At 39.0% G+C, this 118613-nt stretch overlaps 1 protein-coding gene and 1 long non-coding RNA gene across 3 annotated transcripts; one reads left to right on the forward strand and one right to left on the reverse strand.

Moving 5' to 3' along the window:
* Positions 1–218: 218 nt before the first annotated feature.
* LYST (lysosomal trafficking regulator) lies at positions 219–77573 on the reverse strand. 2 transcript variants are annotated; one of them, XM_053972289.1, is made up of 53 exons: positions 77520–77573; positions 64225–64309; positions 62821–63019; positions 61837–61927; positions 57875–59951; positions 55236–56268; positions 54163–54324; positions 53380–53536; positions 50170–50396; positions 49372–49438; positions 48462–48571; positions 47010–47433; positions 45799–45943; positions 44849–45022; positions 43279–43436; positions 41708–41898; positions 39940–40185; positions 38182–38355; positions 37772–37921; positions 37026–37163; positions 35112–35310; positions 33774–33905; positions 31017–31659; positions 30497–30674; positions 29453–29622; positions 27785–28015; positions 26718–26884; positions 26101–26253; positions 24714–24905; positions 24038–24216; positions 22862–23068; positions 21409–21585; positions 20859–20935; positions 19742–19930; positions 18866–19011; positions 18683–18779; positions 17977–18038; positions 17561–17616; positions 16127–16279; positions 15494–15738; positions 14738–14804; positions 13690–13846; positions 13154–13294; positions 12533–12750; positions 10964–11194; positions 10087–10276; positions 9097–9233; positions 8254–8352; positions 5584–5723; positions 5164–5261; positions 3966–4122; positions 3684–3755; positions 219–2343 (listed from the first exon to the last, which is right to left on the reverse strand). In XM_053972289.1, the coding sequence occupies exons 3-53, from the start codon at positions 63010–63012 to the stop codon at positions 2205–2207; spliced, it is 11415 nt and encodes a 3804-aa protein (XP_053828264.1). In that variant the 5' UTR covers positions 63013–63019; positions 64225–64309; positions 77520–77573; the 3' UTR covers positions 219–2204. The 2 variants fall into 2 exon arrangements, with proteins under 2 accessions (XP_053828264.1, XP_053828265.1); XM_053972290.1 differs by lacking the exon at positions 16127–16279.
* Positions 77574–77708: 135 nt separating this feature from the next.
* LOC128804509 (uncharacterized) lies at positions 77709–84096 on the forward strand. Its single transcript, XR_008436097.1, has 3 exons — positions 77709–78220; positions 78561–78694; positions 83938–84096. It is a non-coding gene; the product is annotated as an uncharacterized LOC128804509 (long non-coding RNA).
* Positions 84097–118613: the final 34517 nt, after the last annotated feature.

Here is a 118613-nt window from a genome sequence, read left to right on the forward strand (position 1 = left end):
CAGAAGTGCAAAGTGATATACCTAGAGTTTCCCACTTCCCATCTTCCACTCACCACCTTCAGTTTCACAGACACAGGATGCAGTCCATAAATGGAACATTCCCACTTCATGATTTTTCAAATATGAATCAGCAGAAACTGATCTGGGGCAAGGTGTGAAAGATTCCCTAAAAGAAGAAAGTTGCAACTAAGCCAAAAACACTAATCATCTCAAAATGGTTTGATACAAAGATCTTTTTATTACCCAACAATGTGACAGTGTGTATACAAATACAGTGTGGAATGTGACATTTACAGGAAATTTAAGTACATCATGCACAGACACTATTGCAATGTTATTTTAATAGTTCTAGAATCCAGACTATTAAGCTGAATAAATATTCCTTACTTCAAAAATCATTTTTACTTTTACATAAAAATATATAATATTGCACTCTTTACAAGGCCAGCAGTTTTGCATATTGGTTTGTAACAAGTGGAATTCTACTTTATAAAAAAATAAGCCTTTGTGAGCAACACCCCAAAACAGGGAGCACAAAAGCACCCCAAAACCACAATGTTTGTCCTTTTTTTCTCTTAAAGCACATCACATCAACACGAGCCAGGAAGCTTTTCAGCTGGTACTTGGACCTTACATTAACATTCAGACAGAGAAAAATATGACTAAAGCCATCCCATACAATACTGCTACAATAATATGCAGTTCAAAACTCAATCCATACAGTATGCCGCCACTTCTTAATTGAACCAACAATGAGCCTTTGTATCATGAACTATGAGAACATTTTTCTTAAGTTTTTCTAGTTTGAAAAGTTTGTCAACCGGGAAATCTCAAGAGTTTCTGAAGACTACCTGGAATTTTCAAAGTAAGTGTAAAGACTGCTTGTGTGTGTATGTGTGTCACCTACGTCACAACCTGACAATTTCATGTAAAGTGTTCTGAAAGCAGATGAGCCTTAAACGTAACAAGATACAGCAGTTTGAATGGCAATAATAGAACAAGTCAGTGATAAAAAAGCAAAGCAATTTAAAAGGAAAATGTAACTACATCAGACTTGTGTCGCATTCTTGCTTTACCATTCACATGACTAGTAGGCACTCAGTCATGGTGCCAGGTTTAGAGGTCTTCAAATCCATCAACTGAAATACTAATTTGTCATGTGGCCTAAGATTTCAAGTTTGTTAAGCCGTTCACAATAGAGGCTTATTTTTCCCCCTCTCATAAAATAGCACCCAGGAATACACAACAAATTTGCACAGTGTATATCTGTGTAAACTTTCTGAATCATCTGGTGCTAATGAACATTGATTATTCAAGCAGTTAAATTCAAACATTTTACAGTGTATTGAACCTCAATGACACTAGAGCAGGAGCACATCTGTTCCTTCTTTAACACCTCTTTTTAGAGCTCTGGAAGATAAGCTGTGTGTGTACATAATAGATGTTCTGCCACAGAACTGCGATAGCCAACTATCACAAAGTTAGGGAGTTCACACTGCATTGTGATCTAACCACTGTTTCATGATGCCATGAGGTGTCTACCCATCACTAAGACAAATTTTTCATTATTGTCTGTTGCAAAGACTATGACAGTAACAGAAAAGATGGCAAAAATTACAAATATAAAGATAGCAGAAATTCTATTTTTAGCATTATAATACCATAAGATGGTGCAAAAAGCACCTACTAAGTTCTTTGCTTCTCAAAAAAAGCAATTTTAAGTGGTCGTTGTTTTTTAAGTTTTTGATTGCTTATCCCAGAGCTAATCATACCACACTCAACTAATCAGATATACATATGCTGACATTTGACATATATATTTACAGAACTTGATGCTGCTGATATTTTACATACTAAGAGGGAGAATAAGAATAATCAATTTTTTTAAATACTTCTGTCCAAGAAGTGATTTAAAAAACATACTGTTGGTGTTTTATATTGCAGCATTGAGCATTTCTTAGTCACTTTGCTGGCATTGAATAATATGACCAGAGCTTCCTGCTGACCTGGATATGCTTCAAGTTTGTGCATGCACATATGCAATCTTACAACCACCTTAGGCTGATCTTTAAAAAAAAAAAAACCAAGCTATTCAGTCATTCTAGAGACATTCAAAGTACTTCAAAGTCCAGTTAAATAAGAGCTCCTATAGCCTGTTGGGATTAAAGTGCATCAGAGACATGAGTTAGCAGCAGGCCCTGCTGTCACCCAGCTGCGTAGCTGCTGAGGAAGGAGTAGAACATGGGCAGCTTCAAGCGCTGCTGGTCCTTGCGGCACCAGGCGATGACATTCCCATCACTGTTAGCCGTGAACAGGTGATGGCCATCACAGGAAAAGGTAAGGCTGCAAAACAAAGAGAGAGTCTATTTTTATACCAAATGTGGCTATTTATAATGCTAGAAGACATTAAAAGCCCATGAGAGTTCAGCCAACAAAGATGAGCTGTCAGGGGAGGCCCAGTACCTACATTAGCACAGCAATATGTTTGAATATACCTGCTTATCCACTCGTACCCAAACAGGGTACCAAAGCTGATCTGCAGCTTTGGCCAGCACTTCAACATCCCCTGCAGTTTAATACTCATGTCTTTGCAGGGTCACAGCAAAGGGCAGGATTAGTAGCAAATCCTTCTGTTTCTGAAAGGAAGGATTTTCTGCAACAGAGCTCAGTGCCCTCTGAACTTGCATTGCTGACAAAGGCAGAAACTAAATCCATCAGATTTCATGGCACAGCACAGGACTTTTGTTCAGATGGGCATTTCTTGAGCTGCACCAGGGCTAGTAAAGCTCTTTAGTCATGCCATGGGTAATGTTATAGAGCATGAAGGTCAGCATCCGTTTACTGTCACATTTAAGCAGGAAACTTTAAATTATTCAATAGTACAAAATCGTTATCAACAAGCTTTGTGAAATATGCTGCTTAAAGGATGTAACAAAGACAATAACTGCTATCAGACAATCTTTTTCATTTCTAAAAAAAAAAAAGGTAGTTTGGATTTTAAATGTTATTTTACCAACAGTCAAAACAAAAATTTTCAGAGTAATTTGTTACTATGCTAACATTAAGATAAAATTTTGGTGTAACTCTTAAGACCTTTGTGCAGAATACTGTACCATTGGGGATATCAAAGACTCAATCTTTGACCACTTTCTTAAAACACTTTGGCACAGGAACTCTGCTCATCTAAATGAAGGGGACTCTGAGAAAACTAACTGCACAAGCACTCCACAGTGGCAGGTTCCAGGCTACTCTGAGTTTGCCTCTTTCTCCACCATTTCCCTCTACCATCAGAAAAAAATTGAAAAGGCAGTATTTTCATTTAATTTTCAGTAAGAAACACTCTGTCTATTTAAGTCTGGCATAGTTAAGATTATCTCATTTTAACACAGATTCTGAGGAAAAAAATTAAAAAAGAGGAGTAGCTATTGTTCAGTTTTCAAGGGAATCCTCCTAATTTCCATCTGCCAGCAGTAGAATGTAGTTATTAATGTCATTAGCAATACAGTATACTTGTGCTCACTTTGCTTTCATGAATAAATGGTAGGCATGAGTGTTTACCTCCTATTTTCATGTTCAACACTCGAGACTATTTTTGTTGTGGTTTTGTTTGCTGGTTTTTTTTTGTTTTTTTTTTTTTCCCTAAAGAGAAAAATGCATTCATTGTACACTTAAGATCTTTTTACCTTACAATAGGTTTGGCTGACTTCGAAAATGTTATTTCTCGTACTGGCTTCAAGTCCCACGTACTCCACAGTCTGAAAGAAAGAGCCGTTTTTCTTCACACTTGCTTTTACAAATACTTCAGTGATAAACAATCTATTTAGCAACTGCTAAGACTGGGAGCTGAGCAACAGCTTGTCTACCTTCTTTAAAGCCAAATATCAGCATGATGTTTGGCTACATGCTCTCAAACTGTGAGCCTAAGTGATAGAGCATTTTAATAAATAAACATTTCAAATGCTTACCTTACAACTCCATTTTCAAGGCCCCCTGCAATCACATTGACAGACACACCTTCAGGCTGGTTAGAGAAAGCAACTGAGCAAATACTTTCCCTGCAGTGCACGTGTCCAACAAGATCACCATTAACTGTCCAAAGTCTCAAATCGCTGCCTCCTCCAACTGCAACAGAATATAGCATGGGAGTATTAAAAAAATAAATCTAGACCACAGTTAAGTCCATAATGTTTAAATATTCCATGGTAAAGAATTCAACTTCTTGAGAGTTCACAAGGTTTAAATGACTGAGTGATGTCTGCAATTACTTCTCTCTCTCTCTGAGACAGGAAGCACACAAACCATCAAGCCACTGCAGCGATTTAGAAACTATCACATCCTATTTATGGAACTGCAGTGATTTAGAAGCCATCACATCCTATTTATGGAACATTTTATTTACAAAGCACTATGTGAATTTACTTTTAATGACAAATTTTCACTTACTAACAGGGAAGGCACTAAGATGGAATTCATTCTAGCGATCTAAGCAGCTGGTTCTCATACCTTAGTTTGCATTTTAAGCAAAATACTTTAAAAATAGCAAGCACAGTTCTCTTACCTGGTTATCTGGCATTACTTGGTTCTATCAATGAACTAACAACCCAATTACTGCTTTTGTCTTGAAAGGAATTGTCTTAAAATGAAATGTAATGTCCCTTACTAATTAAAGAATACAATGGTTTGCAGAAAAAAAAAAGGTTTTGTGAGTTATGGAAATGGACTTGAAAGTCTCCAAGTTAGTTTACAAATCTAAGTATTAGTTTTCTGAAACTGCCAGAATAATGTCTCCTTGTCCTTTAATACCCCTTGCTGCTCTGTAATACCCGGTACTCTCCTGAAGAATTGTACTTTTGACAACAAATCTATCAAAATAAAAGTACTCAACATCACAAAATGTGAGTCTCCCAGGCACCTATGAAATTTCAAGTCTTTATAAAGAGACCAAGCTGCTGACCTTCATGTCTCTACATCACATTCAAACACCTGCCTAATCACTTCTGGAGAAATTTGTATGTTACTATGTTAAAAAAAGCAAAACATTGCTCCTGTATGACTGAACAAATCCTCAGATGAATAATACACACTCAGTAACTAATTTAATTATAACTCTCATTATTTATTTAATCTGCAAGTCAAACCAGCTTTCTTGACTGACAAATATACCTGAATCACAAACTGTTGCAATATCACCAGTAGTTTCACTAGCTGAAACTGCAGTCACAGGACTCTTGTGTCCAGCCAGACTCTGGACATAGCACAGCCTGGAGAAAAAAAAAAAAAAAAAAAAAAGGGAAAAAGCCTAAATTTCAGACTCAAATGCAGAAAAAGTCCTTTGAGGAAAATCTTAAAAATAGTTACATTAATTTCAATCAACATTTTGCTATCAATTATCAATCAATTATTTTTCATATTCACTATAAAATGTTGGCACCTTTTATAAGAAAAAAACAATAAGGGTTTGACTTCACAACAAGATATACACAGAACAAATTCAACTAACTTCAAAGGGGAAAAGATACCTAAGACTAGGAAAACCTGTATTTATAAGAAAGCTATATGAAAAAGTTACATATATACTTGTACCTGTTCAAATCCCATATTATGCAGGTTCCATCTTTGCTGACACTGATCATTATACTGTATGGTTTGCAGACAAACAAGCTTGTTATTTCTGCTGTGTGTCCATATAGATGGACTTGTGACTCCATTTCTATCTCTGAAGGCTGAAAAACAGCAAGATAAGACAAAATCTCATCAAAAGAAAATTAATGTCTCTCTAAAAAAGGTAAGCCTAGTTTAAGTCTTAAATTTCAAAGAGCGGTTCACATTGCTTTTAATATCATCATCATAATTTTAGCAACTGTGTTCATGCTTTATTATGTTTAACACTTTATAATGAGATAAGACATAGCTATCATTGATGTTCAACATTTGCTTCCAGTGCTTTAGCCTCAGCAAATATATTGATGTGATCCAATGAACCAGAATGAAAAACTACTGTAGCTTAGTCTCAATTACACAGCTTGAAGTTGGCTGATTTGTTTTCTGCAAGATTGCTCTTTCCATACAACAGTGAAATGACAGTTCTCAATATTTTAGCATCTAGTGAAGACACTCGGAAACAAAAGGAAAATCCAGCTTGGAAGTTGTCACTCTCCATACAGCAAATTACTAGAAATTCCTCAAGTTGGTGCCAAGTTCTTCAATGATAAAGTTCAAAAAGCATGCAGGAAGTCAAGTTTAAATACAGAAATTCCTAGATAAAAATTAAAGTAGCAAAATTTAATACCAAACAACACTTTTTATTCAAGTTATATAATTTGAAATTACTCAGACTTCCTGAAAACTGGCTAAGTTGAAGGATCTGCTTAATCAGAATGCTAATGCTTTATTTAAGACAACTTGCTGTACAGAGATTACACTAATTTTGTAAAGGAAGAGAACAATTTTCTGCTGGTTTCCTCACCCGTGTCAGAGCACATAACCTGCATTTTTGTATGAGGGTACTGGATGCCTACCTATAGCAGGTCTACAAAAAAACCTTGAAAGTTCAAACAGACAAGTACACATTCACAGGTTGTAGAAAATGTATGTTTTTGCACTAAAAGAGACAATCTAATCTATGTAATACTGCAAAAGAGCACCAGAAGCACAATACAGAGCCATTTTTGAATTCTGACAGCATGCCTTTGAGTTCCCATACCAAATTAACAACACAATATCTACTCCATGCCCATACACTCCATTTTTACAAATGTGAAACAGGGCAAAATATTCATGTTTCAAGTACTGCATTATAACAAACAGTTCACTTTATTGCTGATCAGCTGACAAGATGGATACAGAGCAGATGTCAGGAAGCACTTTTGCATTCCCTGCAGCCCTGACTTGGATAACTGACTCAACAACAGGAGCTACAAAATTGGCACAATGTCCCTCTGCCTGGGGCACATAAATCTGTCAGTGCTGAGAAATTCAACAAAGATGGTCTCAAAGAACATCATCTGTGCAGATGAACAAAAATCACTTTTTTCTAGGAAATGGAAGGAACTCAAGAACCATAACCCCACTAACTAAAGTTTCTTTTCAGCTTTGCAGAAGGCAAGTATATTTAATTTCTATTAAAAAAAAAAAAAAAACTGGAATCCAAGTCTCAGTATAGGTTATTTACAAGTTCACTATTCCAGGAAGCAGTAAGGTGCCTGACTTATGATCCATCTAAGTAAAGCCTGCAGGCTTGAAGCTCTGCTTCATTTTCTATACTCAAAGTGCCGCTGAGCTTTGGAAGTATGAGTGGCAGTTCACCAGAAACTGGAAGAAAGCCAAGGGGGAAAAAATTCTAAAAATCACTGTTTACGTTCTTCCTGGTCTAAGCATCTGCTGTTTGCCACTACTGAAAACAGAAAACTGGATAGGCATAGCAGATCATACCAAGGTTCTCTCTAGCTCATGCTAGTGTAGGAATTCAAGAGCATCAAGGAGTACAACACCAAACATGTAAAATGAGCTGTTAGGAAAGTTGTCTACTTTTTGTTAAACTATGGAGAATAGAAGTTACTGCTAAAGAAAGAATGGAAGATTCAGATGGAAGCTTCAAAACTCAGAAATAGATTTTTGAGTTCTATTTATGCTTTCTATTTTTTCTATTTATGCTGTGTTTATCAGCAAACAGTATCAAGTATTTTTCACTAATAGATTAAGTAATGCAAGCTACTTCCTCCCTTCCACACTCTCAACTTTGCCCCTTGGAGAATATGACAAAGTAAAGAGGCTTGGTGGTTAGTATATACACTGTCTGAGAATTCATCCTGGATCTCTGTAGTTTGGGTGCCTTCTGCACTTGAATTATTGTTTATTTTGGGGAATTGCATTCCACGGCTTCAGTTAAAGTATTGAAACGCTCTGTTTCCTTCACAGAAGAAGTTACAACTTAATGCGGGGAGCTTTACTCTGCCAGAGAGCTTCAGTTCCAAGCCCTGTCCTGAACACAGTTAGAGCTGTACATGTTGTGCACTCAGGTGATGAGGGTTGACTAAAGGCTAGCTGTATGTAAACAGCAGCATAGGAAAAACAGGCAAACATGCTGTGATGTCAGAGGAGCCTTTAAAAATAAATACTAAAAACGCATGTGATTTTTTTTTTAGCAATTATCCAGAATATGCTCTTTTCCTCATTTTTCCTGTTAAAAAGAAAAGACTGTAATACTGAATACACAAAATTCTTTATTTATGAATTCTTTCCAACGTAACTTACCGTATTGCTGGCGAATCTGTTCATATATGCTGTGATGACACCAGATTTACTACCTGTGAACAACTGACAACTGTCTGGCACCCAAGCACAACTTGTTACCTTGAAAAGACAAGACAATGCGAGGAAAAAATTAGAACAGAAGAACTGTTCTAACTGCTGTTTTCATTATGCTACAGCATTTGGTCAAACTGATTCTTTATTAGTTGTCCTATGAAAAGACATGTAAAACACCTAAACTAAAGAAATCCAAGACCTACAACATAGCTACTCTAGGTTGTATTTGTTACTATGTCAGAAACAGAGTAAAGAGGGAGTTTTATGTAGCCTGGAATTCATAGCTAAAGAGCAGTGCAGACTAGTGCAGACTTCAAGATCATACACCAAAATCTTTTTGGCAAGATCTTACCAATCACTGGATTGCGACAGAGATTACGTAGCTTTCACTAAAAACCTTTTAGACAATCTTTTTCAAATGGATCCTAAACCATAGTGGAGTTGTTCTTCCAACATGAAGCACCTATACTTTTTTTCTGCATTGATTTTTTCTGGGACAGAACTTAAAAATTTTTTAAATTACAGCAACATTCTATAAGAAGGAAAAGCTACAAAAATCAAATTAATTCAAAAGGAATCTTTATCTAGTACAGGAAAACAACAAGGAACCAGATAAAACAGTGGAGCCATGAGGAACACATTTCAAAGGAAATCAAAAATCTTAAAGGGAGTTGTGACTGGATGCTCATCTCCAAAAAAGGCTAAAGCAGGAGTACCCCACTGCCAAGTCAAGCCACCACTTAAACTGCCAATATTAAATTGAAGAGCAAGAGACTGATTTCATTTTACCTGATGGAGCTGTGAGCTCTGTATAAAATTTACTGGAGGTTCACTTTGCTTGCTTTTCAGTCGTAAGATGTTATCGGCATATCCCCAGCTCAGGATTGCTGACCACTGAATGTCAGTGCTGTGCATGCTCCTCACGCCTCAAGTAAAGCACAAAGGATTGTGTCATGTTCACAGCAAGATTCAATCACTTTGTCAACAACAAAAGTCTCAGGCTCATGTTTTATCACAAGTTAAAATATAAACCCCCCTAAAGTTTCAAAATAAGGTATTGTCTGTAACATATAAACAGTTTTCAGAAACCAAATGAACATTCCATCTTCTCCAAAGACAATTTGCAACATGGACAAAACTTTTTTGAAGAAGAGTTTCATCTTTCGAGAACAGAGAAAAGGGGCAGACAATACTTCCCACCTAGAGAAAGGAGTGGTGTAACTTCAAGAGTATGTTACTTGTTTTGTTGACTAAATATGAAATGATTTATTTTTAGAAAGCCTGCACTAGTATATGCCACCAAGAAAACAAAAGCTTGTGAGAATTTATTTGTACATTCTCAGTAAGAAACCCGCCAAGAAGTTTAACTGAAAGCAGAAGATTCTTCACCTCTGCTTTTTTAGTGTTAACTTTCATCATTGTCTTGGCTCTAAAATCCATTTCTTAAGCTTTCCTTTCAGTTGTCACATGAGTTTTTTCATCTGTTCTTCAGTTCTGGGACCCAGTCTGCTGGCAAGTTCTAAAGTTAAATTCTCATGCTTCAGTCACTTCAATGAAAAATATGAACTTAATTACAGAATGCCTCTACTGTAGTTTTGAAAATTATAAGTAAAATTCACCCTCCACATGTGGAAGCTGTTAAGGGAATTCTAAATTAATCTTTGGCAAAAGCAACTAAACTTAGGAAGTTTGCTGAAGAACAACAGTAGCATTAGATGTAATATTCATGGCTCATTTCACATATATTCTGCATATAGAGAAGAAAGCACAAATTCATACCTTGCTCCTTGCTATATATCATCAAAAGGCAGAACTTGCTGGACAAACCACAGATAGCCTTAGTTGGTAAAGCTTGGAGAGAGCCAAACCTTTCTCCATGTGGTTGGCTAAAGCAGACAACAGGGTCAGGAGCACTTGGAGAACCAACATATTCTCCCCACTTCAAGCCCTTTATCCATGGTAATGGACTCTAAAACAAGCACAGACAAGGTTCAAATTATAGAACTTTCAGAAAAACAGTTTCATTAGTAATGTAGAATGATTCATGTCAGTTTCCTGTAAGCAATCACATGGTACGGATAGCCACAGTCTACTCAAAAACAACTGGAAAGACAAGTTCAAAGCACTTTAGTACCATCAATTATACTATTAACTTTAAGGTAGCTCTACTCCTTTAAAGGCATAGGCAGCAAGCTTCTTGTTCAGGTAGTTTAGTGAAAAATACAGATCTCAAAATCCAAGGATGTAGTTTCTGACTGGACTGCAGGGAAAAAAACTGCTTGAAGTGAAGAAAGTTTAATTGTCCTACAGGCAGTGAAAAAGCTGAGGATGGAAGAAAGCACCTATGGCAAGTTTGCTTGCTATAGGTCTGCACACAGATTCCACAATTCATCATGGAAACTATAAAACTGTTAATTGAAATGTTTTCCAACACCTATTTCCCAAAACCAAGACAAACTCAGATCTTAGTTTACACAAAATATCACCAATGCATGAAAGTAATTTTCACCATCACTTCCTAATTTTATGTATTTTCTTTACAGTATAGTATAGCAAGTAGCACTTTTAGGAAGAAAATTCTAAACCAAGGGTACAGGGTACAACAACTATGGCACAGAGATATAATTAAACCATCTTGCAATTGAAAATTACATACAGGATAAATTATTTCTTTAGTGTGTTCTCTGGTTTCTCTGAAAGCAAATTGCACTAGTAATCCCATGGCAGCAGGAAGTTCTCCTTCCATGATAAGCCTGGATCCAGGTCTACTAACATGTGCTGTATGAAACAGCTGGCGGGGTGTTTGTCCATATGTTTTTATCATTGTTTCAAGGGCTCTTCTCTGAACAGGATCTTCAACAGCAGAAACATCCATCCCAAAATAGGTCTATAGGCAAAAAAGAAAGGAGAGGGGCAAGAATAAGCTCATCAGGTTTGTCTTTGGGAAATATTTTGCAACACATACACACAAATTCAGAGGCAGACTATTCAGTTGTTTGCTTAAGGTGTGGACCAGAAGAGATCCCACAATGACTGTGCTGAGTAAAGAGCCACTGAGAGCATAAACTTGTCACCTCTTCTTTATTGGAACAAACTACCACTTCAAGGATTATCATGTGAGCTGCTCCTACATATGTCCCATAACTAATTTCTATCGAAGGTTTGCTTTGAGGCCTTTACCAATCTGTGAAAAATTGGAAGGGTTGCTGATGATAAGCAAAAGAATTGGAAAGAGTTGGAGAAGTTTATTTTCTTTACCTCTTTTTAATGAACATATTAAAGCTCTCTTTTGTGGAAGGGAAGGAGAAAGAAAACTCATACTTCAAGAGAGTGGAAATTATTTCCTTCTATTTGTCTTTTTCATGCCTCTCCAATTGTGCACCACACTCTTTTACTCAGTCACACCAAAGGCCTTTTCACTTTAAAAAATGATGAATATGCAAACTTAATATTTGAAGCTCACTAACTAAATCAATACTTAAACCCAAAAGGAGAAAGAGAAAGGGAAGTATTTGGATGGCTACTTGAAAACGGCGTCACTACTACACACTACCATTTTATTAGCTTTTCCAGCCATAAAACTAACACTAAAACCAGGAAACATTTGAATGCATTTACAACCAGGACTACCTGCTGAGGAAACCTTGTGATAATAAGGATTGAAGCTAAAGAATGCAATTCAAGATAACCATGTTGCAATTATGCAGTAAAACTCTGGAAATCTTAACAATAAATGAAGACTTATTTGAAATTAAATTTACTGTAGATGAAAGTGCTCATTAGAGGGAGACAACACAGGACCTGTATGAAGGAAAACACTATGAGCTCAGGACACACAGAACTATTTCAATCCTATCAAAAGCTGCAGCAGCACCTGGCTAAATTAAAGGCTTTTGAATTAGGCAGAACCAGATACACACAGTTACAACAATCAGACTACTGCAAACCACTGCAAGCAACTATCCACAGGGTCTAAGCCCCACATCTGATCATGCCCCACACCTAGCTCAAGGCAAGAAAGAGGAACAAAAATTCACTAAGTTTCACAATACCCCCTGGGATCTTACAGTTCAATACTGAAATGGTTAAAGCCTTTCCTTATTCAACATTTAATGAGTACGGGATCTTGATTCATGCTTGATGTTGTCCAAGCAAGTCTGACCAAACTCTCCCCCATTAAGTTATTAATGACAATGAACAAACATGCTGCTTAACAAATACTTACTGCAGGATGAAAGACATTAATAGCCTGAACAGAGGCCTTGCCTTTTTGCTTATAACCAAACACCAAGTCAATCCAGTGACAGATTGTCTGGGAAACATGATCCGACTCCAAAGCCTGACGATGAATCAAGATGAACAGACGAGGATCATTACGGGCCCAGGGTGGAAGATTGACATGGTTAACTCTGTCACCATTTTGACGCACTCCAAAATCAAAACCTAGAAACAGGGGAGTGAGTATTCCAACACTTTAGTTGACAGTAACTTCAAAAAGGTCTATAGGGTTCTATAGACCTCAATGATTAAGCGTGGTGATTAACAATCAACAAAGCAGCATCATTAACAAGTCCGTCCAAAACTTACTCAGCTGTACATACTCATTCAAATGGAAAAATGAGAAAACAGCAAACTCCTTTGCCCTGCTGACAAAATTAGGGAAAAACTCAGTTTAACTCCTACATTACAGCTTTTTTAGCATACCCCACAAATTTGTGCCAGATTTCTCCCATACCTCTACTACTTAGCACATTCAGCCAAGGCATATAAATGTTCTCAGTTTCAACCCATAAGCTCAATCATACAACTCTTTTGGGTATATAGTTCTGTTGTCCTCTTAGTATACCTTCTCTGTTAACTAGAAAGTCGGGAAGATAGAAGAATTCTGGTATAAGCTCCTTTACATCAGTCATTGATTCATATGAAGAGAGGCGCCAGGTTGTATTGGTAGAGTGAAAAGTTCTGTCTGGGATGTCAAAACTTTGATCTGTAAAGAAATCCAAACTCAATTGTTACATTGATGATGGACACTAACAGTTGCACATCTGCAACTTCATGTTGTTAACTGCTCTCTAGTTAGCTGAGAACATTTAGAATTCTCTTATCTCAATTGCTATGTGTTACACATTGACTGCAAGTCAAATAGAGGTCAGCTTTGTATGCTACAGAAACTAAAGTATAAACATCAAATGACCAGCTTTATGGTCTAGCTTGGTAATTTCAAGAATGGATCTACTGTTAAAAGCATACCAGATCTAATTTTACGAGGCTCAGCTATCTGGAATTGGAAAACCTATGCTAAATAGGGTAACATATAGCATTCCTGGGTTACTGGAACAAGGCCCAGATGTAAAAGGCAAGTACAAGCAAATGCAACGTTACCTTGATAAGCTAAAAACATTTTAGTAAAAGGTGGCAGCCTAACTAGGAAATGAAGCACAGTTCCACTGTTAGAATAATGAGATCCATAGTGATATGGTTGTACAGGGGGCATTGGATCATCCTCTCGTGCTCCTTTACGGTACTCTTCTTCTAAATACTAGAAAAATAGGAGAGAATTAAAAAGAAAATAAAACCTTCTCCTTAGATGCATTCTAACAACAAAAATAAGAACTTGCCTAAATTGTTTAGGAATAAACACTCAAACTTTTCAGAAACATACATTCAAAAGTGATCTGGAATCATATACACTTAAATGTTTAAAGACACATGATCACTTTTACAATCCAGTTAGGTATCAAAGTCTTCAGCCAATTTAAATTACCTACTTTTCATTATTTATTACTTTTGCTTTTCCCCACTCCCCCATCTTGTTTTCTAACACCGCAGTCTTATGGAAAAAACAGTATTTGCAAATAATACAGTAGACCATGGTGACACAGACAAATTTGAAAGTCTAGATGCAGATACTTTAATTCCCCAGTTTGTTCCTATTTCCTACAGCCTTTAAACATTTTAAAGAGAAAAAAATCAAAAAGCACCATTATAGTAGGGCATGTTAAAATAACAGAGTACTTGAGGGAAAACAGCCTTTCTGTTATCAAACAGAAGAAATAGCTACAAATTCCACCAAAGTAATGTGAACTAAACAGCAGTAAATTATCTTCAGGGATCTTAAAATGTATACAGATTTCCATATAAGGTAGTATGTAGTACCCATTTAAATTCCTCAACAGTATCACATGGATGGGCTAAATTGATTTGACATTTCAGGTACAGGAAAACACACAGCTTCCAAGCATGTTATAAAACAATTCCTAGGAAATGTTTCCTGGAAAATACACTGGAAATAAGAGTTCTGTAGCAAAGAAGTACTGTATTTGTAGTTTCCTCTTCCCCAATAAATATATGTTATAAAAACTAAAGCCACAGTGTCATTTGTCCCATTTGTCATGGGACAAAAGCAAGTAGAAAAAGTAATCCAAATTACCTTGTAAGTATCCACATAACGATCCTCTTTTTCTTTAGACTGCACAGCTATTGGTTTGACCAGGTTTCTGCAATAAAAGCAGTACTGATATGTTGTAATTTTGATTACTATACTGATTCACATCATTAAGAATAACACCTTTACTATAATGAAAAGGCCAAGGAAAATGTAACACTTTTCAAGAAAGTTCAGAAAATAAAGAAACAACTTTTAGTTAGTACTAAAGGCAAAGTTGATCCACAGCACAGTAACAGGCAAGCAAATGCCAAGCACCTCAGTCAAATCAGAGGCATCCTATAAAGGCAAAGACTTACTGCACACAAATGTTAAATTAGCGTAACAGAAATTTATTAGGGTGGGACAATTCATTCAAATCCATTCAGAGGAAGACTGATTTTGTAACTAGCTAAGTAATTTACAATCGGATTTCCTTTTCTATTTAATTTTTGCTAATTGGCCTGGAAGTCTGTAATCACATGAAATTAAACATACAGCTTCTATTTAATTCTGTGAATTATACATAGCCTATTAAGACAGTGTAAATCCAATACACTGCATTTGAATCTATACACCTGTTTTATTTCAATATCCCAGGCAGAGCAGCCACTTACTGTAAAAACCCAAATTATTAGAGATGAGGCTTGTCCCTGAATAGTTCCATTTGTGCGTGTGCAGTTCAGTACAATGAGGCTAAAAAGCTATATAGGATGATCAGTTCAAGTATTTGGAAAAAAAGTTTCAAGCATTTCATATTACCTATATACTGAGGGATCATTTAGGTCCAGCGTTTCATTGGTGTAGTCAGAAAGTATAAAAGGAAATACTGGATATTGCATGAGATCATTGAAGGAACGACCCGCATGTTTGTTTAAATGAGTCAGATATTCAAAGTTAGTAATCTGTCCTGTGCACCACAGGTGGGTCAAAGCAGTAATGTTTCCATATTCCAAAAGGTTAGGCAAATTGTTAGTCAAGATGTTGTGGTACACATCATCACGGACCTAGAAGAAAACACCATAGATTTAATCATACACTTTAGATGTTTAAAACTACCAAGAGTAAGTTTCTCTCATTTTGTATATTTCTGCTGTGTATATATATATATATATATATATATATATATATATATATATATATATATATATCTGCTGTAATTGAATAATGTCTAATATCAGTAAGATCCTTTAATATCTTAATATATCAGAGATGTGTTTTACAACATGCCTATGATCATCCAGAAGTCTAGATGAGCCAAATTCTTTCAAAGGTATTAGGCAGAATTTAATTAGTCCATGCAACAGGTCTCCTTAAACCTAATGCATGAATATACATATTATAAAGACACAGCAAAATGCTTTGGTGTATTACTCTGCATTGGTGCCACAGTACCTTTGTATTATCGAAAGCCAAGAGTAAAGTTCTGCCATTTGTTAAAAAGATTTCCACAGCATTGTCTCTTAACTGCCACCAGCGCTTATGAACTTCCTTAATTTCCTCATAGGTCCAAGAAAATGATGCTGGTTCAGTTTCTCCATGAAAACTCTGCAGAATTTGTAATTTAGAAAGTCATTTTAAATAGTGGATTATCCAAACAAGAGACCCTTCAATGCAGCCAGTTTATAACAATACAGCAAATCATAAGGCAAACTTTAATTTTCATGCAATGCTTTAATAAGTTGTTGTGACTTTCTTTAGCTACTTTCCCCATCCTCTACTCTCCTCAAAGCATGATCATGCTCCACATGTGTCACCAGATGACACAAGGAAAAACGATGCACCACAGCTTTGGTCATGATGAAGAGACTAATTTATTTTCTCTGACTCCAATCTTTTATAGTTCTCAAAAGGTGCCAGTGGATTGGAGGGTGAACGTGCCACCTCTCCAACAACACTAGACAAACTACCTGTACATCAAATTTCTCCGCCTCTATGAAAGAATGCAAAACAATAGGTTGTTTACAGAAAGTTGTGTGGGAGAGTTCTCTACAAGAATGTAAACTCAGAAGGCTTCAGAAAACTCTTGAAAATCAGGGCGACACACATGCTCCTCAGCTGCTCCAGTTCCCTACCCAGCACTAGCAAGCAATGCCACATTTTCAATGGCTCTTAAGCTAAAAATATTGGACAGCCAATCAGAGCAAGAAAAGCTTTGCTGTGAATCCCAGCTCTAACAGTCCTGTAAAGGACAAAGCAGCAGGTAGCATTTTAAGCCACAGGAACTGTCTGCTCAGTAGATGCAATGACGAGCTCTGTAAAAGCAGTTTAAAGCTTTTAGTAGTGCAATCCATATCTTGATTACTTTTACATGTTTGTTGGATGTATAAACAATTTACACATTAGTCTTTGTGTATCAGAAAGATTAGCTCAGCTCCCATTTCCTCCAAGAAACAATCCTCTTGTATAGGAAAAGGGAGGAGCTAGAACATCATATATAACATAAAATTCAAGAATGAGATGCTGTGGAGCACGATTCATACACCTGTGACTTTCTGCACTTCATAGTGCCCCAGCTTCCACTAAGGCAAGTTCTCAGGCACAGATCAAAGCAAACTCTGTGCACTTTGCTGATGAACAAAGATCAAAGCAGAAGCCTCTCACATCACCCATTCCTCATTCCCTCCCAGTCCCAGGCCCACATCTTTCCTGTTTTCTTCTATCACCACCAATTCCATAGCCAGGGTCAACAGAAGCAACAAAAACCAAACTCATCAGTTTGGCTAGCTTTGTCCAGAGATCTAACTCTAGGGAAATTGCTGAAGAAGAAAGCTACTCATGGCTATAGTTTGGAAAAATTAAAGCTGGACAATATGCTCTAACACTTACCGAATTTTCAATTGTGTCTGAAGCATTATCTTCAACAAAATACATGCCACATTTTCCTAGAGTAAAAAATAGTTATGAAAAGGTACATGATATTGCACAGTGCATCTCTGGGTTATATAAACAGTAGTCATGAGTTAAGAATGCTAAGAATAGTACCTGGGGCAATACAGTACTTGACAGAAATACAATTATGATTCCACACTTTTAGCAAGTGGTCTGCAGATCTTAAAACTTACTGGCAGTTCAAACAGCACTTATGCAAACAGTAGAGAAGAAGGGCAAATTTGATCTATAAAATATGTAATCCACAAAGTCAGGCAACAGCAGAATTACTTATAAAAAAATTAGCCAGGTTTATATATACAGCAGACTCTTAGACCGAAAATGTATTTGTAAAGAATGAAAATTCTACTTACCTAGCAACAGTTCACCAGCAGTCTCTCTAGAAGGTGCTACACTTACACATCTTCGATTAACTCTGAAATATTTCAAAGTGGAAATGCTTATGGATCATGGAAATGCCTATCCTTATGGATTTATCTACCTTTTGGCAGACCTAAAACCAACCTAAACCAAACAGACTCCAAAGTTACAGCTGAAGAAAAACTGTTCAACAACATGACTAATGGTTCATATCCCAAGAGGGAAAGAAATAGAACCTCAGCTTTCTAGACTTGCTTATGAGTGTATTTGTACTTATTTCTTTACATGTTCTCTGCAGTTATTTTAGGCTGTATTAGTGCCTGTAACAAGTGGCAAATTGACAACTGCAGAGCTGAGTAATGAAGTGATAAAAGCAGAGAGGATGGAAAGAATTTGCTTTTGAACTCTGATGGAAAGACCTACCAGATCTTAGATATCTAGGACAGGCAGTGCTACTAAGCAAAAATAAGATCTCATCAGGTTATCCCATAGGTCCTATCCACAGCGTACTAGATGGTATTCGGTAGCTCTAGTCTTTTGCTTTGAGTAAAGCAAAATGCCTAGTATTTTTGACACTGGTCTCATTTCCCACTTCATTTTTTAAAAAATGTTTGTAAGACAAAAAAATGTTTTTTAGACAGCTGTTTCACTTGCCTAGGAAAAGACAGGAAAGGGAAGCATGTGTTATCCAAAACATACCTTATATGTTCACTTGCAGCTTTGTCCTTTACAGTAGAAGAGTGAGAAGAATGTGTTTTGTCTTCAAATAAGTAAGACAATGGAGTTTTTATCACACCTATAAAGACATCACAAATAATAAGGTAGTAAGTCATTACAATTCAGACATTATGCTACATTCAGCATTGAAAATGTTTTAATTACCTTCCTGTTTTTGCCTGTCTGGGAGAAGATATTTGTTTGGAATAGTCAGGTAGCACCTCTGCAAGCGTCGCCTCTCTCTGTTTGGGCCCTCTGTTGGATCCAGTTGCCAAGAAGTTGGGTAATAGACTGGGTCATACCAGAGTGCTCTGACAAAAAAAAAAAAAGATGTTAGGAGTTTGGCAGCAGAGGCAGTATATGTGCTCATAAATTCTGCTCTTCTTTAACAAGTAGAAAGACAGAAGTTGCACAGAAGTACACTGGACAATTATTTCTGAAAAAGTATTAAAAGACTGAATTCTGTAGTTTATTTTCATGAGCTATTCCACTGAATGACTTTTCACAAGCTGCTACTGTAAGACTGTTCTTCAAGTTACTCACTCTAATGAAAACATCAATACAATGCATCCAATACTATTTTGAAAACTCTGCTGCAAACATGAGACAATACTAGTTCTGCAGTGCTGAAAATACCCTAGTTTGGTTTCTTATCAACATTAATATCCTTTGTTCTACACTACTTAGTGAACAGAGCATCTAGATGCTAATGTGAATAACATTATCCCAAAAATGTTTCTTTACTCCATCCATGTTGTGCAAGATATGAAAACTTTAGGAAACTCTTCACTGTATTAGGCATAGCAAAATGTATATGATGAAAAAAACTGTCTAAATGGGATAGAAATACTACTTGGTTACTGACCCTAAAAGATAGGGTAAAAGAAAAATCAAGTCTTTTACAAGTCTAACTATCAGATGGTTAGCAGAAGGAATTCTAATTTTAGTATCATCTCCATGTCATATGCCTCTGAGTAGAATGAGAAGCACACATCAGGCATCAAGTCTCTCTCACTTTTTCCCCGAGATGAGAAAACTCACCGATCATGCGTAAGCTGCTGAACAAGTTCCTGCCAATGTCTGCTGGCACTTAGCTCTGCCTTATACATTCCCCTGATGTGCTGGATTACTTTCTTCCTTTCCATTCCTTGTGACAGCGACACAGCTTGTGTGATGTCTGAAGCTATTTTAGAAATGTCTTTAGACTTTGTATCTAGACGCTGAAAGAGACTGAGAAAAGTTGTGTTTTAAAATGCCAAATAAACACACTGAAAAAGTAAAGACCGAAATGCCTCAAAATAAAATCAGTTTGGCAGTAGATATGTAGAGTTCTTGTTACAGCAGATGCAGAACAACTTAGCCTACATAATAAGATTCATGAATACCTTCTGCTTCTTAGTCATCAAAAAACTTACTACTTTTGGCCAAAGACAAAACAAGCCAGTCAGAAGATCAATGGCTATGTTTTAATGTGCTTGACTAATTCATGTACACACATTACAATAAAAATCTGGAGTTTTAAGGACTTTAACTGTTTAAAGGACTCTAATCTACCACTGATTAAGTCTCCTAAATCATTCAACATAATAAAGTCTTAATACTCGTCTGCATGGACTTGACTAAGCTGACCTTGACATCTATTACACTTGCTTACTTTAAAGCACATTGTGTGTACATCTCAAATCTGATTTTATGGCAAAGCCTGAAATCTAAATTAATAGAAAACTCAATCTATCACAAGGTACTGAAATTTACAATTATACCAATGACCAGTAATCTAAACAGCTCACAAAAACTATTCAAATTGCATAGTGAATACAGTATTTCATTTGTTGAAAATCAGGGTTAGTTGCAGGGAAATTTAATTGCACAGACCACAGCAACAGGAGATGTGATTGGACAGATGCAATAGTCATAAAATTAAGGGTAAAATGCCAAATGTGCAAAAAACCAATCCAGTACTGAGGTTCACACAATGCCATTTATTATACAACCTACCAAAATGTGTATGCCAATAACAGCATACTTAAAACTCTGAAAGCTACTGATACTGTTAATTTGAAAAAAACCCCATCCATAATCACACAGGCAACTTTGCAATGGGAAGTGCTGAACAGAGAACATTTCTTAAAGTTCTTGCAGCCTCTAAGATACTTACTTCTGCCGATTATTAGCCATTGTCTTCTCCCAAGCAGCTTTGTTTACACCTTCTTCCATCTCATATTTCTTCTGATCCTGAATGGAAGTTTAACACATTATTTTCTTCTTTCAGATGGACAAAATAAGGAAGGGGGGGGCAAAAGGGTATGCCAGTTTTAAAAAGAGTGACAATACTGTTCAACGGATATCTTCACAGCACTTAAAACCAGCAAGGTTTCCTTTCATTACTGCCATTTTATTATATTTATATATAAACTTTTCTCTTTGCAAGAAATCAAAAATTATTTTCTTGAAAATAAGAGATACTAGTAGCTTATTATGAACTCTCATGTCCCTCTGGAATAAATAATATGTTTAACCAAGAAGTTTGTGAGCTTGCTGTGAAAAGTTGAGAGTATGTGACAGAAATATTGAGAACCTAAAGAGAATTCCCAAAAGCATAAGCCATGCACCAAAGAACACCGCAATCTGCAGTTAAACTCTGATCCTATATATGACAACTATCTCAAATACACCCAGTTTTTAAAGCAAAGTTTTTATTCACAAACCTCTTTCAAAGCTTTTATTAAATCTGGTTTTGGTCGTGGACTCAGGGGAATGCATTTATAGCCACAACTTTTCAATGTATTCATTAAGTCTCTTGCTGCTCTTTGTTGTTCTTTGGTCATTCCATCGCTGTGATTGTGCATTAACTCATACAAATAGAGCGCTAATTTAGGCCCATGCTAGAAGACGAAAAGAAGGAAAGAGGAGAATACAGATGTACAGTCATGCTCATTTCCAGAACACTGAGCAATATTTTTCCCTCCACTTTTATTCCCTTTTCTAGTCAGACTGTGCAGATTTCTTCTAATTATTCTCTAATTTAAAGAGAAAGACAGCTTTAATGGTTAAAGATAAACTTTTATAAAACTAGAAAAATATGCTGAATCTTATCCTCACATGGTAAAATTTACCCCAGCCTCTTGTGACTTTTCAAATGGCTTGCAAGAAAATTGTTTTTCCCCCCAGTACTCAGTTCCTGCAACCTTATTTATACTTCAGGTCTCTATGTGCTAGAGACTTCTAATTTTGCCTGCCAATAAACCTACACCTCATTTGATTAATCAAATTAAAGCTGACAGATAATGAAGTTAAGCAGACATAAGCCATAAATGCACTCAACATAACACTCCCACACCAAAGCCACTGCTAGTACATCAGCTCTTTTCCTACATGATAAAACTTATTTATTTGAATAATGTACACGTGATCAGAAATACGTGAGTGCCATGAACTAATCCAATAAATACTTTCTCTCCTTAGAATATTGTGACTCAATCTGTGGCATGTCTTTTATTTCATTCTTGCAGTTCCTGAAGATCTCCAACTGCAACATTCCTACCTGATTTCTCCTTGTGACTCAAAGAAATTATTGCTTTCAAGCTTGCACTATCATAGCACAATTAGAAGCTTTCTTCTGACAAACTCAGAAAAGCAGGGAGAACCTATTCAGCTTTTTAACTTACGAACATGGAATACACAATCCCACTTTAAGATCTAATAAAGGTTAAGTAAGAAAAGAGAGTATTGCTTTGGTTGAGGATTGACTGCTTAAAATCTAGTTGCAATCAATTCTTACAAGCTTCAGGAAATCTGCAGTTAAGAGTTCCAAAGCAAGGTCAATTCCTTCCTTAATTTGCTTTTTTAGGGTATGGTAATTCCCAGCTTCCTCAGTAAAATTCTTCATGTTAAAACTAGTATCACCTTTCGTCTCTGCACAGCACAGGGGATATGTATGATGCAGAATGGCATCAACCAGACTTAATTCCATCTGTCCACAGGATAGTATAACAATTGCAGAAGTAAACACAGGTTTTGTATGACAATTGTCAGTCACTAAACATTGCTCAAGTACCAGTGAACAACTTGCCACATGCACTTCTAAATAACCATAAAATCTAGACCAAAAAAAAATGAATATAGGTTTTAGAAACTTCTCTCAAAAACTCTTGAGCTTACTTGCAAAGTTGGGCTAAGACAGTCATGCAAAATCTCTTGCTGGTTTATTTCATGTGCCATCTCCAAAGCCTGCTTCCTCTCCTGCAGAGGACTTACAGGAGACAAGCTATGCACAAGAAGCCTCCCAAGCTGTGTACGGAATGTGTCCTTACATAACAAGAGGATTCTGTTCCACTGCTGTTTTGGAGTGCTCATTCTGCTGGTGCCCTAAGTAATGGAGACAACTTTTTAATATTACATGATTAGGACTTTCTTCTATCAAGTTTTTCACATTAATATGATCAAAATGCAAGACAGTTTCAGCTACCAAAATAAGTGTTTTGGTTTAATATGGTGACTATTATTATGGGTTAAAAGGCATCCTAAAAAACAATCCACAAAGTGAAAATTGTGATGTAGAGGATTAAAAAACCAGAGGGTTTCTTTATTGCTCATTTTAATCAACAGCCCTTTTACATTAATCACTAGTTTCTGAATGGATTACCTCAAAAGATTAGAAACCAGGCATTGGAAGGAGGTGTGTGTGTTCCCAAGAAAAAACTTGCTATCTTTGAAAAGTACTAGAAATATGGCACAAGGGAAAGTTAATACACCTATCAAACGTAATTCTTCCAGGCTAGAAAGAAAATTAGGTAGAACTGTTTTACTAAAATGACATAAGGAAGAGTAATAATACACTTAGTATTATTCAAGCAAAAATGGATTGCCTTGGAATGCCTGACAAGCTAACACCTGCATGTTAGAAGACTTTCACTGCTTTATTAAGAATTGAAAAAAGAGAAAGTTCTCCTTCCCAACTCTAAAATATACTATAAACGAATTGCTCAAAAAATCTCCACCACCTGTAGATGCACAGAAGATCTGGTTTTATAGGCTTCAGCAAACCTAAATGTTGAAGTTTAAGAGACCAAACAAATTTTCATAGTACAAGAAAGTCTAAGTTCTGTGTTCTTGTTCAAGAAGAATTTTGCTAAATGTAAAGGTAAAAATCAGAACAGATCCATATTTTATTTTACAACTGCAAAGTAACTGGGAAACCACAGTTTTTAATGCCACAGTTGAATGGATAGAGGCAGTAAGAAAAGCATTAATGGACAGAATACACTATGCATGAAAGTTCCAAATAAAGGAACCTTATGAAATATGCTTTAATGTGGACAGCGTCTAATTACTTACAACGGATACTTTGATTCCTTCCACCAACATTTTGACCATTTCTTTAAGAAAAGGATTTATTCTGCTAGTCAGTTCTTGCTGGCTTTCCTCTTCGGGAACTTCCAGCTGGGATGTTGAAAGTCTGCTTTGACTTGTATTTTCTGTTATACCCAGTACATCAAGGCAGTCTTCGGTAGAGGCTTAAAATTTAAGAGGTACATATTGATCAGTACGATCTCAAGCAAGACAATCCTACAAACCTTTAGTTGGCAATATATTATATCAAAAACTGCCTTTACTGATATATATATACGATACTTACACTCTCGCATGCTTTTGCAGAATTTGATCTAGCTCTCAAAGTCATCAAATCTTGCTAACCAATGTAGCCATTTCGTAGAAAAATTGTATTTTAAGAGAGCAGATGCTCCCTTTGGCAGTTAAATCTTCATGGAGTAATTCAGGCAGTTAACACACAAATGGACTAATGCAGAAATAAAACAACTTGTTTGGTTCATTCGGATAAAAACATTACCCAGATTGCCAGTTACATAATACGGAGAGACAAATCATAGAGAATGATGCTTTATGGCTAAATCCATTAAACTTATGTCACTAGAACAACTTGCCTCTCTAACACTTCAGCATTCCAAAAGCAAGAACTTTTGAACAGAAACAAACAAAAAAGAAATCCTACCCAAATAAATGAGCCTGTTAACAGCCAAAACAGTCAGCCTCTGTAACCTTTGTGCAAACTCAGACTCAGTGGCTTGGATAGGATTTTCTTGGCTCATTCTCCGCTGCATCATCATGTTGAATTCCTCACTTGCTAGTGAGCGCATTTTCACCAGCAGAGCATCAGACTGAGCAAGTGAAAACTTCCTAGAACCTTTAAGGAGAGAAGCATGAATACAATTCTACTAAAATGCACAAAACCTCCACACACAGCAACTACTTTCACCCAAAGATTTCACATCATTTAATGAAACAAAAATGTGAAATATACCAGTATTAAAGGGAACATAAGTGTCATTGGGTGTTTGTCTTTCTTATTTTTAATTTTTAAAGCTTTGAGAATAAATATATAAATTTCAAATAATAAGCAATACCATGAATGAGTTAGTCTCAAGACACGATTTATTGTATGACTTCCATATCTTTGTGCTAAACATTCACACCCACTACTTTTATTCCTCTTATTGTATTAATAGGATAAGGGATTAAAAATTAGTGATAGAACAGAATCTTGCATATTGCAGAGTGGGTTCATCAGCACAAATGAGCCAGACATGTCAGCAAACACATTTTGTAGCATACCTATTGCCACTAATAGAAGCAAAGTATCTAAACTCACAAGAATATTCCTCAGAATTTTCCTGACATGAACTGGGAGGCCTTGACTGTCCTTCCTTCCTTTGGAAATACCCATTTCTATTAACCTTTACTGCCTTACCAAGTTCACTAATATTAAAACATTTCCACTGTACTGAACATATATACATATATATATATATATATATAATATTTCAGTAGGTTGATGGAGAGGGGGTCTCAAAAGCTGACCATCTCAAGAGAAACATTCTCATAGTAAACAGGAAATAAGTATTTGCCAGGTTTTTAAACTGTATCTTCTGTGAAGTCTTTAATGCAGCTTTATTTGTAAGAGACATATAAAATCAACTTACATCCAATGTCAAAACCTTTACAGAAGGACTGACTAGCTATGAAATACAGGGAAAGTATTACTGTTAAAGCTAGAACTCAACACATGTTTTAAAACACAGTGGCACTTCCAAGTATAAATTTGGAGTGGCAGGTATTTATTTCAAGATGGTCTCTAATGAAAAGTTGTGCAACAAAGCAATCCCCACATCATAGTTGTGTTAGTTACAAGCACTAACTTGATTTTGGCATTAACTTACTGTGAGGTTGGCTATTACAAGCATTACAAATTACTTTAAAAACATCTTTACTAAACAACTTGTGAATTTAAGAGAATCTCCAAAGAAGGTAATACCATGGAATCATCAAATAATACATACAGGAGAAAGCACAAATAGCACAAGCACACTTCTGCTACTCACCCGTGATGCCTTTGCGCTTTTGAAACATTGCACAATGTGGTGCTGAGGGTGCCGGGGCTGAACTGGCCTGCTCCTGAGCATCTTGGCTTGCTGTGGTTTTTATTAACTCAATGGCTGCTTGAAGAACTTTTAACTGTAGAACAGCTGCCATATCTAGAGAATCATACAAAGTATACGTGACATCTTCAGGAATTTTTACCAGATGTTTGTAACAAGTCAAACCACAACATGTGTCAAGAGCTAGAAAATTCTAGATTCCACAGGAGTCACACAAAGTCACTTCACTATGCCAGAGATAGACACTACAGAAACGAGTTGTCATAGAAAAGCCATTGAATTTGATCACTCTACAACTAAATGAAACTGTACAGAATGTTTTCATTTAAATATCCTTAAAGAACTTTTACAGTCACTGTTTTTTCAGATTAGCAGTACACAATTCTTGACCACAAGGCAGGCTCCTAATGGAAACTCCTAATTTGAGAACCACTTAGAAGAGAAAGATTCATTACCAGAAAACTCCCCCTTCTCCCTCAGCAGGAATATTAAACAAAAAACAGTGGGGAAGGGATTTAATTTTCCAGTCCCATGACCCCAGAAATTAGCAGACAACTTACTTTGCATCCTTGCATTTTTACTGTTTTGGAGATGACCCAGCAGCACAATGAGGTCTTCAATAACACGAAAATATTGAGAACCTGAGGAGCTGCAGGCATGAATTGCAACTGCTACCAGCAGCTGTTGTATATCACATGCAAGTAACTTGTAGTCATTCAAGGGAATGCTGCAAACAAAGTTGTAGTTACCAGAAACATGACAATTCTAGTAGATTGTAACTCTTAACAAGACCCATTATTATTCCCCTTGCTACTTCTGCCAACTGTACCTAATATTTTATTGTACTTCATATAAAAATATCACTGCTGAAGACTAGAACATTATAATTCAAGACATTTCTTTAATGTTAACTTTGACAGATTGTATGTCTGCAAATTTTTGAGGCGTTCTAATGTTGAGTGCAGCACAGTTTTATTGGAAAAGCAATGATGTATTACTATCAGATTTTTAAGTTGAAGTCTGAAATCCTATATTTCAGAAAAAAAAAAAAATCAGGACAATCTAATTTTGTAGTCATACCTCAACTATGTTGAGGTAAAAAGGAAACCTTTCAGTTTCTTCAGGATACCTACTAATGAAATAAAATAAAACCCTGTCTCTCCTTTGTTCCCTGTATAATCTTTTTTAAAGTACAGAATCTTTATCACTAATAAAGTCATTGAAGTTAGTCAGAATCTCAAATATTAAATCATAGGCAGTACAGGAGAGACTTTTCCTCAGTTTTGATATTGGCCATAGAGACAGTAGAATGCTACCATTTCCTGGGCCTTTATCTTACTGTTCAGGTTTATTAAGAAAAGCATTGAAAGTAAAGACAGTGTGACAAACTCGCATTTTAAAATGTCATTTCACTTGAACGTTTAAGGTATGGAAAGAACATTTTGTATTCTACTATTTGAACTGACTAAACATTAGCTTAACAGGTACAAAGTTGAAAACCTCAAACCCAGTATTTTGTACACGCTCTCTGATAATTTTAAAAAGGAGAAAAAATGCAATACAGTAATTTCTTGCTAGCCTTAAGGCTGTGCCTAGAATATTTGATAGCAACAAAAACAATACTCACTTTGTTTCCAGTCCATTGAGAGCAGCCAGTGTATTACACAACACATAGAGCAAACCATTATCAAGTAGCAGGTCTGCAACTTTTGAGCAGGAATTTATGATTTGCAGAAGGAGACAGAAGCAGTTATGCAGCAGAACGTTATCATAGAGTGAATTCTCTATTAGACCCAGAACAGGAATGACACACCATTTTCGAAAGAGGCCAACATTCTTGACATCTTCCAGATCAAATCTATTAACAGAAATATGAGTAAATGGCATCCTAAAGAACAATCTGATAACAAAAACAGTACAGACAACTGGAATACCAGTTATGTATCATATGCTTGTATTTTGGCAAAGATGTCCAAGGAAATTTCCTACATTTCACTGTAGTAACAATACCCATCTACTAAAAAATCCAATAAGAGAAGAATAAATTTTTCATATAGTCACAAAAAAATGAAGTGCCTAAAAAATAAATCTGATGCTTCAGCTAACTACCAACTGTCTACAATACAGACATGAAAATAGCTCATGAAAACAGAGGGGTTTTTAATCTGTGTAGAAGAATGTTGCATCACCCTTCCAATGTCACTATTATAACTAACATAGACACTATCAAGAGAACAGATACAGCTTGTCATCACTGTAACAATATACTGACTGGCAGCAGGTTTGATATTCTATATCCATTACTGCTGAAGATTAATTAAGATTAATTAAGTTTGGCACTTGGCTTATAGTGATTGCAGAATTCAAAGTGGTGCTTCAGACCTTGTTTTATTTGTACACCAAGAAACTGCTATTATTATTACTATTATAAGGTTATCAGCCCATCATATGACTATTATATACAATCATAAAACTTAAGACATTAGAATTATCTTTCCGGCCACATAATAAATCCTGAAGAAGTAACAGTTCTCTGCCTTGGGACAAGTTAAGCAGCCATGACTAAATATTGCAGTTAAACAAGAAATGGTTTTGAATGGTGAAGATCAGGTCAAGAGGCAAAAGTAACTTGTCTACAAATCCTGCAGAGGCAGCAATTGAGAAGGAACTTTTTGCAATATTTTTCCAATTATTATATTTACATATGTGATTTCTGTACTAGCATTAAGTAGCAGACTAATTCTAAAAAATATCATTTACTTTTATAGCTGACTGCTTAAAGGTAATCTCCTTTTCTATCAATATAAGGTGGCTCTTTGGTTCATGAAAATGGTGTATCTCTGGGATTTTTCCCTAAAAGAGACAGCCATTCAAATTTGGAGCCAAGACAAGGAAGCAGCTGTGGCATCAAGATTTTTCTTTAATTACCTACCAAAATCCAAGAGAAGTCTAGTGACTACTACTTAAAACTTTTAAGGATACAAATCAGTTTCCTGTAGGATCAGAGACAGAGAAAATTAAACTGATTACACAACATTTGAGTTCAAGGCCTCTGAGGCACTCAAAATCTGAGCATTTACAAGATCCTTGCTGACAGCCTCCATCAGGTGAAGTTGCTTACAAACAACTTAAGGGCCACACAACAGCCCTAAGGATTTTAATACATGTCCATGTTAAACAAGCAAAACATAGCAAAATAGTTTTGAATGAATCTTTCTTATGGTTGTTGACCAGCAAAGTGCACTGCTTGTAACTCACATATTGTTACAGGACATAAAAGCACAGCATTACTTACTCTTCATCCAAGCCAACAGAGCAGCCAAAAAGCATTTCCAAAAAGCATTCTAAAACTTCCTGAGTCCCCTGATGAAGATACAGCTGGTTGGCTAGCAAAGAAAAGCCACGATTCTTTAAGAATTTTTCCTTCTGCTCCCTCCTTGCTCTGTTGAAATATGCATCCAACAACTAAAAGAAAAAGCATAATCATGGTGTAAGAATGAAACATTTAATATAACTGCCCTGAAAGTTAAATTTTTGTCTGTCATTGAAATATTTTTTTTTAAATTCAAGATTGCAAACATCAATCATACTATTGCAGCTGCACTCTACACTGTCCTTGTTAAAATTAATATTTGATAATACATTTTTGACCTGAACACACATTTTTCATCATGTTTGGGGCAGATGAAATCACACCCAACAGTTAGCAAATGCGTACATAAATACTCAAACTTTTTTATATTTGTTCAATCTTACACTTCAGTGTGCATGCAAATGCATGCATGATATTTGTTGTCAATAAGGCCATACAGTCTTATTCTTTTTCAAATTAAAACAGAAATCTACTCAAAGTTTTTTATCTACAGAAACGCTGTCCTTAATACTACAAAAATCTCTGAAAACATTTTGAAGCCCCAAGTCCATCTTCAGTCCACAAATGTGTGGACAACTCCTCAGAATAACTCAGTCAACTCTATAACAAGTCAAACTAAGGTGCAAGCACTTTTTTACACACTACATCATGTTTTGTGTCACTGACTTTCTGCATTGCTGCTTCCATTTACAATGGTAATGCTATCAATAAGCTCTTAAGGCCTTTGGCTTACATTAGGGACTATATTTATCTATACAAAGAGTCTGTGTTTATGTTGCTTTGTTGTTTACTTGTTTTTGGGGTTTTTTTTTTAATCCATAGGGTGAAAACTCATCTTAAAACTCAGAAATAAATGTAGAAAACTGAAGAAAAGGAAACAAAAATATTAAAACCCCGCCACATTTCCAACATAGTAACCATATTGGTTCACATCTTTTTAGGAGAAAACATTTGATATAGGCCTACTTTAATGACTCCTTGTTGTATGAGAGGAGATGGGTGGTTCACCAGAACTATGAGATAATCGGGTTGGATAAGTTTGTCCATCACATCTTCTAGCATGATATCTGGTAGAATTAGGAGAACTCCACGCAAGAGATCATATAACCCGCAACAGATAAGCACAAGATAGTCTTCTGCACATCTGAAAACAGAGGAACAGGTTTCAGCACAGCAGGAAAGATTAAAAAATGCAAAATTGCAATTATTGAGGGACAGAAAAAGGGTTCAGGTTAGAAATTTGGAATACATAATTTCTCCAATACTCCGAACTTCCTAGCAAAAATCCTGATTTTTAAAATTTGTTATGTAAATACAGTAAAAAATGAAACAACAGAATATTCTATACACTAAAAGCCTAATAAATTTGTGTATGACAGCCATTGAACACATTCCCTTAGTTTTCAGAATTTAAAATTTTATGCAATATTAATCAATGCAAGAACTGTGAAATTAATGCTCATGTTAACTTATTTTTTGTGCTTACCTGTCATCAGGGCTTTCAGATGGCTTTGGGGTATCCTCATTAGGTGAAGAAAAAGCAAGACTGCCCCAGTCTTCAGTAAGAACATTCTTGTCAGCAAAGCTTGGCCAGCGAGCAATGGCTGATGATGCTCCAAGAACAGAGAATGCCAAACCCAACCCTGCAAAATTACTCTGCCCCTTTTGAAATGAAGCCAGTCCTTTCAGATTGTCAGGACGACGCAGTGATGCCTCAGCTGCACCAGCACCACCAGCAGCTTCACTACATTTCAGGTCTGTATCAGCTTCTTTACTCTCTAATGCGCTTTCAGATAACTCTACTTCTTTTGCAATATCCTCAAATGTTTCGGCAGATGTTAGCTCTGAGTCACAAACTGTTTTTGCAGACTCACAGCTGCTAAGGAAGAGTTCTTCCTGTACTCTCTTTATAGTTTCAGAACTTTCTACAAAACCAATTCTACCCTGAAGATCAATGTAGTCACGCTCACCAAGGATCTGCAGGTCATCAACACTGCTTCCCATTCTTTCAGTCAGTCTTTTTCGATGAACTTGGGGTGAGGAAGTAGGTGATGCTGGTAAGCTTTTAGAAACCCTTCTAGGTGCCTGAGAGCTTATCTTCTGCTGTACACTAGCCTTGGAAGTGCTCCCTAGAGAAATAAGGGCATCTTAAACATTCACACTAAAACCCAGCTTTTCTATTAATGTTACACTCTTCATATATTTAAAATTGTAGAGTCCCAAGTTAATTTTATGAGAAAAACTGATTCAATGCCTAACAAAGCTCAGATCTGGTTAATCAAAGTAGAGATATTAAACTACTATGCAGCCATATATTTAGCAAGTCACAAATGTGAAAGAAACAAAAAGCAAAGTAATCTTTGCCAATGTAGTGGAGCTTCTAGATTGAAGTTATGATCCTTTCACCTAACTCTCAGCAGGAACATTTACAGAACCATGGAAGGTGGAGAGCACATCTGGAGGTGTCTACACCTCCAGATGTGGAGGGTGTCTACACACCCCTTGCTCAAAGCAGGGTCAAATAAAGCAGCTTGTTCTATTACAAACTTTGTGTAAGAGGTTTAATCTGCAGTGTTTCAGTGGACATCAAATTACTACTCAGGAACTCTTTTGCACCAAAGTTTTACAGATACTTCAAATTTAGAACAAATAACTACATGTTTTAATTAACAGTGCTTGCTTTTAACTACACATTTTGACCTGAAATAGTCAAACTTTCAGAGCATATTACAAGTCTTTAACAAAATATATTTTTGAGAGAGAAAGATGTCTGTATAGAAGACTGGTAGAAGCAGTTACCTGTTAGACTAGGAAAAGGAGAACTTTTTCATTCACAAGTATTTTGAAAACTATGCATCTGTTAGTACTAATGCAATGATGATGCATTAGGAATGTATTTTTTATGAGAAATCTATGAAATATATGAAAGAAATACATGAATATACCTACACACATACATGTGCCAACACAGCCAGACCAAACTGCCCTTCACCCAGGGAGATCTACACAGCTGCAGCAGTCTTATGTTCAAGCTTTAACACACATTAGCAGGTAGTACAACAAATTGCAACTCCACATGCAGGTAGCAGGTTACCTAACACACATATACGTTCCACTATTTTATAGAATCTTACAGTGTTAAGGTGTTGGAACAGACCTTTAAAATCTTCTAGTCCTAGCACCTCCTACCATGGGAGGTGCCATTAGATCAGGTTGCTCAGAACTTCATCCAACCTGGCCTTGAGTACTGCAAGGGTTGGGGCATCCACAGCCTCCCCAGGCAACTTGTTCCAGTGTCTTGCCACCCTCACAGTGAAAAATTTCTTCCTACTACCTAACCTAAACTTCCCTCTTAATTTGTACCCATTACTCCTTGTCCTATCACTATTATAGTTCCTGATTAAATATAAGATTATATAAATTATACATTTATTTATATAAATTTGGAAATTCAAATTAAGAATCACAAATACTCAAACATTTTCACAAAAAATTATGTTGAGTATTCCTCTAATACACATGAATAATCTGTTCAAAAACAATAATTTGGTAATACTGACATTTAAAAAAGTATTAAAAGTACTTATTTGGAAGAATGAGTTTTCATATGTTTTCTATATGGGGAAAAGGACTGATTCTATACACAATTTAGTACTGTGATATATTCTTCATACCACTTTACTGGAAAATTAAAAAAACTTGAATAAACTTGTTTCAACTGAAGTAGTGCTTGAAGACTCAATTTCCTTTTCCTAAACAAAATAGCAACACGATATCAATTGTAAAAGGTATTACACTGTGAGACTCAGAATATAGCCAGTCACACATGATCTGGAACATATGGGTGGATGTTAGGGATTATGCACAAGAAAGAAACGTATCAGCTTAATGCTCTCTGCCCAAATAAGATAGCTGCTTATGGCTGACTACTTCAGATGCTGCCTGGTCAGGGCACTCTCATACATCTCTAGCAGGTCTGTTTAACAAATGAAATGATTCTGCTTATCTGGTGCATTTCACTGCCTGAGCCATCATCATGGCAATTTGTTTCAACTTAAGAATGAAGAGCAATTTAGGTAGCATGTTCTGTTCCATCCTTCTTACTCTGCTGTTCAGTCATCAAGCTCCAAGGGACAGGGGAGCTTTATAAAAAATATCAGTGGGAAACTAACACTTTAGGGTACTCTAGTAATTTGCCAAAAGATTGTGTCTTAATATCCTTGTTTCTCCAGTATTGTTTTACCTTCCAGTGGTAAAGCTGTAAATCCTGTTGGAGATGTAATCATAAATGCAGAATTGTCTACTGACTTCCCACCACTGCTGGAATATCTCAGGTACCTAAGTGATTCAACTTTCTCCTGGAAAATTTTGCCATCTAGAAAGAAAAGATAAGGGGGAAAGTTACATAAAAGCTTTTTATGTTTACATTGCTGATAAATTAGATTCACAGTAGTGAGTGGTGGTTGCATTTGGAGCTGATTGCTGAAGGGTAACGAGAAGTGCTCAAGTCCAAACAACTAAGAAAAAGCACTTTTTGGTTTAGTGATATGACTTCAAAATTTATCTTAGAACAATAAAAATATTATGATGTACTAAAGCAATTACATTTAATGACAGTCCTTGCAGACATACAAGTAGTGACAAATTACTTTTTGTCATATCAAAAACAACAGGCTGTTCTAAAATAGCCTAAAAAAGTTTCAAGTATCACAACATGCATTCTCCCCTTACTCAGTTTTAGAATGGTTAGTATTAGAGGACAGATACAGATAAACACAACTATGCTGTCTTTGAAATTGATCACTAAAACTTGAGGTACACAGGTATTTGCAAAAGGAGAAAATAATTCAAACTTAGGTAAACATGGAAAGCATCATCCAAGTTATGGCTTAGGTTGTACAATGCTAATATTAAAGCACTGACTATACATTGTTTCACATTTTAAAGAAGACCAAGAAATATTTTTTAAAGCTTACATCCGTCATTTTGCAAACATGATCATCCAGTACAGATATATTAAAGCAGCTGTTGTTCTAGGTCTGCACCCCTCAAAGCCCACAAGCACTGCCAGGCACTCTTATGCAATGAACTGATGGTGCCTGACAATGATGTCTTGTAGTGCAAATCATTAATTGCTAAAAATGCTCCTGGGGCCCTTTATTTTTCTTGGAATTCAGCTACAGGAAACAGGAAAGTAGAAGTTCAGAAAGTACCAAATACATATTTCTGAAGAAGTTCCATTTACAGGTAAGCTAGATGATTTTTTTCTAAATTTGCCCACAGACAAATGTCCACACAGGAAGCTAAACTTAAGCATACCATTTAGCAGCAAACTTTAAGAAAGTTAAAGGCATAACCACCAAAGAAATTATCTATGGCTATAGACAGAAGAAAGCTCTCTAAGTACACAAAGTCTAACTGTAACCTGTTTCAGAAAAGTAAAAGTAGTTTACAGTATTAAGTTCCAACAGTTCAAAAATTTTTAATATGTAGTCATTAAATTACAGGGAAGTTTCTTTAAAAAAATATTAGTTTATTCCCAGATGTTTATCTTCTTGTTTATCTAAATGTGCATATTTACCTATGTGCAGGGAGAAGTAGAAGTTGGTAGGGTTGTGACAAACATACGTATTAGTGGGAGGGTGAACTGCTAAGAGGAAATTGAAGACCAGGGTCAGCAATTCCAGGTCTGGAGGAGAACCAAGTACTTCTTCAATTATTTTCACAAATGACCTGCAAACCTCCTGAGGCAGGGATGCAAGGTGTCCCTCTTTATGCTCCTAGAAAGAAAGAGTAATACAACTGTAAGCTACTTGCAATTTTAATATGACAAACTTATTTTTTAGATGTCATGCTGTAGTAGAACAGACAAGAAAAGAAGCTCAGCTAATAAAGCTGTATTCTTTAATTATGAGAGGAGCTACTGTACATCCAGAATGTTATCTCAGTCCATCCTGCACCAAATATTACATATGTTATGCAAGCTGATTTTTAGAAAAATGAGCATCTTCTCCATACTATACTGCCCTGCCATGAAATGCTGGAACCTTAGAACATGAATCACCATTGAAAGTATAGTTTAATGTCATTGGATTACATATTTGTAGAGAAATTAATTGTTGCCAATACCAGTAATTCAAACATATTAGTAAAATTCTGAACAGTACCACAGAGTCTACTCTATTTCCACTTCAGTAGACATTTTTATGAACATACACATTTGAGATTAATTTATAATTATATTTATAATTTCAGCTTAATCAAGCATTCTCTATAGTTCAACAACAGCTACCTGAAAAAAATTATTAAAAGAATATGGATTTTAGAACAAAACTTCAAGAAACTTGTGGGAAACCCTGACAAAAGGTGAGCATGGTGATTATCTTATTTCTTTCCAACTTCTCTAAATTTACCTCCTTTTTTGATACAAGCACCTTAACTGAGACTGCTGTGAGAAAATATTAAATGAAGTTAATTTAAGTATTGTTTTCCAAAGAGAGTGGCCTCACCTTCTTTCCATCAGTCCCCACAAAACTGCCAAATCATTGACCAATCTGAGTAGTTTTTTAATCAAGAAGATAACTTTTTCCCCCAATGTGCAAAATAACAGGATAAATACTATGAAATATTATGAAAAATTCTGTATCTAGGCATTTGCACTAATATACAATTTGGGAAGTTAAATATATCACTAACAAGTTCCAAAAGTAGGGAACACTACATAAAAATGAAGAAAAATTTACAGATACTAAAGCGAGGAAACAATTTTTGTAAAAAACATCATTAAAAGAGGAAAAAAAACATTTTATGTGCTTAAGTGAGAAACTCAGAGAAGAAAGGAATGCAAGACAGAAAATCATAATATAGGAAAAAGTGATTAGAATAATTATTTTCACAAATAGATACATGTACTATAATCAGGAAACCATTTCAAAATCACGTTCCTAATAAGTGTCTATCAAAGGACTGAAGCATTTCTCTAAAGTCCTTTCTGACATAGCTATTTCCATGCCAGGGAGGAAGCTACTACTGTACCAAAATTTTGAGATTAGTACTCAGACTGAGCACAACAGGCAGACTGCCCCATTAGCTCTGATGAGATACAGCACATACAGCTTCACTACCTGCATAGTATCTGGCTTTCAGTAATGGAGACACAAAGCAGCAAGAGACATCTCAGGTCTTTCTATATCAAAGGGACAGTTCATTTCAGCTCCTGCTGGTGTATGGCTGTGCAAGCAACCTAGAGCCTAGGTTTCCAAATCACACCAGATGGTTACAAGCTCTGGTCCCTCCTGCCCATCAGTAAATGGAGCACCCAGCAGGGAACTGAACCAGTTTACAGCAACAACGCCTGTTGAAGATAGAAGTAGTCTGGAAGGACAGAGGACAGTCTGCTCAACTTTTGCCATAGAATTTAGTCACTTCTACCCCACCCTCCTCAAATAAAAATGAGTATTTCCAAGCACAAAATAGGATTTTAGAGTGGAAGTACCTGCAGAACCTGACAAGTTAACAGGAAGTGATGGACCACTTGAGCTTTCAATAGCTGTTTAACATTAAACATCTGATGGTGATGGTTAGCTCTGATAAGGATTTCTAGAGCTGCTAACAGGGTTTCCCAAACACCTTGCTGAAAAACAAAAAACAGGAATGTAGCTTCAGAAATATATTTGTGAGTCTACATACTGAGGAAAAAACCCAACAAACACAACAAAGTCAAGTTAGTCTTACACCTAAGATAATGACTAAATGAATTCAAGTGGTCAGGTCAGAACAGGTTAGAAACCAATCAGAAAAGTCATGCTCATAGAAAATTTAGCATGTTTTAATGATTAAGCTACAAAAAAGACTTGTCTCAAATCAATTTTGTACATTTTTAGCTATATTAACCTTGAACAGTTATCTTCAACAGTTTAACTCCAGGAGAAAACAGGTCCTCCTTAGTTTCTCAACAAAAAATTTACAATTCAATTAAGAAGTCATATGCATGACAGCACATTTACTGAATTTAATACACTAAGGTTACCTGCACCATTGGTCATAGGAGACTGATATTGCAAACAGCTATTCAAAGAAAAACAAGGAACATTAATCTTGGAAAATTGTAGTAATTATCTAACTACTACTCCTCCTTCAGTTGCTAACATGTAACTGGAAAAAATTTCAGAAATGATAATACTTTTTTTTTTTAAATATTGACTTTTAGACCTGAAGAATTTCCAAAATTAAAGTGTTTACCTTTGCTTTAGACCATATCTTCCAGTCAAGCAGCAGCTTTTCTAACAATTGAACATCTTGAATAACAGCAGTAGAATCTGGGTCAAGCTGGAATTGCCCATTTTCATTTACACAGAGAATCTCATCGCTGCAGCATCCTTCAAGGAGAGTCTTAAAGAGGGGGGAATTTTTTTTTTTTGTGAATCAAAACAAAGCAGTACAGTTGTTCGATCCAATTTTTTAAAAAATTAAAATATTTAAAGAGATGGCATACTCTTGATACAGAGGACATATCTATCTAGTCAACACCAATCTTGCTTCAAATCACTATTTTGCCTTCATAAAAACAGCTTCCAATATACAATTAAAATCTCAGTTTCTAGATTTGTCCTAATATTGAACAAAATATCAGGTTTAGAAGAGGACTTTACCTTCAGCATGCAAAATCCAACAATGCATTTTGGTTTGATCAGCACCCGACGAATCATAGAATAACCATTACAGTTGTCCATCTCCTGTATTCTCTGTTGATTGTATTTTGTTAAAGATAGTATAAGTTGTAGTGCTAAAGCTTGAGTGTCTTCACAGCTGCTAATCTCTACAACCTGAGGAAAAGACAAATTTAATAAGCAGTTTAAGTGGGAAACATCTAGAAAATAGCTTTGTTGCACGCCTAAATAACTACTTATGGATTAAATCTCTGCTATAGCATTTGAGTTTATGTATGTAACCTTCATTTTGTCTGTTTGTACATTCAGATATTATATTTGAAGTGCTAATTTCTACTGTGCTAAATTATGATCTGCTAAGGAAATACAAGTCCCATTACAAGAATCCCTTTCAAAGAAAAAAAAAATCTGTTCTAAATAAATTTTAAGTAGAAGGTACTTGCCATACTACAAAGTCATCAGTTTGTGAAATACATGAGCCACTTATAATAATCAACTGTTTGCCCTGAAAAAAGTATTTCTGAAGTGTTTAAGCTATAAAAAAAAGGTTCCTGAAGTTCTGGACTAAGTCTAGCTCTAAATGTCTAACATTGAAGTTTTATTTTCTCCATAAAGAGACTAACAATTTTATAGATGAAGACCATGAATCCTTTCTCTCTCTTGCCTTCTACAATTCTTGAATCCCAAGAGCAACTAGCATTTTTACCAAAAATATACAAGAATGAAATCTAACATTAATGGGATTTCAGGTCCTATAGGTTCTCTTGATATGTACCTGTTAATTCTGCTGCACTTACACATTCACACCTGTATTATAAGACCTGTATTGTCACACAGCTGATCTATCGTTTGCTTGCCTTAATGATGCAAACCGTCTTCAGCAGGATCTATAGCAGATACTCAGCATAAATTTACATAATAAAATAACACAGATTTGGATTTTAACCTCAGATTTCACTGTCAGTGGCAAAATTACAACAAGCAGAGTCTTTATAACCACAATCTAATGTGCATTGGTTACTACTCTCACCATATCTTTCAGAGCAATACCAGAGACATATAAATCAGACAAGTCTTAGGCCTACAGTAGTATTTTCAATTAACTGTAGTACTTCAGAGACTACTGCTAGCACAAATATTAGCCTCTCCATGTACAGGCCACAGTTAAGCAGTAACTAAGTTATGGCCTTACTATTTTTCAAATAGCCATTTTTCTTAGGATAAGCCTTTGAAGACAGGTGAAACAGTTATTGCCAAAAAGCTCTCACTATTCACTAAAAAAAAATATAAAGCCTTGCACACCATGCAGTTTCACATTTATTCATTCTTGCATTGTGAATATCCTGTGGTTAAAGATATGCAATTAATTTAGGTGCCTCAAAATCAGAGACAAAACATATAATCAGTTCAAAGCATCCCTAAAAATAATCTCTTTTGATATTTAAAAGCCCCATTTCCAAATCATAATGTAACTCCATCTTAAATACTGGCAGTATTATAAAAACCATAATACAACAGAATTATAATTACATTTCCAGTTTAAGACAATGTGCATGATGCAGTCTTATGCTGCAGGTATTTTCCACAAGTTTTCTTTAACAGAAAAGCATCACATGCAGAGTAGAGCAAGGCAGCTAGAATAATGTGATTTTCTACTCAAGGAAGAAAAAGATACAAGAGACAAGGAAAATTTTACATAGGAAAACACATACACACCCCCTACTCCTCCAGCCCCCTTACCCTAGCAAGGAGGAAAACAAATGCACCAGTGCCTCCAATTTCATGTAGTATGCTCTGAAGAGTTTTATATTCCACTGGCTGAAGTGCTTTTAGGTGTTGAGAGTCCAACACACTGCTCTGAACTTCTTTCAAACTGAAAGGTCTCTGAGAAGGTACAGTTTTCACTTGACCTTTCAGTCTAATGACAGGCTCGTATATGGTGTACTGACCAGGGCAGCTTGTGGTATAAACAATAGCAAGACTCTCCTGAAAAGAAAGGAATTTATTTTTTTTCTAGAAGTTTAACAAAAACCCCCCTCCCCTCCCCCCACAAGGACGCAAAAAGCCAAACACAAAAGCCACCTAACAGCAAGCAGTAACAACTTCGGCAGTTCATTTCTACTTTACCATTAACATGCACTGAGGTTGCGTGTGGATGCATGTACACTAAAATGCAACAGGATTTCCAGATCTTAGCAAACTCATGCAATAGCTAAAGCACAGAAAATTAAGAAAACACTAAGAAATTTCACCAAGGATCCCCCTCTCATCACCTGAAGAATTACATAACTGTTTTGCATAAAAAACAAAGTTACTCACAAATTTAAAATAAAATGAGCATATAGAGGTATTGAGTAAAGAGTTTCCTTTTCTAAAATGGCAAGTTCAAAACACTGATGTTTTTTCAAGTGTTCTCCAGCTTTTTGTTTTAATTCTATCCTTTAATAAGCTTTGCCATAAGAGAAACTCAACACAAGTTTCATTAATGAAGAGACTTAAACCAAAGGTCCTATGGAAAGTAACTAACTTTTTTTCACAGAAATGTAAAATTATCTTATTTGGAAGGTTATTTAAAATAGAGAAATCATTTCATTTAAGGAGCTTGCACTCTTTGCAAAAGTAAAAGATTGATTTATCACTTGAGCACATGGTTCTTCCCTCTGCCTATCTGGTGTTCCTTAAGGCAAAATAAGCTTCTAAGTTGCATGACTGATTTGTTAAGCTCTTATCCAATTAATTTCTTCTTAACCTACTCAAAATTTAGTACCATTGTCTACAAGGATCACATCCAGACAGAATGAGCCTTTGCCTACAGCTACAAAACGAAATCAGAAAAATCCCTCTAGTGGGAACAATTCATACAGCAGGAATTACTAGTGTATGAATTCCCAGAACACAGCAGGCTTCACTGATAAGCACGTTTTATTTTATTGTTCTTCTAGCAATAGTACAATTACACCTGCTTCTGGCAGGGCTGTTTCAGGCAGGAAAGATGAGAAAAGCAGTATCTGCCAGCTGGAAAATAACTTTTCAGACAAGCGTAACACAAACTTATCTCCTCCATAACCTTCAAGGAACTTGGATTAATTCTTTCGTTTCCTTAAAGCCAGATAAATCCTCATTTCTACTCTTCTCTCAATTTTAATCTTAAAAGGTTAATTTAAGCAGTACTTGGCTACTTTTACACTAATGGAGGGAAGAGCTATGTATCCATCCTAAAGCTTTTGGAGGTACCTGTTTACCCACTGTGATTTAATATGTAGTATTATTTATAGATGCTGGAGCATCTAGAAATTTTCAGAACCCAACCTAAAGCAAAATTAAATGGTCACCTTGTGTGGAGTTCAGCTCCCATTAAAATAAGTAGGAAGAGCCCTGCAATGATCTTCATGAGAAGAGGATTTGATCCTCTCTGATTTGATCACACGAAGCACTTTGGGAACCAGCAGCATTCCCACTTCTTAATCAGTTCTAAAAGATTAAGGACCATTTTTAAGTAGAAACTTACAATTAGAGGCCCAACATCCACCTCCTTTTTTGTCATGAAGAGCTCCTTAATTTGTTCACATTGTAGAATCTCTTTACTTATATACTTTGAGCAGTCAGTCAATGTTTTGCCATATTTACAAGGCATTACAGATGTGAAGTCTGGGCCACACGTGTATAAGTAAAATGCTTCCTCTGGTCCAATATTTGCACCTAAGATCCAGAAAATAATCTGTTAATTCTTTACTATACAATAAAGCAAAATTCATACAGTGGCTAGTAGGATCAGAGACTTTACAAGGAATATCACCAACTGGATTTCTTAGTCTCTGATGATAAAACTATCAGTGCAGCCTAATGCTTGCTATTAGCTACAGTAAATCAGTGACTTCTGACACATCACAGGCCAGATTAATTCAGTGGCAAAGGCAACTGAAACCAAGTCAGGGAAATGACCTGCATGAACTAAAACTCAACAAGTCTGAATAATTTCACTTTTTAAAATTAAAAAGTCACCTATTCAAGCCTCCTCAAAGCTTTCAAATAGCAAGATTACAGATAGCAACAACATGCTGCATTGTCTTGGAGACTTGGGCAGTGACTGAGCAGGATGCAAAAACAACAGCTCACTACAACTGACAGAACCTATGGGAAAAAACCCCATAGGAAGCAGGAGACCAAATGAACCTTCCTCTCCTTTCTGGGCAGCACATCTTGGGTCATCTGTGACCTGAGAACACAAACTCAAAAGAAGCATCCAGAAGGATACAGGTCTGATGTGTGGGTGCATGACAACTGTACAGCAGCAAATCCAGGGCTCTCTGGATACATTGGTTATACAGGCAGCAAGCACGTGGCATGTAGATTTTACATGTTACATTTATGACAAGTTTCTCACCTATGGCCCACAAATACACATCTGCACACACAGGACCTGCATGCACCACACATCCTGGGCAAACTGATCTCACTTGTGGAGCAGTCCTGACTGGGCCACGTCATCCAAAATGCCAGGTGACAAAGCAGCAGGGTTCCAGACTTCAGCATTAAGCAAACACCCAGAAGTACTAGATAAGACTTCCCAAGGAAGGAGGAGAATTATACTTCTAAGAAATCTCCAAAGTATTGCTACAAGTTCCAGAATTAAGCTTGCTTCACTCAGAGCATTCAGTGGTTTAGATTTTGTTAGCTTTTTAATAGCTTTATGCAATTTGAAGCTAGCAGGTTAGCAGCAGGCAAGTGAAATCAATTTTCCAGGTAAGAGACTGAGTGCTTTAAGAAAAAAAACAATAGAGCAAATATCACTATCTCTCTATCCCCTACTCCAAGGTATTATTTTTTAAAAAAATAAGAAATTTGCCAATTATGGCACTAAACAGAAAGCAAGAGAATATGGCAGAAGGGCACATTAGGAAGTATCCAATACTGAAACATTTGCCTACATTCTCCCTGATATATTATGCTGCTAAAGGGTGTATCGTTGTTTTTACTGTAAAAACTTTGCACATTAAAAAAGACATTAAAATAAGCCATTGATTTTGGAGGGGAAAGTGGAAATGAGCACTTATTCAAGAAAAAAGCATACAAAAATACCATTAAATAGAAGCAGATTTCCAAGATCCCATCTACCCGACAATCGAAGCAGATCTTCTTGAGATGATGTGCAATGGCCAATCATGCAAAATGTTTTGTTACTGTCAGATAAGCTCGTTTTCCTTGGTAGTGCAAAATCTAAATTAATCTCACATTGCCTAAAAATACATATAAACAAACAAGTTTAAATATTAAGAACCAATCAAAATTGCTATCCAAGATATTCATCTTGGGTTTAAAATTAATTTTAATATTCAGTAGGTGAGAAGCCATGCTGTCATCAACAATAAATTACTGAAGTCTTCAACTTTCAGGCACCTTAAAACTCAGTAACATAAGATATATGCATTCCAGTAGATGAATAGAGTCCCAGCTAGGGTTGCTAGGGTTGCTGCAAAATCAAGTTTTCCTAGCTCTGAAATTCCTTCCTTCTTTCCTCTGACCTCAAAGAGGAAATGAATGGTATGTAACACTATACAGACTTCTAAAACAGCACAATTTTTCAATCATTTCTACTATTCCTAACAAGGCAAAGTCCTTTGAGCATGCTAATGCACATCATGAAAACTGTGGTTCCCTAATGCTGGAAAACACCATGTTGAGGATTTACTTGGATCAGGAAACATTGTCAGAACTGGCGTGCTGCACAGCCACAGGCAATAAGCCTGATGCTTTCAGAAAGCATCCAATTAGTTTTATGTGCCTTTACATAAACAGACTGATTGGACTGTAAAGGTCACTCAAAGCTTCCTGAAAGAGTCTAACTATTAGCAAACTAGCAACTAAATCTATATATAGAGAAGCCTTAACAACTACACTTGGGGAGAACATTGTAGTATTTTTAGCTTTCCCCTATATCTCCATATTTGGACTTTACTGAATACCAGCATTAACAGACTTAACATAGCTTTCACAGATTGGACTTTAGGAAGAAAGGGTGAAGACTGTGATATTTAATAAATTCCTATTTCTCCAATCAGTGAATAATTCATGCAGGCACAGGCCCACTCAATTTAGTATCAGGTACCTCATTTAGGAGCATAGACCTTAACTTTGCAGTGGAAGTACTACTCACCAGCAGTTCTTGTCTGAAATATTTTTTTAAAACTTCTTCCCTATTCATTCTTCTCAGTGGAACAAAGTGACTGCCTTTTCTCCTACTCCTCTTAATTTCTACTTCCAAAAGTATTGCCAGTACCTGATCTACACCTCCTCAATTTGGATTCAACCAGATACATTATGCCTACTGCTAACTTCATGCCATAGCTTATTTTGGATCTTACTCAAAATCTTGTAGCACTCGCCTCTTTCTTCATTTGTGATGAAGAAAAACATTGATGTCTGCACTGGTCCATGGTATAAACTGACAATTCTCAAAGTAATCCATGAATATTCTGGATATCTGTAATATTCTAAAGAATTCCTAACAGTGTAACATACTCCTCTCCTATCCTCCTAGAAGACTACTTGACCTTAACTTCAGCTTGCACCAAAATATTGCAGTGTTTTCTTATCAGAAAATATCTTTAAAATAAGATAAATGTCTAGGTACAACTAATGTGTTCCTTACCTCTGACCAGAAACCCAGAGCAACAGCTTTCCACGGAAATTTTTTTTGCCTTCTGGCTTCTGCAGGTATTTTAATGCCAAATGCTGCCACCTGCCCACAAGGAAAATATTCCCCGGAGATTCAGCCTGTGCCAGCAGACCAGCTTTCATCTCGTCATTTGGATCCATGCACATACTATGTAAACATCAGAAAAGAAAAAATGAGGGCATGTGTTTTCATATTTGCATTTTAAGCCCCAAATCTGCACATTTTGGCCTCAGTTAGTTTGAGATTGTGTTCCTTAAGTTTGACAGGTAATTTTTTTTATTACAGTTCTATTTTTAGAATACTCAACATAAGGTAGGGAAATCATCACAACACTTTCACCTTTGTTATTTAACTTGTAGGCATAAATCTGCTTACATTTAAGATAAAAATATCTCTATTTTAGAGAAAAGTTGAATTCAATTTACTGAAAAAATGCAGGTGCTTTGAACACTGAAATAAAGTGTTCTAAAATTGCAGTTTTAGACACATTTCAAGGATACTTAAGCATTATTTATGAGAACTAAATTAGCGCTAAAATGTGCTCAAAAGATTAAAACCAAGACTATCCAAGTAAGTATTACATAGCAGCAATTTTCACAGCTGAGGTGTGATAACCTACAGCTGCAAAAATCTTTTCCACCTTCTCACATTTATTGTGTCATTTCATTAGAACTTGAATTGCTACTTGTGGGCAGTTATTTAGAATTGGCTACATGAAACATGCAAAGACCAGAGCTTAACAGCTGAAGCTGATAAACCTACAGATCTGTATCTAATACACTTACTTGATGTTGCCCCATCAGAGTGCAAGATGTCTGTACTATATAAATTTCTCTACTCTCCACCAGTATTCTATGCAAGTTGCTACTAGAGGTAACAATACAATATGTCCACAGGACTGCTTCTGGACTAATACACCATACCAAAATATGAATGCTCCAGTGTTCAAGTCTGCCCAAACTTGTATCATCAGAGCCTTGGAACCCAGTGAAATTATGTGAATACAGCCGTCTTCAACAAGTTTGTCTCCAAGGCTTACATATTCCATTCCTATAGACTTTGCTTCTTCTAGAAATATAAACATATTGCAATTACTATATAATACAACAACAATGCCTTTTGCAGCATGTATCAAGTGTGAAAAGAAACCATTCAGGTACTGCATAGAATTGGTTTTTGTTTGGTTGAGGTGGTTTGGTTTGGTTTTTTTAAGTGGGTTGAATAGTAAGTATGATTCTCTTTAGAAACCTAGGTCTCAAACAGAAACAGAGTAACATAACACTAACTCAGTACTTTATATGTTTCTGTTTGTAATAAATACATCCACTGAGCTGAATACACTCTATCAATGATGTTTTTGACATATCATATTACATTCCTATGTTGAACTATCAGTGTGCACCAAGAAATCTTCAGAATTTTCTTCACAAATCATCATACCCTTTAAGCATAATCAGTATTTTTACTTTACCAAGCAAAAGCACAGGCCTAACAAAAGCAACTCTAGTGAGTTCCAAGGTTCAGAGTTGGATTTTCCCTCCTTCTATTTAAATACAAAAAGAAGGAAAAGAGAATAAAGGTATTCCAAGTGTTGTGAATGGGATACATTTTAAATAAGGAATTTTCCCTTTATGAATTATAATCCAAAATATTCTGCTTAGAACAGTTTGAGAGCAGTTGAGTCCTTACAAAAGTATAAACAGAAAGTTATTTTACAGCTAATGGTATTTACATGTTGCACACACAAGGAAAGTTAGGAGTTCTACTGAATCAGCCTGAAACTTGATCATCAATACATGAAATTAAATAAACTTGAGCAGTTTTTTTCCATAACCACAGCTGCAGCATTTATTATTTTCATCATAACATGAAGTAGCATAAATGTTACTGAAGTTACAAATTCAATGAGAATACTACATTTCTAAGGAAGCAGGCATTAATCTTAATTCAAGAACTAGGGTTGGAAATGTTGTGTATTTGGTACAGTAGTCATGAAAAAAATCAGAAATACTACTACTGCTGTTCAATATTGATCATAAAATTTCAAACTTTTGTATATAGTACATAGATTGGAATATTTGTAACCAGAATCCTTCAGTGCTACCTAAGTAAAAACAAAATACTATATCCTCACCTGTGCTGTTAAAACTGTTCTCTCTTACAGCTATGAGTCTGCTTCTCCTCTTGACTTTTTTCCCCTTTTCTGCTGAATTTTCTGCTTCATGAGCATAGTCCAGACGAAACCACAGTGAGAAACTGAAGCCATCGGACATGTGTGGCCAACAGTTTTGCCCAACTAAAGGCAAGTGAATTGGGGCTACATGCCAAGAAGAAAGTAGCTGGTGACTCAAATTTTCACCATCTGCCTCTTTCTTACTCTGTGACAATTTTGCTCTTTTTAGTAGTCCAGCATTTTTATTGTTGGAAGCGCCAGAGCATTTTTGTGAGGAACTGCTACTCAAATTTGTGCCATTCAGCAAAGGAAAGGCAAGGTACTGTAATGGATTCATATAAATATTAGTGTCTACAATCTTCAATACACCCTTGAGTAGTACCTCCTAGAAGAAATAAAACAAATAAATGAGAAAAAAAAGGAACTGTTTACACCATGTAGTCAAGCATCATGTGACTAAATAGAAACCTACTCCTCATTTAAACTTGGATTCATGTTTTTCCAAGAGAAGTCAGCTTGTATATCCAAACCTACATACATTGGCAAAGCATCAGGTAGCAACTTCAACAGACTGTGGCCCAACATAGCTTTGGGGATTTAGTCTGGGCAGATCAGACTTCAGGTTACCATGCTTAGGAATCAGCTGAAATGCAGCAGGTGGTCATTGCACAATCTTATCTCATGCCTGTTATGTGCATAAAAAGACAGCACCTTTTACCCTGTGCTTTGAGGCTGCTTAAGAAGCCACACACAGGCCATAACTTTGTTATTGCATAACCAGTAACAAAACTAGCTGAGCCCATAAGCTAAAAAGTATCTCTTATTACTTGGCTGATAATTACAAGCTATCTCTGAAAAATTGACTTGTGACTCTTTGTTTGGTTTGGTATTTCACACTATACAGTAATTTTAAAAATGTTCTTCCACTTGTATTTTTCTACAGACTCTCAGAAACCAGAGTTACTTCAGCAGTATATCCCACACAAGCAGCAGATTCCAGCATCACACCAACCAACTTAGAACACTTTTGAAAGTAATTCCTGCTGTTAAAGAATTCTCAAAATAGTGAGTTGCCTTGTAACTTTAAAGGAATTGCTTTCAATTTTAAAGTATTATTGTTCTGTCATCCATAACCACAATGTCAGTCTCCTTGAAAGGATTCTTGGTTTCTTGTGCTGAAGAGTTCCCAGGGCCAACACACCCTTCAAAACCCTTCTGCTTCTCATCTCCTATTTCCTTTTCCAGTTTTGAGAAGGAACTGTTTCTACAGCCAAATTTTATTTGCTCTGATCACTTCAAATATTGCTGTGCATCTCCTTATTTCCCAAAATTCTTGGACAAAAAAGGATTTTCTTTTTGCTTGTTTTTTCTCATCAGACCTCTGAATTTTGCTATGTGCTACTCCATACCTACCGTACAAGGTGTCTTCTCCAAAAATATCCTCAGAAGAAGAGTTAGCTCTTCTGAACAAGTCTGTGAACTCATCAAGGAAACTAGCAGATCTACTAGCACCACCTGACATGCTAAAAATAAGGAGACAATAATATTGTGTAAACAGATTTTTTACACTTTAAAAACTCATATTCTATACTGTTATGAGGAAAGAATAATTTGGAATTTGAAGTGTTTTCCAAAACCAATTCAAATTAAGGAAGTAATAACGATTACAACATTAATTCCAAAGAGATCCAACAGTACCTCCTGACACCATCATTCAAAATTTCACTGAATCAAGCAGTGCTATGTTAAATTTTGTCCCAGGTTTGCAAAATGGAGTGAAAGTCTGAGAACCAAGCACCTGCCTAGCAAAGGCTCTCCACACAAAACCACCATGGATCCAAGTCCTGGGAATGGGTTTACATCATCTCCTGTTGTGAAGCACCCTCATTACATGAATCTACCTTAGGGCAAGCATTTAATCTGATTCCACCTTCTTAGGTTAGCAAGCTGCTTTCCAGTTAGAAATAAAACTAAAGGAATCATCAACATCTGGATTACAAAGAAATTGCAAATACAGACTTACATTGTGATGGGAATGACAATTCATCAGCTGCTATTTTTTCCAAGAAATGTTTAACACTGTCACACTAGTGTTTATGGTTTCAACTATAATTTTCACATCTGCCAGTATTTCTTTAGCTTACTTCCACTAGCTCAGAAATAACCCTATATTTACACTGAAGTTTCTTACAAGTTAAAAAAGCAGCTGCATAAATTCACACGCCAATGAATTTCCTTTGTCAATGTTGCATTTGTGCTGCTTGACTGTGTATACATTGGATTTTAAAAATCAATATTTAAGTTACTTGGACCTTTAACTCACCATGAAAATGAGATTCTGTCTGTGTCAATATATTCAGAAATCCCCCCAAAAGGTGTTTAACAGCTCCCTGTTGAAAAGAATAGGTAAAATGAATATCTGAAGAATATACCCCAGCTCAAAGAACTAAGAAAAATTCTTCTAATCTATTCCTGCCTACTATTGATTTTAATGATAATTTAGATTATTTGAAATTATGGACTGTTTTTATATTTGCCAATGAACAATCTTTCGTGTTCTGTACGGTCCAGTTGCAGAAGAGAGACTTTGATTTCAAATCATTATCTTTCACAGGAAGGATACTCAATTCAGATGTTAAAAAAGGTAACTGAAAGAAACTCCAAAGGATCATGTGGGCATGACCATTTGCATAACTAACTTCTAATACATAGTTATGAAAAAAAAAGCATGGAATATTTTTCAGGTACATGATTCACAGTTTCTAAGAGTACATATTCAATAAAAAGTTTAGAATGCTCACATATACACACATACAAGCAGATATCTGCTCTTTTTTCCTTAAGACCTTCACAATGATCAAATCTATCTGTAGACATTGAACAGTCTTGATAAAAAACAACACCTGCAAAACTCAAAAGCTTTGTAGGACAAATACCTTTTAATAAATTACTTAGCTCCTGGTAACTTAAATGCAATGCTATTGACAATATTGGTCATTTACACTGTTTCACATCTTATCAAATCCCATAAAAAGTGAGAATTTTCAAGATCATTACTAGGTATGATAAAATTAAAGATACACAACTGCTAAACTGTTGCCTCTGTAAATAACATTTTTACCTGTTCTATAAGGACAGTGGCATTTCTTTCCTTCTGATTGATGATATTCAGGCAGCTTTGGAATACATGAGCAAGCACATCTAAACTTGCATTACCAGCTGAGAGCAAGTTTAATTCTAACATGCAGATTTCAGGATACATTAATTCTCCTTGACTGATGTTTTCGGCAAGGCCATTAAAATAACCTGAAGCACCAGTACATCCTGGTTCCACCTTTGTGTCTGCTCCTAAAAAGAAACCACATGTGTCTTACTGAAACTTACTCAGCTGAATGCATTTTGCATGATTTAAGCAGAACATCCAAGGACTTATCTCCAACCTTCTCATAAGTACAAACCAAAAATAGTCACTAGGTTATAAGCAATTTTCAGAAATTACCATAATTTTATTTTCCACTTCAAATTTTTCTATTTTCCTGTTAACACAGAAGAGCAAGGATGCAATTTCTCCCATTACATGCTCTTAAACTATCTGGCTTCATTTCCTGGGAATTGGACACACACAGTAATGGCAAAATACGCAGTTCATGAAGCATAACATTAAAATCATTGTAACAGAGCCCCAGGCTTCTATTACAAACTTTGAGCCTTCCAAGAAATGAGACAAATTTAAATAAATTTATATTAAAAGGCTAGATGAAGCAATTTGTTATTTAACTCTGAAAATACTCATGACAGAATATCTGCATGACAATCAAGGAAAAAAACTCAAACATGTAAACCTCCCCATTACATTTTGGAGAGACTTTAAAATACATTACTTAAAATTATTTGGTACAGACATACATTACATGCATATGTATCATGGAAGTTTTTCAGATTCTTCATTTTTAAAGTCAGAAATCTTTTAAAATATTAAGAATCTATTGATAAAGCCTAGTCTCGCAGATAAACAGCAGCAGTTTGATGCAGTTCTATTAAAGGCTGTTGCTGTTCATGCTGATCTCATACCAGAACATAAGCACCCAGGTGTGCTCAGCACAAAGGAAAAAATTAAAGTAAGTTCATGTTTGAAATTAATTACACAAACAGAATACAGCAAGATATGTGCACATCAATTGATTAGAATAATGAGATATGTTGTATAACAAGGAGGCTATCAAGTCAAATTAAGCATGTGATTGGGAAAAGCCAAATACTGCTTGACAAACCTGATCACCTTCCACAAGCGAGAAACCTGCTGGGTTGATATGGAATGAGCAGTGGATGTCTACCTGAATTTCTCCAAGGCTTTCCAAAGTTTCCCACAGGCTCCTCCCAGAGAAATGGATGCATTAGGATGGAGACAAGGGGTCTGTGCAGTGGGTTGGCACTGACTGCCTGGCTGCACCCAGAGGGGGGGTGGTAAATCCTTTTTAAACTGGACACTGCCACCAATGGGGTCCCCAGGGGTTGATATTGGGCCCAATGGTGTTCAATATCTTCATGAGTGATCTGGGTGATGGGATCAATCCACCCTGATGGAGTTTGCCAATGATACCAAACTGAGTGGGGAAGTGGACACTTGGGAAGGGAGAGCCACTCTGCAGGAAAATCTGGATAGGCTGTAAGAGTGGGCTAACAAGAACATTATGAAGTTCAGCAAGGACAAACATAATATCTGCATGTGGGAAAACAGAATCCAGGAGTGCAGCACAGACTGGGATCTGCCTGCCTGGAGAGCTGGGGTCCCAGTAGCCAGTGAGCTCAGCATGAGTGAATGTGTGTTGCTGTGGCAAAGAAAGCCAATTGGAACGCTGGGCTGCATCAACAGGAACAAAAAAGCCTTTATCCCACTCTATTCAGTGCTTGTCAGGCCACACCTGGAACACTGTGTTTTTTTCCCCACTACACAAAAAAGACAGGAGGAAAGGTTGAGAGAACTGGGCTTGCTCAGCCTTGAGAAAAGGCAGCTTAGATGACATCTTATCACCATTTAAAAGGTGTCTACAAAGAAGGTAGACTCCTTTTTTACAAGAAGTCACATGGACAAAGCAAAGGGTAACAGGAAAGTTTTCCCTAATGAGAAATCCGACATTGGAATAAGTCTCCCCACAGAAATGGTACATTGGGTACTTTATATTCAGATGAACAAGGTGCCACGCTATCTTGTCTAGATCTTGTGATTTATTAAAGAAACATGGATATTGATCTAGCACCAATATCCAACTGTGATGGACAAAAACTCTCTTAACAGTTTAAAGTTAGAAAGTGTATGTTTATTGCGACGCTGGGCAGCATGCGGGATAGCTCCCAAATGCACACCACGCCTTTCAAATGATTACAGAGTCCTTTTATCCACACAAGTATTGAATACCCAAAATACAAATACATATTCATCATTTTGGTACATCCCATTCCTCGCTTCGTATGCTAATCATTTCAAAAGCTATTAAGCATGCGTAGTTTGTTCCTTGAAATGGGTCAGTGGTCCCTTTCATGGGGAGGGGTCCCAAAATGAGGAAGTAAAGGAAGTCTTCCTCATTCTGACCTTTCTACCTTTTCAATGCAAATATGACAAATGAACTCTTGGTAGAAATCCCATTCCCTGTCTTCAGTTGGTTTCAGAACAGAGGAGGCCCACAATTGTCTTATGTTCCTAAAAGCTATTTGTCAGTTTCTATATTCTTATAAACCCAGCTAACTAAACACTGTGTTGACAAGCAATCAATTATTAGTTAACTACTAACTCTTAACTTCATCAAGGCCTACTCATTTATTTTAATTAACTCTAGTAAGGCTTATCTCTAACTAAAATCTTAGCTCCTCTAAAATCTCTAAATTCCTTAAAGTTTATGTTTCACTTGCTTTTGTGAAAAAAGGTTGGACCAGATGATCCTTGAGGCCCGTTTCAATCTGGTATTCTATAAAATAATTACACTATTTAATTTTCACCAGATAGTTACAATTCTAAAGAAAAAAAAAATGAGCACTGATTTTCAAACTACTGATGCATACCTCTGGAGTTTCTAGATCACAGTAACATATTTGAGCAACATGACTTTAGAGCAAGAGTCACATATACCAAAACAACCAAGACAGAACAATTTCTGTAACACTCAGTAAGAATATTTGTTATCTCTTCATCTGTAACTCCATCCTACCAGAAGTAAATAAAGTTAATTATTTCTATCTATTAAAAGGTGCTTGCACTGTTTCGGTACATCTCAAAAGACAAACAAGCTTTGCTATAACAAAGACAGCTTTGTATATTCCGAAAGTTCCCATTTACCTTCATTCTTGGTTTCACTATCATCAGGATTACTTTCACTATCTGCTTCATATCCTTCCTCTTCAGCAAAAAGTTTAAGACTACAGCACTGTGATTCTTCAGTTTCTTCAGAAATTTCTCCAGGCTGTGACACAGGCTCCTTCTCAGTGTAATGGGGCTGTACAATACAACCAAATAGACTGTCATTGGTCAGGAAAAACATCTTTGGATCAGAAAATAATTTAGAACCGTCCAAATGCCTATTTTTTCCAAGCCCACTGGGAAAAGAAACAAATTAATCATACACTTCCAAGAAACCTGAGATACATTAAAAATACTTAATTCTTTTGTAAAAAACTTAATCTGCAAATAGGGATTTTTCTTACTAACTATCTGATCAAAGTTTTAGGAAACAGCGTTAGAACTGTTTCTAAATCACCATCAGCATGCACCTTGACATTTACTCAAAGGTGAAGATGTCTACAACCACTAAGGTCACTCAACATTCCCACTTGAAGTCCTTTCTTTAGGAGTTCATCACACTGTTGTGAGATGAAAGAGTAAAAAGAATATCAGGTTGAGTGAGCTTGCTACTTTTTGGGGCATGACTCATTTCTGAGCAGTAATTGTGGGGACCCTAAGAAACAGCATTCCACTTTGGTATGAGAAGCAGAGATTTCATCTTCAACTGTCACAATAATCAAACACATCTAAATTTCCTATCAGGTTTAAAAAAACCCAGAGAACAAATCTGAGAAAATCTTGCATTATTCAGAATTAGAATGTTTAGCTGGTGTTTCATACCTTTTCAATTTTTTCTTCAGAATGATCCAGATCAGCAGAAAAAGTGCCCAACGCAACACGAAGCAGTGAATCAAACAGAGGCTTTGCCAAGTCAGTTTCTATCACTTTTGAATGAGCAAGCTGCTCTTTTATTTCAAGTAAGATATCATCCACACAGGTATTCTGTGTTTTGGGGGAGAAAAACATTTTGATTCATGTTACTATTTCAAGCTAACAGAAGTCATTTAGCTCTTCCATTTAAGAGCTTCTTCTACCTACACTAATCTGACTTCTCATCTAAAACCACCAGATTTCATCCAGTCTCTTGAAATAAGAAAGATTCATCCTAAATGTCATGACAGATTTCATTGGAACCTGCACACCGAAAATATCTGGCAAAATGCTGCTATCTAAAATTTGCAGGTGAAAGTGCTGTTTCAAAAATAGACGTCTTTGAAACAGTTTGTTACGCTGTGCATTCAAACTATACCACATTACTAGTAGCTGACAGAGTGTGACATGTCCAAGATCATAAAAACAGTGAATGTTTAAGACAGAACTCCAGTTTCCAGTTCTTTCCAGCACTTAATGCCTCCTGCTTTGCAACAAATTGCCAAGTAAAATTCAAAACAGTAATTAAAACATTAAAGAAAAGTCAAGGAGTCTTCTGTGAATTAACAACTTCTTGTGGAATACTGAATTAGTCCACCTCTAAGGCCTAAGGAATCAATTTTTCAGGTGTCTTTTCAGTATCTGTGCCCTTCAGTAGTCCTTTCTCAAGCACCATGCTCTGCTCTGAACCATCCTCAAAAAACAACATGAGTCACTAGGTATAATGGTCACATCTTGCCAACACAGCTTTCCTGCGGCATCCCTTTCACACACATTCTCCACTGAATACTCTTTCTGAAAAGAGTACTACTCAAGCTCATTATTTAGCTGTACACTTTCAGTACTATAGAAAATATGGCACCATAAAAATTGCACAAAGTTTTTACCTCCCTAGAAGAACTTTTGACTAAATTACTATTAAAATAATATTGTATGAAACAAACAAATAGGAGCAAAGGAAGCTAGGGAAAGTTGCACAGTACCTGGTGAAACATCTCCACTTCCATCTTCTGCTGCATGGTGCTCACACTGTGTAGGCAGATGGTCAGCAGAGCTTCTAGAAGTCTGATACCTTGAAGTGCCCACTCAGTCTCTTCTCTTGCAGAAGTCCTTACCCCTTCAAGATTGGCAACTGAAGTAACCAAAGCATGTTCCATACTCACAGGGCTGTCACAGGAGCCAGAGTCAGGCACCAGCTGCTCAGCACCAGCAGGACCACCACAACTATCAAGCTCCAATTCCATCACCTCTCTGCTTTTAGCCAGCTGAACAGAGTCATCCTTGCTGAGAAGCTCAGTTCGAGGACTCCCATGTGAACTTCTGCTGCTTTCACTCAATACTCTCTCCCTCTTTTCTTGCTCTTTTTCCTTATTTTTTGCAAGTTTCTGAATTATCAGGATTACTAATCTCTGGCATGCTTCAAAGCCTCCAAGTCTATGGAACTGTCTCTGGAAAACTGAACTATACAAATAGATGCAACGACACATGGACCAAATATCTGCAGCCCTATGAATATGTTCCAGAGAGGGCAAAGTAAGGCTTTCCAGGGACAGATATGGTAATTTGTGGCCTAATGGTTCACTAGCTGTACTATCATATCCTGACGTATCTTCACACTCATTAGCTGAATCCAGATCACCATCTGCTTCTTTACTTATACATAAAAAAGCAACACAGAGGAACAGGTTTATTGTGTTGACATTAATGTCTTGGCTGACAAACTTTTTCTTTTTTGGGTAAGCCTCTTTCAAGCCAGCATAAAACTTGCTCAGGCTTTGAGGAACTTCTGAAGCAGCATGCTGGCTACAAAGAGAAGTGGGCAAGTCAGACATAGATTCCTTTTGTTCGCTGTTTAGGCCTTCCAGTTCTGGTGTTGGTTGGTCTTCCTGCTGATCATCAAGGCAGAGTATCAAAGTCTCTAACACCTTCAAAGAATGGCTTCTTAATGTATCTAAGTAATTTAACTCAATCATTTGATTCACTCCATTACAACTCAGAAACAAGTCTCTAATTACTCTGCAAAAGAAATCATAGGAAAGTCACTTTATAAATCACCCAGAAACTCATGTAAGTCAGCAATTGCTATAAATTACTGTAAATTAAAGAGAAGAAGAACTCATCTGCAGCACTCTAGGATCCTAACTCAGCATTGTCCAGCTGGTAGTGGAAAATTCAACTTTGTGACATATAATGTAGGAAATACCTCCCTCTAAACTGCAGACCACACAAATATAAGATGTTCAAAACACTGAAGGTGGTTAATTAACTTTTTTTATTACATTTGCTCTTTAGTGGTATTTCCTTGCCCCAAATTTTTATTAGCAATTCAAGCTAGTAAGTATCTTTATTTCTCTGTTTGGTGATTTCACCAGAAAGTAGATATTCCTTCTCAAATAAACTTCATGACATTTTCCTAGCTGTCTACCAGTTGCATGGATGATGAATTTCAGATAAATTCCAGAGTATCTTTCAAGATAAGTTTTTGTGCAATTGTTATGCCAGCATGTCCAATATCAAAAAAATTTTCCATATATTTGCTTCCAAGTCTATTTTTCCCTTCTTCTACTCTCAAAGTATTATATTAAGTTCATACAAAATTTAGGGTAGGGATCTGTAAGTTTTTTAGCATACTATGTTTGCTTGTAGATATCCATCTTACCTCCTATCTCCTTCCCACAGGATCAGATTTACTCTAACCAAGTTACTCTAGAATCAAATGGATCATTTACTTATTTATTCCCACCTTTAAGCCAGTAAAAAAAAAAAAGACATTTTAACTTTTTTCTTCATCTAAGCTTTATTTCTCTTGCCTCTTTGCCACTAAAATAGCTTCTAATACAGTTTAGGTTAGGACAGAAGTTAGAACTGTATTAGATGAACCCTTTACATAAACTGCAGTACTAATCTACTCTTTGTCTTGGGTAACCCCACTAAATTCACTTCAGGACTCCAAGAGAAATAAAATCAATCTTTCCTGGACAAAAGGACACATTCATATTCTGAAAAAAGTTCCACATATTTATTAAAAATGTATTTAATCAATTTAACAATAAATAAAAAGTATCAATTTTATGCCTTGGGACAATGCTTGTGCCTCTTTTGTGTTTTGGGATTGTTGTAGTTTCTGTTCTTAAACTATTTTTAAAGGAACAGGATTTTGTAAGTTAAAAACCAGTTACTACAGGAAAAGTAAACATCCAGCCTTATTTTTGAAAGGTGGTTTTTATAGTGACAATTCTAGAAGGAAAAAGGAAACAGATCAGAAAACTATGTATTCTAATTCCCATAGAAAAATGACATATCAATCTGTTTAACATTCCTGACTAATTTTAGAACAAAGAATGAGGAGGCAGAGAGCATGTCACAATGGACAAAGATTTTATTTGCTGCTACAGAGTTTGCCTTGTTAAAGACCGTAATTCATGAGTAGAAAGCCCTCACTTCCTATAGTTTATGAATCTAGGCTTGTATCCTGTTACTCAAGCATTTATCTTGTTGCCACCTGCAACAGCCAAACAACACCTAGAGTCCAAATAAAACTTACATTCCAATCAGTAACAAATATACAAAGCTCTGTACCTAATTAGCACTTTTCCCAATAATAAACAGAAAATCAACCAACCTGGATTTTAGCAACAGAGGGAGCATCTGCAAATAAACCTGAAGCACTTCAGAAGGCAAATCCTGGCTACGGTAACTGCACGTGAGTTTATCAGCTGTACTTAGTCCAAGTTGCTGTTGAGCATGGCAAGCTAGCTGAACTCCTCTCTGAAGTATGGGATTATAGATACAGTTATACAGTTTCCATTGGACCACTACATTTCCCTTTTGAATTAAGTGGCAAATATGGTTTGCAATCTGTGTGCCACGTAGTTTGTCTTCTTCAAAAATGATGTCCTGATAAGCCTCCAGTGCATGCCATCTCAAAAACATATCTTCAGATCCAGTGCTAGGCAAAATTCCCTGAACTCTGCAAGAGGAACTAGATGCGGGACTGGCATCACTGGAGTTGCCCTGCAAGGCATCTTCCAGCTGAGTGAGCTGATCAGAGTCAACAGTACATATATTGCATGATGCCTGTATAATTTTTGGAGATACTTCTGCTCCACCCAGCTGATCCAATATAAATTTGTTAAGGATGTTCAGTATGTGCTGTTGAAAATTTTTTAATATTGGCAACTTGGAAGCATGGAGCAATGGGACAATCACAGACTTTGGGTCCATACAACAACATATTCCTACATTATGTACACCTGAGAGAATCTCAGCACAAGTACTGCTCAGAGAAACTTGCTGCAACAAGTGCAAACACTGGTGTGCACAAACAGCAATGCAACAGCATCTCTCAGGATAATCAACTTCTCCATCAGCAGTTTCAAAAGGGTTTTTGGAAGCTTGGTTTTTAAAAGCAGATACAGAGAGCCCAGAGAGATCTCTGTGGTGATTCATGAAGTGAGAGTACTCACATCGTCTGTGCCGCTTTCTCGTACACATTGATTGATGGAGCTGCTCCGATTTCACTTTTTTGACAGTGCTGATTATTTTCATGATGCTGTTGATCAGGGCTTTCAGATGCTCTGAGGCTTCCCCAGGTACTCCCTCATTCTTCATACACAGCCATTCCATTTGAAGCACTGTTACTTCAAACAGCTTAAATCCCTGCTGCTGTATGAACTCATGAACCAGATCTATAGCTTGGCTAAAGTAGAGTGGATTGGAGGCTGCACTTTGTAGGCAGCAGATCAAAATCTGCAAGACCCCTTCTATAACCTCAGGTAGAAGCAGGGCTCTGTGACGGTATCTAGAAAATATATAGTCATCCTGAACCAGCTGCTGTAGTGTTTTCTTGTATCCTGTAGCAAAAGGACCAGGTTGCTTTTCCAAGCAAATTCTGATTTTTAATGCTGCTTTAAGTAAGTCTGTTAAATTTCTTCGTAAATTGTCAGGCATTGTTTCTGTATTGCTGATGTCTAAAGACATAAGATGTAGAACTGTTCGAAAAAGCATCCTTTGGATCAAAGCCACAGGTTCTTCTGTCCACCCTGCAGAAACCACTTCATTTTCTGTGTTACTACTTACATTGCAGGAGTCCCCAAATCCTGATAAGAACTCTGTCAATGTGGGCACAACACTCACTGAAAGAGCAGAGCTGTGATTCAAAGTAATATCAAATTTGCACACTTTCTCTAGGAGAGACAGTAAGACATGGCATAAGTCAAAAGGAGAGTTATTAATGTTGCTCTCAGATATTCCTGCAGCTGGCTCATTCAAAATCTCATGTGCTGGAATAACTCTGCTGGAACCTTCTAGATTAGGGGCATCGGTATTAGAACCTGGTACCACTTCAGGAGGCTGGCAATCACTTCTACCTCCAGGGTAGCTGCCCCTAACAGAAGAGGTTAAAAAGGGCTGCAGTATCTGGGAGCGTCTATGTTTTGTTATTACAGCAGTCTTTTCATCAGAATTGCCTTCAGAGTCTGAAGTGGACAGCTGGGACCTCCTTGCATCCCGCACAGAGTAGCGGTGGGTGGTTTTGCGGAGATGGCCGCTTTTTCGAGATCGAAGATTGAGTTTTACAGAGGTCTGAAGAGATGAATGAGCACTTCCATCTAAGTTTAGTTTTTCCTGAGTAGATTTCACAGAACTTGTATTATTCTCTTTGGTCAGGCATATGTCTACTGTAAAGGGTATATTAAAATCTGTTGAAATAGAAAGATAACAAAGGAACATTAGAATATGTAAAGCATTTTTCCTAATTTTATAGTTAAATACTTCCAGATTTAAAATACACAGCAAATTTGTATCTTAATAGGTCATGGTTTTGCAGGCACCTGTGTCAGACATTTTCTGTATAAAACAGGCAGCAACAACTGATGTTTAGGGGCCATACTGACTATTTTTAAAGCCCAGACAAATGATTTCATTTTCTATTTAGGGTTAAACAAAAGTGTGCTAAAAGTTTTCCTAAAACTTTTTGTTGGCACAACTATTCTCAAAAAACCATTCTCAAAAAAATATGTCGTCAAGGGAAGTGAAAGGACTTTTTGGTAAGCAAATTAAATGGAGGAAGAAAGGTCTTTTCCACTTGATGCTCCATTGCCACTTTTTGCAACTCAGCTGGGTGTGTTAGCTCACAGTCCTCTTAGCACGCATGAGGACATTGCCAGCGTACTAGTGGTAATAGAAAAAATAAATTTCTCTACTTATTATCAGTGCAAATCTTCAAGTATACAGACCTCAGACTTTTTACTTCAGCATTAATTATTCCAAATACATGCAGCAGAAATAAAAGTAGGGGATTTTAAAATAGTGAGGGACAAAAGGGAGACAGAAAGGAAAACAGAAATACTACTGCTTCATTTCTATCAGTAAACTCCAATTAGACTATCAAAAAAGCAAGCAGAGAAACAACTCTGCATGTTCTTGGATTAAATCCATTGTTATCTTTAAGAAGTGACAGAACTGTAACTGGATGCTTTGGGCAGTAAAATAATTACCATGAAACAACTGCAAGTATCCTCTACCCCATAAATTCATTATTTAGAAAAATGTCATAGTTAACAACAACAGCCCCCATCCCCACAAAGCCCTAGAAGCCCACATAACAGCTATAAACATTGTTTAAGCTGAAAGAAAAGATGCTTCCATGTACAAGCACAACTGTGCCATGCTGTTTAAAAAGTCACTGTTGTAATATACTTAAGGAAGAAACACAATCTGCTTTGAAGGCATGAAATTAATCAGGAGTACTTTATCAAACAAAGGATATTACCTGCACTGAAAGAAGAAAGCTGCCTAATACAGGAACTTCAGTCCATGAAAAAACCTGACTACTCAGTGCACAACTGGATATATCATGCTTATTCTTTCAGTACTAAGAGAGGGTAATTTGTAGAAGTAAAAGCTGTGCATTATGTAGTGTATAAACCACAACATCTTAAAACCTATTTACACAACAGCCTTTTAAATGAACCCTGGAAAAGCCACTAAGCTGTCACAGAACAACCAAAACATTTCTTTAATTCCATCATGCTTACAGAAGCATGAAAGAATGATGCATCTGGGCAAGCAGGAAAGCTTATTATATAATAGCTCTATGAAATTGGCCCTTTAAAGCCTCCACGTCCACAAACATTAACAAAAGCCTTCAATTTGGAGGAGTTGCAAATACGAAAAAAAATCCCCGGAAGAGTTTTGGGTATGAATCCTTAGAAATTCTCTCAAACAGTCAGGTAATTTCATTACTTAACTCTTTGTTTTACCCTCTGAGAGGGAAAAGAATGCACCAGACAAATATAAGAGCCCAAAATGAAACAAAAAAATCTGACTCCAATTACTGCCATTTCCTTGTTCAGTTTCTACACAGCAACAAAAGCATTGTCTTTCACACTGACCAGAAGCCTTTACCTTCTCTACACAATTCTTTTGCATTTTTAAAATTTAAATTCTGTGCAGAATCCATGTCTTCATTTCATGTTAGAGGATATGTACTACAATGAACTTCTCTTTAGCACAGAGTCCTCAGCTCTGTAGTAAAACACAAATCACTTCTATGTGCTTAATACTGTAAATGATAAAATATACCTATTGCTTTTTCTTCCCGGACAGGGATTTTCCACACCAATGGCAGAAGGGACAGGAGGAGGGTCAGAAGTTCTTCTCGACATGTCAGCTCCTGTGTTAGGAACAAAATAAAAAAATCTTGTACTTTCAAAAAATAGCTTAACCTTCTTTATTTTACCAAGCTATTCAGCATTCAGTTCCTATACCTTTCTGCTGTTTTAAGCACTGAAAAAATGACCTAACTACAAAGAGTGCTATAATCATTAACTAGAGCCAATCAGAAAGCATCCAAGATATTTATTACACCTCTAAACTGTTTCTATACAAAGCTCCCCTAATCCGCCTTGTAGAAAGTATTATTCAAAAAAGAAAACCAGAAAAGTCAAAAGCACAAAACAGTGATTTCAAAAAATCAACATGAAACTTTGTTCCAAAAATGTAACAGCAAAAAAAAAAAAAAAAAAAAAAAAAAAAAAAAAAAATCAAAACCACAGAATAACCACTAAAAAACCTCCACTCCTACTGAGATTCTAACACCTGCATGCTAAGAACTTCAGGGCAGGGAAGACCTGCAGAAACCACAGAATTCAAACACAATTTTTTATGGGATGCTTTGTAGCACTATCAGAATGTTTCAGTCCTGAAGAACAATAACTTTCAAACACAAAAAGCTGACTCAAGCATTTTGGCACTTTACATGATTCTGGGACACGCAGCTGAAGTCTCTTTCCACCCAGCTACTGCACTTGAGCTTCATACATGCCTTAGTCAAGTACGAGCTGGCAAACAGGTCTACGATTATCTAGTTTTCCATTTTCTGCTTCTGCTGAAGGACAGAATGCAACTACAACATACCTTTTTGAATTTCTATTCTTCCCAATTAACTCACGCACTATCCACAAAAAGGAAAGAAAACCAGTACCAAGAACAATCAACATGAGCCAGACAAATCCACACAGTCAAAGCGCAATACAAAGACTATAACCCCTTAAGAAAAGCTACTACCTGATCAATTATTGAGTTCAGAGTGGTAAGCAAAATAAACCCACGGCCTTGAACTAAGTATTGTCCCAGTGCTGCCATATGAGTTTCTTCTTCTTCATCCTCCTTGGCTTCTGTCCTCTGTACCACTGCATTGCACAGTCTGTTGACATCAGTCAAGAATTCCCGTGCCAGTGAGTTACTGGCACTGCTCATGTCTGAGCTGTAAGTAGAGGAAGGGACAGAAATTAACTCCATCAGAAAATACATTCCTTATAGACAAAAGACTGGGGGAAGAAGGGAAAGAGACAGGAAAGATTCTTCCCTGTATTTCACCCCCTCCGAAAGACAGTGTCTGCTGAACTAAGGAATCAATATACCCATGTAGGGTAGAAGGGGAAAAAAAAGAACAAACTTAGCCAAAATCTCACTGAAATTCTCTAACAGCCCAGGACCCCAAACACTGATTTCATAAATCTAGAAAGTAAAAGCGTGCAACAGAGCATTCCCTCCCACAGCATAAATGGAAGTTAATGACATTGTTCCAGCTTTTCTTTGTAACCTCTATGCAAGCTTCAACATTTGTCTGCTACTAAAAGGTATTTGACTTGAAGCACAAGGGCAAAACACATATAGCACTTACACAACATTGTACAGAAATCCTATTCTTTAATCGTTTATTTGAATCATACTGTGTTATGTATTCCAACAATGTGCAGATTGTTTCAAGTGGAAAAGAAATTACTGAGTTCAGATAATTTTGGGAGTTGCAAAAGTACCATGCTTTAGATTTACAACTAAACCAGACAGTGTATTCCTTCTGGCACAACTGAGGGGGTAGCAGTCACTACTAGTGTGTGCTTAATTCAAGAGACAATTCTGCTGCAATTGTTCAGGAGGAAATACCAAAAATATTGGTTCTGCTTCCCAGACTGATTAATTGTGCTTTGGATGCTCAGCACTAGTACATGGAGAAACATTTAACTCAAACAAGACACAAAACACAAGACTCAGCTGTAGAAAATGCTCAAGAGGATCACAGAAGAAAGCAAAACAAAAACAATAATCAGTGATGGCAGCTATGGAAACAAGATCATTCAATCCACATAAATCTTACTTAATGAGTGCTACAGCACATTTAGCTCCTTCTATTTCTATATAAACAGCTGCAGTAAAAGCTTCAAAAGTCAAATACTTTCATCATATCCAAGCACAGAATGTGCAAACAAAACAAAAAGGCCGAATAATTTTCAATGTAGCATTTAAATATAACAGATGGATTAATATGTAATTATTAGGTAAAAATAAGACCTTGGAAGTTAAAGCAAATTTGTTTGCACTACCAGTACAGAAAGCTCCTTCTAGTAGCAAAAATGCAAACACTTACACATATGACATTCACAGTAGAAGTAGTGAAAAAATTCTTACCAGAATCAGTTTGCCAGCTTAACACATTTATCTCCTATCTGGAAGAACAAGCAAATATATTCTGGAAATATCACTCTTGGCTCACCTGTTTTTAAAAACAGAAAAATATCATGGTTAATATGATTTTTTTTAAGTTATTTTATGACAGCTATTTGAAATTTAGGAAGAGTCCCTGAGGGTTTTTTCAGCTTTAAAGCCCTAGTTTTCACTTTTAGCTCAAGACTGTGCACAACTGAAATCCTATTACAGAAAAAATAATTGGCATACATGAGATAAGTTAACATAATAAAATCCATCAGTTTGTTGAATGCAAAATGAGCCAGGTAGACAGGTTTAAATAATTCCCTCCAGAAACAGTATGAGGTTTTAGTGATCACTACCTGCATATATAATTTTAGAAAAACTTGCAGTTCCAAGTACAAGTGAGGGATAGAAGGAGAACAGAATTATGCAGTCAGGTGCTGACACAAATGCATCTTAAATCTGTCCTAGTGTATCCTGACAGAATACCAATTCTCTATTATACTAAGCACTGGTGAAGATGTAAATAAAAATTGAAAATTTGTCAGTGGGAAACTCATCAACTGAAAATTTATCACTGGGAATGCAAAAGGTAATAACCAAGAAAAGCCTCAAAAATATTAAGCTACTAAAGGTCTCTATGTGAGCACTCAAAAGACATTTATTACGTCCACAGTTAATTGTGAGAAAAACAAAACACAACAGATGAGGACAGGAGAAAAAGGAAAGAAAAACACTAAATTAATTGGTTTAGTATTCTCAGATGGCAATTAAGTAAAAATTTCAGCTTAAAGTTATGATGAACATGAACATTACAAGACAGACTTCCTTAAGGAAAGAGACAAACACTATAGGTTACCCAAGCAAGCACCTAATAATTGGCCTCTTTGACCACTATGAAATACGTTTCATGCATAGTCTCACAAAAACTAACTTACACATTCAGCTAATTGTCACAATTTATTGAAATAGAATAGTTTAAGCAGCTAGTGGTTTTGCAGTTGCACCAGAGTAACAAACGTAGAGATAAGCTGTCCGTCATGTTTTCGTGTCCTTCCAGCTGAAGCTTCAGTCTCCAGGTTTTCTGCACTGCTTGCCTGGTTTCATGGATTTAACATACATTGCCATATTCTATCAAAAGGGTGGATTCTCAATATCAGTAGCAAGATGAAGTACGATTTTGTTGCCATTAACACAAAAAGACATTAGGCATATATGCTTAACACAATGATTTAATAGAGGATGGGTAAGGAATTAAGATACTCTGACTCTACAGTGCAGGAAAAAAATTGTAAAGAGATACCATGCTGGATAATGGGGCACTTCTTTTAGGACTTGTTTCAACAAGTGCTATTTAGTCCTGAGTTGTACCTATTTCTTTTTCTGCAATGAAGTTTTGAAACAGACTGACAGCACAAACATAGCTTTGGAAGCAGATCATGATAAAACCTAACTAAGCTGTATGAGAGCAGAAAGAAACCTACTAGAACATTGTACACAGTCCCAATGAGACATTAACAGTTTTACAGTTCTGAAATATACTATATGTGAGGGTTTCACATAGCCAGCTCTAAAAAAAAAAAAAAAAAAAAGGGAGCCATTTCATTTGCTAGAAGAATATGACTATCGGGTTCCATAGAAAACACCTCTACTACATAGTATTTATTTCTAAAAGGAAAAAACCCACAAGTTTTTTAAAAAAAAAAGCCCACTTAACTGTAAATAATCTGATATTCACCTGCCGTTTTCATGCTTATTTTTGCATCATGCTCATAATTCAACCGGTAACACGTTTGCCTTCTGGACCCTTTCGGCCCCACCTCTCAAGGCAGTTCTTTCCTACTTACTGGTGTGGTAGAAATCAATTTCTTGCACCTGAAAATTGTATTTTCTGAACTTCTTTCCATTTTTATGAAGTTTCTAATCAACTGAGCATCTTAAAGTGTAAGACTGTCTTTTACTTCACTGGACTTTGAAAGAAAATATCAAAATTGTCCTTACAAGGACTAAACTCTGAGACAAATTTAGCAATCTTGAATACTGAATCATTAACATACTAAATTTGCATTGTGCTAATTATTAGATGTTATCTCTAACAACAGTAGAATTTGTGGAAAGAAAATGCAACAAAAACACAGAATCAGAACTAGTACTCTGTATACTAAAGTGAACTGGGCCTATTCCTTAGTTACGCTTTCAACAATACATTGCCCAGAAAGGCCTGGAATGTCCAGTAAACAGCAGCATCATAATAAAATACAGTACTAATTCAAAAGCCCATAATACTAGTTTATTACTTTCAGAAACTGTCGCCCAACAGCTATAGCAGGAGTAAAAGAGAACTAGGTTACATACAGCTACAGGAAGTTGTTAATTTGTTTACCTTCCCTAGTTTTCTGTTTCAGGTAAGAGAGAAACATTGACCAGGCATGGCATGGCTACAAGTCCTTTTAAGTACAGACTCCAATGAAGTTGCTTTTTCAGCAGCTATTAAAACCAATGCTTTGAAAAAACCCTTAGTTTCTATAAGACATTGTGCAATCAAGTTTTTTCTGGCCTCCAGTTCAAACCTTGTAGCCTTTCCACCCATTCTCTAGAATAAAGTGTATATATATATATATGCACACACAAGTAATCCCTGGCCAACAAACATTACATTTAGTTTATACAGTATTCATTTCAAATAGCAAATGCTTATTCTAGCCTCATTGCTAGTACCTAATGTTTATGCTCTGGAGAGCATGCTTGTTAACTTTTCAAGGATTTTAACATTTATACATCAATCATTATTTAGTAAGATTTAGTCAGGGCTTAAACTTTCAACTTAAGCTTAAGCTTCTGTTAGCAGAGGACGTATACATAATGAAGAGCATCAGCATGTTACTAAGACACTCCACAAGAGGCTTCTGCTACTGTAGCAAAGATTGTCAGGGTTATTGCAGAAATTAAGTTTAGCTTGTTAGTAGCAGACAGCAATTTTGATTGTCTGGTTAAAGAAAATCACTAACAATTAGACTAAGAATGAAATCCTCTGTGCAAACTGGGGAGGAAAAGAAAGTGCGTGAGAGCATGCAACAGAGTAACACGTATCTAGCGTGGCCTGGAATAAAATGGGAAGTACAGTGCTGCCTTGAAATCTGTACATGGTGGGAAAATGCAAGTGAAGGCTCAAAGTAATGCATCACCGAAATCAGCATTCTTTCTTTTCTGTTCTTTTGATGTGATTCAACACTTTACACAAGCTGGAAAGAAATACCCAGCTGACATTGCCAAAATAGGTTACACAGCAGGAGCAACACACAGAAAGAAAACAGGAACCTGCAGTTTAAGCAGAGCATGTCAGAAAGCCTGAGACACTTTGATGCTCTGCATTACTGATGCACAGCAATCAGCCAAAAGAATAGCTTACAAAACACAGTGAATATCTGCTAACCATCCAACAACTCAGTCAAAAACATGAGCAAACGAGCAAAACCAAGACCTTTTAAGTTCAATTCTTTCTTAAAACAGACATACCAGGCAACACTCCAGCTCCACAGAAGACTTCCTGCTTAATATTTTCAACCACTTTCTGCTCTGTCCTCTGCTATTATTTATTAACTATTTACAGTTACAGAAGCAGAAAACCTATTACATACCAAGGCAGTGCTGCTCCAACCATGACATTGCACATGAAAAAAACAACCTCTTAATATACAGAATTTATTATAAGGCTGCAGGTAGCTGTCAATTTTTTTGGCACTGTGCTATTTCTGACCAAGTCTTTGATATCATCAAGGAGTTCAGTAACCAGCTTTAAGCCTTACACAATTCACTAGGTCAATATTATTTCTGAACAAGTTATTCAGAGACTCCCCTAGAGCAAAGAAAAAGTTGAAAACCAAAAATGCTTGGTATGTTTGGATAAATAACACATGCACTGTCCTTTTAACGAGCCAGGGAAGTTTGTCAAGTGCACAAGACAGTAAACAAGTATTATTTTAATGAACCCTCACAAGTATGGTGAAACTATCAGAGTAATGATGTTTCAGAATACACAAGTGTGTTTATGTCTGTATAATCTTAATATTGCCACTTTATGTATCAACTCCCATCTCACGTAAGAGGGATGTTTATCTTGCAGCACCTGAAGTTTGAGAATCTTGCTTCTCCAAGTATTGTAAGCCTTCCATAAGTATCTTGTTTACTTGTGTTCTACTGCCATGGTATTAAAGATTTAATTCATGAAGCTCAATGCTTATACAACCTGAGAACTAGAAAATGTTTACCTCTTGTGGATGTGCAAGCACTGTATCTTACACTGAAAAAAAGAAAGATTTAAAGGAATTATCTGTGCTTACTGAAAAAAGCAGTCCTTAAAGAAATAAAAATACGCATTTTCATACTGTGTATGGTTAGGGAACGCTGATGTGATGGCTAAACTAGCCATTCCCCATGTAGAATAGGAATGCCAAGGGGAAAAATCAAATGAGATTAGACAAGTAATAAGCCAGGTTTGTTCAAGTAAAAGAAACGGCTGCTTTCCAAAATACCTGTCATATATATATTTATAAAATCAACTCAGCAAACATACCCAAGGGTACAGACATTTTGAGATACATAGAGGCATTGCAGCAGGTGCAGGCAGGTCAGAAAGAGTTTCAGAGCTGTCATCATTCTGATCAAGACCCAGACCTGTGGTGTACCACACAGTGACAAGAAAAAGCCAAACCCTTGCTTACTCACAAATTATAATTTTGCATGGATTTTCAGGCCTCAGATTTTTTTGACATCAAACTCATGAGTGATGTCTTTGGGCACGAAGATGGCTTCAGATTACACTTCCAAAACTTGGTCAATGTATTCTTTCAAAACATAATCTATAATGTATTTACTAGCACTTAATCGGCTTCCTGCCATATATTCTGACCTGTGTTTATGTCTGCTCCCCCTAGCATAACTGTTTGAAGAAGTAATGTTTCAAGAATTTCACTTGTGTAGCATAACTATTGGTGAAACCAGCTTTAAAGGATAGAAACATAACTCAGAGGTATCTCAGATTAACATGTACACATTATTCTTGTTTACATACAACAATACACACCCCCCAGTTCATGTTTTTCTGTTCAACAGTTTCCAAAATATTGTCTTGGGACATTTTTTCTTGCTAAAATTCAGCAGATTTGCTGCCTTGAGTTATGAAGAACAGTATTCCTTTACAAGTTAACAGATTATCAGTAATTTCCTCCTTTTGAGTCAGGGGGAAATACCACTGAGACAGAGCTAATGGCAAAGAATCCCACAGGATAGCTGCATATTAGACAAATGCTTTGAGACAGCTTCTCAACTCCATGTGGAATTTTAATTTCGTCATCAAACAATGTGAACCACCTGTGAATACATTCTTGTCAAGCCTGAAATCAAGGAAAAAAATGAGAGATGATTCATCTAACAAGATAAAAAGTACAACACTAACAAAAGACAGGCTCTCAAACAACCACCTACACTCAAGTTATACATTAGCCCTGTACGTATGCTATACTCAAGTTTATGCTAAGATTGTGGTCTTCTACTATCCAAAGTCATTAACAATAACATAGCTGTTACCAAATTAAATCCATTCATTTAAATCCAAGTTCATTTAAAATTTTCATATTTCAGACCACTGCATACAAGCATTCCTTACAAGAGGCATGGGCAAAGCTGGGAGACTTCAAAGATAATAATTGCAGCACTAACTCTGTCAAAAACAGAGCTGCTATCATGGACATCAGCTAAAAAGCACTAAAGAATACAATGCTGCTACCAATACCATGAAAATGCTGGTGTCAAGCTTTGTTAGCAGGCTTGAAGACTAGGATCTCTTTCAGATCTTATCTAAAATGTCAGCGGCCAACACCTCTGCAAACACATGATGCTAAAGGAAGGAATTGACAAATATTCCACCACAAGATGGAGTCTGTGAAAGACCAGTAAGTTCTTACAAATGAAAAATCAAGGATGAAGATTATCTTTAAAACATACGGCAGTAGCAAGGCAATGCTCCTAAGTGAGGCTTGTTCTGAACATTAGTCAGAGTGCTAACAAGTTCTTCCCTACATTAAAATACATACAAGTAATACTTCTAAATACCTTCTTCCATACTTTAGGTTTGATACTTTAACTGCAGACCAGACTACAAGCAAGCCTTAACAGTCATGGCTGCACACTAACAACTAAATCTGAAGATCAAGACTAACTTCTACAGACTGCAAACTGAAAGGAAAGCAGCAGTCTACCACGGCAGGTAGGTCAGAAGTTCAGTGCCACTGTCTCCAGTACTGAGCCCACAGAAACCAGCCCTGCATGACCAGGCAGACTTTGTGATATGCTCTTACATTAATCCACACTACTGGAGATAGGGTGGTATCTGTGACTATAGCTGGGGCCACATTACAAGTATGCAGACCACCCTGCATTTTGAACAACAAATGTCTGCTCAAGCCGTGATCTAGAGGAGCATACAAAACTTTTTGTAACTTATAATCTTATACACTTGGATTGTACCCATGCTTGGAGAAAGAGAAGAAGTAAAGATTTGAGCACTCTTGAGTGCTTGAGGCACTGTTGTTGAAGCAATATGAATGAGTAAAGGCTATCCTAAATGAAAGCTTAGTAGTGAGAGGATTAAAACTACAAAGTGCTTAAGATAAGTTTTGACATTGTGACTAAAGTACCCACTAAGAGCCATTAAATAAGAGGGGAAGATCAATTATCAGAGGATTTTTTTTTAAAGAAGCCATTAAAGGGCTGAAGCCTAGTTACACTTCTGAAGCTTTAAAACTGATCAGTGAAGTTGGTATTTTCTATTAGCTGTCAGATGCAGACAAAACAGCAGGTCAACATTTGTAGAAGTGGCAATTTAAAAAGTTACCCAAATATCCGAGAATGACATATACTGCTATTCCTGTTAAGCTCAGTGTGCCAGCTTCTTTACAAAGTGAAAACAGCTTCAGTGGTGTTAGGGAAGCAGACCCTATATTTCTTCCAGGCTTTACAAGAAAGAGGCATTTGATTCACCTGCCCCTCATGCACTGAACGGGACCCAGACAACCCAGTCAACATTCCAGACAACTACAGACAAAATGACTCACATCATCTCACTTTATGTAGCTTTTCTCCAATGGGAATGCAAATAAGGAATAGCTAGGATTTTTAACTTATTTTTGAAGTTTAAACAGCACTCCAAATTAGTCAAGGAGTACAGACTCCAACAGAAAAATTATAATTAATAATTACACTTTACTACATATAATAGTGACCAAAAGTATGACGTTTCCCGGTATACCTATTATTAGATAGGCAAATATTTCACAAAATGCTGAATCACCAGAGTAAACCTTTAATCCATCCACAATACAAAGAAAAAAATAGTGCCAAACTAGGAAGTCCCCAATTATAAATGTGTATCATTCATGAATACTTTGGTAGAAATATTTTACACTACTGAGATGCAAGGAGTATGCCAGATGAAGGTGCATATGGAGCCAAGTAACATTTTCAGTAAGCAAACATCATATGATAATTTTTGCTGCAAATGCTAAGGACTTAGCAGGACTCCAACAATCAAATTGGCTTTGTAACTGATGTAATTTAGGCTTCTAAAAATAGTCCTGGAGTAATTAGGAGTACCTTCTGGAGAGGAAAATACTCCCACACATTCCCCCCCCCAGCATTTCCACTAGATATTCAGACACATGAAGGAAGTTTTCTGCTTTCCTTAGATCTCTCCTTAATTGAAACATGCAAATAAAATATGAAACTACACATTTCTCACTGACTCAAATCTTCCTGTATCATTAAAAGATGCAAGTAATACAAAGAAAAATGATAATAATCATGTAGCACACAGTTTTACACTGGAGGGATTTTGCTTTGTTTTCTCTACAGCAAAACATAACGTTTGATCTCAAGTCTCGGAAACTAGGACTGTTAAACTTTCTTGCCTTCCAACAGAAAGACTAGCACTGCTTTGGTTAATTTTAAGACTATATCAGTGTCTGTTTAAACTGGTGAATCAAAACTGGACAGAGGTCAACTTTTGAAATCTTTTAACAATAATTATATTGCTGGATTTTTATCAGGTCCTGCAACAGAATTATAAACTATCAGGAATATTTCTTGCTCTAAATCTTAAATATGTTCCTTACTAATTCACATTTTTCCAGAATTAAGGCATTGAGAGCTATTCATTCCTTCAGATTGCTCTTTCCGTTACTCTTTCCTCATCTTTTAGTTAATACACTAAGGTCTATCAAATCAGTAGCTTACTGAAGTTAACAGATCTAGTTACCTTTTTTTTGTCATTTATTCCCCCAAAGAACATAAATCTTTGGTAAATGCCTCCACAATACTACAGAAGAATAGATGATGTCGAGTGTTTGCTGAAATAAAACTGCACAGAAGTTAACATCAGTTTTAATACTTCCAACAAATCCTTGCATTTGGCAATACCAGACAGTAATTCCTCCTAACATTTCATCTTTCCAATTTTCTCTTGGGAGAACAGAAAAGTTTTTCTCTACTGCCAAAAGCTGAAAAAAATCAGAAACTCCCTCCTCTCACCTCACAGTTAGTACTTCATGCTCCCATACTTCTCCACGGAGCATGATGATAACTGAAGCCAAGGAGCTCAACTTTCAGATGCAGGAAAAGAGAGCAAAAAATTCATAAACATGAGAATTAGCTGAGATTGTCAGAGTGGTTGAGCATGCATCTAACAGACACAGTCTAACAGGCACAAGTCTTCTACCATCTCTCATAAACTACTATTCATGACTTGCCTTCCACTTCCCACCTTTTAAATTATCCAGGAAGTGCAGAAAAGCTCTTTCATAATGTAAGTGAGAGTAATTCCCACAGTGCCTCAGTACCACAAGGCTCAACAGCCCCATACAAACACAAGCGTCACAGGGCAAGCCCCAGATGCCTGCAGGAAGCTACACAAGCTGAGAAGTGCAGAAGACAGCCCTTTCAGTGCTTCCCACAGCATGGTTACTGCAAAACCTCACCCACAATAAGAGCAGGCAGTATGGACTTACTTATGGGGGAGAAGCTGACTAAGAAACAGAAGACAGAAGCAGAAGAATAGATGCCCTGGCTCCTTTGTAACACACCAAAATCACAAAATCCATGAGGTACAGAATATGAAGGAAGATTAAATGCACAGTAGTGACTGAAAAAAAAAACCTAGGGGAACATTAGAGAAATATCCAAAACAAAGATACAACAGAAGTTCCAGCAGGTACAGACACCAAGACACAGCACTATTCCAGGACTTCACCATCACATGGACGACAGTATTACACACCTATCCCTTTCCAACATACATAAGCTAAGGAATTTCACAGGGTTTTTTCCATCTTGCTTTCTTACTCAGCATCAGATTTATTCTGTATCTTCACAGTTACCAAAAAATCACACTGAGAAGACTCACACTTCTACTTAAATAATTGGTACAAAAAACCTGACTTCCCATAAAAAGATTTTAATCAGACCCCAGGCTACAAATATGAATCAAAGAGCTAATAGCTTACAGCAAGAAAAAACTTACACACAGCCTTCTCCTTTCCCATCACACATTCCAGTATCACTTCTGCATAGAGTGCTCCATCTGGAAGCAAGACTTCACCTTGCACTAATTTCCAAGTCCCTGAGAGCCATGATCAAATGCAAGACCTGAATGTAAACAGAGGGAAAGAAAACCTGATCTGGCGCACACACGCTGCTTTATTAGCTCTTCTCAACAGACCATGACAGCTGAATCGAAACACTGTTGAACCTCAGTAAAAGCCCCCATCTCCCAAAATGCAGCTAGGGTAGAGTTATACAAGACAGCTCAGCCCACCTGACAACACATAACTAGCAAGAAAGTGCTTCTGCTTTTCCCCAGCAATTCCTCTCTTCCTTTTATTTCCAGCACTGCACTCATCCAGCTCCTTCTTCATGTGGCCCACCCCAACAGCTTTGCAGAAAACTAGCTTTTTCAGCTGGATTTGCTGTTGAATTGCCATACTGAGGGATCAGGCAGCTGTCACTGTCAGTGAAGGGAAGGCCACAGGAGGGAGATTTCCTCCTTCAGCAGTAACAAGCTGCTCAATCAGCTTAGCAAGCTCAGACAAACCAGTCCAAATCACACAACAGAAAGAACCTCAAGTCTCTTCTACCTGATCTTGTCCCAGGTGTACCATCCTCAGATGAGAGCTGTCACAGGAACCAACAGCTGTGATGACACCAGCTTAACTATTTGATACTATCTAAAGGCCCATGAACCTTCAGCAAGCAATAATTTGCCAGAGTACTTGATACTCTCACAACTGTCTCTGAATTGCAAAAGAAAGCAAAAGACAAAGTAACTCCAGGCATATATACATAAAGGCCTCTCTCCACTGCACATTACACTCCTTTTCTAACAATATCATCCAATTTTCCAACAAACACAGCAAAAAAGATGGAGTAGCAATAACTCATGCAATAGCTACTACAGTTTTTAGCTAAGGAAGCCCATCAAAGCCTGACAATTCCCTGAAAAGGAATAAAACGGGTATTAGTGTGGTCTTGTCAATGACAGCTGTTCACTGAAAAGAACTGAAATTCACCCACAGAAGACAAGCAGGCATGTTCTGGACAGCACTTCTGGGTACAGCAGAATCCTCTTACAAAATAATAATTTCACCCTACATTCCCTTTGCTCTTTTCTATCCTCAAAAGACAAGTATCAAATCTAGTTTTGCTTCAGATTTCCTCCATAGGCAATATATTCTTATTTGAAAAGAGACTACTATGGCAATGGCAAAATTCTGCAAATACAAAGGAAATATTAAATGACCAGCTGTAAGGGTGTACAATTTCATACTAATAAGGAATCACCATGGTCTATTACAGAAATCACTGACAGTAGAAATATAGAGCTGAACTTCCTTAAGTACTTGTACAGAGAATCACAGTAGTTGCTTATGCTCTTTGAGCTCAACTACAAAGAGAACTATATGAAAATAGTGACTTACTTACAGAAAGTGTTAAGAATGCAGTTTCTCTTTTCCAGCGTTTACATATCCAGTGTCTAACTTTCCAATACATCCTGCACTATTGTTCAAAGTACTCACAGACTCCTTCCCTACTATCTTAAGCTGCACTAATAACTGATGTGGTGACACATGGAAAATGTACCAGGGACTACAAGAAAGAAGGAAGCAAAAGAAGCATCAAAGAAGAATCTTAATGAAATGGTTATTAACCTTACAGAAAAACTTCTTACACTCAAACATTTTTGATGGAAAGCTGTCTTTGAGTATGGTTAAAAAAATTCACAGGGCAAGGAGAAAGGGAAGGCAAGAAGTAAGTGACATCAAAAAAGCTCATCTTAAGAAATCTGTATGCAGTCTTATAAACCAAGTGAAACTGACTTCCTTTAGCAATTGGCTTTGAATTTAAAAATAAAGCATTGAAAGCTATATGCTTCTAGGTTGCAAGAGTGTCTGTCCAAAGGACAAAAAGGAAGAACAATTAAATTAAAACCCCCCTAGATAAAGATGAGGTTTGTTCCTTATCTATGATAGTGTATAAAAACAGTTTTATTTTGCATTCACTCGATTAAAAAATCCACCAGAAACTCTCAGAGCCAGTAAACCACAAATTTTCTAAAGCACCCGAGAGGATGTCTTGTCCTTTGCACTACTGGTCTGGGAGCCTACCATACACGCAAAAAGGAGACTCAAGAATATTTTCCTGAGTCCTTATCACACTGTAGCTCCATTATGATAAAAGCTCTATGCAGGCATGGTCTCTTGTCCAAGCAAGCAAAATCTGATCCTTCCTCCAGGAAAAGTTAAATGTTCCAGACACCTGTTTTCTGCTACGTAGCACAAGATTATGATATGTACGACTAAAACAGATGGTTGTCCCACCACCTCATCAACAACAGTACACAAGCTTGTGTCACTAGCTCCAAGTTTCCTGTAGATCCTTATAACAAAGTCTTACTGATTCACATAGCACTACAAGCAAGAAGAAAAAAAGCAGAAAAAAGTCTGCCATCCAGATTTTCTTCTTTAGCCAGTCCCATTAATAACTACATTAGATGCTTTTCCAAATCCTAGGCCATGACATTTAGTAATCTGATCTTTGTTCTGAATTTCTTCAATTGCTCTGCTTTCTCTTACAGAAGAAGTTTTATTTTCACTTCCAGTGATGCACTTGCTTTTCTTGCCTTCTCCCTTCACTGCAGATGTTAGTAAAAACGTAGCTCTTTAGTTCTTCTGGTAATATCAAGCAATATCCAATTCTTAGATTTTTGCTTTTCTCTCGAAGAAGCATCTTTGAACATTCTCCCCACACTCAAAGAACATGTAGAAGAGCTTCCATCGTGCCTCTGTCCACCCATTTTGATGCATGTTTTCGGAAAAGGGCAGTTCAGGTGCTGAAACGCTGCGACTCTTGTATATTCCACGTCCGCCAGTGTTATCGAGTTTCCGTGCACAGCCCTCATTTGTTTTTCTTGAATCCTTATCTGCAACACACGCCTCGCTGACAGCAAAGGCTTTCTTTGTGTTAGCGCCTTGCGCCAGCACCTCGCATAGCGCTGCCCACCGCAGGCAGCGCATACGGAACGGGTCTGGGCTGGAAGGGACCATAGTGGGGCATCTGCTCCAAACTCCCTGCTCAAGCAGGGTCATCCTAGAGCACGTGGCACAGGATTGAGTCCAGACGGTTCTTGAACATCCCCAGTGAGGGAGACTGCACAACCTCTCTGGGCAATCTGTTCCAGTGCTCGATCACTCACCCGCACAGCATCCCGGTAACATGGGAGGGCGCGGGGGAGAACCCGCACGCACCGTCTGGACATGCACACGGGGTATTAAACCTCGCCTTTCAGCAAATGCCGAGGCCTCACGTCAGCAGGGACCGCTCTGGGCCGCCGAACGCCCGCAGCCGGCCCCGGGAATACTCGGGCCCCGAGCCCGCGGCGCCCCTCCTGCCGCCGGCGGCCGCCGCTGCCGGGGAGCCCCGGGGCAGGCCGGGCCCCGCCCGCGCCACCTCCTTCCGCCTACTACTGCCGCCGCCGCCGGGCTGCCCCGAGCCGCCAGCGGCATCTCCAGGCGACGGCGGCGGTAGCGCCACTGACAGCCCACCCCGGCGCCGCGGCTGCGGGCCTCGGCCCGCCGAAACCCGCGGGCAGGGCCCGTGCTGTGCGCCCTCCCACGGCCCCGTGCCGCCAGGCGAACCCCCCGCAGTGGCGGTACCCGTCCCGCCCTTACCCGCTCCTCTCCCCGCCAGAGCCGACACACCTGGCCACCCGCTCTCCTCTTATCCTGCTGACAGCGTCCCGGCAGCCCACGGCGGGAGGTTCCTGCCCGGCCCCGCCGCGCCGCCCGCCCCCGTCTCCCCGGCAACACAGCGCCCGCCCCGCCCCGCTCGCCCAGGCGCCTTCCGCCCGCCCCGCGCTCGCCGCCGCGGCTGCGCCGGGCCAACTGGGCCGGCGGCCCGAGGGCGCCCCTGGAAGTGCAGCGGCGAGCCTGGGACTGCCGGCTCCGCCTGCTCCTGTGGTCGGGCCGTGAAAGCGCCCGGCTAGTGCCACACGGACAGCCGGCCGGCCTGCAGCTCCTGCTGGGGAGCCAAGCGGGCAGAAGCCCCCCTAAGCCGCTTCACTCTACCGCCACCACCGCCACCACCCTGCCCGGCTTTAACGTCACCATTATAAACGCCCTTTACATGGGTGTCACGTATCCGTGGCCATCCGCCCGCTGGCGTCTGGCGCTGTCACTGCGAGCCGCTGTCACTGCAGCGCTGCGCTGGCTCACGAAGGGCTCCGGAGGGTTTGCGCTCTGTTTCGGTGTGTACTCAGAATAAATTCTTGGAGCAGGTTTCCGGCTGCGGAGCTGGGCTTTGGCTGTTGGCTGGAATGCCCAGAAGAAACGATTGCCCTGAATGCTGTTCGATCAACTCCCTGACACAACAGGTTCGCGTAGGCAAATAAATAAATAGTGAGCCTTGACTGCATGTCACTGTTCTCGCCTGCTTCAGGAATTCACCTTGCACGGCCAGGGCACGCAGTAATTTTATGAAAGTGAGAGCAATACGGTACAGGTGATGTTATAAGAATGTGCTTAATATATTCATGCATGCCTAGTTTTGGCATCACCATCCTGATTCTTGAAATCAGAAAAAATGTACATACAGAGGGTGGACAAGTGTATCCTTCTCACATCCTTATGCCTCTCCCTGGTGCATTGGCCTCCTACACCTTTGCTGCCTTTTCTGGTGAGGACTGTGTAATTGCATTTCGCTTATCATCCCAGGGCCTGCTGGCTACCTTGGTGTCATATTGGCTTTGTAAAACTTAAGCCAGGCTGCCTGCAAGGATTACACCGATGGACAGAGACAGATCTTGGGAATGCTTCAAGCAGCAGGATCCCAGGACCTACCTGCCGAAGTAAGTTTAGATAGACACGAGGTAACAGCAGTTAAGTCTTGCAAATATAAACTTCAATCTGCCTGTACACCCTACTTCTCATGCTTTTTCCCTTGGCATCTACTTATGGCCACCTTTCATATTTTTCTCCCTTAGCACCTGCTTTTGGCTTTTGTTCATGTTTGTGTTCACTTTATTGACAGGGAGCAAGCTATCTCTGTCGGATGGGTACTGGGCTAAACAGATCTCTATTCCAAGCCAAGACAGCAACTTCCCTGCAAGGACCAGCTGTGCAGACCCCAGAACTGTGCCTTTCTCTGGGAATTAAGCACCTAGGCAACACTTCTGCACTCAAAAATTGCTTAAATCCCTCAAGAAAAGCAGTCCTAGGCAAGCACCACCAGTATTACAACACAATAGAACAGGAAGGAAGGGAGCAGAGCCTGACACTGCTTTGCTGCTAAGCAGGGTTACACAGCACAGTCACAGAGCTCCCACAGGTGTGGGAGCCCCAGTGGCACCCCATGTCCCCGCTTAGGTACCCACCCTTGAGAAGCTCAGAGAGATAAGTGGTTTTCAAAGGCACCCAAGCCTCTTCAGTGGCCACAGAGAACTTAGAGGAAAAGTGGTTCAATCGATGCCCTGGAGTTTAGATGACAGTTAGCTGCTGATTCAGGCAGATTAATTCAGGCAGATTCAGGCAGATTAAATCCTACTTTTAAGCCAGTTTATTTTAAACTCCTGGAGAATGTGGTAGGATTCAGTCCAGCCCATCCCATCTGGCACAGCAGCTACTGGAAAGTGAGCCAAGATTCCCAAACCCAGGCTCAGGAAGTCCTTGCCCTAATAATGCTCACACAAATCCTCTCTACTTCCTGCAGCTGAGAAGAAAGAGAAGTCTCTTCTACCTCTGAACCAGGACTTCCTGTTTACTGAAAAGTAGAGATACTACTACTTTATCTTTCCTTCAGATCTTACAGTTGCCAGACGATGAATGCATGTATGTGTCCCTTCTCACTGCTGACAGCATCCTGAAGACAGAGGTTTTGTATTGGCCTCTCCCATGAAACTCCTGCCTGCCAGTACCTCCAAGGCTCTTTGCTGTTCCCTCTGCTGCTGCCCAGTTTTCCTCAGAAGCAGATGTAGGACAGGACAAACGCAGTGCTTGACGTTTGCACATTATCTACAGTTTCTCAAGGAGACCACTGAAGCCAAGCAGGCTGTACATTGCCTTGTGTAATTGTACAGCAAAACTATAACAGCAGCAATGAAAATGCAGTCAATGGCCAACAGCACATCAACTCACCCTTGGAATATTAGATTTTACAGTGCAAAGAATATGAACATTTTAGATTGGTAAAATAAATTTTACTGAAAACAAGAGTTTTCAGGAGAGAACTTGCCATCACATACAAGAAAACATCTGAGTGAATCTTCACAAGGTATTTACGAAAATCTTTAGAAGGGAAGTATGCCATAGCCTAAGTAGAGCTGCACTGAACAGTTATCATGTATGTTAAAAAATTATTATAAACTGCTTAGACTAAAAATATTGTTGCAAAAGATAAGTAGGGTCAATTAAAGATTTTATCAGAACGATAATGTTTTTCTCACTTGAATGCTTCAAAGTACAACCTTTCAGCCATGCAGATTTTTTTTATAATTACAATAATTAAAGATCCTGCACAGATGCAACACTATGCCCGCTCTTCAATTTCAAGTCAGAGTTTTTCAGTAAAGTACTAAGCATTCTGCATACATTTACATCAACTTAAATTTGCAGCACCTCCATGAAAGTGAGCAGAATAACACCAGTTCATACTAGAATAACTTCAAATCAAGCCTGGTTCTTCTTAGCATCACTGATTCATTGATGACTCCCTCTATCCTACGAACAGTACCTGAATGTCACTTCAGCATCATTCTTCCTGGGTTTCTACTATAATTCCTTCTCTTCAGCATAAATGGAGAGAATAGTAAGATGAAAAACAAGCAAGAAGCAAGAATATAAGTGATATTTCCCTACTGTTCTCTGAGCAATAGAACAAGTCCGCAGCACTGAGACCTGCACAAATCACACTGGCACCCAAATTCTTCAGTGTGTGGTACTAATGTTCACAGAGAGTGGATTGAGATCAATGGTTCCAAAACTTTAGTGTTCAGTGAGCCACTGTCAATTCCTGGAATTTCTTAAGTACCCACTAGACATTTTCCAATAAAGATCCATCTACTCTCATCATAAAGGTTTCAGCTGAAAGCCTTGCAAAGGCAATGTAATATAAGACGTAGGTTTTGTTAGCCACCTTTACAGTCTCATTGTCTCTCCTTTCCAATGAGTATGTACCTGTCTTGGAAAATTTGTCTGTATTTTAATGACATAATGAAAATAATATTTAAACTGTGGAGTAATCAATATAATATGTGATATGTCCTAAGTCCATGATCTTAAATCAGAGTGGTTTGTGGATCTTTTGTCAGCTGAGATGAGCAGCCTTTCAGCAAGGAATGAGTAACAGTCTGTTTTCCCAAAGAAGCACATTACTCTTTTATTCCTGTACACTTTTAAAAAAATCAAAAGAGTGAATAAAATACAAAAGCAGTTTTGCACTTAGGGAATCAAGGAAGGGTTAAAAAAAAACACATTAAAAATATATTAGTGAGTGTGGGTCTATCTATATAATGGGGAGAAACAGTCTGTGATTATCTACTCACTTCTAGATCAATGTTGGAAGAGTAAGCTGTTGAATGAATTCAAGGACAAAGAAATACAGGCTGAACACTCTTCATGTTTGCATTCTTCATGTTTAGCTACAGTGGTATAGAAAGACCAGAGACAAAAGAAAAACATTAACTAGTAGGTAGAAAGCAAAGGTGAAATTAAATGCTTCCGAAAGTGGCTTAAAGCACAGGAGTTGTGGAGAGTGTTCCCTAGTTGTTTTATAATCCTTGTTTGTGTTTGCCTACTGCAAGCAGGACTTGATTTCCAGTCATGCTTGATTTTTCATTGTAGTTACTCCTGGTCAGCATACTCTGACATCAGGATGTTTTTACTCATGGTTCTAGGGCCCATTTCCAAAACAGAACAGGAGGTAGCCAGATAGCCTGGTGGAAACACATTGTATGACCCCTAAATTTGTTCAATGTCTAATCTAGATGAAAGAATTAAAAATTACTTGCATTATCAGTTTTGAATCAGTGAGTTTACTTTGACTCACCTTGGCTTTTCCATTTAGAAGGAATTAATCCAGTTTAAAGTTTACTCAAAAACAGCAGAGGTAAATCACTGGTTGCAATGTATGTTGAACTAGAATTAAATTGCCTTTAGTGAAGTGAGTTTGGATGATGTAAGAAAACTTGATTTATACAGAAATGATTGAAGCTAGAATAATTCCCTCAACAAAGAAGGAGAGAAGCCTAATGAGAAATGCAAATGGTTTAAAAACATATAGACAGGACTTTGAGTCTCAATTTGCAGCTACTCATGGCTTGTAAATGCATGAATTACACCAGATCATAGTCTCTTACAGTTACACGTTGTCATGTGTCTAACAACTCACATCTGTTCTGCAGCAATCAGTCAGGCAAAGGATGTGTTCTTGAAGTGAGTCATTTTAAGAGGTGAAACTGAGATGAAATCTCATTAAAAGCATGTCAGACTGCAGTTTTCACATGTCCTTATTAGGCCTACCATTGTCTTTAGCTGGATCTACAGCCCATGGGAAAATGCTATCTTCCTTATCCACTGCAAAAAGCATATCTGCAGTTCTCAATAACACACATGCTTTATATTATCTTTTCCCAATCAATGCTATGAAATTGTGTAATTCATAGAAAGTAGTATTATTTTTTTTAAATTTCTTTTTATTAGTGGAGAAGTCCTAGCAGATTTTCAATTTCACCTGTTATACACCATTTCTGAGTTTTTGCACTGCTCTTCTTGAAAAATTAAGATTGTATTTCAGAGTTTAGAATGGATAGATATTTTATGAAGAGCAAACAATACAAAAATAGAAAATTCACAAGAGCATGCAGAGGCCCCTGAAAGTGACCTTGTTTCCAGATGTGAATTTCTGTCATAACTTGCTTATCCATTTATATCCTAATAAAGGTTATCCCCAAGAATTTGTCAAGATAATAATCTGATTTTTAAAGGAGCAAATCATCAGAATGGTAGCTCTGGGAACTGCAGGTCCAAACCCTATCAACTGTATGGTAGGGGCGATAGGAGTATATATTTATTTGGATAAAGCTTAGCCAAGCTTTTATGTTGAATTCTTCCACCCTGTTTCTCACGCTTCCAGTGTATCTCTCCTTTTCCCACTTGCAAGAAGGAAAAACCTATTTATTTTGCCTGGACATGGTTAGAACCATCTGATACTGCTCACTATTCTAGTGACAGCTAAACTTTCTTCAGTGCTGTTTAGTTTGACACAGGGGACAGTTTCTGGTTTTGTTTCAATGTTTTGTTTCTGTATCTTTTTCACTGTTTCAGTTTCCTGATGGATTCCAGTCTCACCTTCAAAATGGCCAGTCTGGGTTACAGCAGACCTGTTCAGCCCAGCATCAGCTGCCTGCAGAAGGCTACACGAACAGAACACGTATACGGTGACACTTAGTACCTGTTCCAGTTTGCAGCAGTCTGCAGTTCAAGAACATCCTGGGACAGATGGGGTGTCTTCATGGTTTATAGACTTTGATTTATTTTTGTTCTGTTGATTTGTCCAGTAGCTGTGTTAGCCCTCACAAGCCTCTGGCACCCACCAAGTCCTGCAGTGTTCTAAAGTTGAATTACATGTCTGGTGAAAAGCACCTCTTTAATTTGTTTGGAACTTTTTACCCACCCATTTCTCTTAGTTTTGTCTAGTTCTTCTGCTTTGTGAACGAGGGAATAATGACTCTGTGGTCCTTCTCACTATGTTTCTCATGTTTTTAAAACTCCTTGTCGAATCTCCCATCTGCTTCTTTTTTCCACTCTGAAGAGTCCCTGGATATTTAACCATTCACTGTGTAATTTGTTCAGCTTTCTTGCCCTTTATAAAACTGTTTGTCGTAACTTAGGGATCTCTTCTGCCCAAGTATAGGACTTCTCTTTTCAGGACTTCTCTCTCTGCACATAATGTTGGGATTCCTTTGACAGCATTTTTTCCTGCCATTTTAACCCAATAACTTATAGCATGAAATCCTATTTTTTTCTGGCTGACTTTCATTTTTGCTACCTAGAGGAATTTGCCATCTCTCACCTCAGACTATGCTTTTTTTTTCAGATAATTTCTATGTCAAACCAAACAATTCCAGGGGCAGATTTCTGAGACTTCACTGTGGACTTCCATCTCCTTCCTGTGCTCATAAAACTCCAGAGGCTGTGAGATTTTTTTTTTTTCTATGAAAGTTATATCAATTTTTCTTCACAAAATCACATATATTTATACACCTGCTAATTACATTATATATTATATTTTCTACCATTTTGTTCAATATTTCCGCAACCTTTTTTTTAAGGCTTGACCTCTTTAAATATGAGTTTCAGTATAGTCAGTGTGACATTAGAAAGTCTCAGCAGCAAAACTTTGTCTTTCACAAAAATAGTAACCCTATATTGATTCGTGTTGTTGATTTTTTTAAAAGAAAAATACATAATGCAGGTCAACCACATAAACCTATTAATCACAAGACTATGAATAAATTATGAGGAAAACATTACAATTTTCTGGCAGACTGACTATGACTTTTACTGATGTATTAATGCTACATAAAAACAAACAAAGAAAGCTGTTTAAAATATTTCTGCATAAGGCTGATACTGCATTTCTCCCTGTGATTTCTGATTGTCAATCTAATAGTTCTATTTCCAGCCCAGCAATTAATTTCTTAGTGACTTTCCTCTGTTGGAAAAGAAAAGGTAATTTAGCAAAGATAAATGTTCAATATATCAAACACTTTTTTCCAGAGCATCGGGCATCTCCATCTTCAGAAGACATAACCCACCTCCATGCACAGAATGCTAAGCAGTATTCAGGGTTCTGGTAAAGCAGACACAGAGCAATCACAAGAGTGCTTTCAAATACTCCTCTGGTACTGGGACAGCTCATGGCTGCCTGTTCCCCCATGGAGGAGGCATAGGTGTGGTGTCAGGGAGAGGTGAGAGGCTGCTTCAGTACCTATTCCCCAGCAGTCACAGTGTTTGTGGGTGCTCATGTCAGCACTGCAAACAGGACATTTCCCTAGAGCTGCTTTAATGGGGACAGACTGTTCCCCCCAGCCCTGCAGCTCCAGATATTTAGAGATGTTTGGTATGTATGCCAGCTTCATGTTATCCATGAATGTCAAACACGTTCTGCAATCAAGCAGCCCAAGTGGGTAAAGCCTCTTCGGTGTAGAGGATGATGGCTGAAATGTAAACATGGAGAGGCTTGGCAGATCGTCTCTATCACACTTGCCCAATCCCATGATGGTAAGTGCCATGTGCTTATGATGGTGGCAGCAACCACAGGAGGGCTGCAGACACACCCTGTGCCCCATGCGGTATGCCACACCGCCCAGAATGCTATCCTGGGCCTCGGAAAGAACTCATTTCCTAGACAACCTTAGAGACACTTGGGCCAATGAACATGACATTAAGTGGTTGTATCACATTCCCTGTTTGTCCTGGTTTAGGACAAATTAGGGGAAAACATCTCCAAAGGAGCCCCTTATAGGAAACCAGACCCTCCGCAACTTCCCCCCACCACCGGGTTCGGGAGGAGTTCCTTCAGAGGGGAAGTGGAAAAAACTTGTTTATTAAGGAACAACAAAAAACACTCCCCAGCACAAGAGAAATAGCCCAAGATGACCACAGATGTTTTCACCAGTCCAAGGGGGTTGAGCTGTATCTCTCTTCGCCGCAGAGGGTACGAAGCTTCTTTTGCAGACCCCGGGGGAGCTCCTGCCCGGAGTAGGTCTGATGTCTTCGGGGGGGGGGGGGGGGGAAGGGAACAATGGAAACCGGGGAAAAGAAAAAAAAATGGCAAAAAAGCAAGCCAGCGAAAAGCAGAGAAAAAAGAGAGGAAAACAGAGCCAGCAAAGCAGGCAGCCAGCAGCAAGCAAAAGCAGCAAGCAAGCCAAGCATCAAGCCAGCCACGAGCCAGGGGCGGGGGGGGGGGGGAAGGAAGACAAAACAAACTGAGAACAGGGAACAGAAACCACGATTGGGATAATGAGCATGAAAATGTCCTGTCCCCACGACACTGTTGTGCACCATTCTCTGGAAAGATCCAACGATGTAACGGACTGTTAAAAGACTACACTGACAGCAATGGGTGGTGGGATGTTCAAACACTGGGGTACACATTCAGCAAAAGCCACCTTGCTAGTCAGCACCAGAGGGCCAATTGGGATGGCCCTGTCCAATCAAAACTTCTACCTACTGTACAAGGGGATAAAGTTCCTGTAGTACATGTTAAAGACATGCTGGGGAAAAACTGAAAACCTGGAGTAGTCCTGCCTCAGGCAAAGGCAAACCCATCCATGGGACTGCTTTTGCTAAAAAACCTGTATGGACTTGGTGGGTGATGTGGCAGGATGCAGAAATCTAGTGTGCCCCAAATGGATTTGACTTTGGGTGAAAAGAAACAATTAATTACACTGTGTTATAACTCCCCAGTGGTAATATTAGCACTTCTGTGGTGGTTACGTGTGCATCACCTCACTGAGCATCTCATGGCATCAGTCTTAGCCACAAGCATTCAAAGGATCTGAGCCTGACTTCCCTCTGATTGCCACGTTCACACCAATGAAGAATGAACTTTGATAAAACAGAAAAAGTGCAGCAGTGCTGGAATGAGAGCCAACTCAAATGTGCACCATACAACAATACAACACCGTACATCATCTTTCCTGCTTGAAGAACTGTTATCAAAGATGAAGGCCAAAGTCATGGAGTAAAAGAATTCAATAAACTTTTTTTTTGCATGTGTGTGTGTGTGTGGACATTTTATGAATATTTGATAGAGGCATTCCATAGACTAAGAGAATTAGTTTGTATGTATACCTGTCAAAACACATGAATAGGGAAGGTGATGGGATATTGGGCAGTGTGAAACTTGGCATGATATAATGGTGCGGAAAAAGGGGTGGATGTTGTCCTGATTTCAGTTAAGGTAGAGTTAATTTCTTCTCAGTAGCTATTACAGTGCTGTGTTTTGGACTTTAATGAGAATGTTGTTGATAACACACTGATGTTTTGGTTTTTTCTAAGTGGTTTATCCCTAGCCAAGGACTTTTTTTTCCCCCTTCTGTCTTGCTGTGCCAGTGAGGAGGTAAGCAAAAGAAACTGGGAGGGAGCACAGCTGGGACTGGTGATCCAAGCTGACCAGAGGGATATTCCACACCATAGAATGTCATGTGCAGTATATAAACTGGGGGAGTTACCTGGAAGGACAGTTGATCTGGGTTCAGGAAGGGGGGTCTGGCATCGGCCAGCAGATGGTGAGCAATTACATTGTGCATCACTTTGTTTTTTTTCATTATTTATTATTATTATTATTACTACTACTACTACTACTACTACTACTATTATTATTATTATTATTATTGTATTTTAATTTCAATTATTAAAATGTTCTTATCTCAAGAGAAATGTTTTATTTGCATTCTCCCCATTCCTTTGGGTGTTAAGAGAGAGGCTGTGTGGTGTTTCATCTCCAGCTGGACTTAAAACCAAGACACAGCTTCAGCTCTGGCACAGTGGGGGAATCTGACAAGAAGAATGATGATGCTGGCAAGTGAAAGGGTGCAAGAGAGCCAGCATGGATGGTATGCAGGGTTTGCATTGCCTGTTTTGGAATAAACCCAGCACATGAAGTAGCCTCCCTAACAACACTCAGCCATTGTGCTTTTCTGCTTGTCTGTCTCCAGATTAGCATTTTTGGGCAGGCACTAGCTCTGAAGACACAACAGGGCACAAAACATGCTCTATTTCAGACACTGTCACTTTCTCACAAGTAACAGGAGACTGCAAGGTCCTCAGCAAGAACCTCTCTTACAGTGCTCTGTCAGTTCACCTCCACATTCCTCTTACTATGTTTTCAGTTCTTCCTCCAAGTATGTTAAGAGTTGCCTCAAGCCTACTGAGGCAATATACTACAATATAGCAATATATACAAATCAGAAAGAGACAACACTATTGATTAAAGTCGAGGGAGCGAGGCAATTTTGCAGTTTGATGCAACTCATTGGAGCTCTGTAGTTATTTCGTTGCTCGTAGTTATTATTCGTTGAATAATTCAGTGGGTAGGCTGTCTGAAGTGCAGCAGGCTCTTTGTTTCCTGTGAAGGGAAGGGTGATGCATGCTTGTAGGACTTCAGACATCTCTCCAGCAATTGGCACAGACTTTTTCAGAGTCACATGCATTCAGAGACTACCTCTCAGCACCCATCCAGGCCCTCTGCCAAATCTTCTCATTTTCACACTATAAGGCAGAAACCTGTTCACAGTTTTGTCGGTATTACTCTACTGCTGTCAGCAGAGTCATTCCAGGGTCACACAGGTGCAAATGGGTTTGATATAATCTTTAGTGTTTCCCTGACCCAGCACACACCATCCTAAACTTTGTGCCCTACTTGATCACTGTTTCTCCCCTGCCTGCTGTCTTAGCATACAAGCTGATGCACAGATGCCAAACCACAAATATCTGTCCCTGGGCAAACACCAAAACATGTGTGAATCAGGTGCTAATCCTCCCTGAGTCCTTGCACCAGACCTCACCAGAGACTTCCCTGTTAACCTGCACCCAAGGCAAATATCCCATCCACCTCCACTCAGGCTGATTTTCCTGCACACCCTCACACCCCACTACCACCACTCCACAGCAAGAAGAATGACCCTTCTTGGGGAGCTTTCTTCCTCTCAACCATCTTCCCCATTTCCTTGCAGCTTCCCTTTCCCTTAGAAATTAGACATCACCATAAGGAATAAAACTGTTTTAAAACCTGTAGAGCATACCCGGTCTCCTCAGAGAGTTGCTACTAAAAAGCAAAGGGATAGCAACACAGAATTACATGGGCATCCACCTCCTGGGCACTCCTCTGTTAGCATTTGACATGGACCCAGCCAGAGAGAGATTGCTACATCTACACAAACTGCTGCAGTGGAACCTTGGATTTTCTGTCAGACTGCTGGATGAAATCATAGCTTCCTTGCTGGTATGCTCTGGCTCCTTTTCAGCTTCACACAAGCAGCCTGTCCTGCAGAGGCTTGGAATTCAAAAGTCACTTTGTTTTGTTTTTCTTTGAGTTGGTTCTGCTGCTGTGTCTGCAGTGCTGCTGGAGGAAAAAAATAGCATTTAGGGAAGGAAGGAAAGGAAAAGGATTCCTGCAGGCTTTTACTGTCAGTGGTGCAGGAGGATGAGTAAGCAGTGCAGACAGCTAAAAAGACTGTGCTAAGTGGTGCAAGAGTCTAAAAGCTTTCCAGTGTGCCACCCCATTGTGTTTGCTTGAGTACTGTATATAGGCGTATAAAGAGGGAACAGTGTGGCCTTAAGGACACATTCATGAACTGAGATGGCAGAGTGAAAAACTCAAAACTCTGTCCTGTTCTGCCAAAAAGACTCTCAATAAGCAATCTGAGCTGATCTGCAAAAATTGTTTCTGGTCTCCAACTGATGTCATTTCTCCAAGTAAAACAATAACAAAAAAAAAACAAAAAAAAAACAAAAAAAAAAAAAAAAAAAAAAAAAAGGAAGAGGGTGCTCAAACCACCCAATTCAAAGTCTACATATACCTTTCAGAGTCTACTGTTTTAGATGTCTCCTTTTGAATTTCCAATGCAAGGACAGCAAGGCCAGGATCCCCTTATTCTAGTCACACTAAAGAAATTATATTTGTTCTAAAACACCAAATTACTTGATGAATGTGTATGGTCCCAACTGAATAAGCATCAACTCTCTTAGGGCTAATACTGGTGAGCAGGTTTCAGCAAAATGTGAAGAGATCTAGAGCCACAAACCCTTTAAGACAGTGATCTGCCTTAGCACTATAGTGTGCTAAGGTTTCAAAAACACTAAAGTCACTAAATCTTAATGCACCTCCCTGAAACTGTCAGTGTAGTATTTGTGGGTTTTATGAAGAATTGATGGTTGAGAATGCTTCTTTGAGCTTTCCTGACACATATGACCATGCTGATCTACCTATTAGTCTTAATTCACTAATTACCTTTATGGCTTCTGTCAGTATAATATGGACTTGGCATTTACCTCAAGTATTTGCTGGGCATATTAGTTTTTTACTTTCTGCATAGTCACAGCTACATCTCAGGGCACAGTTTCCCTAAGCCCAGGTGCTGGAACAGGAATGCTCATGCTTGTCTGATCTTGCAGTCAGCTGGATCAGCCCACTGACCCAGCTGAAAAACAATCTGCTATTTTTCTAGGGCAAGTTTTCCATTGGATCAGCTTGTTGATCTCTTTGATGGCACAGCCACAAGTACTTTGCCAACACAAGGCAGGAGGGGACTTGTACTTGCAAGATGAAGGATGGTGCCATCTCTTTTGATTTCAGTCTGCATGAACACCTCTTAAGCCTCACCATGAAGTGAGGCCTTCAAAGTTCACCACAAACTCAAACAGTAGAGATCCTGGCTAAGTGCAATTCTGCCATGCTTGAGTCTGTATTTATAGCTACCTTAACTTCAGAGGATTTACTACAAAATTATAGTTGTCTGAGGGGTAACTCAGGCAATCTCTGTACAAGGAGCAGCTGGTATGAAGGAAGAAGACACAGATCACTGCCAGTGCAATGTTGTTGAAAACATGTAATTGCTATTTAATTTGACTTCTCAGCTTTGCTAAGATTTTGGAAATTTTCCAGATGTAAAAATGCTCTTTGATTTTTTCCTTTCTTTTCCTATACCAAGAGGAAGCTTCTTCTGAATTTCAAGGAGACAAAATGCAGCACAGGATGCTGTGAAATACTACAGCAAAATTTTCTGTCTGACACAGAGACCTAAAGCAATTCCTGCATTGGTGCTGTAGTACCTTCAGGTGACCAGGAAATCTGTGTGCACATCTGTCTGGACATTTCTAAATATTTTGATGCCATTTAGAGTTTTGCTTGGAAACCAGACATCTGCAGTAGGTAAATGGATCTTGATCTTTGTCTTACCTAAATTCTCCCTACAATAAATTAGGCATGCAGTTGAAATAAAAATTCTTATATTGTAAGTGGAGAGAGATAGTAACCTCCAGAAGGCAACTCAGTCTATCCAGCAGATATGCATATGTGGGGTGAACTGAACCCTGAAAATGCCCCTCTCCCCTCCTCACCACAGAGGGTAAAGGAAGACAAGGCCTTAAACTGAAGAAGGAAAAGAACGCCTCTGAACTCACTAAAGGATGGATCTGAAACAAAGAAAACTCAGATTCATGAGGATGAAGTGGGCTGTGAGGGTAATCTAGAGCTGTGTGTATCAGGTGCTGTCTAAGCAAGGCTCAGGTCTGTCAGAAACTTGTGCAAACCTGTTTTATTCTAACTTCTTGAGCTATCATTAACCTGTGGAACTTAGGCTGCTGGAAGGTGCCAGGGCCAATGCAGTTGTATGGGGGTAGGGAAAGGGGTCTCTTTTCTTGGGTGGGTGACTGTTGTGGGCAGAAGAAGCACACTCTGAGCAGGAGTGCAGAGGTCCAAAGCCAGGATAGAGTTTAAATCCTGCTCACTCTGAGTGTGTGCCCACCACACTGGAAGACAAGCACAAGCACTTGATGAAGGTCCAGAAGTCTGCAGCACTTGAAAGTCTGTGTATCTCTTCTGGCTGAGAGTGAGAGCATCAGGCTTGCAAGTCTTTATGCATCTTGTACAAAGTCAATTTGTCACTTGCTGGCTCCAGGCCAGGTAGAACATAAATCTTACCGTGCGTACAATTTTAAACAGACAATTCTGCTCAGCCAAGGAGGTAAGTGTGTGTAATTTGGGAGCAGAAAAGCCTCAGTGCTGCATGCACTCAGTGCTGAAGCAGTACCATTTCCAGGGCCCTTGTGTGTCACCGCTGATGGCAACGGAGCCTGAGTGATGGAAATGGCTTCCTCCAGGCACAGCAGGTTTGTTGCTATGCTGTTTCTGAGCCCTCTGCTTACTTCTGTTACTGGAAAAGGCTTACGTTTGTTTCTAAATCAGTGTCTATTGGTTAGCATTTGGCAACTGGCTGCACAGCTTAATATAATGATCATATTTGTTATTCCTAATGCACAGAAGATTGTTCTTTCTTTTTTTAGTTGCAAGGTGTTCTTGTTAGCTCAGCGTAGCACTGTGCATACTTCACAGTCCAGGGTATTTGGGATTTTCTCTTGAAGCATTTTATACTGGCAATTAAGAGAAAAAGTACATCATATTCATTTTGAATGAAGTTGTGACTATATATCAAAACATTATTGAGGTGTAAAATACCACATAACACATCAGTTTTTACTGCACTAGGTATTTGGTTGGCTCTCTCCATTACAGAAAATGCTTGGTTTTCCCGCAAGTATATTAATTACACTCACAAATGGTACAGTTTCTACATGTATGTTTTGGCTGAAAAATAAAATTAATCAGAGGAGTCTGTTAAGATTTGCCTTTAAAAGATACTCATTGCAAATACCACATTACAAAATTGCCATTACCTGATCAGCTACTAGATCTTCTTTGTACTGGTTTCTTGACTGGAGCATTTGTGATTATATCTCTAAATAACTTTTACTTAGCTCATGCATTCCAGCTCCTTTCCTGAGGAAACTGAGGAAAACCTGGTATCAGATGTCAGTTATTGGTTACAGTAATTTGTTCAAGGATTTTCTTCAGCAATTTCTACTAACTTTCATCCTGATAAGAGAGTTAATAAAAACCACAAGTAATATTACATGTGGTTACACAAGTGGTCAAAAGCAATTCTTGCCAATGTTTGCTGTAGATGTTCAGTCAGATGCTCAGCACGACAGCAACAATAGCTCCAGTGTAGTTCAGTGGAAAAAGATTATTTGGACCATTACTGTATGCAGTGTGTCCCCTCATGTGATATTCATGCCCCAGCCCTACTCACAATAACTCTCTAACATATGCTTTACCACAGATCGGGTTAGGTTATGGCTCTTCAGGACTTGTTGGGGAAGAGGATCAGACTAAGTTCCTGTTGAGGTCTCTTGGGGACTTCATCTATCAGCACTTCCAGGAGTGCTGCTGTACTGTTCACCTCTGCTTCCAAACACTGCAGCAATGCCCACTGCAGATCTCCTAACCACAGCCACTGTTTGGGTGACACTGCCTAGAATAAAATAGAAGTTTCCAGATGGCCACTACCGTGATCCTTTTCAAACCGGCTGAGCTGAGGTGCAGTGGTGCCAAATTCCTGATGAAGACTCAGATAGAGTCATTTCCCCATCCAGCAGTTCTACAGTTGCTAGTCTTCTTTGAGACCCAAGAACATCTGTTTTTGGTCGGAGTCTGTATCTAAAAGAGGTCACAAAGAATTGTTTCAGGTGCAGCATGGAGCCATCACAACAGGCTGCTGCTAGAAGGTGTCTGATGACCACATTATGAATTTTAGGAGTGGTCTTCGAGGCTTTGGCTCTTCCTACACAGTCCTGTCATGTCCTGAAATCAACTCACGCATCTCTCAGCTATCCATGACCAGTAGGAAATGAAAGCTGATCATCACCTTCATCTGTCTTCTAAAAAAATAACTTTAAACTGGGGTTGGCAGTAGGGGACTGAGTGGAGTAGCCCAGCAGACTATATATGCCATCCTCTCCCACTGTACAACAGGGACCCTGTTTGAAAACTTAGAAAAAGCTACTGCTTCAGGGGCCTGGGACTGGTGTCCAAGTCACCATGACTATAGAGAGAACTCATATGACACCATGGAGACAGAAGAAGGACCCTTGCATCTGGAATAATGTCTCTACAGTGCACAAGTGAGATCAGTTTTTCTTACACTGGTAATGCCTTGCCAGGTCAGCTCTTGATTACTTATTTTTCACAAGGTGATGCTGGAGACCAGAAGCTCTCCCCTGTGGCATGCATTCTACATACCAGCTGCTTTAACACATACTACTTGTACTGAACATGCTCAGGAAATCCTGCTCTAATACTTTGGATGCCACCAGAAGCGTCACTCAGTAGCACTAATGCTGCCTCAGCCAGCCATAGCAATGCTAGGCCCTTTAAGAAAGCTAGATGTCTGTTCCTGTTAACACAAAATCTCTAAGAGATGAATGAGAAAGATTTAAAAAATTAGAAGATAATACTAATGTAGACAGCTGATGCTCTTTAGCAGCAACATACAACAATTTTTAGTCATCTTTCAAAGGATTCTAATCTTTATCTTGGCAGGATGGTAAACAAAATCACAATCACAGGATATAGAAATACTCATTCTAGGAGATTCTGCTTCTTCAGCTCCTGTGTAATATTCCAACTAAAACACAAAAATGCAGAATATAATTTAAGAGTCAAGAAAGGCTGGGAATTGTACCTTTGGTTCTGTGCTCCAGTGCTCTCACCACAGCCTCCCTCCTGACCCTGTGTACAGTGTAACAGCGCCTACATTCTGCTTGCACAGCTGTAAGAGAAACACAGTGCAACTCAGTCACAGATGGAGGTTGTCATTGCAATAAAATGGCCAGAATCAAATCATGTTGATCATGCCTACATTCAGGGAGATAGCCATTTTAAAAGAAGGCGTTAAGTTCCCTTCCTTAACTTCTCTGTGACCTAAAACAATAACAAACAGCAACATATATCCTTAATCTTAATATTTAAACATTTTCCAACAAAAGAGAGACATTTTTGTCTCATTTCAGACTGGTTTTGTTGTTGCCTTTTATTACATAAACAGAAGAAAGGACTGTCTTGTGATTATAATCAAAGGCTACAAGTCAGGAGATCAACATTAAGCTTTTCAAATTTTTTCTCAGTAGTTTTGGTCTCTGTTTGCCCTAGGAAAGAGTGAGTGACATGCTTCCTTAGCTTATAGGATTGTAAGAACTTTTAAGAATAAAACCCAAAAATGCTGGATTTAAAGTCTGGTGCTTAGATCAAATTGGTTAAGTAGGGCTAGTTACATTTCCAGCAGAAAAATCTGACTAAAAGAATGCTCTGCATGTGTCTAAATCAGTGTGGCTGCTTGTCTTAAAAGCTAACTTGGAGTAAGCATTGAGTGCTGTGGTGATTGACCCATGGCTCACCTATGAGATGTTGTTTTCAGGTCATGACCACATAAACACAAAAAAACCCCAGTTGCCAAATACGTTACAGACTGAGATTTTCTGTAGCAATGTGACACAGAAACAACATGAAGTGTTACTCATGCAATCTTGTCCATATATCTGTTACTTTTACAGTGCAGTACCACCTGAAGTTTGGCATTGGTTCAGGGTCCCATTGGGCCAGGTGGGGTACAAACAACACAAACCTGCTTTCTTAAAGCAGGTTTTGGAGCCAGAGAAGATCTTACTGCAGAATTATGTGCTTCGTCTGACAGTGTGGGAATTGCAGAATCATAGAACAGCTTGGGTTGGAATGGACCTTAAATATCATCTTGTTCCCTGCCCACTATCACGGGCTTTCACTTTACGAGGAGAAGTTTACTGGGAGAGAAACAAATACAGCAAGATAAAGCAGAAAAGGTTGCTGCTTATAAACAGCACTGCTGGTCAGAAAGTAGACAGCCCTAAGAATGAATTCTGGCTGCCTCAAGCTGTTGGAAATTTCTGAGAGGGCAGGCTGTGGCAGGAAATAAAAAAGCACATTGAATAAATCACTTGATGCTCTGATTAAGAGGCATGGGACTGTGCATCATGTGATAGTTAAAGCCATAAGCTCCAGCCTTTAAGATATTATTTGGTACACAAGCAGTCTGAATGGGCAGATGGCATTCATGAGCAGGATTACTATTTCTAGCAAAACAGGTCAAACTAAGTCACTTAGAAATGGAATTAAAATGTAGATTCTAATCTCTCAATATCTTCACAAAGGTATGTGACTTTTAAAAGAGAGCTAATGAATTAGATCATTATAGTTGCCTCATTTTCATCGACAAAAACATTCTGTGTAGTAGAGAAAAATTTTGCCTTTGCTTCCTTTCTGTCAGCTAACTACACTCTGATTTTCCAGCATGAAATTTGCCTCCAAATAAGAATGGATTGTCTGACTACTACTAACCAAAAGTATTCATTTTCCTACACTACAGAATAAGGCCACAGGCTGAGTGACATCATGTAATGAGTGGGAGTAAATGCTGCACACAAAGTGTGGTTCATTGACAGTAATGTCTATCCTTATAAATAGTAGCCAGACTCACTTCTCCATGGCTTTTCTGTTAGCAGACACCTTCATGGGTTTCTGACTGCTTTGAGTCAGGGATTAAAGCAGGTTCCATAGGCAGCTCAGAGATTAAACTCTGCCTCACAAAGGCACAGAATCACAAAGATAGATAACCATGTGGCAGAAGTGCCCACATTACTTCCTGTTGCAACCTCTGATTGCTGGCTAGACTGAAGCAGAGGGTAGGAGGAGCTGCTTTTGCAAACAGAGGTTTCAGCCTTTCAAAATTCCTGTCCTCTCATAGTGAGGGAGGAGAAGTGACAGCAATTCCTGAGTAACTGCAAGAGCCAGGCAGCTGCTTGCAGGGGTAGGATGGCAAGCTGGAGCAAGGTCCCTGCAAAGGACCTGCAGAAGGTACTTTGTAAAGGGCCTTTGGGAAGAGACATCCCTCTGCCTTTTCTACGTGAGCATCAGCTCTCTGGGACCATTTCTCACAGACCCATTCCCAGCATTCTTCTTTGCCATAAGACCTCCCCAAACCCCAACACATTAACAGAGTATTAGCAGGAAACATTATCTACGTTGACTTAATGGACATGGAGCACATGGGAATTTCAAGTGCTCTGCTTTGTCTTCCTGAGCTTGAGTGGTGAAACCCTGGTCAGCTCCCTACAATGTGGCCAGATGCCTCTTCAGCCCTGGGGCAGCCTCCAAATCTCCTCAACTGATGTCAGGCTCCCAGGCAAGCCTGGGAAGTCTCACTGGAGCCCATGCCTTGCCCAGAAGCCTGCAGACAATGAGCAGCAGCCTGCGCCAGCACGTGGTGCTGGGTGGTGAGAGGCAGGGGTGGCCCTGCAGCTCCCAGGCGCAGGGAAGGTGCTGCCAGCCAGCAGCTCCCAGTGCTGCTCTGGCAAGCTGGGCCGGCTGGGGCTGTTGGAGGAGGCAGGCAGCTCCCTCACCTCAGGCAGGGGAGGAGGCAGCAGGCAACAACCTCACAAGCCAGAGCAGAAAGAGGCCACCAGCCCAAGACAGCTCTGCTCACTTGTGAGAAACAGGGTGTCTCTTCCCTGCTCCGCCTATGCCACTTCAGCATCACCAGTCCTAGGAGTGTGAGGAAATTATACCTGAGGCTTCCACCAAGCCTGTTAAGGCACGGACAAGAAAATACAGAGTCCCTTGCCTCCACTGTCTGTTGGAGCTGCAGTGGGATAAAGCCGTGGAGCTGCAGAAGAGTGAGAGGGTAAAAGAGGTGAAGACTTCATGAAGTTTGTCACAGAATTAATTACTTCTTGAAGACGATGCTCCCATATGGAGATGCTCCCATATGGAGGAAGCTCCCATATGAGATGTGATTTCAGCTGGGCCTTCAGAGAGAGTAGGGGTCAAAATCCCCAGGACAGACGGCAGGGCTCTCTTCATACAGTGGCTGGGCCAGCTAAGAACACCAAAAGGGCTCATATTGCATTGAGATATTTGTGTGGTGGGCACTGCACAAATTCACAGTAAGGCAGTCTTTGCTGCAAGAGGCTTACACTGCAGGTTGGTCCACTAGTAAAAAGTAGTAGAGAGGAGAAAACAGACCATCACAATTTTATATGAGGGAGGAGAGGAAACCAAAGTTGAAGGAGGTAAACCATGGACAAAGAGAAAGAACAGGCAGTGAAACTGGCTGGAAGTGAAGGAAGTGGGAAAAAGGGATGGTAAAGGATTTGGCTTGATAGCCAATCTGTAGACGAGGTAATCAGGGACACAGTACAGTCCAGCAGGAATGCCAGACAGCTTTGCCTTCCTGCTTTTGCTTTAAATGCACTCCCTGCATCAGCCAGCTCTGCCTGTGGGGTCAGAGAGACAGGGCTGGTATGTGCAGAGCAGATGCTGAGCTGTGCGATCCTGAAGAGAAAGATTGTGTTAGATCAAGAGCATACCAATGTCTGCACCAGAAGGTGCAAAAACAAGCAACTGCTTGATACATAAAAGATGAAATCTTGGTCACAAAGTAGGGGTATAACAAATTTTGCAGTGACACTTTTATTCCAAGCCTCAGACTCTACAGCAACTAACCAAAATGTGATTTGTGTTCCTTCTACCCATGCCCACGTATGCATTTAATATGTGTGATCAGAACACTTGTGAGAAATGCCAAAATGAGGACTTTGGAAAGTAAAACTATATATTTATCCACAAGAGAAACACAGCATATGCAGGGCCTTTAATGTGCCTCGTTCAGGTACAGGGGCCACAGAGATGGGGGCAGAGGGGCTGCAGCAGTTTGTCTCTCACAGGCACCTGCTCCTTCCTCTCTGGGTTCAGTCTTTCAGCAATGCTGGCAATTCCTGGCAGCTCTGGTGGTGTTTGTGCACTGGACAATGGCTGCCCTTTTTAAAGTCTCACCTAAAGGACAATTATTGATTCTATATTTCTTGTGTTTTCCTATTTTTTCTTTCTTTTTTTTTTTTTTTTTAATTTTTTTTTAATTTTAGATTTTATTTTAATAGATTGGAAAGCAAGGTATGGAAAGCAATAACTAGCAAAGGGAAATCAGTGACATTCCTTTCTGGGTCATGGAAACCAGAAAGGTTGCCAGTTTGTTGGCAAATATGCAAAGAACTGAATCTAAGCACATTCGTTTGATGTTGCAAACAGGATTTAAATGCTGCATTAGGCTTGTGACTTCTCTTTTGACTTCTACTATCCATAATTCATAATTTGTTGCATGTGACTCATTTGTTAAATCATAAGCATTATTTCTGTCATGCAGTCAGTTTATCTAAAACTGGTCTGTTAAAAAAAGTCTTCCAGAAATATCAGCAAAATGAAACACCTTTTGCAAATGTTGGTAGAAAATAAAAGAAAAACAAAAGTAGGGTAAGTTGAGCAAGGATGATTCTTGTATAGATAAAATATCTGAAAATATTTCCTTTTTCACTCACATCCTGTCAAGCTATGCCAATTCAGCAAGAGAGAGACTAGGTACAAGGGATGTAAAGGTTATGTCTGATACAGATAAACTTCTCTTTTCTCTCTTTATGGTCTCAGTTTCTGAGCTGTAATTTGAACCAGAGATCAAGTCAATGTAACAAAGACACAAAACATTAGTCAGACTTCAGTAGGCACAGGTCCTGAGATTCAGTTTCCAAACTTTCCAGTTTGTTGCTAGCATCAGATGCCATAAGCTGTACCTCTATTCTTTTAAAAGGGTTCAGTGGTCTGAAGGGAACATAAGAATATCAGTGACGAATTACAGTATGCGGGTAGTTAGATTTTCTTGTTCTTTTTTGCCTCCTTCCTCCATTTATCAGATTTTACTGTACATTCTAGCTTGTCTCTTCACAAACACCTTTATTTGACAGTGCACAGCAGAGAAGCAACATTTGACAGTTTGGCAGAGAAGCAGCATTTCACAGCCTTTCAGAAAGAGAGGGAGAGAGGGAAGGAGGGGGGGAAGAGAGAGAGAGAGGGAAAGAAAGTAGTTTGGGCTTTGCAGACCGTATATTCACCACACAGGTGCACTTTCACATAGACTGAGTGTCATCACTACACCTTAACACTGGAGTGATCCAGGGAAGCCTTACCTTAGTGTAAGTATGCACCAGGCACCATTCAGCAAGATAGCCAACATGCAAATGAAAGATAAATAAATGACAAACTGCTACAGCTTCAGCTTGCAGAGTCTCAAGTAGCTCCTGGAAAGTGTTTAGAACTTTCCACTTCAGGTAGTTTCCATGGAGGCTGACAGATTTCAACATGGGCAGAGTAGGTCTGTCACTTTGTAGAGATCAAGGGGAGTGAGGAGCTGCAGAGCCCCTGGGCTGTGGGAGCTTTACCCATGTGACAGCTACACACTCAGTAGATGTGGCTGTGGCAGCAACTCTTGCAGCCCATTGTTTTTCTTTGGCAGATAAATGGAGTTCCCAGGCACTCTAGAAGCATTCCTGAAAAAATCTAAGGTCATCTCTGTCATGCTTAGGGATTGAATTCCCATTTTAAAGTTTAGCTGTCCTGAGGAAAGCCCTCCTCTCCTCCATCTCCACAGTGCAAGCAGTGTGTGAGCCTAGAGACCACTTATGGTATAGATAACAGTGTCATGCCAAAACAGTTAAGTTTGTTGACATCTGAAATGAACAGGGCTAATGCCTTTATTAATGTTCAGCTCTTTATTAAAAAGATCAGCTGGGCAGGGGGCTCGACGCAGAGCTCACCCCCGCGGTCGTAGCTTTCCCAGGCAGCCGGAAGGAAGGCGGCGTGCAGAGTCGGTCACTGGAGTCCCGAGCAGCAGCTGTCCTTTCTCCTTTCCTTGTGGCACACCGGTGGCCCGAGGATGAGGAGGCGTGGTGTGCAGAGTCTGTTGCTGAAGTCCAGAACAACAGCTGTCCCCGCTCCTTCCGTGGTGGCAGCACCAGGGCTCTCTGTCTCTATCGCCCTGCTTCTCAGAGCCTAATATAGTCTGTTCTTTCTTAGGTGATGGTGACGGTTAAAAGCCAGTCAGGGGATGTGTTTCCCTCTTCCTCAGCTAGGGCATTTGTCTAGACTCCTCTATTGTGTTCAGTTTTTGATTTATATTCATTTTTACCTCCTAAAAATACTCCCATGATCCTAAGGGGTTTTTATTTGCATGTTAGTCCCAGAATGGCAGCGTGGAGGGGTGGGAGGCCAGGTAGTTTAGAGAAAACAAACAGAGCAATTAGCTAATTAGCATTTCAATATCGGTACTTAGCTAGAGTTAGTAGTTTTCTTTTAGTGTTGCCATGGGAACTAGGAAAGCCCTGCCCGTGTCTCTGGGGAACACCTGGAAACTGTTCATAACAAATCCCTCCTCTATTTCTTTGATCGGGCTTAAGCCCGCATCAACTTACAGTCTTTGGCTTTTGAGGGCTACCTTCTTTTGGCATTTGTATGCTTTACTCAGGCCTGAGGGTAATTCTAGTGTTCTTTAGAAACCAAGTTTTTAGGTAACTCCTTTGGCTAAAGGACACTTAGTCTTATTAAACAATTACCAAGTACTTAAACCTTTTCTATGGTACTTTAACTCAGAAACAGTTATTAACACCTTACTGTATATCAGCCTCTAGCAAGTCTTCTTTAAAGTTGATTTTAAGTCCTCTGGTTTCTTAATTACTGTCCATGCACAAGAGGAGGCGGGTGACACTGTTGGGTCTGGTCTGGCGTCTGGGGGTGGCACTGGTTCTTTGACTCTGGTGACGTGGGTCCAGCCTTTTTCTTAGGTCCGCACCGCAGTGTGTGTGGTGAGTAGTACCTGGAAAGGTCCTTTGAATTTGGGGGTTAATGGAGCGGTAGTGTACCAGGACTTTATCAACACCCAATCCTCAGGACTGATGTGGGCATTGGCATCCAGAGGGGAAGTTTGGGAGAGATACCCCTTCTTTCGGAGGCCTTCTAGGGATTTTCCTATGACCTCTAAATATTTCTGAGTTGCTGCCTCCCCTTCCAGATAATCTGCTGTACTGAAAGGGGTGATTTAAAAAAAAAAGGGAGTCCAAACATTATTTCATAGGGAGAGACCCCTATGTCGGACCGAGGTCTGGTTCTGCTGCACAAGAGAGCGAGAAGTAAACACCTGAGCCAATTCATCTTTGTTTCTTCAATTAATTTAGTTAACACATTTTTAAGAGTTCTATTCATCCTTTCCACTCTTCTAGAGCTTTGAGGATGCCATGGGGTGTGCAATCTCCACCTTATCCCCAGGACTTTTGTTACTTGATGTAAAGTTTGAGTGACAAAATGTGGACCTTGGGCTAAGTCAATGTTATTGACTAGCCCATATCGTGGTATGATGTTTTCTAAGATTATTCATGCAACTTCCTGCGCAGTTTCCTTTTTGGTTGGGAAAGCCTCCACCCAGTGAGTGAGGTGATCCACGATCACTAGTAAATGTTTGTACTTTAATTTTCCCATGCAGGATGAACTTTTGGGCTTCCCTTATCAGGATAGCTGCTGCTGCTGCGATTACTTGCAGGCAAGTTGGCCATCCTCTGGCTACTGGGTCTAGTAGTTTTGAGAGGTAGACTATTGGCTTTTTTTTAATCTTTCCCACTTAAATACATTCTTAGGGCTTCTTTGAGCAACTCATTCATGTTCTTTTCTTGCCAGTCCTCTATCTTTTCTAGTTTTTGTCTAATATCGGGTCAGGATTTGGTGACAAACTAGACCTTTAAGAGGACTTGACCCTCTGGGCTATCTGGGTCTATATTTGAATATAACTGGAATTTTCATTTTAGTTGGTTAAGCCAAATTGCCGGGGTCTCATCCTTCTCCTGAGTACCATCAAAGGCCAATTTCGTGTTGCTTCCCCTATGGATACTCTTTGATCCCTCTTATCATGAGGGACCTATAGTCTCTCATGTTTTGCCTACCTTCTTGTTGGCTGGGACTCCAGTTGGGGTCCACCAAGGGCATCACTCGTCTTGGGAAGCTTGGTCTCCCTGCCGAGGTAAGGTCGAACGTCCTGCCGAGCCTTACACTCGAACTCCAGCCAAGTCCCCTTGCCTGACTCTCCTACTAGGCTTGGGAAGCTTGGTCTCCCTGCCGAGGTAAGGTCGAACGTCCTGCCGAGCCTTACACTCAAACTCCGGCCAAGCCCCCTTGCCTGACTCTCCTACTAGGCTTGGGAAGCTTGGTCTCCCTGCCGAGGTAAGGTCGAACGTCCTGCCGAGCCTTACACTCGAACTCCGGCCAAGTCCCCTTGCCTGACTCTCCTACTAGGCTTGGGAAGCTTGGTCTCCCTGCCGAGGTAAGGTCGAACGTCCTGCCGAGCCTTACACTCGAACTCCGGACATGGCCCCTTGCCTGACTATCCTACTAGGCTTGGGAAGCTTGGTCTCCCTGCCGAGGTAAGGTTGAACGTCCTGCCGAGCCTTACACTTGAACTCCGGCCAAGCCCCCTTGCCTGACTCTCCTACTAGGCTTGGGAAGCTTGGTCTCCCTGCTGAGGTAAGGTCGAACGTCCTGCCGAGCCTTACACTCGAACTCCGGCCAAGCCCCCTTGCCTGACCCTACTAGACTTAGCTTGCTTGCCTTCCTGCTTTTCTGCTTACTCGGGTTAGTGCCTGCTCTGACGGGGACATCCTGCCCTGCCTTCCAGGGCCATTCCCCTATCTGCTCTGACGGGGACCTCCATCCATGCCTGCTATGGACATCCTACCTGCCCTGTTATCCTGTCCTGCCTGCTGGGGACATGCTCTCTGCCTGGCGGGACTTGCTGCTCCTGCTTGCTAGGACATCCCGCCCTACATGCCCTGTTATCCTGTCCTGCCTGGCAGGGACATGCCCTCTGCCCGGTGGGGACATGATGCTCCTGCCTGCTTGGACATCCCACCTGCCCTGTTGTCCTGTCCTGCCTGGTGGGGACATGCCTTTTGCCTGTCAGGGACATGCTCTCTCTCTGCCAGGTACATGCCCTCTACCTGCCAGGTACATGCCACTCCTGCCTGCTAGGACACCCCACCCTACCTGCCAGGGACATCCCACCTGCCGTCCTATCCCATCCTGCCGGTGCCGGGGACATGTCCTCTAGGACCTCTACATCCCACCTACCCTGCTGGGGATATTCCCCTTGCCCTGATTGCCAGGGACTTACTTTGCCCATAGGGCAACTCCACACGCTCGGAGGAGGACCTGCTTTACTTCTAAGGAGACGCCTCAGTCGCTCCTCTATTCCACTCGCTTCCCCCCATTCCCGGCCGGCCCCTTCGCAGGAGTCCGGAAACGCGGTACTAGCGTGGCCCTCTCGCTTCGGGGGTCCGAGCTACCGGCCCCCGTCTCACTCACTCACTCATTCGCTCGTCTCCCAGTTTTTCTTACCACTCCGATGCTCCTCTGCATTGCTTGTCTCACACTGATCCTAGGGTCCGAAGGTAGCCAGCGACTCCCGAGGGTCCCTCGAAGCAGGTGGTCGAGCTGTCCAGCTGTCCGGGGGTCCTCTTCGGGCGTGGCTATCCCGGACGAGCCCCCAAATTGAAATGAACAGAGCTAATGCCTTTATTAATGTTCAACTCTTTATTAAAAAGATCAGCTGGGCAGGGGGCTCGACGCAGAGCTCACCCCCACGGTCGTAGCTTTCCCAGGCAGCCGGAAGGAAGGCGGCGTGCAGAGTCGGTCACTGGAGTCCCGAGCAGCAGCTGTCCTTTCTCCTTTCCTTGTGGCACACCGGTGGCCCGAGGATGAGGAGGTGTGGTGTGCAGAGTCTGTTGCTGAAGTCCAGAACAACAGCTGTCCCCACTCCTTCCGTGGTGGCAGCACCAGGGCTCTCTGTCTCTATCGCCCTGCTTCTCAGAGCCTAATATAGTCTGTTCTTTCTTAGGTGATGGCGACGGTTAAAAGCCAGTCAGGGGGTGTGTTTCCCTCTTCCTCAGCTAGGGCATTTGTCTAGACTCCTCTATTGTGTTCAGTTTTTGATTTATATTCATTTTTATCTCCTAAAAATACTCCCATGATCCTAAGGGGTTTTTATTTGCATGTTAGTCCCAGAATGGCAGCGTGGAGGGGTGGGAGGCCAGGTAGTTTAGAGAAAACAAACAGAGCAATTAGCTAATTAGCATTTCAATATCGGTACTTAGCTAGAGTTAGTAGTTTTCTTTTAGTGTTGCCATGGGAACTAGGAAAGCCCTGCCCGCGTCTCTGGGGAACACCTGGAAACTGTTCATAACAACATCTACTGTGACACACAAAAGGAGAAATTTCTACTTGTTTCTCCTGCTTTTAATATCTGTACTACGTTATACCAAATGGACAGGTTTCATTGAGAAGAGAGACATTTATTAAAGCTGGTGTATTTATCTTAATAAATATTTACATCTATGTGCTTCCATAGCAGCTATGTACATGACAGACTAAGTAAATTCAGTTTAAAAGCCCAAACAGAGCACAAGAGGCAGCAAAAATAATTCTCCAGGCCTCAGCAGAACCCACCCCCCTACCCCTTTAGTCACTCTGATATCCAGTAACTTTCTAACTTCACTATACAAGCATATTACACAGATGTTGGTGCTTTTATGTTGCTTCTCTTCAAAAGGTTTAAGGGCTTAACCTTAGGTTAAGGGCTTAACCATGTCCTGCCTGCAGATCCCCAGGGATGTGCAAAGCCTCCAGTGTCCGGGCTTGCCATTTTCTTGTGTAGGAGCCACCATGGGATCTGGACTCCTATACAGGAGCAGTGGGCTCTGGGGTCAGCCTGTGACTAGGACACTCCTCTCCCCTGCACTGCTGCAGGCTGTGACACTGACTGTGCAACACTTCGGGTTGAAGAAGCTTGGGAGTTCACTAAATGGAGTTGCAGAGAAAGGAGAAACCAGTCACTAAGTATGAGGGGTGCTGAGAGAGAGAGAGATTTAACAGTGCCCAGTGGAGATGCCTGGCTAAACTAATACAAGCTTAATAAACAGAAGAGCTGCTAAATATCAAAAGGAGTTAAGCAATGAAAAGTGGCAGAAAGCCAAGCAGCAATACTGAGCCTCTTAATGCAAAGAGAAAGTACACAGCAAACACAAAATGAAGGAACAGATCATATTTTAATAAGATTTGCATTGTACTAATAATCTTCTGTGCATTTTTTCCTGACTGAAGATATTTATGTACATCCAGTGCATGAAGAATGATCGCAGAAGTGATGTTGTCTTAAATATATTCTTTGAAGCCAAGTGTTTCTCCCTTGGAAATAAAAAACAGCCTCTAAAAGTATTTAAAAATGCAAAGGGGAGCTACTTTCCATAAGTCTGAACTCCAGGGCTACAGTATGAGGAAAATATGCAGATATTTTCAGGAAAAAGGAGAAACATTATACATGCACACATGCACTTGTATCTCTAGCTCCTGGAACTCCAGGATGCTGGGCCTAAGTCACTGGTCACCATGGTTACAGACGGATGTGAAAGCTCCCTTTGAACAGACCATCAGCTGCTGTTGTTAGTGAGGCCCCCAGAGAGGCAGTGAAAGTGGGAGAGAGTGGCAGCCTTTTCCCAGCCTGCAGAGGAGGATGCCCAAACCATGCCCTGCTGATGAGCAGAAACTGTGCTGTAACGCACAGGCTGAGGCAGGGCTAGCACAAATGTGGCACAGGGAGTGGGATTGTCCCTGAGAAGCTGATCTCATGCAAAGGCAGGGAGCAAAGGAGGCGTTAATATGCAGCCACTGGCACTTCAGACAGCATCCATAAGCAAAGAAGCCATTTTCTTCAGAGGTGGGGTTGAAATGGAGGGGATGACTGAGCGCCATAGGGCCACATCCCAGTGCAAACCAGTTCTCTTTTTTGCCTGTACTCCACATTATTTAATGTTTGCATAACAAAAGTGTCCAATCAGCACAGCAACATGCAGAAACCTGGATGTTCCTGTGTCAAAGACTCTTTGGCACAAGTTATTGCTCTGACCCCAAGTGTGGGCAAGCAAAAATGAAATGAAATCCACCACAACTGGAGTGAATTTTATAATGTGTTTTTTGGAAGGAATCATTCCAAGTGATAATCTCCTGATTGTATTATTTGCCCTGTGAGTCAGGAATCTTGCACTCCACTCATGACACTCTGCCCATCTTTCCCTGGGATATGTCTGTGTATTCATGTGGATATCATACCTCAATTTGCAAATTGCTCTAGCTACACTTTTGGGTAAATATATCATTGACAGTTTTCCCAGTCTTGTTACTGACTTGGCTAACCATTAACAAAATCATAAAAAGTCCTGGTGTTCAAAGATGCAGGGGATGAGTTGAAGACTGCTGAAATGTTGTTCCATTTGCACATGTGAACTAGAAATACTTGTTGCTTTATGCAAGATTTTCAGACTCCTGGGACAACTCTCTTTGTACCCCTACATAAATCCTCAGTAGGTAAAGAGAGGCTTTGGGTATCATTTTTATGAACTGTATTTGTGCTTCTCCAGCTTCCTATGTACTGCTGGACAGGGAAGAGGTCAGAAAACAGTTGATTGCTAGCTTTCACTGTAGAAAGCAAATTGTGGGCAAACAACATCCAGGGCAGGCAGGCTGGTATGAAGTGATCTGTAAAGAGATGACTGGGCTGTTTTCCTAAGGGGAAAACCACCATGGTGGGGATAACAGAAGGTCCAATAACTAAGGAGTTATTTCAGTAATTCAAATTTTAAAGGATCCTACCAAGTAAGCAAAGATGTATAAGAAGAGACATCTAGAGGGAGAGAAAGCAGCAAGATATTTTCTGGGAAAAGCAAAGTCTGTTGCATGGGTACTCCTGCACCTCTAGACATAATCTGAATTTTGACTCAGCCCTGTAATCAAAGGGCACTGCCAACTATGTCCGGTGAATTAACAAATGTTGGCTTGTTTGGAAGGAAGAGCTGCATCACTACAGTTATTTCTGATGGTGCTATTTGCCTAGAAGGTATGTGCCTTTAAAAAGACTTCTTGGCATGTCAGTGGAAATGAGCAAGAGCTTGACTCATGGACCTTGTCTTGAGGACCCACCACATGAAGAAGCTGCATTCTGTCTTGCTTAACGGTATATCTGGGGAGACTGTTTTGAGAAAAAAACTTGACAACTTCTTCCCTGAGGAGCAACCCAATACAGGCTTTCATATCTCAGGATTATCCAGATGCATTTCCCAAGTCTTCAAAAAATGTTTTTCTATATTGTGTGAAAATGACTCACAGACTAACCACCCAGAGAGGGGAAAAGTGAAACTTTGGGAAAATCTACATGCTTTATCACTGTCACACTAGCTGATCTTAGAACCATCAAAAGGGGGTGGAATCTTCTTCCTTGCTCCAGCCTTCTCCTCCTTCCTCCTCTTATGGCCCTCAGGACTGCCCTCAGGGCTAGCCCAGCTCCCTGACCAGTCACACAAGCAGCGGACAGAAGAATGGAGAGCAGGGGATTGGGCAGTGGAGGGGCATGGAGAGGAAGGAAGCCTTCTCCTTCTGCTGGAAGGGAGGTGTTGTAAGAACTTCATCACCGTGTACAGCTTTGGGTACTGAGAAATGTGCAAACACTTCTGTAAACATTGGTGTGAAACAAATAGTTGGGGTCACAAGGAAATCACTTCTCACTCTATCTTCAGTTGCCAGACTCCAAAGTAGCATACCAATTGTGAAAGAACGTTGACTTTCAAGTTGCAGGCTACATTTCAAGTCCAAGATGATAAACCTCCATAAATGTACCTATAATTTGCCTTCAAGAAAGGAGGATATTCTGCCACCAAGAGACTGTACCACATATGCTTCCTGACCCCATCTCTCTCTCACAGGGAAAACAGGTGCCTTTTTCATACAGTATGTGTTCCTAGACATAAAACAGGTGAGGCATTGGTCATTCAGAAAAAAATAAAGAAGGCTGAAGGCAAGAAAAGAAATCCCAAGTCATAAAGGTCCATTTTACATCTAGAAGATACAGGCAACAAAGTAATGAGTCACTCTTTAACAAATTTGTCTGCAATTTTGTGACTAATGTGTTAAATTATATAATTCAAAAATGTCCAGCCCAGATAGCAATATGGAGTGAAAAAGCAGGGTCTTTTGGAGAAAGGGCAGCAGTCACCACTAATGGATTTATTGTGCAAAAGCTCACGTGGTTGAAGAACTATGCACATATACACACACCTGGCTGCTTCAGCTGTTAGTAATCATGAATGCAGCTTGCTGATGCCAAACAAAAATCTGTATCAATACAATAAGTTATCTGTTCATTTTTATAATGTAGATCTCAAGATACTAGCCACAACTGTAGCAACAACAGAAAACAAACAGCTAGGTTTTCCAGGAGAAAGTTAAATTTGTACAAAGTTAATCAAAGTCCACACCAAACAACTCAGCTAATAGGTTGGCAGAGCTTACCCTGCTGAAGTCACAGAGGCATTACTCCAACATTTCCAATGAAAACAGCTGGGATATCACTTTGAAAACAGAGGAAAGTTTCATTTTCTTTCTGATCCATGTCTCTGGCCCCTGAATATAGTTCAGAAGCTTGTGTACCTTTGTTACTGCATATACTCAGCACATTGCAATGCCAACAGCATTTAAAGAAAATGCAACCTCAGAGTTAGAGACACATAAGGACCAAATTTTTACCTTAAAAATCCAATAAAACCTAAAGTTGTGAGGAGGACACGTGTGGTAAGTGGGTAGAAATCATCAAATAGTTTCACCTCAGGTAAATAAGCTAAATCTCTGCCCAGCAATGTAGACAAGTGCATGTAAGAAAGCCTTTGTCTGGTGCCTGCAAGGAAAAGGAACAATTAAGCTGAACTTTGGATGCAGGTACTTGGTTCTTGTGACAAAATGCCAGGATTCAGAATTATTTATCTTCTCTTCTCTCTTGTCCACTAGCACCCAGTACTTTTCATGCTCTAGGGCTGTTGTCTCAGCCATGTCAATTTGGATTGGTTCACCCCTGGTTTCATAATATTTAATTATCTTTCATAAAAGCCCAGCTCTTGCATTTATGCGGTCAGTGAAGAAACTCCACTTCCCCTTTAAAAGTTACTCATTTCCTCAGAGTTGCAGATCTAAACACAGAAAATGAAAGTGCCAAAGTCTCACAAAATAGAAGGCTAAAAATAAATTAATATTCAGTATTTTCAGAAACATTATGAGTTTTAAAGCAATTAATTTTTTTAATGGGATCATGGCTTTTGGCTCTCTGGTATGATAAGCATAATTTTATATAGCCTTCTTCCCATGGCAGTGAACAGGAGCTAAATAATTCTCAGTGTTCTGAGGCTGGTTAATATCACACACAATACAGCAGAATTTTATACTAGAAAGATAGCTGATGACATATATCTATTTTATAAAAAATGAGAGTTTACCATAAATATATGATTCCTTAAAAATTTCACATTGAAGATTTTAATGTTTGGTTAGTGATTCTAAAATATAACACTCTATCTTTAAAAATCACACTCTTAAAATGCAATTTTGGGAAAGCTCTTGGAAAAAAAATAGTATGTTTCAAAAATTTATGTTAAGAAGGCATCCTATTTAGCAGTTATTAAAAGTAACAATCTCCAACTAATTTAAAAAAATCCTTACAGATTGCACTGTTCTTTCTTGATTATAATCTTACTATGAATAGACCAGGAAATGCTACAGAAAAAAATAATAATACATTGTCAATTTTAATGGGGAAATTGCATTTTCACTTGATTGTTTGCAAGGAAGGGATTAAATGGATTAGAAACCTGTTTTTAAAGGAGAAGTGAGATCATTTTACACATTTCTTGTTCTTGCATAAATGGAGGCATGTCTTGCAAGCATTCATAGTCTGGTTCTGATAACAACCCTGGGCACCCACAGAATCTGCCATTTTTAGATCAATGTGGTACATTTAACACAACAAGACACATCAAATGAGAAGCAGGATCTATTCATCTCAGCACAGAGTGGGTAGGTTGAGATGAGTTAAATGAGTCTCTGATTCTATACATGGTACATTTTAACTACATGTTGTGCTTTGAATATAAAAGAAGACCTGGTTTACCCAACAGTTATGTAACATTTTTCTCATTAAGATTTTATTATTAACAGTTTCATCAGCACTGACATCTCAAGAAGGAGCGGCAAAAAAACACCCAAGTCCATTTAAAACCATTAATTAGTTGGGCAATCTGATTGTTCATTCACAACAGCTGTTGCCTCCTTGGGGTTTCACTGATCAGCTGTGGAAACAAATGCTCACTGGAAAATATTAAAATAAGAGCAAATTTGGTTTTGATTTTTTGTGGTTTTTGGTTGGTTGGTTTGTTTTTGTTTTTGTTTTTGTTTTGTTTTTGTTTTGGAAGGAAACAATCACAAACAGTCCTCAAAGGTAGAAAAATTTCATGATGGCATCAGGTACATAAACCTGCACAGTCAAAACTGAGTTTAGTTTTCCTGAGGAACATTTAGAATGCTGAAAATGTCTCCTGCTGCTGCATGATTTTCTTCCCTAACAAAGACCATGGAATACTTTTCTGAATCACAGCCATGTGGAGCTTTACTGTATACTGCAACTCTTTGTTTGATTCATAATTATCCAATAGGATTTGCAGCTTTGGCCTCTGGTCCCCCTGAAAGCATTGGGAGCCATGTTATTGATTTCAAGGAGGTGCAAGTGTCAGCAGCTTTTCCATCCATAGCAACTACGTACGTGCAAGAACACACCACTTTGGGCTCCAGTTACTTACTTAGAAGTTAAGTATACCATCTACTCTTTACTAGTTTATCTGCTCTTTACTTCCTGCTCCCATTGAACACAGGCACTGACAACACGGACTGCAATTCCCTGCTTTGTCTTAAGACACCAGGTCCTACACGGCTACTGCCTCTACAGAGAACCAGGAGCTGTTATAGACCCTGTGCTACTGCCTAGGTTGAGAGGACTTTTGAACCAAGAAGGTTTCCAATCTGAAGTCCTTTGAAGGATAATGACCTTCATTTTCTTTTGAACAGAGGCTGACTCATTCAGTTCTTTTGCATACTGTGACTGAGGAATAGTGGTAATTTCAGTCAAAAACCATTAACCAGCTAGTGTAAATCACACAATGTTAATGACATATCTTGCTTTTAATATAATTTTAGAAGTGGTTTGCTCATGCAGTCCTTGCAGTCATGTCGTAGCTGGTGCAGGATTGTTGCATCCTGGAGTTTGGGTTTAGATTAGGGTTTTTAATTTATGTTAAAATAAGTCAAGTACTGTAATCCCACAGACCCCCCGTGTTGTTCCCCCCCGCGGTTTCTGGCCCCACGCTGCCTGCTGCCGGATCTTCCCCCTCTGCCGCTCCTGTAACCACCCTGCCGTCCGGCCCCAGGAAACCCCGTGCTGGCCACCCCAAGCCACACGATCCCGCTCAGCCCGAGGCTCGGTGCCCGCCCCTGCGGGGTTATCTGGTTGGTCACTGTTGCTGGCGTCACCGCCACGGCAGCCGCCCCTATTGGCCGGCAGGCCGTGGATCCTCTTGCCCCGCCCCTCCATAAAATCCTATCCCGCTGGCACCCAGGCGCCATTTTCTCCCATGCGAGTGCCGGGAGCAGTCATGTCTTTCCATCGAACCGCGCTACGTGACCAATAAACCGTTGCTGCCAAGCATGGAGTAAATGGACAAATTCCTTACTTCTTTACCGGATCCCTAGCGCACCGTAACAGAGGCTGGCCAGCCCACGCGCCCGAGACACGGAGCCGTGTCTGGGAACCCGCGGCAGCAAACCCCAGCAGCGCGTGGAAGCTACGCCACAGCCGGGCTCCCAAGAGCCGCGTGCAGCCGGGGAGAGCGAAAACCCACGCCGCACAGGATGCATTGATGAGGATAGATTTTTTCATGTCTGTTCCAGAGAGAATGTGAGTCACTAAAATAAAATCCAAGACTATCCTTCCCTTGCTGGATATGAGCACAATTCCAGGAAATCTTTTTTGTCATCCTTTAGTAGTAACTGGAGATCACCCACTGAAAACCTCTGAAATCTCATCTCTTCAGGCAAGGCCATATAGCTGGTGAGTTACATTTTCTTTAAGTGCCCCTAATGAGCAGGGTTAGAATACAGTCAACATATTTGAAAATAAAGTAATTTCCAAAATCACAACCCTAACTACTGACCTAACTTCTGTGACAACTTCCACAGGCAAAATGTGTCCATTTGTTCCTCCTTCATCACAGAGTAGACAGAAAGAACTGTTTTGGCCTTCAAAGGACCAGTGGTTTGTCCCCAAAGTTATGAACTCCAGCTTTTAAAAGCAAGCTTGTGAAAGAGTCTGATGTTTGCTGATATTACCTAATTTTTTACATACTAAAATCAGAGGCTTAGAGAGCTTGCCAATCAGTGGCTTTTATGAACTCTTAGTTTTAAATTTCCCATCATCCTACAGGCTGAAAAATTTTCAAGTAGTAATTTTTACTATAAAAGTATTCCTAATTATTTTGAGAATTAAAGCATAAGAGCTGAATATACTATTTTGTTTCTTTTTAAACAGAGAAATACGATTATACATTCTCTTCCTGATTCCTGTCTAATAATGTAAATTGGCTTTGATCTTTTCTAACTTCTATAGGTAGCTCTGCAGGGAAGGATATTGGGTGTTTGTACAAATCCTGTATGAAATTTGTGAGTTTGCTTTCTGCAAAACAGAAATCAGCTAATTATGATTTTACTCCTTTCGTATTTGCATGAACTTTCAATTCTGAATTTTCAAATTTACTTGGCACGAAACACCTAGTGATACACCTATTCTGTACAAGAAAAACCCACCACCTCCCTTGTAGATCCCTGTCCTGATTCTGAGACTGTCTAGAAAATCTCCCTCATCTCTAGTCCCATTATTTTTCTATATTTATCAAGAGAAAGGAGACCTACTTTTTCTTCAAAAGGAAAATTAATCTAAAACGCATAATATACTGTTGCTACCCTGTTGTGAAGAACTGGAGGTTATTACAGTTTTTTCACGTGCTCTGATAGAACAGCTTATGTTGCTACCATGATTCTTTTGCACACTCAGCAGATTTTAGGGTTTGTTTTACAAATACATTTGCTTTCAGTTGCCAGGCTAATTCCTGAAATAGGATATTCTACAACTGTAAGTTGCAAAGAAAGCAAAGAAAGTTAGCATTTTACTCTCAAACAAATAACATTAGGCATTAACTAAATAATGTTAGGCATTAACTAGTGTGAGAAATTTTATCTTTTAAAAAATATTTAGTTGTTCAAAGTAAAAAAGAACAACATGTAATCACAAGAGGGGATACAATTCTTGGAGATATTGGAGAGAAGGAACTAGACCTATTATTTTTCCAAGGATATTTTCTTCTGATAGTGCCCAGTAACCTCTTGCCAGTGAAGGTGTCTAAGGAGTGTTAAGTGTACATGCACATGCAGGTGCATTGACAAGTCATGCTGTGCCTTTATATTTGAACTTTCACTGTTTATCTGTTTAATAATATGTGAATCCTGCCTGGGTCATCTGAGGCCAGATGACCCAGGTAGCCAATGAGACTACAGAAGTTGCTCAGGCAGGCATTTAATCTTGTTATCCAAGTCAAAACCCCCAAAGTTTGAATCCAGACCTGGCCAACAACAGTAGCTTGGAGTGAATTCCTACCTGAGGTCCTTAGGTGGAAGAATAAAGCAGAACTGAAGACAGAGACCCTGCTAAGATACTGAGAGGAAACCTAGTCAATAAGAGAGACAAAGTATGAGCTTTTCTTTTCCTTAAACACTCACTTCTGTGAGTATTTTAATATATCCCCTTGCAGGGATAAATACAACCCCTAGTATTTCAATGGAGGGGAAAAAAAGACAACCACAGAACAATTTTAAATGAATAAATAAACATCCACTCCAGGTATGCAAGCCTGTAATGGTGCCATCTCCCCTTGAGATTGTTGGGTAGAGGGAAAAAAAAAAAAACAAGGAGAAAACACTGAGCACAAAATTTTGTCAACCAGGTTTCTAGAAAATTGTTGATGAGGTAGGAAGACCTTTGACTGTGAATTGTGCCTTTAAGCCCAGCATGTGGATAATTCTGCTCTCCCGTACACCAGCTAAACAGAAAGCGACGCACTTCGTTTCATTGGACTGATTTAGACAGCCTCTGCAGAGAGCAGGAGTTGATCAAATGTGAGTCAGTGTGTTTGCCTGCTGCTGTCAGCCCCAGAGGAAAAGTCTCACAGCTGCTGAATTTCCAGGAGCTTCTGAAGAGCTGTGGTTTGTAAAAGGTGGTCAGCCCTAGAGATGAACACAAGATGATTTATTCTGGGATTTCACAAATGACAGTGCAAGAGAGGGAGTACAGTCCAGAGGGGCCAGTGATAAGCAGAGATACAGATGTGCTTGGAATGGTCTTCTGACAGGTACAGGAACAGCCCAACAGCACTGAGTATGGCAGCTCATCTTACAACTAGCTATGAGTTCCCAGGACCTAGCAGGCAGTGGTTCCATCACCAAAAGATCCAGATGAAGAGGTTTTCTGCACCTAGAGTCATCCCTTCCTCTCCTGTAGAAGGTGATGCTGTCACCAGTACAGGTTCTCTCAGACACAGTTCAGAGTCCAGTCACACAACCCGTTGAATCAGCTGCAGTATGGAGGAAGAGAGGAAAATTTTGAGGCAGATTTGTCATCTCCTGTTTGCAACATGAGGATACAAGCTGAGCTGCTCTGCAGTGCAAATCCATGCAGCTCTAGAGTCTTACTGTGTTGACATTCACACTTGACAAGTTAACTCAAGATGAGTTCTCATGAGCAGCAGTTTATTTGGATTAGTGCTGCAATGGAAGCAGGCTCTGCAGTGCTCTCACTGAGCTTTCATTCTTGAGCATGAAGTACATTGTGGGGACTACACCTATTTTTTTAAGCATAAGATTTCTTTTTTTTCTTCCCATATTCAGTGAAAAGTACTTGCTTTATCCACAGGTTTTGGATTCCATTTTTATTTACTGTGGACTATTAACTCTTCAGGTTTTAGACATTGCACAACAGATGATCCTATTAAATGTGTTATGCCCAACAGCCTGAGCACTCTTAAATTAAATTATGAAGGTCTCAGACAAAAAAATAATAGTTAAATACATGTGGTAGGTCATGCTAGTAAACTTTTGGATGTGGACTGATCACTACACATGGAGTCACACAGAACATTTAAGGAAGTAGAATAATAACCTGATTCTGCTAATCAGTCAATTCCAGTGATGCATGAAGACGCTGCAGCTTTATACTCCTGCTTTATAAAACAATCACTTTGCAAGATGTACTGAAACCAAAGATGTCATACATATTGATGGAAAAGAGGAAAGTATCATGATATATGACCATGTATAACTTGACATGCATTTGGAAAACATGGTCTGAATCTAAAATGAATAGCTTCTATGCATGACTCCTCTGAATAGCACTTGAAATCATGACACAGACTGATTCAATGTACATGAAATCCACCACCAGATTCTAAGAGTTACCTTCTGTCTCTTTTCAACCAGACAAATGTCAGACCATTAGAAATCAGTGTTCTCCTGTTCTGGTGGAAGCACACAGAGGCTGTGGCTCACACAAAGAGGAAAGCTTCTTCAAGCTCTCAGCCATGCATTTTAACATAGACAGAAAAAAGTTTCAAATGCATAAAAATATAAACAAAATTCTGAAATGCTCGGAAGACTTTGCTTTCACAGGTGTTACATGTTATACCTACAAACATAACCCCCAGTACTTAGCCAGACTTCTGTGCGAAGGTGCAGTGACAATGGAGAGGAAGTCTCTATGGCTCTAGGCAGGTCACAAGGGCTAAAGGTGCCATTATTTATCTGGTCTTAGGGGTGTCCAAATTGAGAAGTAGTAATCTAGCTCTGCTTAATCTAATTACTGCATCTAAATTACTGCTTAGATGTTGAATAAATCCTTCCCAGCAAAGAAAAAAAGATATTTTTGTGTTTTTTTCATACAGAGCAACAAGCTCCCTGAAGCTCAGTAGAATTAACTGTGTCATTTTCTTCTGGCATGATATTTCTGTGGTGTGCACATCTGCATGTTGACCATGAACTTGTTTTGTGTCATTGAACAGCAAAAAGGGGGTAACAGTCCTCTCCTTTTTCACATTTTATCTCTAGTAATGGGCACACAGAGTTGGACTATCTGTGAGCCAGCTTGTTTTCAGACACAAGAGGAAGCAGAAGGAACAGTCTAATACTCTAAAGCAGGAACAGAGAACACATAGATAACCAACTTCTACCAGCCACTACAGGCAATTTGTGCCTTGATACAGGAGCGTGTTGCTGAAGAAATCCCCCAAGACCACTTTTAAAATAAAAATGTGTGAGTAACTCTTTTCTTCATCTCTCTGTTTGCCCCATACCTGTATACCACTGACATCTCCTCACCATCTGCAAGTAGATTTGCATGCACTTTTTAAATTGAGGTTTCAGATTAATATCATAGGAAATATGACTTTTTAGATTTGAGGCAATGTATGAAAAATCCTGAAACTTCAGCTACTGGCAAAGCATGTTACTACTCAGGAAGGAAGTTTTTCCATAAGGTACTGAGCCAAATTTTTAATGACATTCATAAATGAAGGAAAGAACCCTGGGATTCACTACATCATTATTAAATGTATATCTGATAGCATATATGCAGACAGACATGTTATATATATTGTTCATACCCATGTTTTCTGTTCAATATAATGGTTTTCTCCAAGAAAAAAATGAACTCTAAAATATGTGATTCCTGTTACATACTCAAATAATGAATAATTTTACTTAGTAAAAGTCATCCAAAGCCAATAAAAGCCATTAACTCTTTTCCTCCCTAAAGATAATAAGAAATCTATTAATATTTGGGACAGTACAAGGTAAATGTCTGTTTTCTTTTAAATATTAGAAGGATAACCAAATCTCTAAGGATTTCTCTTTTAAAGATGGTGGTGACTTCATTCCTGAATCTTTTAATCACTTCTCAGAGTTTATTAGAGACAAACATTTTATTTAGAGACAAAATCTCTTTTCATAAGCAGCATGCCAGTGAGCAGCAACAATCCACATGCCTAGCTGCAGCACAGCAGACTGTAAACAGAGGAAGCTGTTGGCAGTGGCTGACCTGACCTGAGGAGAAACCTTGTGAGTCATAGAGCCTTTGTTCATTTGAAGATTAAGTTTGTACTCTTTGTGAGAAGGATTCTCCCCCATCCTTTGCCTCAGGAGGAAAACTGAAACATTAGCCTGTTGGAGTGTGAGCAGTGAGAGAGGTCCTCATGCAAATGGTTTTTTTAAGAAAAAAATATACTATGTGAAAGTGGTTGATTGCAACATGTTTTTCATCTAGAAATTGCTTTTTAGTGCTCAGCTTGACACTTCCATACACTTTTTGAAACATAGAGATTTCGATTTTCACTCTTGCTTTCTACATCTTGATCAATGGCTGCTTGGCTATTTTGTACTGAAAGTTCCCCAGTTTCATTCTCACTGAAAATTACAAGCTCAGCAAATTATCTAAAACACCACTAAAGTTTAGAAGGCAGAACAGAAGATCTTTCTGATCCGTCCCAGCCTGTGGGAATTTTGTTCTTTCTGAGAGTTTGCTACCACGTTGGCCTGGGGGTCAGTAGCTCTGACAGACAAAGCCAGCACAAGGAAAATGCTGAATTACCCAGACTAAAAAGTGGTGACATTTTTTACCCTTTCCAGAATTTCACTGTTAAATAAAAGCATTTAGAGTAAGACAGCAAAAAGGAAGTGGGCACTGCAAGTCCCTTCAAAGACAGTTGGTGCCTGTATGTGTAGCCTGCCCAGAGAAACAAGTCTTTACAAAGTGTGTCCTTCCCACAGCAGGCAAGAGTGCTGTGTGACTTACCTACTGTCAGGTCTCAGGATGGAAACTTAGTAACAGGACTAATTTTGTTTCTACACAGACAGCAAATACCTGGTTATACTTCCACAACTGTTAAAGGTTTCCCAGTACCCCAAAGCACACATTTTTGGCTGCTTCCCTCTATCACTGGATGACTTCAGAAAGGTTGTGTCATGGGCAAGCAGATTTTATTGTACTACCTTTGAAGTAAATTTTAACATTTCTAATTTTCTCTGTGTAGAAACTACAAATAGTAAATTTCTACTAAAGTGTTTAATCCCCTCCAAGTTGAATTTAAAAACAATAAATTCCAGAAGGTGAAAAGATCAAAAGCCCCCCATACTTTAGGAACTAAACCAGTCCCGGTTCATTATGCTTAGGAGAGAAG

The sequence above is a fragment of the Vidua macroura genome, chromosome 3 (assembly GCF_024509145.1).
Source record: "Vidua macroura isolate BioBank_ID:100142 chromosome 3, ASM2450914v1, whole genome shotgun sequence".
Lineage (NCBI taxonomy): Eukaryota > Metazoa > Chordata > Aves > Passeriformes > Viduidae > Vidua > Vidua macroura.

What these genes read in the sequence shown, in the direction of transcription:
- LYST (XM_053972289.1), bottom strand. Translation starts at nt 63,012, where the DNA reads ATGAGCAGTGCCAGTAACTCACTGGCACGGGAATTCTTGACTGATGTC. An exon ending in TTGGATTTTGCATGCTGAAG is followed by an intron (nt 37,922 to 38,181) that starts GTAAAGTCCTCT and finishes CCCCTCTTTAAG; the next exon opens with ACTCTCCTTGAAGGATGCTG. An exon ending in TAAAAATGCAAGGATGCAAA is followed by an intron (nt 26,254 to 26,717) that starts GTAAGTTGTCTG and finishes ATGATTCTCTAG; the next exon opens with ATATGGCAGCTGTTCTACAG.